This window comes from Poecile atricapillus, chromosome Z (genome assembly GCF_030490865.1).
Source record: "Poecile atricapillus isolate bPoeAtr1 chromosome Z, bPoeAtr1.hap1, whole genome shotgun sequence".
Lineage (NCBI taxonomy): Eukaryota > Metazoa > Chordata > Aves > Passeriformes > Paridae > Poecile > Poecile atricapillus.
Genome location: NC_081289.1, coordinates 33,017,458 through 33,148,346, shown reverse-complemented (window position 1 = coordinate 33,148,346; position 130,889 = coordinate 33,017,458). Strand labels below are relative to the sequence as shown.

At 36.8% G+C, this 130,889-nt stretch overlaps 3 protein-coding genes across 3 annotated transcripts; all 3 read right to left on the bottom strand.

Annotated features, from left to right (window-relative positions):
• Positions 1-7,373: 7,373 nt before the first annotated feature.
• Positions 7,374-12,781, bottom strand: LOC131573358 (keratocan). The gene is made up of 2 exons (XM_058827251.1): positions 11,896-12,781; positions 7,374-7,546 (listed from the first exon to the last, which is right to left on the bottom strand). The coding sequence occupies exons 1-2, from the start codon at positions 12,779-12,781 to the stop codon at positions 7,374-7,376; spliced, it is 1,059 nt and encodes a 352-aa protein (XP_058683234.1).
• Positions 12,782-23,283: 10,502 nt separating this feature from the next.
• On the bottom strand, positions 23,284-34,329 carry LOC131573359 (lumican). The gene is made up of 3 exons (XM_058827252.1): positions 34,056-34,329; positions 30,167-31,070; positions 23,284-24,367 (listed from the first exon to the last, which is right to left on the bottom strand). The coding sequence occupies exons 2-3, from the start codon at positions 31,041-31,043 to the stop codon at positions 24,213-24,215; spliced, it is 1,032 nt and encodes a 343-aa protein (XP_058683235.1). The 5' UTR covers positions 31,044-31,070; positions 34,056-34,329; the 3' UTR covers positions 23,284-24,212.
• A 16,220-nt stretch (positions 34,330-50,549) lies between these two features.
• On the bottom strand, positions 50,550-88,365 carry LOC131573351 (decorin). The gene is made up of 8 exons (XM_058827236.1): positions 88,173-88,365; positions 84,009-84,244; positions 69,051-69,163; positions 58,968-59,181; positions 58,666-58,779; positions 57,402-57,495; positions 52,768-52,906; positions 50,550-51,683 (listed from the first exon to the last, which is right to left on the bottom strand). The coding sequence occupies exons 2-8, from the start codon at positions 84,214-84,216 to the stop codon at positions 51,489-51,491; spliced, it is 1,077 nt and encodes a 358-aa protein (XP_058683219.1). The 5' UTR covers positions 84,217-84,244; positions 88,173-88,365; the 3' UTR covers positions 50,550-51,488.
• Positions 88,366-130,889: the final 42,524 nt, after the last annotated feature.

Here is a 130,889-nt window from a genome sequence, read left to right as displayed (position 1 = left end):
GTACACACAGAGAGCAGGATGACTTAGAAATATGTTATGTTTGCACTTCAATGGGAAGGAAATATTCCATACAAAATGTGTCTTATAGCAGATCAATATGAAAAGGTTTCTCTAAAACTTTTCAAATTGTCTACTAATGAAAAGATATGCTTGTTCTAAGTTTATTTTCTTTAAAATAAGGCATGTGAATTCCTCTGAAAATAGTTTCTGAAATAATGAAAACTTAATGCAAACTGTAGGAGTACTTGGTATATTCTCCATGTAGACAACAACATCTTTCAAAGGAGAGGTGTTCTTTTTAGTTTCTTGGGTTTTTTTAAACAAGTTATATGTTTACATGAGCTTTCAGCAGCATAACTTTCAGCAACAACTGCGGGGCTGTGCCCAAACTGGTATGTGTTAAAGAGTTTCTGGAGATCTAGAAATGCTGCCTGATGACTATTTAGACCCGATCACAATGACCAGTACAGACAAGAATAATGTTTCAAACCAACCCTGTTGACAGCCTACTGTTTACCTGTGAGAAGGTAGACAAGAGACACATCCTTACCCACTGTCAGAAAATTCTGTGAGTGTTAATTCAGCCAGTGCAATCAAAAGAGGCAGTTAGAGAGAATAAGGGTTTCCATTTCTGCACTCACAGCTTTCTACTGTTTCTTCTCTCTGAAGTGCCTCTGGGTTTATGCCTTAGCAGCAAACTGCCCAAGCTTCATTATAGCTTTCCAAGGACCTGTACAAGTATTTGCACATACTTTTAAGTTTGAGCATTTTCCCTAGTTGCATCTTCATCACTGTCTTACTCTGGATGATTTTCTGCTTTGTATGTTTGTGATGAAATACACTGTGTTGTTGAACCCATTTTTTCATTATTCCTACCACATAATTCAGTGCCTTCATAAGCTGAGCTGCTGGTTATTTGCTTCAGCTCCTCAGAACAAGACACCAGCCTGTGATGGCCTCCCCAAGCCATGACCCATGTCAGAAGCAGCCCACCAGCAATCGGACTTGTCCATTCCATGCCTTACAGAATTAACATTGGGAAAAATCCCAGTATGGAGCTGGTATTAAACCAGCAGGAATTAAAACCACCTGAGTGTCAGGAGGTAAGCAGAGGATGTCTAAATATGGGGAAAGCAGGCACCACAGAAAGCCTTGAATCCCTGGGAGCAACTTTTACTCTGAATAAAAAAAAAAAGGGGGCCTGTAGTATACAGATTTCAAAGGTAGGAAAATACAGACAGAAGTCTTATTAATGCTTTGAGGAAAATCAGAAGCATGAATAATACTGCAGCTGAAATAATTCTCAATTACTCCTCAATACCTAATAAATCTGCGACATTGATCCCAGACAGAATGCAGATGTAATAAACAACAATGGATAAGAAAAGGAAAGCATGGAAATTTTGGTTTGAGAAAAGAAAATTCACTTTTCCAGTTGTTTGTTTATTTGATGGTTAGTCCAATGTAAAAATATTTATATTTTTTTGAGGAGGAATTAATTATTTTAGTCTTCTTCTCCTTCATATAAAAATGAAAACTAAACCTCACACCATGTTCATATATGCTATTTTAAATTTAAGGTTAAAGAACTTGCATGAAACTAAAATAAACATATAAATAACTGGCTTCTTAAAAGATCCAGACCACTGGAACTTCCAGAGAAAATCTTTATGCACAGCTTTCTCTTCCCAATTTGGTCTTCAGTTCAGAGGCCGGGAATTTGGGAACCTTGTTCCTGGAAAGGTGGTCAGACATTTTAAGTGTAATTCACTTGTATTCCGCCACTAAGCAGAATTGAGAAGGCTTGCCATCAGTCTTCTTCACTGGAAGCAGTTTCAGTCATTAAAAGAAACAAATTTTAGGATTCACAAAAATAGTGTGAACCTCTAGTCTGGTGCTGAAAACAGCATCCTCAGAGGAAAAAAAGAAACAAAACTACACTCCAAGTCAATCTGCTTCTGATTCAGACCGGGTCTTGAGCCTAGATCCTATAATACCATGAAGCCTATCCTCACTTCCAGGAGAGAGAAACGGTGATTATTTCAAATCCTGTAACAAAGTGGAGCATCAAAAGGAGATAACTGTCCTCAAAATAGGCTTCCTAGCAGTGGGAGGATGATTTCAGACAAATTCAAGGATTTCATTAACTGGTGAAGGGCATATCGTGCTACATGGAAATATTAGAAACAAGAATATTAAGTAAGAAGCATGGACACTATTTTTTTTTTTCTTTCCTTTCCTCTGGCTGAAACTATTTGTATTTCTTATATTTTCTGAATCCACTAACATTTAATAAAAATGGTGATAGACCATTTTAATGAATAAAAAATTATTAAAAAAACATGGATTCACTGAGAGCTGCTGAGCCCATATGTCACTTTCATTCCCCCAGCCCCTAATGAAGAATAGCTTTTCTTTGCAGAAGATGTGATTCTAATTTCTTCACAGATTTTCCTGCAAAAAAGACTGGGAGTGGGGAGAGAAAGCCTCGGAAAAGAGATTTCCAGATGTACTCTGCCTATAAGACAGCACCAGCCTGGGTCTGCATGCAGAGACAAGAGGAGGTGTGAGAGCTGTGAGCAGTGGGGCTGTTCTGCTGCTGTACCTGTGTGCAGTCAGGGCAACCCTTTACCTGGGGAATTCCAGCTGGAGCTGAACTACCAGGAAAGGGCAGGACATCAGGACAGACATTAACACTTCATTATATAAAAATGCATAAGCAAAAAAACACTGAAGAAATAAAACTGAATCAAGCTGATAGGCAGATAGTTTGGTCAAATGCATGTAGAATTGTAGAGTGATTTAGATTGAAACAGATCCTTAGGGTCATCTAGTTCCAAGAGCTCCGTCGTGGGCACAAAACCTTCCACTACACCAGGATGCTCAGAGCCTGGACTTGAACACTTCCAAGCATAGGACACCTATAACGTCTCTGAAGCCTTCTCTTCTCCAGGCTGAGCGGCCACAACCCTCTCTGTCTTCACTGGAGAGGTGTTCCAGCCTTCTGATCAACTTAGGGACCCTCCTACAGACTCTTTTCACTGCTACAGAAATCAGGACAAAACCAGTAAGAAGAATATACAGGCTGCTGGCAACAGTGCAATGAGTAAAAGAAAAACTGTTTTGGAAAAGATTTTGAATTCATTAAAGTGTAGATTTGCTGGAACTAGACTAGAACTGCTAGAGCAAACACAGGGCTTAGAAATCATATCACTTCTAGTAATGGGTGAGATAGTAAGTTAACTAGGGCAGAACATGGTGTGAATTATGGATATTACTTCATACACTTGACCTGAAGTGGTTATTACTATTCCTGAATATCACTACACAGAGATAGAGCCTATAGAGCCCCTCATCATGTTTATGGGTAACCAATTCTGGGTTAAAAAAAAAAAAAGCAGTTTTGGAGGAGACTTTTGCTCAAGAGAAAGATGTTAACTTGCTGACTTTAACAATGCCAAGGATTCTCAGCCACGCTTAGCAGAAGAGGGATATTAACAATAAACACAGAAATGTAGATGTTACAATAATTTGATTCCACGTAGGTAATGAAAATAGCTGCAATGTGATATCAGCAAATAGTTTTTCTAGGCTGGAAAAGTAAACAGCAACTACTTGTAGCAAACATTGGAAACCATTTGGGTGCAGCAGGGGTGACTGAATATCCCTCCAATGACACAGGATATGTGCTGGAGTTTGTAATTGCAAACATGCAAAGTTTTCTAGTTGTCTTCTGAATTTTTACCTCAGTGTTTGTGTTTTTTCCTTCAGGTGTCATACAGGGTGCTGTGGCCAGTGGCATCTATTGTTCATCTATCACAGCGTGATTGTTATGGTGGTGTTTTTCCCTCAAAATGTTGAAGAATTGTCATAGCACACTTGACTCTTGAGAAACAGAAAATGCCAGAGAACAGTATGGAGCAAGAAGAACCACACATGTGGCTAAATTTTAACTATGCTGGCAGCATCTGAAAAGGACTTTTCTTCCTGCAGAGCCAGCTGTGTTATAAAACCCCACAGCCTTTTGATAGATCCAGCATTCCAGCCTCCAATCATGCTGGCAGACATGTCAGAAATGTCTGGGTATTTTTCAGTTGTTAAGTCTCTCACTTAGCTTTATTAATTTTCTTTACAGGACAGATGTCTGTACCATGGGCTGAGGCGATAGCACATCTGTGTTAATGCTAATTTCAAAATTACCCAATATGTAATATGGATTTCTGCATAAAGCACTAGATATTTGTGGATTAGTGATCAACCATGGCTCTGTATATGCTTATGGTGACCTGTTCTCAGCTTCTCATACATGCAAATGTCTTTGTTTCTGTGCGCAGTATTCCATTCAAAACTGTTTGCAGAGTGTTCTGCCATGTAAGGGAAGCGAATGACTGTTCTATGATGCCAACTGCTCTTTCAGACAGGACAGCTGAGAGGTGTGTTCCTCCTTTCAGAAGAAAGGAGCACATTTTTTTCTGATCCAGGGAGTATCAGTGGGAAGTCTTGGATTAAGAAGAATTAACATCAGACTTTCAAGCACAGCGATGTTTTTTCTGTTTTAGCAGCTCTCAACATTGGGAAAAAAGACAATATGTTTTACATATTCCTTTGTAGTCTTCTGGCACAATGAATGAACTGACTGTGTAGTGGCTAAAAGCCTACATTGTTTAGTACCACACAATAATGAAATTTAGACCTGCTATTTAGTCTGAAGGGAAGTTTCACTGACTTTCCCAAGATGTTTAAGAATATTAAAATGATTTCAAATGGCCATGTACATACAGTAAAGAAGCTTAACCCCTAATCAGTATTGATTTATTTTATGAAGGTCACTGCAACAACATAGCTGGTTTTTATTCTACTTCATAGAGCTGTCTCTGTGAGAGAGCATCAAGATGGAACAAATTTGCCTAAGTGAGAATACTTAAGATTTTCTCTTTAATAAACGGTTCCCAGATGTGGAGTCAGTGCATTGCATCAAAGGTGTAAAATACAGAGCACTTGGCAGCAGCAGCTCTTTAGTCCAATAGAAGTTTGTCCTAGGATATATCATGAAATTTTCACTTCACTCAGATTAACTGGGATTTGACAGAAACAAATCTTGAGCATTAATCTGCATGTCTTCTAGAATTGTTGCACTGGATAGTACTCACTACTTGTTTAAGGACCAATTTATAAGGATTTCCACATTACACTGAGTTGGAAAAATAGTGGTACAGCTGGTACAAATAACTGTTAAAAATTATTTTACCACACCTTGTGCTCCTGATTCCATCACATAATCCAGGAAACGGAGTACCTTGATGCTCTAGTATCCTTTTATGTTTTTACGTACCACCCTTTGTCATATATAAACTTAACATCTCTTTGGGGAAGGTTTAGTCTTTTCTTCAATGTGTTTATGGTATCTAAAAGGGTAGTAATTTTTTACTGGATCTTCAAGATGCTTTGCTGTCCAATTAGAACTGTAAATAATATTAATAAATTCATATATGCCTGTGAATATTCACTTTGAGTACATGTATTTTTTCTTCGTTTAAAGTAAGAATTAATTTACAACTACAAGAACATAATTATTGTTATAATTTAATTAGTATTATTGTCACATAATTCTTTTTCCAAAAATAAATTACTATGCTATTATTGAGTAAAGAACATAGCTAAACATGCATACATATTGTAAAGACTTTTTAAATCTGTACTTTTTCATATAGTGTGAACACAGAGGTACAGAAAATACTTTTGTTAGAAGGGCAGGAGTTTCTCAGCAATCACATAAAAACAACAACAAAAATGTTTTAGTGATCAGATTTCTGAATGGGTTATTCCTATGCTGGGCTTCTATACTAGGTTGTTTCCACAAATTCTCTGGAGCAGAATAAGTCCTGATTTTCAGATAAAAAGGATTGATTGCCAGAAATTATAGGTCTCAACACTTTTAAAAATCTACTTTTAATAAAAGACCTAATCTGAAAAGCAAAAGTTATACCATGTGCATAGTCTTTAAATGCTTGCTACTGAGACCAGTCTTAAAATGTTAGCAATAGATGCAAGATATCAATGAGCAACCAATTGCTTCTATCTAGAAATGCAAGAAGACTAAAATAATGACTGATGGATAGTCTGTTGTGCTGGCTAGCAGAAATAAGAATGTCATGCTTTCTCAGTGAATAGTTGACACTAATCTTCAAGTCATTTATAGAAATGCCAATATTATAAAATAGAAAAAAATCAACCAGATTTGATAAAATCAACCATTTTCATTAAAAAGTTGCCTTCTGATATCTCCCTTGTTAGTGAATTGTTAATGTATTATGTTCTAATAATCTGGACTTCTCTAAAATCCAGTAGTATTGTGTGCATGTATGTGAGTTAGCTGAATACTGCTCTGAGTTGATTGTACTTGCTTAAATGATACAGTTCCTATACAAGTGCTTTCCTAGTTCAGTAAATAATTGGGAGTGGATATATCTCCTAATTTCTTATTTTTCTCTTCATCACCGTTCTATTAACTAGCCATTCAAATTTTTATGAAGTGCCTAGTCCATGAAATATGTAATCATTACTATTCTTGGTTGTATCTCACTGCAAACTAAAATTAACCAAATATTCAATGACAATCCCAAAGCTACAAAAAGAAATGGTGTCAAAACTAAAAATGGAATAAAACAGCAGAAAACTGGGACTTTCAGAGAACAAAGTTACAGCTCATGTTCTCTTATCCCTGGATTTGAGTTGGATCAGTTTATTCCAGTTCTGAAAATCACTGAACGAATCCCGACAAGGCTATATATTCAGTATACTGCTTTGGATGCTAAGCATCATGTACTTTTCACCTTAAAAGTATTAATCTTCAAAGAATGACAGCAATTTATGGGTTATTTGCATGTTAAGTGGTTGTTCACCACTAGTCACTATCTGAAATGTCAGTAGCAGTTCTGACAACTAGTAATCATGCAGCTCACGATTTCATTAGCATATGCTAATTTGGCCAAGTTCACCCAAATTCATTATGTTACGACATAACAAAATAAGGACATAAAACTTGTCTATAGGAATGATAGCATTGTCACACTTGACAGGAAAGATGGAGTAGGCAAGAATTTTCTTTGGAATATTTGAGGTCGTACACCGATGATTTTCAGTACTTTCACATCATGAATTTATAGGATAAGGTGTTAAGCACATGTTTCAAGTCCATACAGAATCCCTTCTGAAAGAACAACCTTTTCAGTTGTAGAAAAGATACAAGCAAAGAAAAAAAATTAAAGTCAAATTAAGCTGTTACTTCTTGACTTATGAGTTAGAACAAGTTTCATTCCAGCAAAACTTGTATCTTAGTATTCTCACAGTACAAGAGTGACACTGCAATATCTTTATATGACAACAGCTTGAAGTAGTCGGAAACAAATCATGATGTCCAATGGGATTGGAGGTTGAATTTCATTTCCATCCAGACGAAGGTATCGGAGGCGAGGGATGTTGCCATAATAACCATAATCTTCTTCTAGGGCAATGGAAACTGGGCATATCTGAGTACCATTGACACCTGAAAATGTAGATTAACATGTTAGGTTATTTCCATGGGAAAAGTTCATGGAGATAAAATTCACTCAGGACACAAATAAAGTAACCTTCCACTCAGGTTAGCATGGGAGACTGTTGCTTTTGTTGCTGTTTAAATACTTTGTTGATTGAAAGCAAGCAATATATAATATAAATTCATATAATATGATCTGGATCAGTGAATCACATATTTACTGTGCTGCAATTATGGAAAAAAATCATTATATGAATAACTTATCCTTGGACAAAGAGGATACTAAGTTAGACAATTACATGGTAAGCATTGAGAAATAGCTCTTCACACTCTGAGCAAGGCGAGAATACTTCTGAGGGGTTTTCAACATCTTATTTCAGTGACAGCACACTAATTTCGGGCTGATAATATTCCCTATGAAGATCTTGAACTCAAAACAATGACAGTGTTGAATCAGAGGAACTTTTTGTATAGTGGTTTTAAGTTTTAACATCTGTATTTTTCTGTTCTCTCACATTATTAAGTGAAGTTGGTTTTAATTGCAAGAATATAACTTGTGCAGTGGGATATTTTTCTTTCTAATCTGAAAGCTAACAAATCCTCAAAATTCTATGTACATCACACATAATTTTTTTCTGTACAGATCAAATTTGGAACTAGGAATACAATCATTACCCGTATTTGTAAGTGTTGAATACCTTGGGCTTTTGGTCCCCTCTAGGTACCTCTGCGCTGTCACTTGGCTAAAATGGTTTTTACAGTTTGTCTTCAGCTGTTAAATAGTCAGGCAACTGCTGCCTTATTTCAGCCTCAAAACAGCCTCTAGAAAACACTGAAGTGGGGTTTGTTTACCAAAGCTGTCAATTCCTTTGACCAAATTATGATATTTTTTGATTCATCTGACTGCTTGAGGATCTTGGCCCCAGACTAACTGAAAAAAAGGGAATGGAAAACATGTATGCAACAGATTTTTTTTTTTGAGCAAGCTTTTTTTATTAAAAAGAGATAGGAAAAAAATTTTCCCTTTATATTTAGTAATGATACCATGCACAAATCTGAGTACAATCCCCAAAATCAGAGAAAAGTTATGAAGTAAAAATAACCACACAACTTACTTTTTTTTTTCCCCATAACATTTTTTTTCTTTTTCCTCCACTCTATTTTGAAAAACTGCCCAGATGTTTGCAACATCTTGGAAGTGGACTTTATCTTTGTCATGGAAACTAGATAAATACATCCAGTTGGCCAAGGACTGAAGCTTTTTTTTTTAATATATATCTGTGATGTTAAAATATGTTTATCTTGTGAAATTTGATTAATGTTGGCAGAGCTTTTGGTATTCTTGGAAGGTACAAGCTACAACAACTTTTTTTTTATGTGTGAATTTAGAGCACAGAAAGTTTAAGAATTTTCATTACAAAAGCAGCTATTAAATGTTTTAGGTGAATCAACACTATCTAGTAGACAATATCTGCTTTGTTTGGTCAGCACTACTCTTCATAGAGACAAGATGGCTTCAAGTGTATCCTAAATCTCTGTCTTCTCTGACCTAGAAACTTTCTCACTGCAGTCATTTTTACTGGGTCAATTACTGCAGCCTTGAAGTGAGGCAGCAGTTATCTAACCACCTAGGCCATCTAGGAAGAAGTTATTTCCTAATGATGTGTGGTATTGGTTTGGGTTCTACTGTTCTCTTCCTATAAACAGTAAATCCAACCCAAACTATCAGGGGAGTAACAGCATCTCTCTTTTTTTCTCTCTTTCAATTCTCTTCATGGATTTATCACTGAAAAACAAAATTCAGGTAAGTAGGAGGAACAGGTCTTACCTTTCAGAGATACAATTCACCTTGCCTAAACTGATCCACACAGAAGTTAAGTGTCAACCTAAGTAACCCATTTAGACTCTCTTTATAAACTCTAGAGAGATATGAGTACTTCCAAAAGGGGACTGACAGGTCCTCAGGATGGGATGAATTTCCCTATGCGGTTGTGTATCCCTTTCCATTGAGCAGGAGGTCTGTACAGATACCACAAATCAGATAAAAAAATATAGGACAGTTTATTCAAAGAAGATGAATTCCACCACTTGCCAACAGAATTTTTATGTCCTTTAATATTTAAACATGAAACTCACAGTATCTACCTCAGCCTACTGGTATTCTTCCAGGGGAACTTGCTCTTTGCTCCCTTTCATTTGTCCTTTGGTAGCACTGTAATTGTCCCACCTGCTTACCCTTGCCCTCATTCTTACATCATCATTTCATACCTTCTCTTTGTTTACTTTAACATTCTCTTCTCCACTATTTAACAACCCCCCAGAGCCCCACAAGCATATCTCCATGGTAAATATCTAGGCATGTGTGTTTTAAAGTGCCATGGAACAAACGTATTTTGATTTTAAGTTGATTTTACTTCCAAAATTAGAATAGTTTTTTCCTCTGTGTATTGATATCCTTAGTGAAGGGATTGTAGGTGAAATTCTCATTCCACTGAGACAAATGATGAGGCTATCATTGGCTTTCCTGGGCTTCAGAAGAAGGCCTTATGTCTTCATAAATGGTCTCTGGAGAAATAAGGTCGTGCATTTATATGAAGAATTGATATTACAAAATAACGTACAAGAAAACATAGACAAGTGGTATTTACATAGAAATGCTGATGTCTGAACTCTTGCAATAACAACAGTGTAACTATGATTCACCAATAGGAAATTAAGCAGTGATTTGCAGTTGTGAAGGAATACCTGAGAATTAAAATTGTAAAAAGGACTTGTACTGCACACATAAAAGTAAACCTTCAGCAGGACTCTTTTGTGAAGGAACCAGATCAGGACTTTATAGATATTTTTCTTTCAAACCTTTCACATTGATTATCTTAAAATAATGACTGATCTGTGTTTAAGAAGACAAAAACAATCTTCAGAATTAATGTCAGCTCTTATTACTTTGGCCTAATGGAATTACATTCCTTGTTTGCAATCCTAAAGGCCCTTTAAGACATTATCTATTAGAGCAATGTTTTATGAAGACTATGCCATTATCCCTTACTTCTTGAACAATTATGCTCTGTGGTAAAATACAATTTTCATTTAAAGTATCAGGTTGCAACTATTTTATATTCAGTTACTAAGAATTCCTTTTTTTTTCTTTTATCTAAAGTCAGTTTTGTGCTTAAGTTGACAATGATTTTTAAAAAGTGGTAAAGACATTAAGGAATAGAAGACTTGTGGAAAACTATCATGACTCAGTTTCACAGATCATGCGTTGCTGGAACACGAGACTTGATTTTGCACATACTATAAAAGTTAATTTTCATGGTCTTAAGCTTTGTCAAACTTATTCAGAGAAGGAAGAAGACTGAACAGCTCTTTAAATACTACCTAGACATAAAACTGTTCTTAAACTGGAAGGGCTACATTCCACTGATTTCAATTTTGTGTCCACTTGAAGTGACAGAATAAAGTCTGCACCTCAGACCTTGCACTTAAGCAATTAAAATAAATCCCTTAATAACCAGGAGGCAATTAAATATGTTCAGGAACAACATCTGTCATAAGCTTTAACTCTAATTAACAGTTAGAATTCTTGCAGGCCACTTAAATATGTGACAGTTATGCAAATTTTTTTTTATTTACATGATTTCACACTTTCATTTTTCCAAATACTGTGAATAAATGTAAACTATAAATAAGTAATTTCCTTTCATAGGGCTCTTTTTTGTGCAAAAGCCAAACCATTTTTTTAGTATATTTTTGAACTACAGTGGCACAAAAAAGTGGCAAGGGACCATGTATTCAATTAAATCACTGGATGGGAAGATAAATATAGTAACTTGGCTTCCTTCTATGCAGTGGTGAATAAAAGGTCATCATATTTATTTTGGCTTTTGTCATGAAAAGAAGAACTTACTGAGTAGATATTTTCATTATACAGAGTTTGTTATATCTCTAACCACCACACCCCCTCTGTACCTGGATGAATTTGGAAACAGTCCTGGAAGCCAACCAGCTTCTATTGTTTTGGGTACAAAACCTCAGCTTACTTTTACAAAATGGAAAACTTTTGAGGATATAAATCTTAGTAGAACAAATATGCTGTAAAATCAGTAAAACACAAAAACATTTTGCTCAGAGGGGTGGTAGATACTCCATCCCTGGCAAATTTCAAGGTCAGGCTGGATAGGGCTCTGCATTTTTGCAGGAAGGTTGGAATAAATGACCTCTAGCGGTCCATTCCTTTCCAAATTCAATGATTCTATGATTTTAATCACTTTATCTCAAAGAGAATTTTTATGGTTAAGTAGACATTTAAATTAGATATGGTTTTGAAGGGTGCCACACTGGCAATACACACTTACTTTTGATTTTGTTGTGATCAAGATGAAGGTGCTCAAGGTGAGCATTGATTGGTGGAACTTTAGTGAGCTGATTATGAGACAGCTGTAGGTCTAGAATAGATGAAACGTTAAACCCATTTGGAGGGATACCATCATCAGATAATTTATTGTAGTTCAGCCTAAGGAAAGTCACTTTGGGTATTGCACTGAAGTAGTTTTCTGGTATAACTTCGATGGAGTTGTTGTCCAAAAAGAGCTGGAGTGTATTAGCTGGAATGCTTAAAGGCATTTTCTTGAGTGAATTTTTTGCTATGTTGAGTTGCATAAGGTTGTTGAGTCCTTGGAAGGTGTCACTTTGAAGAGCGCTGTCCAACAAACTGTTCTGGTGCAGGTCTAACATAGTAAGGTTTTCCAAGTGGCTAAAGACTCCTTCTGGGATTCTGGAGATTTTGTTTCTAGCTAGTCTTAGTTGTTCCAGACCCACTGGTAATGGGGCAGGCACCTCTTCCAATTCGTTCTCTTCAAGGAATAAATAAAGCAGTCTTTTCAGCTTGCTCAGCACACCACTCTCAATTCCACTGTTGGTGATCTTATTTTTGTTCAGATTTATCCATCTCAGATGAGTGGCATTCACAAAAGGCTTCTCTGAAATTGTTTCAATTTGATTGTTTTGAAGATAGAGGTACCAAATTCTTGCTGGAATTGGAGGTATTTCTTTAAGTCCTTTGTTATCACAGTATAATGCATTGGGGAAACTAGGAGGACAAAAGCACTCCTGTGGACACTCAGAAGTATAGTGAGACCAATGGTCAGGATCCAGATCATCATAAACTTGTCTCACAGTTCGAGTCCACACGGAATTGACCAAGAATAAGAGCAAAAGGCTTGTATAGACTTTTAGAATCATGGTGTTTGCCTTGGAAGGGGAAAAAAAACAATTAGCTGTTTCTCAATAATGCTCCCTAGCAGCATACTAGCTTAACAAAACAGTTTTGCCTATAAAATAATATTTCCTTTATAAACAGCCAAATTCTGTCCTCTAGGGTATTATCCATGGCCTGTTAATGAAAAACTGAGAAGCAATATAAGAGGTACAAACAATTCTCTGCTATATGTTGATAAACATTCCCCTGGTTCTTAGATGCCACATTGGCTACCAGTTTAACTGATGTTCATGCAAGTATCATTTCAAAGAATATGAAAATATGCATCATTTTTAGACAATAAATCAACATATTTTTTAAATTTGTGTAAGTTTTCCTGTACAGACCTATAATCTACATTATATAATGGCTGGTCTTCAGAAAAGATAGTATTACCACAATAATATGAATATTATTGTACAAAGTGTTCCTCCTTTTAGAATTAATCATACCCTCTTTTCTATTTTTACTCTCTCTTAAATTATAATGGCATCTGGATCAGATTTTCCAGGGTCTTTTGTCTTCATTGAAACGTGGAAGATCAAATAGTGTTTTAACAGCTGTTTGTTGGGCATGTTCTTAAAAGCTTGGAGGGAATATGTTTGACTAATCCATTCCCCGCCTCACTCACTCATATCCAAAGTTACAACTTTCCTTCCGTAATGCAAACAGACAAAACAAATGCCTGCATTAAATGACACAAAAAATAAGTCCTAACCAAAATATGTCCACAAACAGTAAATCCTAACCAAACTATTCATATACATTTATGCACATTTTAACTATTTTTCTTATTTAATTATTTGGTTTTTTTAGCCTCTTCCACGATTAAATTATGAACAAAAACATTACTGATAATTTACTCAGAAAGTAAATAATTGTGTAGCACAAAACCAGTGTCTTACAAACTGTTATCTTTCTTACTGCCTCATGAAGATTAACAAGCATTTTGCAATGGAAAGGTAAAAGACTGATAGCTGAAATTTTTGGTCAAAATGAGGAGGTTTGTCTTGGCAAAAATAGCATTTAAATAAATAATAAATTTTCTCACAGGATTAATGCATCAGTAAGGTTAAGAGCTCAGTTCATTTGCTGCATATGATATGTAGTAATTTATTAGTTTTTAACATTGTCATTAGCAGTAACAAGTGCTATAGCTATTCTGTAGCTTTTCCAGCCCCAGAAACTGCTATCTGGAAACATTCCAAAGAAAGGGACAAATAAAGTACTTCTAAAGAATAGCATTTCTATTTCACACAGTGAATTTGCAACCTTCTTACTCTGTAAATATTCATAATCCTAATAACACTTAAAAAATAGATATAAAGAAATTTACCTTGTTAGTCAAGCTCCTGGAGCTATCTGAAGCCAGTTAGAAATCACTGTAAATTCACCGCTTTTGGCTGCTAACCACTGTGTTTGTTTCCTGTCCTCCTAAGAATTAGCAGCATATAAAACTGGAAGTACATGCTAGTATTCCCAGATGTATTTCCATGCACACCTTATTAGCTATTGCTTCTAGTTTGACATTGTTTCAGAGTTTGGGCTTACCTCAGCTTTCTTGGATCTTCTTCTCTTTCTATTGGTCCCTGTTGTTAGACTGTAATAGCTTGAGTCAGGCTACAAGCCGTGTTCTAGGAATACAGCCTCATATATACGCATCAGTGCTTACAGCTTTTAACCCCTGAAACAGCCAAGGCACCTCAGCACCTAGGCAGGGAAAGAGGGAAATCCTGGCCTTAAAATCAAGCAGCCACAGAGCTGAAGGCATTTGATTTTTTAGGTTCTATCAGATGAGGGGAGCTGGTCTAGATGAAACAGGTAACCCAAAGTGTATATTTATTCAACATTTTTGTTAGAAGATACTTTGCATGCAAAGCTGACTTACATCATAACTCATTCTCATAATACCTGAATTGGCCACAAAGAATTAAAACCAGTGCCATCTGTTTCTACGGAAATATTTTATTTGATTTTTATTAAATGCAGATGCTGTCATGCCATTTAAAGACAAAATTCTTGATTAAGAGAAGAAGAGAACAAAAGCATTTGCTAAGAATTTTTTAATAATGTATTTTCAGTTCTTTAAAGATTAAATCTTACCTCTTCCCTTTTGTTCAGAGAGATATTTACATATATTTCTATAAAGTCATAATATTCCCCAGTGCCTCCTTCAATATTCTTTTATCATTGATCTAAAGCAAAGTCTTTGCAGCCAACTTGCTCTCCAAAGATAGACACATATTTCTCACATTAAGTATCTTGGAAGATTTTTGTTCTCCTTTTTAGTCCAAACTTAAATTAACAACTTCATATCAGAAAAGCTATTCATGTTCAAAGCCAGAACAATAACATAAATATTTTAAGGGAAAAGCTAATGAAAAATATTGAAAACATAAAATAAATCCTGGTACTTTTATTGAGTTATATTAGTTTTAAAACTTAGTTGCCTAATTGTTTTAATTCAGTTTCACCTGTTTGATTTTAATCATAAAACATATAAAGACCCTTTTCATAATTTTTAATCCCTTGCTTCTTAAACTCTGAATGTCTCAAAAGATGTTTAGAAGCAGAAAAGACAAAAGTAGTCAAAAAAGGAAGGCAAACCTTAACTACATGGGTAGTAAGGCTGATGTTAAACACATCATAAATTTTTATCATCAGAATATGTTTGTACTGCCATGTTTCTTGTTTATGAAAAAATGCATCCTTACCATAAGTAATTTTTGCATTGTTTATGTACTTAAAAATATAGAAAGTGCTTCTAGTTTCTTCTAGTTGCACTCTACTAGAACTCCAGGCCCTTCAACACCTCTTAGAGATTAGCAGGGTTTTCTTACAAAGGAGATGTAAAACTGATTCCTTCATGCATACTAAGTAGAATATTTTAATAATTTAAATTAGATTAAACTAATTTAAACTAATTTAGATTAAACTAATTTAAATATAAAATTTATAGTTTTAAGCAGATGTACTAATTATAGGAAGGAAGGCATAAACCCCACTTATTTTCATTATGAGTGTCACTTTAAACACCTAGAACTTAAAATGTTTGAGCCTTGTACCTCCTGCAGCAGATCTGGTACCCCACATTAGTGACAATGCTTGTCAGCTGGAGTCCACCCAAGGGAGCTGGGGAGAGGCAGAGGTACCACTGTGTGAAATTCAAAATAGCTCTATGTCCAGTTGTGAGACTTCACATTATGAAAAGTGCATCTATTGTTCTTGTAAACAACAAGCAGTGTTGTTAAAACATAAAACTGGTTTGCTTTTGTGCTAAATCTTCACAAAGTAGAGAGAATATGGAGGCCCTGAGGTCTCTTTGCCCCTAAAGAATGATCTGAGTATCCATCCTGGATGTTGCACTGAAGGGTCTAAAATTGCAAGTCCTGATGACAGATATCTGCTGTTACACACTTAAATGTCAGATGTTTACATTTAGCAACAACAGAAAAGATTGGTTTATCTTACATTCCACGGTGGTCTGAATTTACCTGCTATTTTTACCTGCTAATCATGTCCAGATATTCATTATGTTATCACAGAAGTCCCTGGAAAAGGGACTTGATGTTTACCTTGTGGCAGGCACGATTTGTGTGAAATACTGTTCAGCAAGGGGTCACAATCTGCCCTTTGTGGATTTAGAAGCCAGGTATTTGATCCTTATTAGACACACATTTCCATGCCATTCGAAGGGGGAGTCCTTCATTAGGAGAAGAAAATAGCAAAGTACATTTTCTAAGACTTTCTCAATAATGTGAATTTCCATTTTTTCTGATGTAAACAAGGCAGAAAAACAATGGCAAGTAATGTCCTCAAAATCAGGAAGCAAGACTGTGATGACTGCAATATGTACAAATTTTTTAAATATCTCTGCAGAGAGGAGTGATTTCCTGGGTGTCTAAGCAGACTTTGCAGAAAGCCTGCCTGCCATGAAACCTTCAAGATTTTGCACATATCATGCATTTGTTCTGTTCAATCCTCCATCCTCTGGTGTAAATATTTCTTATTTAAAGGTTGCACATTATGGTGATAAAGTTTTACAGACTAATAAAAGACCATGGCCAAGATTTTCGAAAATGACTAATGGTTTGGGAAACCCTTTGTTTTGCATATCCAACCTGAGACTCTTTCCAGAACCTTATTTTCAGTAAGAGACAGCTAACAATTTTGTGTTAATGAGGTAATTTTTAACTTGAGAAGCTGAGTGATCAAAGGCAAATGTTAGTGAAACACAAAGTGCTTCTGAGACCATGAGCAATCTCCCAAAAAGTAACAGTATGAAAGATATTTGCACAACAATAAAAGGAAGTGGAAAAAAAAATTGCAGTAAAAATACTGTGGATACCCACCCTGAATTTTGGAGATAATTTCTAAGAGATACTGCTGGGATTGTTCTAGTTTGAGAAAGGTGTCTGCAGCAATTACAGGATTTTTACTCCATGTGTCTCCTTTCAATCCACACTGTTAATCAAGAGAATTTGTATTAAAAAAATATAAAAAAGTGAGGAGCATCGACAACTGCAGGGGGTAGTAACACCTCCTTGAGAGGACTAATGTACATGCTTGAAACTAAAACAGCTCACAACATACAGACTAGAAAATCCATTGGGAGGAGAAATGGACAACTGGGAGCGCTGTTTGGAGCTGTTGCTCTGTTTTAGCGCCAGAGTTGCTGACAGTGAAAAAATGCATCGCTTTCTTTCAGTAATGGCTGCCATATGTCTCAGATTGAATTCGAAGCAAGGTCTGTTAAGCATCAAGCATGTGTCCAGTTCATCACCAGAAAACCCAGGAGTGCACTGCAAAGCAGAGCTTACTCATTAGCCCTGTAGATTGCTCCATTTAGCAAAGGCTGCAATCCAGGGTGCCTAAATTTGGGAACTACTTCACTGAAAACTGAGTGCCTTGCTCCATAGGACAATCTGTTCATCTGAAACAGGCTCTTGAATTATCTTCATGGTTACTAGAGAAAAGGTAGCGCTTCAGAAGCTGAAGACAGTAAGTCCAGTTTGTGTATTCTTAATCCTATACTCCAATGGCAGCTCCAAACATCTTCTAAGGGTGCTTTTATTCAGGATTCAGTCTGCCCCTTTCACTTCTGATGACAGGCATGTAGTGGTCTCTCTCTTTCTGCATTGCTGCTCTGAGTTGAACCCTGCGTCAAAAAGACAAAACTTCTATTTCCAAGCGGTTCTCTGACCATCAGACAGTGATATATCTCAATTAATAATATCTGCTGCTCCTTTCAAAAAACAGCCACAAAAGGTCAGCAAGATCAAAGAGTCTAAAAGAAAGCAGATGACTGAGCCCTTCAGGCTAGCCCAAGGGACACTGAAGACAGATCAAAGGACCAGCCCAGATGTTCCAGACTCTGCTCCTATGGATGTATTTTGCTCTACATCATTCCTAGTGAACAAAAGAAATTAAAACAAAACAGACTTAGGAGCAGGAATGCTGCACCTCTTCTACAAGTCTAGAATTACCTGCTTAGATCTCCTAGTGGAAGAAATTGCATTTCTTATTTAAATATGCATTTTCTGTGCATATGCAGACAGCTGACATATAGGGAGTTTACATGGGGAGCTTTCAGTTTAGATCAGAATATATTGCTCAAAGATACCTTGGGGAACAGTTTGACTAGCTTAATTTGCTAAATGGAGATGTTACCTGACATCTTGTTTATATAGGATTTAGGAAGATAAGATCTCATTCTAAAAGTCCAGAAACAAAACTCTAGCAGATTACTTTCTGCACAACTTCACTCCCTTATCAAAACTACAGTGGGAACTGAGTAGCTTAGCTGAAAGAGATCATTGCAGAACAACACATTTCAGAAAAGAACAACTCTGGAAAAGGGCTCAGCTTTAATGGGAAATATATTGGTCTCCTGAATATGCTTCATTAAATAATTTTTTGGCATTCTGTTCCCTTTCTCTCTGTTTTGAACTCTTTACCACAGTGACACCAAAAAGGTTCCATGACACAATGCCAAGATCTGGTATTTGTCTTGGCTTGCTAGGTTTGCTTTACCTACTATGTAAATATTGCTGTCAATCTCTTACTTTGTTTTCATGCTTTCAACTATTTCAACACTTAAACAAATCTATCCTACCCTGGGACTCAATTTTTAAAATGCTAAATGTCTCTTAAATTGAAATATCTAACATGCATTTATCAATTACGCTCATATACTGAGTTGCTGGGACCACGTGTAGCTATTTAGATGATTTATATTTTCCAGACAACTAATGGTAAATGGAAACATGTATTAGTGATCTGATGCCCATTTTGTAAACCTGCAGTCTACAGTTTGAGTTATAGACCATCAAAGATTACATATTCAGAGATAACCTAAGGATAATGAAAACAAACCAGTTTTACTATCCTTTAATTATATCCTTATCCTTAATTTAACTTCTGTTTTCTTATTTTCTTCTTTTGTTAAAGAAGTCCCAAAATATTTTAATTCATCTTCATTTTAGACACCCACAATAAGACAATGCATTTCAAGAAGTTTAAACTTATACAAAGTTCTTTCCTCTAAAACGAATGACAAGGGTTACATAAAAGAGAACTTCCACAACTTAATGAAAGAAATATTTTATTCCCCTTACAGTAATGATCTGCTACAGTGATTTTGTCACATGAGAAATTCAAGGTTCAGAGGCTTTTCAAATATTTAGAAATAAAAGCCAAATGGAATAAGCTATATGAAAACTCAGCTCTTATTTTCCTTTAATTGTAGTAATTTTGCTCTAATTTTTAATGCAGATACTCTTGGGAAATACTGAAATTAAATATTAGACTGTGTGATTTTTATTTTCTTAAGTTGCCCTATCAGTCACCGCTTTCAAGAGCTGGCGTTTCCCAGAGCACTTGAGTTTTCTTCCAGAGTCCCAAGTTCAAATCACACTCACCATGACTGCTCCAGTTACTGATTATCCTTTCAGATGGAACATGCTGAAACTAGGTCTTTTATAGTGTAGATGAAATTCTTCAACACCCAGCACTTAGATTCAAACTGACACTACCTTTTTCTTTGAAGACAGCTCTGGAACCCAGCTCCAGGGAGAATACACCACCCATCCCTGTCCAAGCACCATGCAGTGCTCCAGAGCCCTAAATAATGACCTAAAGAACCCTAAACAATCAACGGGGTGTTTTCCAACACTACCTGCCCTTTTCTTAGATGGTTCCATGCTCGTCATGATGGCAGCTGGGAATCCCAGCAGTAAATGCCTGGTTCCCTTCTGCATTTTCTGTAAAATACACACCTCAACTCAAGGCTGTGATTTTCATTAGAGGCAACACACCTTTCCTTCTAAATCGAGGGTGGGAATAATAATATTGCAGGGGATGGTTCTTCTTATCCAAACTTAAGAATCTCAGTAAAAAAAAAACAACTCCTTTTTTAACACAAGTAATCACAAATTCTTCTTCAAATCAATGCAGCATTACACATAATTTTGAGAACTTACTGGTCTTACTTTTTAAATTTTTTTTGACAGCAGAAAGGCTGTAATGATGAAATCTAAAAGTGAAGTTTGAGAAACAGTTGTTAATGTAGTTTGGAAACCAGTGTGCATAGTAAGATGGATGGAAAAATCACATGGTGTGATACTGGAAAGATGATGGAAATAGGAATTTTGAAAGACTTGTTTATCTTAAAGACAGCTTATTATTAAATTGTTTTCTAAGGTATGAAACTTATAAAGACTTCCAGTACTTCTGTCTGAAATATTATGCATGTTTCAATGAAAGCATTATCTTAAACAGAAATATATTTTTACAAGTCTTATTTAATAGGTTCCGAAGTGTCTTTGTAGTTATTTGAATGTGTGCTCTAGTCAGGTTGACCAAATACTATGACAGACTTGTATGCATTGCCCCACACTGGGATTCACAGAATAAAGACAAAACTGCATTTTTTTTGCACAGTGCTGCATCTTTCCTTTTCCTTAGAAGTCAGGTGCATTTGACCAAATCCCGTTGTTTCTACACTGTACTATGGACCGTAAATAATATTTCTCCTCTCATGTATTTACCTCATGTCTTCACTTCCTTCTTAATTAGACATTATTTTCTGTTTTTCTTTAAGTATTTCAAAATAAAAAGGTATGCTATACCACAGAGGTACCACGTACCAGGGATTATACTTTAAAAAAAAATTATGCTAGTAATCAAAACTTGTTAAAAATATTGTGTCGTTTGATCTGTAGATTAAGAATTCCAATTATGAAAATGAAGATAATTCACCTGATAAAGCAGGTAGAAGCAGTTACACCCACGAAGCATCAGGTTTATAGCACTAAAGAGTGGCAATATGTACATTTTAGCCCACAATCACAATCTTTTCTCAGAAAAGGGGTATAGTGTGATAAAAATTGCTCCAGCCTCTAAAGCTGTTTTCTTTCCATAATGAAGTGGTAATTTGCTCTGGTACTTGAACCTGACCTTTCAACATTCAAGGTGAGTGTCCTAAAGTGCAATTAGCACTCCTTTTCTTTCTCTGTACTAACGGATGTTGAGCTTTTCAGACTAAATAGAAAAGAGGGCTATTTCTGTGTGAGTCTTAAGGCCTACCAATCGAGTTATTTTTTTTATGGATGGAAAACCTTGTAACCAATACCCAGATGTGAAAAAAATCATAACCAAAATGTCCTTTGTGAGCACATTGTCTATTAGGGTGTTGACACATTTGCTAGTGCTGTCCCACATGGGAGAGTTAGCAGGGATGGATCTCTGATTTCCCTGTCATTACTCAGCAAACCACAAGTGTTAAAATAGGAGCAGATTTGCACAAGCCAGCAAAGTTATCAAAATAAAGATTCTACTGTTCCTGCCTATGGAATCTATACCCAAATGTCAGCTCAGTTAAGGTTTTGTGAGTATCATAGGAATTGGAATTATGGACTGGAACCTGAAAGAAGAAATTTTCCACATGAATTTCATGCTAAACTCTTCAGCTGTAGAATTGGCTATTAAAATTGATATTGTTCCCCTTTGGTTACTAGTATTAGAATCACAGGTTCACAGAAATTATAAATAAGTTTGAAGAAACCTGAAGGTTTTTTAGTTCAACCTCTTTCTAAAGCTAAAGCTAGCTCCAAAAACAAATCTGTCCCTCAGGGAACTGCCCATACAGGTTACAAAAATATCTGAGGATGGAGAGTCCAGAGCCTCCTTGGGCATCTGTGACAGTGCTTTATGAACTCACTGTGAAGAATTTTTTTTATATATCCAGCTGAAATTTTTCTATCTAGAACTTTTTCTTTGCCTCCATTCCCTTTCACCATGCACCTTGAAACTGGACATTTTTTCTGTGTCACTCTTTTAGGCAGCGGCAGACTGCAATAAAACATGGACTGAGACATGTGGTATATTCAGAGAGGCTAAGAGAAGTACCTTGGCATTACCTGGAAAGAAAAAGTGTGAGGGAAGCACTCTTAACAACTTCTAATCCATTATGAGTTGTACTGTTCTCATTCTCACTGTCCACACCCTTTCATTTTGCAAAAAAGTAACTGGTTTGCTGAAACAAGTTGAATAATACTTTTCTGTTGTGTTGTTAGACTGCAGCAATCAGGTGACAAATCTCATTATCAGTTTGTGCTCTAGAAGTCTTAGTGTTTAGTATATTTTTCTATGGAGGGAACAGCTGGGTTAAAAGCTCTCTGGAAATGGTTAAATACCATTTCCCATAGATTTTTCTTTACTTTGTGGAGTTTTGCATGCACTTCCTTCTTTTTTTTCTATGTTACAATGCCTAGGTGCTATTCCTTAGTGATTCCCACTCTGATGTGTTCAGAAAACCCCAGATTTAGACTTCATTCTGCAATGAAAATTCTAGGCAACTTGTAACAAATTTTACTGTCAATCCTTCCTGTATGTGAGTAAAAAAGTAGTAACATTTATGAATTCCAAAATTTAAAAAAAATAAAGAGGGAAATATTTCTATTCTTTTATGAATCTCTTCTTTTGTTTTGGTCCCAGGTTTCTCTGTGAATTGTGTTTTGATTTTGAACATCTGGAATTGGCAGCGTGTTGACTGAATGGTTTGGTATGAATCGGTTTGGGGTTTATTTCAGAGGTGATAGTTTCTGCTTTTGCTATAAAAGCCAGCAAAGTTTCTGTTTGAGTGTTTAATAGTCTAGTAGTTGAAAAGAAAATAGTACCTGTGGGATGATCTGTACTTGCAAGCAAGCCACTTACAGCTCTCAATTACTAGCACATTTATTTTAGTGTGCTCCAAGATGCTGACAATATTTGGGTTATTTATTTATGGGTAGAATATACTACCACGTCTTTACCACATGTAGCTGCACTGTACTCACCACCTGTGGTTTCTGAGAGGTTTCACTGTTCTTTTGACAATACTGAAACATCAGTTTGCAGGTTTTCGTAGTTTTCATAGTGCTATGATTCCCATACTGCAAGCTTCTTAAGACACTGATTTATTGGTCAACACAAGGGTAGTGGTAGATGTGAAATTATGTGTACAAACATATTCAAACATTGAAGTAGAGAAAACAGTTTATTTAACCTGACAATAAATTTTAATAATAATAATAGAATAGCTTAGCTTTTCTTGTCTTAATCTGGTTTTTTTTTTTTTTATTTTATAAAAGAAAGAAACACAGCTGTCAATGATATGGACATAAGAACATTATTTGGTATGTTTTATTTTCTACAGTCTAGTTAAAAATAGCATGCAAGTAATTGAATAAAAATATTTGTATATATGATTGATTTTGAAATAACAATTATACCAGCAATGAATAAAAATCTTACCATGAAAGTTAAATGAAAGTATGACAAAAAAGAAGAGTAAACAATTATTTAACCTGAATATTTTTTTCCTTGTTCTCTTTCACGTATTCCATTAATTTAACAATTTCATAGGCTCTGGATACATATTTTCACAAATTTTAAATTGTTCATATATTGTTAAATCATTTTTTCCTTTTCAGTGGGTAACAAAACATAAAAAGCATGATAATTAAGAAAGTTGGACAAGAATCTTGTATTGACACCAGCCAGCCCATACTGCTCACTGTAACTGACAGTGAATCCCACCTGACTTCCCTGTGAGTCTGGAACATACTGGCATGTATTTCATGCATGGATATAGATTTTTATGAAGATGAATCTTTTACCTCAACTCATCTGGCTAGATAAAGGCATATTTTGCACCAGATTTGGTAATTCTCATGCTTTCTAAATAAAACCATTTGTAAAAATATGCACACATTCCCTTAAGCTTGCCGAGCCCACGCTAAATATTAACAAACAGAATGGATAATATGCAGATTGACACTTGCTTTTAGGCATATCCTAATTTTAAAGCACTATCATGGTGAGTTATTCCTGCAGTCCCTGCCCCTGGAAGGGACCTGGATGATCACAGGTGTGTCACTCCAGGGAGATCTCAGCAGCCACCCGAAGGCAGTTGTACATCTCCTGGGGCAGGTCAGCCCGGGTGAGATTGTTTCCATCCAGGCGCAAATGTGTGATCTTGGAATAGGTTGTTGGTCCAACTACTTTACAGAAGCTGCTCAATGGGAACTCTGAAGTGAACAGAAACAAGAGGAAAACATGAATAATTAGGACAAATAGGACAAATCTATTATTTTTCTGTTGTTTTTTTTTAATTTCAGTTGGAAATTATGACCTTAACATATTATGTTATTTTCAATATTTTGCATTTTGCACTGATGTAAACCCCTAAAAAATTTATTGGAACCTGAGGGACTTGTGTTGGGAGAGGTTCTTTCTGTTAGTTGTAAGAGTTTCAGAATTTCAAGACTGAGTTTTTCAAATGCCATTTTCTTCAGTACAAATTTGACTTTTAGACTTCAGATTTTACATAGAAGTCTAATCTGGCATTTAGATAAAAGGAAAAAAAGAAAATCTATCTTTTTTTAAAAAAAAGAGATGCAGAGGGAGGAATCAGTCAGTTTGTTCATTACCATGGACGGGTAAAACTCTTATATAAGATATTGAAGGAAGAAAGTTTCTGGAGAAATTGAAACCATGGTACAGCTTTACCCTAAAGAACAGGAAGTCCAATGGCTATTTGTGTATTTTATATATATTTTATATGTGCCATTTTGATTTACCTGTTTCAGAATGAAATTTGGGTCTAGGGTTGGGGATTTTTACGTTTAAATTGTGCAATTGAACTTTTCCACATCAAGATTAGAAGGTGAGTATGAATGCAAAAAATACTTATAAAATATTTATATTTATTGTAATTTATTATCATGTTATAAATGGTCTCTATTCAGTTGAAGTATTATTTGGTTCTTGTAGCACCGGATAGATCTTGAACAGAAATCTGTCTTTCATCCTATGATCAGTATTAACTGTAAACTAGAAACTGTATGAATCACCGAAGTTGGCTGCTCAGTATGCAGAACACACACATACCCATATATTATAGACCTCTTTCATGCAGAGAAGATCTATCCTCAAGATGGAATTTGTGTGAATAAATCTGATGTGCCCTGCAAACCACACTGTGTAATTTTGCAAAGAGGGTCTTCATTCCCACCTGTGTTTCCTTTGAGTCAGATAGAGGATTAATCTATTGAAAAGTTCCATAACTACTAACAAAGCAGTCTGAGAGATTTGTTCTTCAGAACACTGGCATTGGATGAATTCACACAGGAAATAATGAAAAAAGTTAAAGGGACTCCTTCAATGAACCCATGCATCTCATAATTTCTGATACATCAAATTAGCATCATCAAAATTAAATGTCATTTGATTTACCTTCCATAGCTCACCTTAGGTATTTTTTCTACTCAGTCTAAGAAAGTATGATCAAATTGTAGTACTAAAGGAAATGAAAGAAGTACCCTTCATACCTTCTCATAAGCTTTAGGATTAATATTCTTCTAATTGGATTCTACCAGGACTTGCATTACAATAATTTTCTACCACTAATGAAACATGGTTTTTGTAAACTAAATTAGACTAAAGTGTAAATGTGCAAGCAGCTCTTTAGAGCATAAGAACTTAGGTAATATTTTGGACAGAGATATGATATTAAGAGTGAGTAAAGATTCATATATATTCCACAAAATAAGGGTGGTTTTTTTTTAATAGGAATTAAGGAAATATAATTAAAAGGTATATCTTGATTACCAATTTGATTAAAGCAAATCAAAGCAATTTCCCAGATTTTGTGTAGTGTGCAGCCCTCTTTTGGAAGGGTGAGAGACGAATGGCATCCTTTGGGCAGTCCATGTCATAATACAGTAAAATTTTATTATTTCTGATATTCTTCTGGTTCAGAATGTACCAGCAGAAGCCAACTAATGAGTTTGTTCATTAAGATCATGTGATCTGAGAGATGTTTATAGGATTATGTCTGTGTGGAATTTTGCTGAATGAAAACATAAATTCCTGAGATTTTAACTCATTGTCTTGGGCTATAGGCTATACCATTGACTATTTAGTTCCAGTTTTCTTCAGATAACTTGGGTTTAATTTGTAAAATTTTTTGAAAAAATGAATTCTAATATCAGTTTTTTCCATCTTCTTGTCATTCAGGAATGATGTGGTAAGTATATTTTTGCTGATGACAAACATTCTAAAACTTTATAAATTTAAATTTTAGGTTGTTTTCTTTAAATATTATTAGTTCTGAGCATAAATGCTAACATTTGGTTGCAAAAGAAGATATGCTTAAAAAAGCTGGATCGACTACTCAATTAACTACTCAAAGGACGTAAACCTCATACATGTAATCCACCAAATTTAACTGTGATAACAAAATTCTGATCTGTGCTGACTTTATGAGACTAAAACCACTTTGGAAGTGGATGAGGATCTTGTCCTCACAGAAGTCAAATTAACTTAGTCATGGACTTCAGTGGGATATTGTTCCAATATTTGGTCCACATCATTTGAATATGGGTCAATTTTTTATACTCTTCATATAATTATCAGTTGTTTAAAACAAATTTAAAATGTTTCATTTTAGTTGCAGTCTCTACTAGCAGAAAATTAGACCAGTGGTTCTTGAGAGTGCACTTGATGAGCTTTTACCTGTATTATCTGTGTGGGGAACTGCAATCCTTTAGAATAAAATAATAGAATGTGGCATAAAATATCTCAGTATTTTACTTCCTCTTTTGTTACACTTATTAATGTTGCAGGTGAAAAAATATCTTCCTGAATTTATAAAATTCAAGTTCAAAGACAATGTACCTGGAATTTTTCCCACATATTTTCCCAACACAGCATTCCTGCATAAACCAGACGCTGAGAGAATAAGGATTGGATGAAAATTGGACTTCTATCTGACAGTACAGTGGGCAATCCTAACAGCATCTGAAGTCCTATAGTTGTTATTGTTGGTGTGTTGGCCACTAGCCACATGTGAAACATTTCTAAACAGGCCATGTTAAAAAACTCCTTTGGAAACTGATGGAGTGAGCCAGATAAAAGACCATAAAGCACCTTCATAATTCTATACATAGTCTCTTAACTGTCCTCTGCAACGCTTTCCTATCTCCCTTTTCATACTCCATTTACGTGGACTAACCCCATTACTTCCTGGGGTTTCATGCAGAAACAACAATTGTCTCCTTAATCCCTTAAAAGTACAGATGAAATAAGGAGATGGCCTTCTTTGGACCCTCTTCTTGTTTCACTGAACCTCTTTGATTCTTGCTTGCTTTTTTTTTTTCCCATCCTGCAGAGTTTTTTTCTTCTCAGAAGAGTCTGTAACACGAGTCTGTATGTGTGTGTGTATAAAAATAATGGCATCTTAAAGACATTTCAACTTAGAAACTACAGTTTAGGTTTGAGGTATGGAGAAAGCAAAGGCTTTTATAAATCTTCCATGGTCCTATTCTAGCTTGGAGATCCAACCAGCATCCAGTAGAGTAGATAAAACTGTAGATTTGACACTCACAATCAATATAATGCATGTGTTTCAATTTATTAGTTAGAAATCAGAGGAGTTACTTTGAATTTGTTTTCTAAACACTTTGCTATCTGCTTCACCCACTGCTTGCAACACAGAGAGAAACAGAATATACTAAGGCAAAACCAATTCTGCTCTACACATTTTGATGTGTTTATTCATCAGCTCTTTTTCAAAAAACTCAGAGTCACTCAAATAAGAGTATTTCTCAAACAGATTTTTTTTATGAATGACAATGTATAATGACTTTAGCAAGTCCACGGTGAAACTCATGGACAGTAATTTAAAGAAATATTCTTTCCAGTAATATCAACAAAGTTGGAACCAGTTGCTTTCTTAGACAAATATAAATGTTAATTACAAGCTTGGAGGTACCTGAGAAAAAGTGAGACATAGAAAGTTAAGAACTCTGGAGTAATATCTTTATGCTAGGTCTCAGTATAATGAAAACTTCAAACTAAATAAGCATAAATTGGAAGATTATACCTTTTGTGTATTTGAGGACAAATTGTTATTGCTCCTTAGACAGAAGCCTCTCACTGCATATGTATACCATAGGCCATCATATGGAACAGAAGCTGGTCTAGCTTACAGTCATCCTTTCACAAATCACTGGGAAATTATAATAATTTATTAAACAAAGGAACTGGTTGTTGGTTTGAAGCTTAAATAGTCACAGGTCAATCAACCCAATTTTCCAAAAGACTCACGGCTGTAGGTCAGGTGTCATGAATGGTGAAATCCCAGAGCTTTGATTTACCTATATTAATGATTATTTCTAATTAATTTTTATCCCACATTGTCAATCAACATCTTAGGGAACTATATATTATGCCTGTGAAATTAGATAACTGAAAAAGTTGATTCTTGAAGTCTGCTAGATTTTATGGTAGAGAGAAAAAGAACAGTAAGTCATAATTCTGTTGTATCAGTCCATAGGGTAGCAATGATAGTGTAGTAGTAGCTGGTGAACATCCCCTCCCCACATCACTCCCCTGAAAATGCAACTTTCCACAAAAACTAAAATTGTTGTCATAGTCCTTGATTCTGATGTCCTCGGAAAAGTGAATAGCAGCCAATCTTGGTACTCAGGTATCTTGCAGAGGGCTCAGATCCTTCTAAGAAGGGAAAAGTGCTTCATATATCTCATGAGAAATTAAAAATCATAATAGCTAGCTATTTTAGGAGTGGCAGAGTATCTGGTAGAGTTCCATAGGTATCTGTATGTAGTGCCTTAGGTGGGAATTATTAACTTGTTGTTTTCACTCATCTCAAAACAAGAAACTGAGATGCCCTAGGAAAAAAAAAGCCACTGAGAAAAATGAAACATAGTAAATACAAAATATTTCAAAATATTTTGCCCTCAGTCTGGTAAGATCTGCACTAAGAATATTTGGTTTTAAAGGCTACATTTCCATGGAGTTAGCTATGTATGGAGTAGCTAACACTAATACTATTAATTCTTGATGGATACAAGTAGGCAAACAGAAGGGAGGAATTTTTATGGTTTACTTTATGTCAACCAGCAAGATTATATAAATCCTCCTGAGGAACCACAGTTATATTTGGCATATCTCCCTCTCCATCAGGGACTACCACTGAGAGAGGTGCAGCTGGAGAATTTCTGATGCAGTGGTGAGGCCTCTCCAGCTCTGCAACACCTCCTTGTCAAGCCAGGAATGCGATAGTCTTGTAAAAGCCCTGTCTCAGCAGAAACCTTCATGGTCTCATGCAAGGTGTGGCATTTCTTCAGAAAGAAGTGAAGATTTTGCAAATCATAAGTGAATGGAAACAAACTTGCCACCTGATCATATGATGTGCAAAACGGGAGGGAAAACAAGGAACAGGGACAGCTCTTTGGATTTCAGATAGGTTTGGAGAAATACTATGTGAGGCAAGGGTGGAAGGAAACAAATGCAGTTACTTCGATGTACCTTTTTCACTGCATCTTGTGTCTGCTACCTGATGAATTTGTTGTCCTCTCCCTTTCTCCTACCTCCAGCATTTTGACTACCAGCTCCTGAAAGCTTACCGTAGTCAGGTCCTCACCTGACATCTCTCTCTTTTTCTCAGCATAAGAATTCTGAACATCTTTTGCACTGATCAAACTTTTCAGTTTTTTCTGAATTTTATAAGACAACTCCATTGGCTTCTATGTAGTTACTCCAAGTTGCACAAGATGGGAATTTGATGAAAAAATCCACATTACTATGAAAACATAAATATCTCATTTTAAATTAAGGTGGCTACTAGGTAAATATCTGTCTTTTAAAATAAATGTGGACAACTGTCAGGTAAGTGTCAGTGTGGTAACAGTCTAACCAGTACTATTTTTTCAGACTGGTTCATCTATTATTTCGGATACTTGCATTAATCATCAGTATCTAGTCTGTGATAAACATTAATGAATATGTATAATTTAACTCACTGTTAATTTTGTTGACTTGGAGGTAGAAGTTTTCCAGGTTCTCACTGACAGTTGGAATGCTCTTCAGCTGATTGAAGGAGAGATCCAGCTCAACTAGAGATGTGATGTTGAAGACATTACCTGGTATTCCAGAATCTGTTAATTTATTGTGGGATAAACGTAAATATTGTAGGGCTTTAAAACCTTGGAAGTACTCATCGGGAACATTGGAAATTTGGTTATTATCAAAGTACAGCATGAGCAAGGAGTGAGGCAGTCCTGTCGGTAGCTTTGTAAGTTCATTGAAGCTTAAGTCAAGATACAAAAGTGAATTCAGGCCTTTAAAAGCCCCAGAAATTGAATCTGCTTTCAGCTTGTTGTTCTGGAGGTGAATGACAGTCAGATTCATCAGCCCCTCAAATGCACCAGGACTGACTTTTGTGATCTTGTTGTGACTTAATTGCAGGTCATCTAGTGTTTTGGGAAGTGGTCCAACAGCTTCAGTCAAATTGTTGTAGTTAATGTGAAGTTTCTTCAGGTTCTTTAGTTTAGAGAAGACTCTTCCCTTAATTTTTGAATTTTCCAAATGGTTGTGATCTAGGATCAGCCACTGTAGGTCTGTTACATTGTCAAATGCATTCTCTTCAATTCCCTCAATCATATTGTTTCGAAGATAGAGGTATTTTATTCCACTTGGTACAATTGGAATGGTTTTCAGCTTAAGATTGTCACAGTACATGGCAGTAGGGTAGCTTAAAGGACAATTACATTCTGGGGCACAGACTGCTGCAGATGGCCCAAAAGGGTCATAACCATAATCATCTCCAGGACCGTATTCATATTGGCAAAAAATGCCAGTAATCAACAGCAGAAAGACAGGTAGGGAGTTAAAAGTCATCTTTCTGACGTTTCTTGTTCCTGTATGCTGAAAGGGAATAAACAAGATATGACTTTAATTCTTTATCTCTTTCAGGAATATTTAAATTTTTACCACATAAAAATTATAATTAAAAACTAATTATAGTTCCTATTTAAGGTTTTTAATTAAGAAAAAAATATTGGGCTTTTAGTATTACATTGTAACTGCTATATTACTTCCCCTGTCTTGTGTAATCTTCCTTTGTGATGCAAAATTGCTGGTCATTTTGCTGTTGTAAGTAAAACTTTCTTTATATCATTCTGCATTCATTGATTAAGTCCAAGAAAGATGATGAGGTACACGGGTTTTAAACTTGCCACAGAAGATTTCAGTTTTGCTGAAGGCCATGTTCAGAGGCAGTTCCACCATTTAAACTCTATCAAGCGTTTCTAATGTGCTGAATTGTCTCATATCTAAACATGTGGCTATTTAACTTAAGTTTGGAAAAGACAGGGAAGTTAAAAGTGAGGGTAATGCTCTCATGCTTTGTGTGGAGCTTGAAAGACCTTTTTCTCATGGATTATGTTCTGTAAAGCATGGTCCACTAAGTTTCATGGTCACCTAAAGAATGAACTAATGGAAATATAAAGCATGTTATTTTTAGCATGCCAAACAACCAGTATTGCATATGTGTGCAGTGGACCTGAAATGACTGAATTTCAGGTAGTGAAAATGTTCTTGCAAATTCTCTGTACAACAGAGGCATTTGTTACATTTTATGCCCATTCTAAATCAATTGACCAATAAAACATCGGGTTCACTAGTCAAGTCTTTCAGTTCACATACAGCAAAAGGACATTTGGTGTCCTTGGGGATGTTTGTGATTCAGTATAAGTGGGGTCATGTTTTAAGGCCTTAGCTTTCTCATCAGTACTCTGCAAGATGCCAATTAATCTATGAAGACTAGTATCTTGATTATGCCTCCCACTGGCTAGATAGATGTTCTGCTGGAAAAGTAGCTCTAGAATCAATAAATTCAGTGAGCTTACTTTGATTTTCACCAGTGAAAAACAAGGCAGGCTGCAAGTACTCAACTACTGTTCAGACAGTGAGAGGATTAAGAAAATCCTTAAAACCCCTTTTTTTCTTAAGGAATTTCAGAAAGTATGTGAAGCCTGTAAACAGACCACAACACTGATCTCAGATCTGGGCAATCTTCCAGCAGAGTAAGTTAGTCTTTCTATTGGAATTGTTACACAGTAGACTTAAAGTGCAGGGCCATAGCTACAACATTTTCCCTAATTCTAAAAGTCTGCTTCTATTGATTTCTTAAAAGCCACGTCATATTCTAGTGAGATAACAATCTCATTTAGGCAGGGCCTATTGATCTCATGCAGTACAGCATAAAGAATTTTTAAAAAATGTTCTTATGTTACTTCCACTCTATAACCCATAAATTCCCACTGCTAGATATTAAGCTGCTGTCCCCTGAGAAAGGAATCTGATTTCATATCATCTCCATGGCCCCATCACATTTACCTAATTACAAACCCTAGGATAATCATCGAGATATTAGTTGTCAGTGTAATTTTCTTTGCCTGTCTTTCATTACTGCATGAGAACATGCAACATGAACACGAGCTCGACCTTTAGTCCCCTGCTGGAATGAATAAGTACAGCTCATCTGAAAGCAAGGACTGCAGTAACACACTCTCAAAATCTGGTCCTATTTAGGTACTAAACATTAAAGAAAGGAAATCAAACACTTCTGTATTCAAAGTATGAAATGAGTATAATGAAATCCTTGGACAACACTCTCTGACCTTATGGTGACATTTTTTACACACCTCCTTAATTTTATAGTTTCAAAATAACATAGACATTTAAATTCAAATTCTATTTTTCTTCTAGTTTCAAATGATATTTGTAATGTTAAGTTTCGTGATTGATATCATAGTCATACAGTCCTTTAAATAGCATACAAATCTTTACTGCTCTGCAGAACTCTGGAAATAACTAAAATGTTAGATAGCAAGTATTTTGAATTAATTTATATAAATTTTTTTAGAATTTGTGTGACAATTCTGTAGTTCAAGGCCATATGGGCATGTGTGTGACATAAAATAGTGAAGTAAATAGCAAATTTATTTAACTTGTTTTATTCATGCATTTCTCATTCAGGTAGCTGAATGTTTTGCTGTCAGAAGTGTAAAAGCTTAATAGGTCACGCTTGCTTGTTGCACTGAACTGCATGAATCAAAAAGATAAAATCAGAATACATTCTTAGATGTTTATCTTACAACATAAACATGCTTTAACTGAATATCTTTGCCTGTTCTAAGCACTTGTGTTGCAAAATACCTGTGAAAATATTTGTGAAGTTGCTCAGGAAACTTGCCAAAACATGGTAAATCCATGGTTTTGGGAAATGCATGCTACTTTAGTCTAGAAATACTATTCAAACCATGACCTTGTCTGTATTTCCTTAATCATTAAGTTATTGCGAAACAAAACAAATGTAAAATTAAGACTCAATCAACATTAATTCTGTAGCTTAAATTCTGACACAGTTTGCAAAAGATTATATTTTTGAAAAGCTTACTAGTCTATTTAAAATGGGCTTTAAAATTAAATGCAAATTTAAAAATACCTACTGTTTCCCTCTCATTGTTTATGTGATTAATTGCTTAGATATCAGGATATGTTGTCTTTTTGTAGAATGAAGTAAAATGGTTAGCAAATGGGTTTTACGGAGCTCTCACTAATATTATGAATGAAAAAGTAAACAGTGAGTACTCTTACAAACTTCTTTGTACTGTATGTCAAATCTTATTCCGATGCAGAACAAATCAGACTGTAAAAAATTGCAACACTGATGTACAAAATATGTGAAGTTGTTTTAAGGAAACTGAGAAAGTGAATCGACTAAGCAACTGTTGATTTGTGCTCAATTTACAAATTGGCAAACTTATCCTGTCATGTTTTCACATTCCCATTGAAGCTACGTTTAAACAGCTGAACACTACAGTTAAAGCATGCAGCAGCACTTACCTTACTGCCTTCAAGCTGCTTTCCTTAATTCCCAGAGCAGATGCAATAAGAGACTGTATCGACCAATATATGCTCTAAACAGTGTCAGGAGGTAAAAGTCTGCCAGATCCTCTGTGTAACAAGAGGGAAAAAAAAAAGCCCTAGTCACGCTGTTCTCTGAAGCTGCTATGTCATCATGGTGATCTTGTGGTGTGGCATGTACAAAAATACAGCTCTCTAATGAAGTGCAGGTGGATACCATATTTTGTACAAGGACAACCCATCTGTTCCTCCTGTGGGATCAGAGAATGATATTTCACAAACCTGAGAAAGTTAAAAAGCCATAGGTTTATACAAGAATTTTTTTTTTGTAGTTTTGAGAGAAAACATGTTAGATTGTAAAACAAATTGCAAACAGGCTTTTGTTTTCCAACTCATTTTATATTGCTAGACATGAGCTAACACATAGCACTCAGACCTCAATGCTGCTGTTCTTCTTCAGCCAAGTGACTCATTCATTTTTCTGCCTTTTTCTTTAACTATCTTATGACCACAGTAAACTATCCTTAATGAAAACTTTAGTCTAAGGATCAGATTCAAAAATTATCTTCGAGTCATACCCTTTTCCACATTACATACTTATATAGTATAAGTATAAAGATTATATACTTGAGTTCAAAGATTCTTCTGCAAATCATTGGAATTGATTTGGTCTGGAAATTTTCTTTGGTGGTTGAATGTATGTTTGTTTAATAAAAACACATCCCAGGAATGGGTTTTGAGCAGTTACTGTAAACTCACTTCATACATTTGTTCATTTTGCACTTACAGCTTTCTCCTGCTTTTCAGAATCTGGAACTACTCAGCTTTATGTTGTCTGTTTCTTATTCCATGGATGTAGTTCAAGAATGCATCTTAAGGCTTGGATGAGATGTTACTTTCACCAGGCAATGTCAAAAAATAATATATTAAGAAAGTAACAGTTTAAAGTGGATCTTAATGCTTCCATAAGAACTTTCCCTTATCTCTAAATGGAGGATTTCTTCCTTTTTATGAGAACCATTTTTTTTTTTTTTAATAGATTTGGGTAGGGACAAATGTCAAATGTGCATATAGAAAGCATACACAAGCCATTTTAAAGTGTCTTGTGTGTTTAATTGCATTTGACTGTAATTGCTGGGGGTAGAAATTCAGGGATTTTGTCCATATTCTACTTACTATCTTTATGAAAAGTTGTGGTGCAGAATGTGTCTGGGCCAGAGAACCCTATCAGTTACCTGAAGAGGAGCCTGGATGTGAGCTTCTCCCAAAATTTGCTGCTGATTCACCTCAGTCTCCACAGCAGTGAAGGTTACTGTGAGCAGGGAAAAGCCAGTGTCCTTCACCAAGAGCAAGAAAGACAACAAACACTTACAGACCTCTGTGCTTCTGCAGTGCCCCAATTAGCAAACAAATTTGCTCAACACAGAGTGCCATGTACCAGTGCAGCCCCCAGGGAGCAAATGTTATGCTTTTGGTGTTCTGACATCATGCCTGTCTCCCTGGTGTGGGAGAACCATTTCCACACTGGGAAACACATTGGTGACAGATCATTACTACTTGAATGGTGCCAAGAATTGAATGTGAAGCAGTGGGATTACAATAGTGAACTAATCCAAGTAGAAAACTGCATGGTATCAGGACTAGAAATGTAGAAATGGACAAAGCTGCTGTTGTTCTGCATGTGGACAAATGGAGACCAGATGGAGTTTCTCATGCACAGAATGATATTTATCTGAAAAATACTTCATTAGCTTTAGTTGACCAAGGAAACCTCAACTGTGACTTGACTGCAAATGTAGCAACAAGCAGCAGCACTCAGCAAGAGATCAGTTGGAATAAAAAAATATTTTTCATACAGGAAGAGAAACCTTTAAGACAATATCTGGATTTGCTCTGTGGAAGAACATATATCAAGGTGAGAAATTGAGCATAATATTTGTAAAGAGAGTTTTAAAAATCACAGGAAAGGCATTAATTGTGCTTTTTCTGACTATAGATTTGTTTTGAAGGACAAGCCCAATATTATGATAAATTAATATATATTTTGAACTTTCAGTAACAGGTAGTAGTTTTGCATTTGCAGTACAAATAGAATTGAACATTGACTGCAAGTACAGGATAACCCAGGCTTAGTATGCTTTTGGCACATTTGCATTATGTGTTATGAACCAGTTTTTCTGTATATCAAGTGTACATCCTTTTTCTCCTTCTGACAACAGAAACACAAAACATGCATATCTTTATAGCTTACAAATCTTATTAAGCAAACTGATGATATTTCAAAATTAACATATGGTAAAATCTTGGGTCACATAAAGTTCAGCTGAGACTTGTTCATAGATTTAGTTCCTGTCTTGCTGACTGTTTTACATTAGCTATGGAAATTACACAGTCAAGATGAAAAATCACATGTCTTCCAAATTTAAGATATAAACCAATAGATTTTTCTCCCTTTTTAATAATATTTTTACCATGTCTCCAATCTGTTATTTAATAATGTCCCTTTGTTGTCATTTTTATGCTTTTCCTTATCTTGCTATTCTGACTCGTGAAGCTCTCACCTTGTAAGCCTCTGTTTGGGAGAACAGGTAGGTACTACAACCCAGAAAATGAAGGTACTGCTTCTTCTGCAACACAGAATGGGACTGTGGTTGGGTGATTCCTTTTACCTGGCCCTATTTTGTGTTCTGTGCAGAGGTTCTTTTGGTAGCTCTCAGAAGTCATTAAACAGCATGTGAACAAAGTCTAGCTAATTTTCAAGGAATACACAAAATAGTATGTAAATTCCCCTATGTCATCTAAATTGTAAACTGTTCATGAACATGCTTCACACTGATGATGTCAGGACATAGTAATATAACACAATTACAGCTATTGTTCTCCAGTTTCTCTTCAAAATTTGTTTTCTTTTGTACCTTATTTATTCATATTTCTTTGGTGGGAAAAATTTTTAAAACCTATTATAATCTAATTTTCTTTGTCTTGTGATATATAAATAGAAATATTTCTTTTATTTGATCCAAAGCTCCTTTGTTTGTTTGTTTGTTTTTTTAAATTCATATTTTCATGGCTGGAGATGACCAAGTCTAATAGGTTGTAATGAAAGAATCTGAAAACAGAACTCACTGCAAGTGAATTATCAATTTGCACTTGCTGAGATCTAGCCATCAAATATTGTTGAGTTACCGTGTCACCATTTTGTTTCTACTCTCATCAGTGATATCCTTTCTGCTTATTGTCTCTTGCAAAACTGCTTTCCTTATAACTTCCATGCACTTCTGCATAAGAGGAAGTGCCTCCCAATCTATTTCCATTTAATAGACTCAGGTTACCGAAACTTAATGTTATCTTAATTAATTGCTGCTTTGTTTTCATCTTAAACCTGCACACACATCTGGTGCACAGAACCAGGAGATTTTGGTTCCCAGTATCAGGAGTATTTTTGCCATGGGAATATATAGCTCCAGAAAAATTCCTCGTGGAACTTTTCACACTGTCACCTAAAATGAGCAGTGAGGTTTTTCCTCTGATCACTCAGAACTTAAACTAAGCATTACTCTCAAGATGAAATGAAGGTTAGCTCATTTTATTTGGCTACCTGCAGCAGGGGTTAAGAAACCTCCATTAAGGGAGAAGGTTGTACCATGGACACCATGCAGCAAGCCACTTAATTATAAAGAGATAACATGTGTTTGTAAGTGACGTTTTCTATGTCTCTCAATAGTGCATATACAGCCTGTTAGCCTATACATAGTAAATAAACAAAAATATGACATTGGCACAAATTTTCAGGAACAATTAGTTAAATATTTCTGTAAAGTTCTGCAGCATTTTGAAAATATTACTGAAGGCTGACTCATATTTAATGAGTTCCACTACAAACAATTCAGTTCCAGATTCTGGAGGATGTAGGTGCTTATTTTTTCATCTGAAAACTTCCATTCCTCCTAATTGAAATTTTATTTTTTCAGCCTCTACACTGGACTTACATATTAAATGGAAAGTGTTAGAGCACATACTATAAGCATTACAAAATTTGTGGTGATCCAAATCCTTCTTTTCCTTTTTCCTAAAAAGGAAATACCAGCTTTGGAAACTTACAAAAATGGTAATAGAGTTACAACTTATTAGCAGACCGCAACAGATATTTTGGTTGAGCATGATTTTTTGTTTTTGTCCTTCTGAAACACTGCTCACTGCTTTGCTTCAAACTTGACAGCGCCTATATTCTACTACTGTTATCCATCTCTCTGTTGTTTTTCAGGCTGCTTTTGGTATGATTCAAATTTTCAACAGCAAAATTTCTTTGAGGTGATCCAAAGTCTGATCAAAGCTTTTTTTATGATGAGGACTAAATGTGAAGGCAAGAGTCTGTTTTTAAACCAGACCCCTTAATATACTCTGTATGTTTTGTCATAGCATTTAAAATCTGCTGATCCATGGAGAAAAGAAAATTAGATGGCCTTGGAACATAAGACAATTCAAATGATTCCTAATGTAAAGAGTCCAAGAGTATCCAAAGGAGCTGTTGAATTTGCAGGTAAGTTGTGGTTACAAGTAAAAATTATAGCAGCATCTCTGTATTTCTGTATTTTGCAAACAGTACAGATAATTTATGGAAAAGGATGAGTTGGACTTAGCCAACATGGTTACTTCACCACCTGTTGTTTGTATATGTTAATGCTGTACCGACATAGACCTGCTTTGAAAATCGTTGGGTGCTAAACACCTTCCCAAAATCTAAGCATTAACAATGTCTGCTCACATTCAGATCACTACAGCTTAAGGTCAGAAGGGATGTTAAATCACCTGGATTTTGCTGTACAACCAGAATATAGCATTTGGCCTTCTGCTAGTGTATATGACCATGGACTTAAACAGATCCACTAAGTCATAAATCATCTTTGCCAAGAAGGTGGGACTGTTTGGGAGCCACCCAATATGCAGCTTTTAAGAATACTTCCCAGTGTTATTTCTAAAATGCTGCACCTTGGATAAATCTACTGCAACTACAGAAGATGCTTCTACCAAGTTTAAAACCTCATGAACAAGTAAAGCTTGGTAGATAATATCTATCATATCATTGGCTACCTATTAGTATCTATTCTGACATTAGTTGTCACTTAGTTCGTTAACACCTGAATGCTGCATGAGATTTTTACAGTATTTTTTCTCTAGGACTGGTGGCAGGTTAATAGACTTGAGGTAGAGATGGCATCTATCCTCTTAAAATCAGTGTTCTGGTATTCCCAGGCTCATGAAAATGGACTGTAAATGAACCAAACAGCTCTTACATGTCTTCCTGAGATCTTTAAGTACAAACTATCATGACAACCAAATCTGAAAGTATTTCTCACTCAAAAACATTTTGGTTGGTTTTCTTTTCCCTTTAGAAAGAACATGATATAACAAAAATATATCAGTCTGAAAAAGCAGAAAAATTTCCAAATGCAGAAAACAACGATTATTTTTGTTCATATTCCATTGCTAACCATTGTCTTGTGTGTCTTTAGTTGTACTTCTATAACATTACTAGAATTTCTTTTCCTCATCAAAATCTCCATCTTCTTCCAACTATCTTCTGCCATGCTGTCTGTGGATCTGTCACTGACATGTACAGTGCAACTGTTTTATTTTTTTCCTTATTACCAATATGTACAGGGATTCTATTATTTAATCACAACCTTTCTTCTTTTCTACATGTCACATAATTTTTTTTTCCTTTCTACTTATATTTTACTTTTCAAAAGCAAAAAGGCAAGTTATGGTTAAAACTGGCCTTTTTTGGGTGTTATATCAAGAAGCAAGGTGTATTTGAGGACACAGTCTTAAATTATATTAAAATATAAGTATTTTTATTTTTCTTACAATTTTTCCTTCCAGACGAATTTGTTCATCCCTTTCCTGTTTGGAGACAGTGAATTCCTCTGAAGGACTGGCTGGAAATATGCTTTTGGCCATATTAAATGGTCAGCTCTGGCAACCACAGATTCCAATCCAGTGATTTAATTGTCTTTATTTTTTATAGGGAGATCCAGAGTGGATTAACCTCATGCTGTATGAAATACCTTTTGTTTTAGGAATTATGCAGTGTTGAGAAACTCTACTAATGCTTTACTACAGGCCACATGGCACTGCTGAAATCATCTCACAAAATCAAATTTCCCATTAGAAAAGCTATTTTTTAAAAGCTACTTGACCTTATATCTCACTAAGATTGCCTCCACTTCTCGGCAGGATGCAGACTATCTATTATTATAAACGGTGTGTGATGTATCTGACATTTTGGTCCTGAGAGACAGCAAACACAGGTGTCTACACGTGTGATAGGAGTCCAGGCACTCCTCAAGATGAGTGGGGATGTAAAAAACAGTTGTGGAGCCTGGGGAATGGTTCAGCCCCCCAACACAGACACAATGACAGTGTTCACTTACCTAAAGGCAGTACCATCCAGTAATATTTGTGAGGCTCTCAGGTGTCCAACTCACTTTTATAGACTATGGGAGAGAACTTTACCTCTTGTGCCCTCCTCAAATGGTAGCTGATGGCAAGGCAAAGAACTTCACAGTGCTTAATAGCAAGACATCAGCATTTAGGCAATTGCCTGTGCTCAAGGGGTTTCAGTCAGGTGGTGAAAAGACATCTTACTGCCTCTGACATGCCCTGGGCTGTGGAGCACAGCCAAGGGGGTCTGGCTACCAGGACTGAAGATTCTGAGATCTGTCTTGTCCTGAAGTAGCAGCAGGATGCCAGGCACTTATAAGCAATCCAGAATGATATTAGACACTCTTGAAACTTAAATTGTGCCCTTGGGGCTCCAGTCCAGGAAATAATCAGTCTCCTGAGAAATAGTCACACTTTGTGTAAACTGCCTGAATAGTATTCTCCAACAATTTTCTCCAGAGTCTTCTATTAGCTGTTTATTCAGCAGAATAACTGCAATGAAATGTCACAGAAATAGAGCCAAGCAAAATGGGATGTACAAGTCTGGAAGCAGTCATGATCTATTAACCCACAGGTATTTTCTATTTTCTTACCACCTCTAAAGATCACAGTAGTAAAAAAGCCAAAATAAGCAATTCTCTGAAAGGCCAAATAAAAACTTAGAAGACAATTTTCTGGTTCCATTAGACCATCACCTGAGGCCTCACTGAACAGTTTTCTTTTTTTTCAGTCAAGCAAAGCTTTTCATATATAACTGTATAAGTTATATACGTTCGAAAGGAGAGAAACTATTTAAGACATTTTGTGTCACAGGTGTACATAAACTTATTTTGAATGGACACAAATGTGCTTAAGGTCTCAGCTGATCTCCGTCCAACTCAAGAATGGCCCAGCTGCACTAACTTTTCCCTTATCCTGCAATGTGTTAAGGAGAATACAGCATTTCCCTATTAAACCTGTCCACCTCCCATAGATTTCAGACCTCTGTCTACTTAGCCTAACTCTTTTTTCCACTCCATATTTTTTCAGACTTCAGCAAGCACCTAGAGATTTTATTTTGATAATTCATTTTCTGTGTATCTTTATAAATGTGTGTCTGTTTATTAAATGGTAAACTGAATTGGACCAAAAACTAGAATCAGCATCTGGCCCTTTAGCTTCTCAGTAGGCCTTTTAATGTTTTCATAATAATTTATATATATATATAATGCTACAAAACAGAACGGCATCTTGGAAGACGCCACATCTTTTTGGTTTGCAATGGCTTTTGGGCTGTTGGTATGGAAAGTAAAGTACTACAATCAAATACTGTAACTTTCCCCAAGTCTCAGTCAGATCAGAATGTCATGTTATCAGCTGTTCAAAGATGTAAAAAACCCAGAGATATACTTTACCATGAAGGATTGCAGGAAGCATTACAAGACTGAGGAGAAAAAGTAAGGGAAGCATTCAGACAGCAGTGAATGTGAGAATATGAGAATATGAGAATATGAGAATGGGTTTTTGCATGAATCTAGCTCAAACTAAACATTGCCTAGCCAGGGTTTGGGACTTACCACTCTCAATAGGCAGCTTAAATGAAGCCACTGTGTTTCAGGAGGCAAGAAAGCCTTACAACAAAGACAGGACTAAGTCATGTGCCAGACTTCAAAAATGACATGATTTCACTTAATAACTCAAATGTAGTTTTAGACTCTGGAATATAACCTAAGACATCAATAAGAAAGTAGACATTGAGGTCCTGAGGTTTTCTGACATGCCCTGATCCACAATTTGAATTTTATTGAGCTATAATTTCATGTTTTCCACCATTTTCTCAAAATTTATATGCATTTCAAAGGAGAAACAAATATGCTTGAGAAACAAGATTTGATTCCAAGACTTAACAGAGTAATAATATTTAAGTGTAAAAGCTGGTTTCACATGGAGCTGCTGACACAAACTTAGCTACAGCAGTACCAGTGAGCAACACTATAATTTTGACCATTTTCTTACCCCATAGACACAGATAATATGTCTTCTAGATAGACACAGATAATATGACTAATCAGTTGTGGTATAGCAAACCCATTGTTCCCATTCAATTTCATGAAAATAGAATGAGACTTAGGGTCACATATTTATAATAACATTATTCATAAAGGGGGGGGGGGGTTTACACTGTGTTTTAGCAGTTCACTTTTTGCCATTATTATGGACCTTTTGACACAACCATAACTGAATAATTCTGAGAGCCATCAGATATGTGCTGTATCAGAATGCTTACTTTTCCAGGGAGCCTACATGAAGGCCATTCTTTCAAGCAAGTAGGGAACAGATGTATAGGTGATAGCCCACAACATTTTGATTCAAAGCTTGGAGAAGGGAAGAAGGGAAGAAGGGAAGAAGGTGTTTACCAATTAGCAGGAAATCCTTCTTCTGAAAGCCACTGCTAATGATTTGTCACATACTCACATCAAAACATTTTTAGAGAAGTGCCTTCCAAGGCCTTGGAAAACAGGGTTTGGGCTGCTAATTAACTCAGGAGATGCTGAAGATTTTAGTCCAGCCTCATCCACATTGTCCAGCCACACTGCTTCCACCCATTGTCCAGCAGCCATATTCCAGCTGAATCCCAGTCCTGGCTCTGTTCTGGTATGCTGGGCCTGGTTTTGTACCTGGAATTACATTATTGACTTGCAATCTGAGCTTGACCTTAAGCCTGCCCTCTCAGTGGACATCTCTTGCTGTGTGTTTTCAGTCACCCAAGGAGCTTTGCTGTGTTTCATTTGGTGCTGGGACACCATTGTCTCAATCCTGAGGCTGCTGCCCTGCCTTGTGTAAGTGCTGGCTCCCAGCTTGCCTTCTCCTGCACAGCTGCTCTCTCCTGCTGAAACCCAGCTGTTAGCTCAGGGAAATGACAAGGAATTGAGCTTAAATGTAGCTCCTGGACAATGTGTGGTACAAGTCTAGGTGGACAGAAGTTCTGGAAGAGATGGTCATGGCAGCAAGAGCCTACTGGTGTAGTCGGGGGCCTAATATCGCACTTGGAATCACAGAATGGTTTGGTTTAGAGGGATCTTTAGACATCATGCTATCCAATCTCCCTGCAATAGGCAACAGCTTGCACAAAACCCAGTCCTACCTGGCCTTGAATGCTGCCAATGACGAGATATCCACAGCTTCTATGAGCAACCTGTTCCAGTGTCTCGTCACAGTTAATTTAAAGAATATCTTCCTCATATCCAACCTAATTCTACCATCTTTTAGCTTAAAACCATTGCACCTTATCCTGTCACTACAGGCCCTGGTAAAAAGTCCCTGTTTTTCTTATAAGCCTTCCTCGAAGGCTGCAATAATGTTTCTTCTTATCCTTTTTACCCTGGAACAAATTCTCCAAATTCTCAAATTTTGCAGGAAAGGTTCTCAAGCACTCTGATCCTTCTTGTGGCTCTCCTGTAGTCCCACTCTGTCAGCTCTTTCCTGTGCTGAGGACCCCATCACTGCGTGCATAACTGCAGTGAGAGTTCAGGAAGGTGGAGAAGAGGAGCAGAATCAGCTCCCTGGATGTGATGTCCACGCTGCTTCTGATGCAGCACAGGATATGTTCTATTTTCCAGGCCAAGTGCACACTGCTGGTTCATATCCAATTATTCGTCCACCAGTATCCCAAAATCCTTTTTTGCAGGACTGATCTCAGACTATTCATCACCCAGTCTGTACCAATGATGGGATTGCTTTGATCCTCATGAAGTTCACCTATGTTCATGTACTACATGCTCTCATGCCAACCCAGAAGCTGCCCATGAGGTAACCAAGGGGCTAGAAAGCTCTTTTATCTCAGATTCCCCTCCTGAAAGGTGAGGGAGGGTGGAGTTGGGCTGGAGGTATCCTCAGCTTCCCCCTCTGTAGGGAAGAGCTTTGGTAAATGAGACCTGTCTTCTTCAATTCCTATTAATGCTATTTCTTTCTCTGCTCTGCAGAATAAACTAAAATCCTTGTGCTGTTGCATTTTTTTTCATAGTGTGAGACCATTCCCACTGTCTAAGATGTAGGAAACACGACAATCCTGTGTGTCAGAATTCTAACAAAGCAGTTCAAAGGGAATATTACCACTTCATTGTAATTCAGTCCTGCGACAGCAGTAAAGAGCTAATATATTTAAGTTTTTGCATAACAATCCAATTATCTGTATCTGTTAAAGAGAAATTTACACAATCTTCTCTATCTCTCTATAATCTATACATGCAGAGGCTCCCCTGTACATAAAAGATTGGCATGTCTTTAAAGAATTTGATGCTGGAAATGAGCAGTAAAGGATAGAAAACTAAAATATAGCCAAAAGGTTAATCTTTTTTCATTGTTTTCTTGATGGCATGATGGAATATTAAGTCAGTCTAGGTTTAGGATGTCTCAATTACTCTCTGTTACCTAACATTTCAAAGTCAGTGCTTTGTTTCAAGAATTCATTGCAATGCATCCATGTTTTCCTTCCATGTTAGAATGACTTGTATGGACAAACCTCTGAAGGTTTATTCTCAGAAGAGAAAAAGCTTTTTGAAACATTTCAATTGTCTAGAGTTTCTAGCATAGCCAAGCAGTATTTAGAATTATTCTGTCTTTCATATTGAGATTATTTCATGCATCTTGAAATTTCATTTTTTTTCTACACTCTGGAATTTGGTTTATTCTTTACAAGCTTTTGATTCCTGCAAAAATTCAATACCTTGAAATTAAAAGATTAAAGGATTCAGCATCAGAATGCTACATGATTAACTTTAATTGATTCTGAGTTTTTCCTGTTGAAAGGGCTTTCTAGCATGCACTTAGTAGCAGACACATGGTCCCTATTTTCCATGACTTTAGGGATTTGAACACTTTCAAAAATCACTCTGTAGAGCAGGACTAGCCTAATTTATCTCAATTAAAGTCTTCATCTGGAAACAATAATGTAACTTTTATAAACTTCTGGTTTCAAAAATAGCAACAAAATTCTTAAGGCTTTTTTATTCAAATATAATATATGCTTTAACATACTAGTTGAAAAGGAATAAAAGGTGTAAGTATGATGTATCACAAAATATATATTTCAATGCTGTTGAGACAATAACACAAAGAGTTGGGAAAATTTTGCTTGATTTCATGTTAAATATGAATATAGAAGGTTATGTAAATTGTAATCATTTATACAGAATCATGATTGGGAGGGACCTCGAGAGATCACCCAGTCCAACTCCCCTGCCAAGGCAACTTAGAGCAGGTTGCACAGAAACTTGTCGAGGTGGATTTTGATTGTGTCCAGAGAGGGAGACCCCACAACTTCATTGGGAAGCCAGTTCCAGTGTTTTGCCACCCTCAGTTTAAAGAGGTTTTTCCCCATGTTGAGATGAAACTTCTGGTGGTTTAATTTATGGCCACTGCTTCTCTCCTTGTCACTGAGCACCACTGAAAATAGTCTGGCACCAGCCTCTTGACACCCACCTTTGAGACATTTACAGGTGTTGATGAGATTCCTTCTCAGCCTTCTCTTCTTCAGACTAAACAGGTCCAGTTCCCTCACAAAAGAGATATTCCAGTCCCTTAATCACCTTTGTGGCCCACCACTGGAGCCTTTCCTTTTCTTTCTTGTCCTGAGGAGCCCAGAACTGGACACAGCACCAGGACTGGCCACACCAGGGCTGAATAGAGGGGCAGGATCACCTCCCTCAGCCTGCTGGCCACGCTCCTCCCAATGCACCCCAGGAGATCATTGACCCTCCTGGCTGCAAAAGTGCTGCTGGCTCATGGGCAGCTTGTCACCCAGCAGGACTGCCAGTCCCGTTCTTGCAGAGCTGTTCTCCAGCAGGTCAGGCCCCAGTCTGTGCTGGCACTTTGAGCTGTTCCTCCCCACGTGCAGGACCCTGAACGTGCCCTTGTTGAACCTCATTAGGTTTGTCTCTGCCCAGTTCTCCAGCCTATCAAGGTCCCACTGAATGGCAGCACAGCCTTCATCTGACCAGCCAACAGCCCTCCTCCCCAGTTCTGCATCATCAGTGACATTTCCTAGGGTACATTCTCTCTTTTCATCCAGGGAATATCCAGAATAAAGCAGTACATATTCTATTGTCCAATCTGCCAAAAGCTAGGAACACAATCTATTAATTAATATTTGTGCATCTAAACAAAACACCATGCCATTTATGACTAGAAATCATAATTTTCAAGTATTCACCTTCTCTCCTTCTGGGTTTGAGCCAAAGGAAATACCTGGGACATTTCCTGGCATGAAAATTTCTTGGATAGAGGTGTTTTGGACAGTTCAGGTTTTTTGTTTAAAAACAGTCTTTTGTATTTAAAGGGTGGCCAGCATCTTCTTTTTTTTTTTTTTTTTTTTTTTTTTTAATTTACTTTCAAAATTTATGCCCATCTGTATTTTTTCAGCTCCTCCAAGTGAAAATATTGGAGCTATTCATGTGGGTAAGTGTTTGCAGATGTAAGACCTACAATTATTGCAGCTTTTCAAAAGCTTCTTCACTGTGTTTCATGTTACAGAAATACATGTGGATGTAGAAAGACAGCCATCACTGCTTCTCATCACACTGTTCTAATTTTGTTATTAGTTTTCTGCTGTAGTCTAAGAAAGTTGTGTGAAATATATAAGTAAATACTTAATTAGAAAAATAAAATTTGCCATAGTTTTTCCATGCTTTCTCCTGCAGATTTAAGTCCAATTCAAGCAGGCAGTAACAGAGCATTAGCATTCTTCTGGTCTGCTGACTTAAAACACCCACACAGAGGTAATCTCCAAAGCTTTCAAGCAGCATAATGTACACAGTGAGAAAGAAAACTGCCTGACGAAGCAGTTATGGAGAAACCACTTCTTTATATCTCAGAAAGGAAAGTGTGGTGTCTAACAGGCAGGGTGAACAGCTTTCTGTAGTGCCTGTATGCAGACTGATCCTCTTATGCACTTATGGCACACTAACAGCACTGAACTTCCAGAGCAGGAAGCAGGGCAGCAGGCCAAAGGCTGGTTTGTGTCACTTAAAATGCAGCCATTGATGAGTCTAGCTCTTTGAGTGTTTGTGTTGAGTGTAATCCAAACAGCTAAACAGTTTTTGTGCCTTTTCAGGACGTCCACAGAAACTTTGTTCTTTTGCAGATGGAGCTGCTGGAGGATTGTTAATATGTTTGATGCTAAAAATCATTAACTATTTTTAATTTCAAGATTTCATTTTGAAGATGAGGCAGTCAATATTGAACATCTATCTCACAGACCATATTTCCCCTTCAGTGCTCTGCAACTTTTCACTAACATGACTCTATTTTCTTTTTTATTGAATGAACTACTTTCAGCTAAATTAAGGCAAGTCTTCTGAAAGAAAGACCAAAAACCACAGTTGTAGGCAAGGCTCTGAAACAAAACTGACTTCAGAGCAATATGTGCATACAGAAAGAGCAAAAACCCATCCTTGTTCAAAGCAAACGTATTTGACTGTGAGTGTACAAAAAGCCTATTGATTTCACAGCTCTGCACCTCTGACTTAGTACAAACAGAAAACCAAAACAGCAGAGTATGTGAATTTGAGTGCCCTCTTCTCATAAAGCCTCATAAACCTTTTAACTTCTGGTTTTCTCTAATTAACAGTAACTTTGTTACTGTCCCTCAGTGACACTAGATGGCACTTCAGAGTAGTGGTGGGATCAGAAAGTCAGTAATTTTCTTCAGTTATTTTGCATTGAAAATTGTAATGAAATATATTAAGTTAATGTGCTTGCTTTGCACAAACATAATTTTTTATCTTTCTCATATTTTTTACATATGAGTGTGAGGTAGAAAATGTTATGTTTTCAAAAATAGCTAACATAAGCAGAAATAGATTGTAGTAGAGTGGTTCACTAGCATCTCAAAAAAACCCAAAAAAACAAACAAGAAAAAAACAAACAAACAAACAAAAACCACACACAAAAACCAGTCCCCCCCCCCCCCAAAAAAAAAAGCCCAAAAAACCCAAACCAACTCCTCCCCACCACCAAAAAAAACCAAAAAATAACCCAAAAAACCCCAAAGCAAATCATGGCCAAAGAGCTGTTGCCTGGTCTTGTGTTGAGAGAATTTTAGAAACAGTTTGTGGAGGTAACTGAAAATAATGTATGGTCTTGGAAATGAGAGCAACACACTGGTGCCAAGGATTTAAGAGCTGGTCCTTTCCTGGAAATGAAATTAGATTTAGTGTCATTTATACACAAGCAATTGAGTATATGATAACTGCCCATAACCTGGTGCCCTGTAGGAGAAACCAGACTAAAATATGGCCCCACCCTTGCTGTCAGTAAGGAATAATATACTTTAGGCTACACCAGGAATCAAGGGTATTATTCTTTTTGTGTTTGAGTGCAACAGTTGTGACCATTTGCTGTCTTCATACTTTATGAAGAAATTGAGGATGAACTGCAGGGCCCAAAGACTTTCTACTTTAATTCTCTTATTTCTTACCACCCGATTGTTTACAGATTGCTTGTGTTTGGTTTTTATTTTTTTCCTTTTTTTTCTTTATTTGTTCTGTTTTTAAGTGGAAGAACCATCTGTTCTTTATTTATATGAAAAGCAGTTTTAAAAGTATTGGGCTTCCCGCTGCTTTGAAGTCTCTGCAGATGCTGTGTGTGGATAGAAAATCTCGTCCACCAAACACTGTTGGTGTGGCTGCACAATTTATGGAAAACCAACAGCATTTTTACCTTTCAGATTTGTCATGATCTTCCTTAGGTCTCTTGTTATAGGATTTGCTTACTCTGTTTCATTGAGAAAGACTGGAAATCAGCAAAATCCTGCTATCTTTGGAGCCCTTGGTTGTTAGAAATGAATGTGTTTTATGAGGACTAATTTTTGCTTTAGCAGCAAGCAACAAGCTTGATAGGGGACATATCACAGGTATTTCAGAGGAGGACCAGGCTCAGATATTTTCTTCTGGACTTAAAGTTTGCTCTGATTTGAAAGAAAAGCCTTAGTAGATGTTAAAACTACGGATGGAGAAATGGAAAGTTTGTGCATATGTTTATATGATGCTTTATGTAATTGTTATTTTTGGTCTGAATCTCTTTCTGTAACCATGTACATACAAATTCTGTTTTCAGGCTAAGACAGTACCTTTGCTCTTGCTTGAAATGCTAGTGCTTAGTTTTTGCATGAGGTCTCTCTCTGCAGAATAGCTGATATCCAACCAAGAACCAAAAGGAAAAAAAAAACATAATTGATGATTTTCTGGGGTGTTTTCACTCCTGTGACAGAAAGATATCATGCACTGTTTGTTTCATTTAAAAATAACTCTCTGAAAATGTGAAACACAGAAGAAAAACAGATAGAAAGCAGAGAAATCATTGGCTGCTATATGAAGAAGATAGCTCAGAATTCTGCAAACATGCTTTTTCTGTATTGGTTATAGTGAGTCATAATTGTTTCCTATTATTTACTACTGAATAAATGGAAGCTATAAAAAGACTATATTTGTTTGCTCCTAAAAAAATACCTATGAGAGTTAGGCATGAAAAAGTTCCTTGAGGCAAAAGAATTTCACACAACTTATTCTTACTCTAGCTATCACCATGCCAAAGATATTCAATTTCCAAGACTTAATTAAAGTTCTGACACACTGATGTTATTCTATCAAAACAAAAGAAAGACAAACACTTTGGAGTTTGCCTGTATTACATTATTCTTTAATATAAATGACATATAAGTTTTACAAATTAGAGAGACTGACCTTGGAGTATTAAGAGTCTGCAGAAGATTCTTTTCAGGTGATGTTTTTATTGAGTATACGTTTAGCTTTGAAGATTGACAGTAGAAATGTGCAGCCTGCCTTTGATGTGCTTCCTACCCACTGGTATGGGCTGAAGAATCCCAATTTACAAAGGGGTCCACATCACTCTAAATAGATACATCTACAAATGATGTCCCAGCAATGTCCACAATTGCAGTTGTTTCACTTCATATATTTCTAGACTTAAGGTTTTGCTTCTACAGTCAAAATCCCACCAATTTGTCAGTCGGAGGAGCCTGCATATCTCTACTTCACAATTAATTCCTTTTTTTTTTTAAATCAAAACCAGTAAAGGATGCTGACAAATGTACAATGCGGAACAAGTGAAAACTGCTATAGTTTTGTGTTTAGATAAATACACGGATTGATAATAATTACTAAACCCTTATACCATACTCTGCAAGGCAGTCAAGTCATAAAAACTGCTCTTGTGACTAAGGTGAGAAGGATTTGCACTAGAGAAATTTAGTCAATGAGCTCCAGATATAGGTTACAAGTTTTTTACTGCAGACTACTCAATATTTTGTTCATTAGGATGATGTTAGGCTAGTTCTGAATAGCATTGCTCTAGAAGAATGGCAAACTTTAAAGAACTATGTGTACAATACGAATTTATTTTTTTTTCCAAAAATAATGACATTAGCAACAACTTTATTTGCCTCTGCTAAATAGATACATTCAGAATTATCTTAGAGTTATAGTGGATATTTTTAAACCTCCAGGGCTTGAAATAAATTTAAAGGAGGTAACTCTTACCTTCTCAAGTCTCAAGATGATTTGAGAGTCTTTTTTCCCTCTGTTATTTTTCTCTGTGTGTGGCTATAAAAATAACCTCAATCACTATTTTTTTTTTTTTTATATATCATAACTTGACAAATATTTACTCCGAATTTCATATACAGTGGAATCTGAAAACCTGCAGCATTCAGCAAACTGAAAAATGCCACAGAAAGCATGCTGGAGAAGAAGGCTGAAATAAGTCAGTTTAAAGCACAGTTGGCAATTCTTATTGATGGTATGCTCGCCCTTGTACATCTGTAATGTCTCGTTTATTCTACATCAATGGATCATCTCCACTTTAAAGTGAAGTTTCTGGCATTTGGCGTTAATTGTTAGCAACGTTTTTTTGAACAGGCCTATAAGGACAGATAGTTTAGCTGGAGCACAACCGAACCCCGTCTTTAGACATCTATTTGTAATTCCCGATCTGTACTGCGGAGCGTTCGTGGATACACCGGAAAGCCGAGGGCTGGATTTCCCAGTACTGCACGGGGTTGCTGAAGAGGCTCACGCCGGAATAGCTGGCCTTCTTGGTGTTGTAGCCAAGAGGACAGAAGTCGTTGATCCCAATGGAAGCGATTTTGTTGTTATGAAGATAAACCACCTGAAGAGCATACGAGTACTGAAGTGAGAAATTGAGCTATCGTGGCAAATAAGATAAATTATTTCCTATTAAATGCTTCATATGTGTTTTGGCAACATTATACAAATATGTCTTCTTTCCAAACAAGTCCTTGACTCTGTTTGCCTTTTGAAACACCTAGCATACACCCAATTGACATAATTTCTACAGAAAGGGCAGAAACTGTGCAAGACAGTCTAAAAATATCACTTTCAGCTGATAGTACTGTAACCAAAAGAGGAGCCAAAGATGTGAAATTATTAATACAGCACAGTGGCTCAGGAGCATGCGCTGTACACATAGAATGTATTTGATGCTAATTGGTTTCTCTCCAGCTCTAATATTTTCATTCTCATGAGTGCAACTATACAGGACTCAGAGCCAAAGTAAACACTAATGATGATTTAAAGTAGCTGATGAATATTATTTTGCTCCAGATTTACCATTTCTTGAAAATTTTTCCAAGCTAGATGCAGGGGGTAATTTACATTTGGGAGTCTTCATTCTTTGGGAGCTTTCTTTCCTGTAAAATCTTAGTCTGGGTGCAGACTGATTTAAATTGCTCCCAAGAGGAAATATTTATAGATATCCAGCCAAAGGACTTCAAAAATACTAGTGATGTGAAATGCCTATTTTGTCTATTTGCCCTCCTGATGGCGCTGTTTTGTGAGATAACAAAGAAAAGTTTTTTGGGAAAGGTTGCAAAATGTCACTTAGTAGAAGTGAAAAAAAAAAAAAATCAACAGAAGAAATGTTCTTAGAAATTATTTTTTATGCAACGAGGAAACTAAAATGCATAAATAATCCCATATTTGTTGTGGCCCCTCAGACACACAGAGACAACAAACATACCCCTCCAGGTCTATACACCTTCATAACCATTTCCAAAAAAAATTCAAAATAAGAGTCTTCCTGTTGCATTCATTTCCTTCATAATTCAAGCATTTATGAAACTTGCATCAAGTTAAAAATATTGTACACATTTCTGCTCAAGACTGAATAAACACACAAATATCATTAAGGATCTTTCAACTATTGCTCTCTGAGACAATATGATAAACTTTACCTGTATATATTTGTGATCACCCAGTCCACTGGGTACTCTGACGAGCTCATTGTTGTTCAAGTGGAGCTCCCTCAGATGAGGTACATTGTTAAGAGAGCCATTCTCAACTGAAGAAATACTGTTGAAACTGAGACCCAGTCTGAAAAAGTTAAAAAAAAAAAAAAAAAAGGAAACAAACAAACAAAAAGTGTTAAACTTGCCCACATATTGATCTTTCTTGGGTTGATTGTTTCTCTACATTGATGTTGCAGAACAGACCAGGCTAATTTTCAGGACTATGTGTGAGCTAGGTTAAATTAAAAAAAAAAAAGTTTGACGTGATGTGAACAATCATAATTATCATTATATATTCAACTTCTGCTTATGATACTGCATACTTTGATGAGTTATATTACTAATCCTGGTGTAGATACATACTGTGCACCTCCATAGGCACCAGTTTTTCTTTAAAAGATGAAACACTGAATAAGTGATATTATTAGGAGCACTGTCTGAAACTCCTTGTCAAACTACATAACCCAAGTTCCCACAACTGTTAAGCTTAAAACTTCACTGCATAAAACTCCATCACATCCTTGTGAGATACTTAAGTAGATAGAGCCATGGAAGCAGGGGCTCAGTCATACTTCTTCATCCCTCTTGCAGGACACAGAAGAGGGACTTATACATTTCTCCTAAGTTCCAATCCAGAGTTTTCATCATAAAATCATCCTTTCTGCTTTACACATCCATGTACTAGGTTTGTAGCACAATTTAAGTTCAGTTTGGATTTTTGGAGTTTTGGATTTTTGGAGTTTTGGATTTTTGGATTTTTGGAATTTTGGATTTTTGGTTTGCAATCACTAAACTACAGAAATTTTTCAAAAGACTCCCATAATTTACAATACTTTGTGTTGCAGCAAAGAAATACTGTAATTTTAGAAAATTATTTCTATAAAGGCTAAACTTAACTCATCTATTTTGCTCTGTTTTTCTTTAATTATTTTTTTTTTTATTAATATTGAGGAGGAAAATGCTCTGAGATTTATTAACAGCTTAATCAATAAGAAAATTTAATATAGGTAATAAGAAACCTCATGTTAAAATAATTTTCTATGGAGGAGTACTTTTAAAGAAAGCTTTCTTCACAGTTATCTAATAACCTGTAATTCTTTGTGGCTTGTAGGAGTTTCAGAAGTCAGGATTTGAATCTAGAATAAAATCACAGAACTGCAAATTCTTGTTTGATCTTTATGGCTGAGAGGTTTCCTAGTATCAATTAGTACTACATATAATGTAAATAGTCTTATCATACTAATTTAAATATAGCAATATTTTCAAGCTATTAAATGACAAAGGAGATTTTAATGAGAGCTCCCACTTACATGAACATAAATTTACTTCAATCAGAAATCAATTCACAGTATCCCATCTCCTAGCTAGAATTTGATAATGAAGCATTTTCATTAAAAATTATTAGAATTAACTTTCTTTTGAATAGAATATTCTAAGATTTAGGAGAGCTTGGTGAATCGGATCCTACAGAGCAATTCAGTCTGAAGTTCTACAGAATGCTAACAAAAGACTTCAGTGATGGGTACTCATAGTGAATGTCTTTGAAAGGACTGGGAAAGAAACCTCCAAATTTTGTCAGAGGGTTATTAATTTTTGTTTGACAAGTATCTAAATATGTGCTCACTACAAATGCAGGTCTACAAGCAGATGTGTCAAACCTAGGAGACCAGTATGAAAAAAAGTTGTTCTGACTCATATCAGTCTGTTGAAGAAAAACATTCCCTTTACACAGGCTTTTAGGAATAGAATGAAATTATAGGAGTCTGTAGTGAAATGGACCTAAATCCCAGGAGTGAAATTATGTGTAATTACATCTCCTCTAAATGTCTTGCAAAAAAGTCTCAGTCACTTGGGGCTATGCTTAAAGATGAAGTAAGTCAATATTATTTTGTAAAACAGAGGGTGATTAAGAGTGTTTGGAAAGAATAAGATCTTCATCAGTCTTCCCATAGGAAAAAAAGGGAAGAATTTGAAAAGTCACTCTTGCTTCATACATTGATATATTTCTTCCTTTTTTATTAATGGATAAGTAACATTTTCCCAGTGTTTCAGTAGATCTCTTCCCAGTGTTCTAAGTCATTGAAGAGCATCATCAAAAACATATTCTCAAAATTGAAGAAATCCTCAAATACTTTTTCACCTTTTCTCTCCAACATCCCTGCGGAATCATTTCCACTATATTTTTGAAAGAAACTTCATGATGCTCAACACCGTTATTATCACTATGGGCTTAGAATCACAGAATCACTAAGGTTGGAAAGAACCTCTAAGACCACAAGTCCAAATGTTAATGCAGCCTCGCCATGTTCACCCCTAAACCTTGTCCCCAGGTGCCACAACCACATGCCTTTTGAACATTTCCAGGGGTGGTGATTCCACTACTTCCCTGGGCAGCCTGTTGAAGTGCCTGATTACCCTTTAAGTGAAGAAATTTTTCCTAATATCTAATCTAAAAGTCCCTTTGTTTGGTTCAAATTCCCACTGTATGGAGCTAGACCATTCCGGTAAGCTTTATTAGAGTATAGACATCAATAACATTGGATGTGTAATGTGAATGTCCTCTTGGAGCTCATTCCTGCATGGAATCAGCAAAGTCATCATTGGGTTTACTTTCATAAGATTATTGGTTTTTCACCAAATCACTCTATGAAGGCTTTGGAAAGACTTAAGAGTAATTTTGCAAAAGAAACAAACAAAAAGGACAAATATTGTACATCTACAAGAATGCAAGGAAACTCAAAAGCCAATAAGCAATAGACCTCCACCAAGGTCCTACATGAAGCACTTCACAGTTTAAAATTCCTGAACACAGTCAGAAAAATTACCTGTTTCTAAAAGCTTACCTGTGCTTTAGGAAACTATTAGGCTGTCAAGCTTGAGTTGGCATGAACAAGGTTCTCTGACCCTGTGCTAATATCTGAAAACTTAGACATGCAAATAAGAGCTGGGTTTTTTACACAGGGCTGGAGCTGTTCCATAGCTCCCTCCTTTCCTCATCTGTTTTGTATTGTGTAATGTTCTCCTTGTTCACCAATCTGTGCTCTTCCTTACCTTTCACCTTTGCAAAAGAGCATCTCTGACCATGCCTAGGTTACCTGCTTAAAGCACAGGGTCAAGAGTGGTTTAAAACTTGGAGCCTGCTCTGAGCAGCTCACCATTTCCACATCATGGTCAACAGAATACCTTGTTGCTCCACACAGTACAGCCACAATAGAAGCAGCCCAAGCTTAGATATTTTTAGGAGTCCATTGGTGCTTGCTGTTTAAAACTTTATGTCTAAAGCCAGACTTCCAACAATGTTGTCCATGTGACTCTGCCTGTGGTGTTGTCCAAGTGTGAATGAGAAAAACAGAAAAACTGTGTCATCTGCAGGACAGCTCACATGCCCCACATTACCTCCAGTAGTGTAAATTACTCTCTACCTGAATAGCTATCATCTTGTTCTGGATTTGGAAGTTTTCTTCATAATTTCTCTGAAAAATGTTATATTCTATACCAAGTCTCTGTAACAAACAATATCTACTTCATAGTCCTCTAATCCATACTTATAATAAAGTATTGTCCTTTTCTAAAATCTAGGAGAGGCTGGTTTTTTTGGAGTCTGTGATAAAATATTAACATAAAACATAAAGTGAAATGTCTTAGTTTATAAGCTCTGGAAAGCTGTTCTAAGCTTTATATCTTGCACTGATTTTTGTTTTCTGACATCCTTATGACAAGCAGATTAAGATGAAAATCTATTAATTAGATCCAATAATCTGGTTAAAAGCCTGATTATCAGTCTTTTTTGAAACTATTTTCATAGTAAAATTTTAAAGTATTAAATTATGAAAATTACTTGTAGCAAAAGCCCATTTACTCTGCTGCTTGTTTTTTGATGTGAATGGATTCACAAATCATTCTGTATCAGGGCTTTTTCGGAATTGTTCTTTTATTTTCCTACAGTTAGAGAAACTTACTAAACAACATAGACACAGATTAACAGAGTAAAGTCACTCTGACAGTAACAATTTGTCAATTAAATTTTATGGTTTTTTTCTTTCTTCTTAGTCATGTTCCAGGATTCATTGCAAACTTGCCTTTCCTGAGAAACAAAGGAACCATTGTTGAAAGACGTTTTGATTCCCATGTACTTTTTTCTCAGTTTCCAGGCAAACTGCATGAGCATTGCCATGTTCCAAGAAAACTGCATGAACCAAAGATGGACATGCAATGAAAGAAACAAAAGTCTAATTGTTATTTTTTGTTTGTTTGTTTGTCTGTTTGGGTTTTTGTGCTTTTTTGTTTTGTTTTCCTTTCAGGAGGTTTTTGTTTGTTTGCTTTTTGTAAATCAAATAAACAGTTGTCCTGAGCATATAGCACTCATAATTGAAAACAGATAAAAAGTTTTGTCAGGAAAATAAAAGAAGTGTTTGTTCTTTTCAATCAGTACACAAATCCTTAGAAGCCTTTCCTGCTATGCTATGATTATTTCAATGATTCTAATACTCATGAAGCCCAGACTGATGTTTTATAATTGTGTGTGTGATGATTGTAATTTCAACTTATATTTCATGTGAAAAGAATAAATTAATTCTTACTTTGCCAAGTTGGTGAGTCCAGAGAGACTTTCAGCATCAATTTTGCTGATTTTGTTGCCATCAAGGTGAAGTTCAGTAAGGGATGGAGGAAGGCCTGAAAGAGAGAACACCATCAAGTTACTTTTTATTAAACTAGGTTCTTATATTTTTAAAAAATACTTGTACTACACCAAGGCTCTTTTACAGCTGACAAAAGATTTTTTCTAAACATGCCAATGAACAATTCACTAAATGAAATAAAGAGCTTTCACAATCAGGGAAACTAAAAACAACTAGTAACAATTTATTTAGTATGAAATAAGACCAAGCTCCTAGAGTCATTATAAAACAGTTAACTCCTGAAAAATACCTAAATTTAATTCTTCTTATTTATTACTACTAGCCTTCATGATTATGTAATTGGACATATAAAGAGCTCTCATTTTGACCAGACTATCCACATACATAAATGTGCAAATATGTGGCATCTAGATATCTGACAAGAAACAGCAGTAGAAAATGCAACTGTAAGTATGAAGAAAAATAATTTTATTGTTATTTTAGTTAGAGTGCATACTAGTTTACAAATTCTGTTTATCAGGAAAAAAAAGAGAAAACATATTTTACCTATCTGAGGTCCCTCAAAAGAACATTCAAAACAGGAAGTATGGGAAGAAAAAAAATAACAACCAGTATTAACTTTCAAAAATTTTCAGCCATTTCAAAACAATCTGTTGGCTGAAGTATGAATAAATTGAATATAATTCCCTGTGTATTGGAACCATTCTTGTTTGTTTGTTTTGTTTTTAATAAATTACAATGAAATTGTTCTTATTTTGTAGGAATTTTCTATTAAGTACTTTGAAAAATAGCAAAGATTTCTGTTTTGTTAGAGGTGAAGTATTTTTGGCTTCAAACCCATAGATTTTTGAAGGGTTGATTTTATGTTTGTACAACTTCAGTTAATTCTGCATGAGTTTACAATTGTGTAATGTTAATCAGGCTCAATAACCAGGCTTGGAGGCTGAGAACATTCTTCCATGTTATATTTCATCTATGAGACAAGGGAAGCAAAATAACATAAAATAACATTTTACAGTGCACCTCTCATGGAGCTTCTTGTAACCAAAAGCCAAAATTTTCCAAACTAACAAAAATCACCTGGTCTAAAAGTAGATACTTTTAGGACAGACTCAAAAATCTTCCATAATATTTTTTTCCAACTGAGTGGAAGTTACCTCATTGTACCCATGCAAATCTCTGAAATACTAATTGAATTTCTTACCCTTTGGGATGCTTGTGATGTTGGTGTCTGCGATGCGGATGTAGGAGAGCCTCTTCATCCCCTGAAAAGCTCCGTTTTCAATGCCTGAGCTCTTGATTGGGTTGGTGCCTAGTTCTGCCAACAAAACATGGTTGTGAGCTGTGCTGCAGTGGAGGCACCTGTAATCATCAGGTCAAAGCTAATTTGGAGGTACAATTTCTTGGGGCAGTTGTTGGCTTTCTACATATAATCACTGATCAAACTAAAAACAACAGCTTGGAAAAACACTCAGTTCTGTTTGTTACAATTTCTCGTGCTCATACCTAAGACAATCACTTGATTCAGTCCGTTAAAGACAGCTTTCCTCAACTTGGAGATCTCATTCTCATGAGCCCGTATCTCCTGGAGAGACTTTGGCATGTTTTCTGGGAGTTCCTTCAGGTTGTTCTTGGACAGGTAAAGCCTTTCCAGTTTCTTCAGAGGAGCAAAAGCTAATGGGCTTATTTTGCTGATTTTGTTGTTGACAAGGATCAATGCCTGTGGAGTAAAAATCAAGATCTCATATGATCAGGAGGGAAATTACTTTGTGGTGAAACATTTTAAAATTATTATTACTATTATTTTCTAGTGCCTTTTGAGGATTTGACAAATTTGGTGAGCTGAAGAAAATGCAATACAGTACTAAAATCAAATTATAAACTTCTGAGACAGTGAAAGATAAGTCCTATAGAACAAATACAAGTGTTACTTCATTGCTGAGACTGGAATGCAGCTTCTGTTAGCATCCATAATTTATGTGCAAGAATAAGTACAATCATTGCATTTGAAAGCTGTGAAGAACAAGACAGTCACAAAAAAAAATAAATTGTTTGTGATTTTTTTTCCTGATTTTGTTTATCCTAAGGATATTTTTATCCATCATCACACAAACCATTTAACCAGTTTTTCCTGAACAGGAAATTCTATTACTTAATAGAGTGAAGGCACAGCCCAGTTTAATAAAAATATACATAACTTCACCTTGTTCCACTTAGTCTTATAAAACTGCACTTACTAAATTTCTGACTAATAACAACCTTTTTTTTTTTTTTTTTTTAGAGATATAAGGTATCTTTTTGGTAAGCAAAACTTTGTATGGAAGTGGAACAATCTGAAGTGTCACGCTCCAAGTCCTGCAGTTTGGAATCATGGACCATACTCTGTCCTCCCTGATGGTGCCTAATCCAGTTCTCACAACTGTGATATCTAGGCTCAGGGTAACTCTGAGAATATTATCTCTCTATACAGCCAGGGGAGAAAGGCCTCCATGAAAGCATTGTCTTCTGTAATAGATCTCTGCATATTTCTGAAATCTGACATTACTTCTAAATCTCAACGATTAACTAACCATGACACAAAAAGGGAGAAGGTCTCATTACTGTCAGGACATAACACAGTAACAGAGAGTATTTCAGATATAATAGATACTTGAGTGACTCTTATCATTCCATCTGTTTGCTATCTACTTATCAGATTTACTGCATGTTTGTGCAGTAGATTAGGTATAAAGGGCCATATAAATATTGACATAATATCTACTTATATTTATTACTAGGGCATCTTTTTTCACAACCTCCATTATGCTAGTTTCAGAAACAGAAAAGTTGTTGTAAATACTATAGCGAATATTCAGGGCATTTTCACACACTTTCATTATTTTCAGAATTACATTTTAGTCTGTTTCTTGTAGGAAAATGGAGTGTCCAACTTATTCCATAACCAGTTAAGTATTAAAATAATGACAAGACTGTCAGCCTCTGTGACAGCACCTCTCCATCATGGAAACATGAAAGAGAAGTGGGCAGATTAAAATGGTGATGTGTTTTTCCCCTGATGGGCTCCTCTTGCAGATCTCCCTGAGCAAAGGCAGCAGTGTGTACTGTACATGGCTTCATTGAGTGCATGTAAAGCTGAACATATCTGGTTTTCATTTATATGCTAGCTAGAAACAACTCATTTGCAAGAGGAGGTAGAAGAGGTCACCCACAGTTCAGCAGAGTATTTCCTTAACAATAAGCCTATCCCAAAATAAATATGTTGGTCAGTGGAAGCTGTGGCCCCAACTCATTTATTTGAGCCTGTATTACAAAATCTGACATGAAAACACATGGATACACATTGGAAGTGGTTTTCTGATTCATGATTGCCAAAATTGTGATACAGATGTAGATTATGCCCATAGCAAAATTCAGGTACCTGTAAAGTATTAGGACATGGCAAACAATCCACTTATTTAAAAGTGGTACAGTTGGAATTGTGCCATTTAGTATCTTACATTGTTTTCATTTCAATAATCGAATGTGCTACTTCCTATGACATTGCTCCTTAATTTTATTAATTTCACCATGTATTTCTTTTCCATAGATCTCTAAGATGTTTTCCACAGATCTCACTCAATCAGTTTGGGCTCATGTTATGAGTACTTGAAATTTTTATCCTACGTTTTGCTTTGTACTGGCTAACCATTTGTTTCAGCTAAAAGTCTGCCTTTTTTAAAATTTCTTTTAATTTTGTTACCTTTTAAATAAAAAAAAAAAGGGCAACATTAACTACAGCTGACAATTTGGTGTGAAATATTTCTTGATGGAAATAGGTAGGCATATATTCAGCTAGGCCCTGTAAATATTCTCTGAGTAGCTGACTGTTACATCTCTTCAGAGTGGAACTGATACCCCTGACCAAACCCAGAATTATCTAGGTACCTTGGACTAATCTGTTATGTTTTTCCAGTGCTTTCTCCTGAATATGTTAATGTTATCTTGGGGAAACACAGAGAATTGTTGTTGTATTCAAACACTCAAGGAGTCTCTCACTTAGAAATGATGGTGTTCTATCAGAGTTATGTATAAAAACACTAATTCCACAGTGGGAATGTGTGTTTGCTGGTATAAGGTGGGAAAGTACCCCAAGTCAGAGTTTACATCTTCTTCTGTACCAGAATATTATTTCCCACTTGGACCCCTCTCTGCAAGTCTATCCTCCCAGCATTTTAAGCCTGCATGTTTTTCCCAGTGTTGTGGAGCTGTAAAGAAAGAAAAATAAACCCACACACTACAGTGTGTGAGAGACATTTTACTGTCTCCCAGAGCAACAACAAATGATGAGGATAACACACCAGAGTAGCACCTGGCAAGCCACAGCCCTGGATTCCTTTCCCACTTCACAATACCTCTATTATACGCCATACTTAAAGAACTAAGTTATTAGCCTTGCAGCAATGCTGTTTACTTTCCTCAGAATGTGTCCCACATGGTTTGCATGTAACAAAAGCTAAATCAAACCAAAACAAAATAAAATTAAAAACTCAGGGGATTTAGAGGTCAATGAAAACAGGAACTAGGGGACAAAAACCTAGGGAAAACATCTGCAGGCAGTGTTGCAGAGGAATGGATCTTAGGCAAAAACAGGTCACGTGGACCAGCTATCCTGAATAAAGCCCAGATGGCATGATGGGACATTACAATCAGTGTGTTAAAGGACATATGAAATTTTTGTACAGGGCAAGAAGTACTTGGAGAAAAAAGTAAGGGTCATCCTGAAAGTGATCAGAGTGCTGGAGCCCTTGGTCACAAACATCACTTGCCATGCTGCTGTAATGAAATAATTTGACAGCAATGACAGCCTAGAACAAAGGTCACAGGAACTGATGCTTTTATTTGAAAATCTACCTTCTTCTACACTCTTCACTTTTGGAGGAAAAAGGATATTTAATTTAGAATAAATATTCTCCCTAAGATATACCTTCCTCCTCCCCCCAAAAAAATTTAAGCACATCATGAATTTACAATACAAAAGACTGAGCATATAAATGTACAGCTTTCAACGTGACCTGATATGGGTGCAAAAATATATGGCCTTAAGTAAAAAAAAAGGCAAGAAGAAAGAAAAAATAATGAGACAAAAATACATCAAGTATTAATGTATCAGTTTGTTAGGCTTTGAAGTGTCATAGCAATTTCCCATGGATGAGAGAAAATACAACTTCCATCCTCATTTTCCTGAGATAAAGCTTTTTTCCTTTGTCATGGTATAGCATGTAAAATGCACTGTAAACGTTGACTCAGTTATAATATTGCACCACCTTATCATGACTAGCAGTTTAAGTGTTCAGAGAGGGAAAAAAAGCTTTGCTCCAAAGATGACTTTCTTTTTTAGTGAGACATCTCTGGTATTTCTGTAGTCAGGAGAAAAAATAAAAACCACTGTATGACAGGAATAGATGCTGGCTATGTTGAAGTCAGTGGGAGTCTGGCCATTTAGCTCCCTCTGACCTGGTTTCCACCTAAAATATTTATTCCCAAAACAAAAAGGAGGATTCACAATTCAGGAAAATTTTGGAACCCTTGTTGGCAGGCTTTTGTCAAAATACACCCTTTCAAACTGCAGAGGCAGCTTGTGGCAGTCAGGTTGGAATTAACATAGAGTTGTTCTTCTTGCTGTTACTAAAACTTTCAATTTTTGCCCTGTCTAGGGGTGGGGAGCAGGGAATTAAATTTTCTGGTGTAATTTCAATATATGAGAATCTCAGGAGACTGTTCTGAGGGGTTTCAATGCCCATTCATCTTAATTTAGTATAGTTTGAAGTGAGAGCCTTGCCAAAACCAGAATTAAAATGGAAAATTACCAGCAAACTTTCATCAGCCATATTACATAGTGATACACCTGTTTTGCCAGCTGGGGATGGTGCTCTTATCTAACATCAATTCTTTACTGATGCATGCATCCTTCAGGGTTTAAACTGAAAAGTCAATCCCTGACCCTGTGGAATTTCTTTAATTTCCTGGGTTATGTATTACATTATTACCTGTTTTTTATTACAGTTCTGCTAGGAACAGTTGTATCTTAAGAACTTTAACCTCAGGAGCCAGGCATCCCCATAAAAATAATAACAAAATTCATTCCTTTTGTTTACCTTATGTTTTCAGTTAAGTCATACTTATAACCTGGACACAGAGTCAAGGTTTTCTTCCAAATTATTAAAGATGTATTTACATTTATGGAAAAACAAGAAAGCCAAACATCCCAGAAACAAAACAAAACAAACAAACACAACCTCTGAAAAATCAGAACTTGACATTCTTCTCTAATCACCCAAACCTAGGATCAAGAGGACATAGCTAAGAAAAGCAAGGAAAAAGGGATAACATGGAAGCCATAGAGAAGAGGTGAATGAATTGTGAAGGAAGATGTCAAAGAAGGAACAGCCTTTCAGTACAAACAAAAGAAGCCTGTGGAAAGCACTTTGATCACATACACAGGACCTTTTTGAATAATCTCACAAAGCAAAGGAGCCTGCTGCAGACCTAGTTTGCCTGGCCTTTGAGGTCTCACTGTATCACTCAAGCAACAGGACTTGAACAGATCATGAGGTGGTTCTGCATTTTCCTTTTTCTTTCAGCTCTGTCCTTGTCTACTGTGACAAGAAATTTTGTTAATTCATTAAATTTATTACAGTGGATCTGATTATTTTTATTGTTATATTCTATAAAAATTTCCTTTTTTCTTTTTTTGTTAGCCTAATATGGTGACTATCTCCAGAATTTTAAGGACCTCAAAATGTTTTGTTCTGGTTTTTTTCCTCACATGAAAAAATCTTTACCCATTGTACAAGAAAAATGTTTTCTGTGCACGTGGTCTGTTTTATGCTCATTTCTGTGGAAAATCTCATTGTTTCTTAAGCACAATGCAAAGGTGAATATGAGGAGATGAAAATTCTCTAAGTGAGTGTTGTATTTCAGAAAAATTAACTTTTTGTTCCTCCCCCTGAATATTTGTTAGAAACATAAAGCTGCACCTCAGTCCTGCCACTGATGATACTAGGAAATGTGTTCAGAGGTAGAACCTGGACAGAGTTATCTGTCTTTGTTTTTTCACAATATGATGGTGATTACTGATTCTTCATTCTGTGATTTACCGAGAGTGTCTACTTAGCTTCTTTTCATGCCTGGGAAAAGGAAACTGAAGCTGTAATGAATCATCAGAAGACTGGATTATTAAATTAATTTTTTGGATCTCTCTGGGGGTTTTCTGTGTCTCTGAAAGGTTTTCTTAGATTTTTCTTCAGGATTTTTTTTTTTTTTTGTTTGGTTTGGGTGTTTGGGGTTTTTTTGTTTGCTTGTTTTGTTTTTTAAAGAAGAATGGCATGAAATTTTCTGTTGTCATATGTTGTTTTTCCACTTGCTATTACTACAGAGTTTCAGTTTCTCTGCCTGCACATTTAGGGTTGATAATCCTCTAGTGTGGCAACAGTCATAACTTTAAGTTCCAAGCTTAAATCTTTTATCTCTTAGGTCCTTCGCTTCAGTTCAAACAAATTTGGGTTTAGCACTTTTGCATGTACAGCCATGGATTTGAACAGTTCTGCTAGCTTAAATTAAGTAAAGTTCCATTTGATTTCAGGCCAATAGTGCACTCATCTTCTTTCACTGTACTAGGAGTGTGCCAATTGAAAAATTCTTGTTGGAGAAGCATGCGGTCACTATTCTGTTGTTTGTGCTGCTCTTATAGTGATCTAACACAGAGCAGTTTCTTTCATCTCTTTTTCTAGGTGCCAGACATTCTGCTGGTTTGCTTTGGCTTTTCCACACAGCCTGCAACTCCATGTGCTGTTTGTGTAGGCTCCTCCTTTAATCTGCATGAGGGTTTACTCATGTAGTATTTTGGATTCTTTATTGTGTCCATGGGGTCAAAGTACTGAACTCCATCCAGAAATGTCAGTCTGCCTGGAAAATTCTGACAGTTTCATAGAAACTTTTTTCCTGGCTTTTCCAATACCTTTCCTGTCTGACTTTTTTGCCACAGGTCTAAGTCATAAGCAAGTTTTTTTACATAAAATCAGACAGTTTTCTGAAACTGTGAAACTCAGTCCTCAGCTCTTAAAAAATAGTCTTCAATTTTTCCTCTAATCTCTCAAGCCCTGTGCTAAAAAAAACAAAACCAAAAACATACAAACAAACAATTAAAATTTTCAAATAGAGTGAAGTCTCACTGTGTTTTTATAGCACAACATTAATAGTTTAGACACTTTTTCCTAGATAATTTAAAACAATAAAAATGTCAAGTGCATTATAAGTGTTGACTCTGATTTCTTGGCAGAAAACTTGCAGGTAAATATTCCTTTAGTTGCATCCTCTTCAAAGTGCTTGCCTTATTTCTACAACTGCAAATTTTAGCTTGTCTTGGGAAATCTACTTAGGAAAATTCTTAATACAAAGAATATTTTGTTAGGTTCTAATTTCTCTTTCATCTCCAGTTCTGGGTACTCCAGTGATGTGTAGTATAAGCAGTTACATTTGTACTGAAAGAGAAGCCATGAGCAAGTTACAGGTAACTCCTTTTTTTTTCTCAATGCTTATTCTGGGTTGTAGTCCCAGCTGAACCTTAGGTTCAACCCAACTTATTCATTAAAATCTCTTCTAAAACTAATATACTTGTGGTTGATGACAGTTATAAGTATTAAGAAGGTATTTTAATGGATTATTCAAAAGCAATACAAACTGTATAAACTGCTAATTTTTTCAAGACCTGTTAAAATTGGAGTTTAAAGAACTGTTTCTTTATGTGATCACTTCATGCAAAAGGCTAACTGCAATTTCTCTTTTTAGATTTTGAAACAATAATACTGTTAATTTTTGTAAATATTTTTTAACAGAGTACAAGAAAGTTTAGTAATGTCTAAGAAATTTGTCATTATCACACTGTAAAGTGCGACATTGACCCAAGCCCTGTTTCTCAGGAAATAAGATTAAAAAGCACATGCACTTCATATATGTATCTCACATCCTCATATATCTTCAAAATAAATGTCATAATAGAGCTCTGTCAACAACAATGCTTTTGAGTTTTTGAGTTTCACCTTCTAAAAATGATACTCCCTCTGAAAAATATTAAATTGAAAGTTGGGGAATGGGAATCATTCCCAGATATTACACAGGAATGCTCCTGCTGAGAGCAAAGATGGTGCCTAGTTACATAAACATACTGCATGACTAAATTATTATTTTGGGGAGAAGATTACAGAATTGTAGAATAGTTTGGGTTGGAAGGAGACCTTGAGAAAATCATTATTTGCTCTTGAGTAAACCCAGGAAAATTGCAGTTTTGAAGGTTATTCATTAAAATTCATGTTAATGTATGATTTCCAGTGGTCCCTAAGCATGCACTGGGTACTTTAATGAGTAAGCCAAACAAATAATTTCTTCCCTGAGGAGTTACTTATTTAATTCACTATTAAATTGTATCTATTGTAAAAAAAGAAAAAGAAAAAACAAAAACCAGAACAAAACAAAATAAAGAAAACCCCTCAGAGTTAATTTCAATGAGATAAAATAGTTCACAGCAGCAAAACTCAGAGCAGGATGTGTAATTGAGACCTGGACTAAGTGCCAAGTGGGTAGAAGTCACTGGGAGCAGTGATCTGCATCTGCAATACCATGCTCTGACTCATTTAAGGCAGTGTCATGAAGAATGATTGCCAAAAGATTCATTTCACTGATAAGAATTTTATCTCTTTTAGCACCTCATAGATAATCTTCATTGAAAAGATAGGACTTCTTTCCAAGGTGGAAGAAACCCAAAACAAATGGGCAGGAATTACAGTGTCAAATCTATCCTGTAGCCAAAGAAGGGAATTGAAAAAAAAATCTGGGGTACAATTATTTCATTATTAAACCTAGACTACTGAAATGTGATGTGTAAGAACGTGTTTTGTTCACTTTAGAGGTTATCTATGGAACTAGGTCAAGTACAGACACTTGTGCTAAAATTAGATGACATGAACCTCATCATGATCCACTCATGCAGATCCCTTTGAATGGACAGTCTGACATTCATATTCTTTTAAAATTACCTTATTGAGGTTGCATTGAAACAAATATTTGAGAGGGACTTTGGAAGAAATTAAAAGAGGTAAAATTTTATAGGATTTGCTTTCCAAGTATGAATGGTTGACTGCAGATTCACGTTTGAAACAGTGATTTTTTGGGTGATGATATTGGAACCGATAATGGATTAAAGTGGGACTTGGCTTCTTGTTTGTAAAATAAATAGAGAATAGAATAGAATAGAATAGAATAGAATAGAATAGAATAGAATAGAATAGAATAGAATAGAATAGAATAGAATAGAATAGAATAGAATAGAATAGAATAGAATAGAATAGAATAGAATAGAATAGAATAGAATAGAATAGAATAGAATAGAATAGAATAGAATAGAATAGAATAGAATAGAATAGAATAGAATAGAATAGAATAGAATAGAATAGAATAGAATAGAATAGAATAGAATAGAATAGAATAGAATAGAATAGAATAGAATAGAATAGAATAGAATAGAATAGAATAGAATAGAATAGAATAGAATAGAATAGAATAGAATAGAATAGAATAGAATAGAATAGAATAGAATAGAATAGAATAGAATAGAATAGGCTGCAAAGAGACAGGCAAGAAAAGCCAAATAACACATCGTTTATAATAATAAAGGAGCTAAAGGAGGAATACATAGAATAAAATGAGTTGTTGAAAGGCTAGAAAAATAATATTTTCAGGCATATGCCTGAATTAGAATTTTACTTTCAAAGAGAGAGCATAGCCTTTTTCTGCTCCGTAAAGAAAAATATTTAAACAAAATTTAGGCAAAAGTATGAGGTGTGCATTTTAAAATGTTGATAAAAACTATAGGCAGGGAGGAGGGCTTCAGACAGAGCAAAAAAATTAGAAACAGAGGAAGGTAGCTGTCTGATGGAAACTTGGAAAAGAAGAGGTGAGTCAGAAAAAAAATAGTCACAGAAACCAGGAAGGAAAATATTTCAGCAAAGAGGAAAGCAGACAGAACTGTTAGAAGAGACTGGCAGGTAAAGAAGGATGAGGATGGAGCTTTGCTAGGAGAAAGTTATTGCAAAACCACGATTCCACTGTAGTGCAGGAGGCAGAATAGTCATTTGGAAAGATTCTTGAATAAAAATTAATACAGAATATCTGTTGAGAAACATGGCACATAAAAGCTCTGTGAGCTCAGAGGTAGGAGGGGAAGGAATACAGTAAGAAGTGAGTGAGGTGGCAGGAGATGGAAATAACCAAGTAACTGTGCCAAAGAGACTGAGAACGTAAATAAATATGTGAGAGAAGTTGTGATTGAGATCAGGGGACAGGAGACAGGCATGAACAGCTGAAAAGAGGTGAGAAACTTCTGTAGCTTGACAAGAAAACTTGCAGGAGAGAAATGGGAAGAGAAAGAAATAGGCTGGGCTGATGGAGGAAGATCACAAATTATTTAATCAATTTTCCTTAAAAATGCATTACCAGGCCAAAACGACATTTTCTCCCCATTTTTGTTGGCAAATACCTGTTCATTTATACACTTACATGAAGATTCTTCAGGTTCTTGAAGTCTCCTTCTTTAATTTCAGTGATTTTGTTGTTCTGTAAGTCCAACAGGGTTGTGTCCGGGGGAAGGTCTTTTGGCACCTTTTCCAGACCTAGTGACAGTGAAAAAACCAATTAACTTTGAAAGAAATTTTAAATAAGAGACTGTGCCGTTCTTAGTAGCATCTTTCTTTCAGTAAACACCATTTCCAGAACTAATTTCCTGAAGCAGATTACGAAGACTTATTTGAAAGTGTTTCTGTCTCCAGTCAAAGAGAGTTTTATTTTGCTAAGCTGAACTAACATTTATTTATTCACATTTCCATTATGCCTTTTCTGAGAAAATATCTGAGGTATAGCTTGAAGCAAAGGATTTAGTTTGGGAAAATAATTTCTAACATGTTTTATTCCACTGAATTGTATGAATAAAAAATCCTTTTGGAAAGAGATATGATATTTATGATTTTCACTGTGTGTTAGCTTTTGTGTACAGAGAACCTTTCCTACTTTTTAAAGACTTTTTGAAAGAAGTATGATAGTTAATTATAATAATTTCTAGAAAAAATGCAGTTTGTTTGACAGTAACTGAGTAAATTGCAGTAAAGTCCACCTTAAAAAAAACCCAAACTACCAATCCACCTCCCCCCTTTTCTTTGAACTGAAACTATGTCCAAGTTTTCTGGAGAACAAATCTCTTGGTTTCACTACAACTGCCAAAAGAACATCAGACAGTTTAAATTAAAGACTCTCTTTGGGACTATTTTCTGAATAGCTGATATGTAAGTCTGATGAAGTAATGGAAATGAAATTATTTAGTGTTAAATAACACTCGCTTTACCCAGCTTTCCTTTCATACTGTGACTTGGAGTAAAACAAATTTTTTTTGTCATTCTGATTTACCACAAAATTAAAATGTTCTTTCCTAACTAGCCTTTTTTTAAATTTTTTTTAATGCTAAATGAATAGTAGGTAGGAAAATATTTCTAGACACTAATAAAGTCTCTGTATGGGCATGTATCAGAAGTGGATGTCTCTGGGTAAAATTATCTTTTTACCAGTAAAAGTTTTAACTTGTATTCCTGAAGTTATATTTGAACTCTTCTGGGAAAGATCTCTCTGCAAGTATTTCCAGTGTCCCCTTAGAATGATGGTGGACTGCATGATATTCTTCTCAGGGGACAGATTTATACCTATAAAATATCTCTCCTTAGACCTATATATAAATCCCATGCATTGTAAACACAGTGAGATATGCTTCCCAGAGATAAGATGCTTTTCCCACCACTGCTGTGGAGATTCCGTCCTTGGAGATACTCCAAATTTGTCTGGATACAACCCCAAGCAATCCCCTAAGCAGGGTAGTGGCCGAGATGGTCTCAAGGGTTGATGTCCAAATTCAACATTTCTGTGATTCTGTGATACTTAGCAATAACCAAAAATGTGTTTTCACACAGAGAATGTAGGTTTCTCTGTCAAAATCCTATGTGTAGCAAGAATCTTTCTCTTTCAATCCTTTCTTAGAATATATGTGTGTATATGTAAAATAAAAGTGTGGTTAGATAAAAAATATTAAAATATTTTCATCAGATTTTTATTAAAACTGAGTGCACTAAAAATTCACTTGTCTGAGTTTGAATTACACCAGAATTCAAAAGTTTTAAAAAGGGAGAATCGTGTGGCCTGGGATGAATTAATAAAAGCTTCATAAACTGACAGCAGCCAAAACTCACATCTCATCCTGTTTACCTTACTGATATTCAGTGCACAAATATCTAATGGGTATTAAGATTATTGATATTACTAAATATGAAAGTTATTTAACTTTTCCTCATTTAGGCATGGACTATGTTTTTACTTCAACAGTTGCAAAACCCTCATTACTTCCAAAAGTGTAGTACTAAAATTCCAAATGTATAAGAATGTGATACTGTATAATTTGTATGTTGGTTGTCTTTGGCCAGTTTCTTCCTTCAGTGAACAAGACTGATGTCAGCAACTAAAAATTCTTTCCCAAAAAACCCTATTTTTTCATGACCATAATTTTGTTATAACTTCCTACAGGCTAGCAACTCCTCCAGCGTTCTTCACATGTGAATCAAAAACCCCAAGGGTTTAATTACTTATATTCAAAGTAACATCAGTATGTTCTGGTTGTTAGCACATTTTTGAGTAGGCTGGTACCTCTAATAAGTGTTATGGCAGAAAATAGGGTGCAAGAGCTATGCAGCCATGCTTTATGTGATGCCCTTGGAACACACCTCGTAAGAGCACTTGGGGAACTCTTGGCTTGCCACTGAAGGGATAATTTGCCAGAGACTAAACTTCAAACACAACTTCCAGCTGTACTTTTCAGTTTCTAAAAGCTTACGTGTTATCCATGAATATGGTAGAACTGATAATTTCTCAGAACAATAAAGTTAGGCTTTCGATGTTTCATATTATAAAAATAAGACTAATTTAATAATCAGAAATCCACTTCTGAAAATTATTTATAGCATTATCTTCCTCTATTGTACTGGAAACTAGAGGGATGTACCACACAATAATTAGCTCTGCATGCAGGGTATAATTGCCATCACTTGAAGAGTTGAACATTTTTGTTACCTATCCCATGCATATTGTAATGCATTTCCTGAAGCTGTTTTTAAAAACATTTTCAAAACAAGTTATAGACATTATATTTATTTTTTTTTCCTTGACTTGTGTGGGTTTTGAAGAGCAAAGAGTAGATGAGTACAGGGTGCACCTTGCATTATCAGTGAAAGCAATTTAATATATCCAATTGAATATTTCCAGGTGAAACCTACATCATCTAAAGCTCTCCAGTAGAGGAAAATTCTAATCCCCCTGGAAGCTGGAATGGCTCCTGGGATAGAATTATCATGCCCCAGAAGGATTTTTTTTGGTTCTTCTGTATGGGGGACAGAAGTTTAGAGGGGAATTGTGGGCTGTCCTTACTACTAATTTCTGAGAAACTCGAGTGCTGTCCTTCCATGTCCTTCTGAAGCTGTGTTGTATGATGTGATCACACACCCACCTACAAATGACTACTGGTGAAATTTATGTAATGCCAACCAAAAGGGAAACTGGTGTCAATAAATATCAACTGAGTCTCCTCTCAATCATTTAAAGAACACCACATATACACAGATATTCCAGCTCTTGGCTGTGATGTTTTTATACATTTTATACATTTATACATTTTTATACATTAAAATTTTCTTCTTGAGAAAGCTCTATGGAAATCTCTCATAGCAGTCTGAGTTTTTATGTGAATAATCAGTTCTACACAGTTTGGTATTCAGCTCCCCGGAAGTATTTCAGGCTTCTAGTTCCTAAGATTAACTTATAACTGATTAAAAATTTAGATTATTCTGCCTTTCCCACTGCATGTTAAATTGAAAATACATTTTTTTTTAACTTTGAATAAAATGAAGTCAATTATTATTAAAGTTGGTAAATATTTTTAAAAAATAATCAATTTATTCACAAATAAGAAGAAATGGTGCAGCTCCACCCTTACAAAATTCTTGTTTACACTGAGATTGAGCTTAAATATTCTGGAAATAAAAGAGATTCAATTAACCAGGTCATGTTTCTTAGTCAAATCACCCTTTTGATTTGGACTAAAATATTTCTTCGGGAGAAATCATTACTTCCTCATAGAAGCTTAATGGCCATCAATTCCTGTAGCCCAGCTCAGATCTCAAATATCCCTGATGATTTTTTTATAAATGTTATTCCCACCAGTATACACTTATGTGTGTAAAATGGTATGCACATTAAAACACGTGAACAGGATTAGCCATAGAACTACAAAATGGCAAAAAAAAATGTGTAAATTCAAATATATCCTTCTTTTAGATAAGATGAGGTTTTTTTATTTGTGACAGAAGTTTTCCTAACTTTTTGTACACTTCCTTGCTATGCAACAGATTTTTGAGATAACATACACCATCAAAATGTATTCAATAAAAGCCAGAATAACTGGATTGTTAACCAGTTTCTCTCTCACACAAGAAAGGCTTGTCCACAACCACCTTTGGAGGGGTGATGTTACATGGACCAGGAACTCCTGCTTAGTGGGAGGCTGGATAGGGTAACTTTGCAGAAATGAAGTTTATCTCTGTGGGCTCTTATCCTTGTGGGGTGTTGCATTTTACTATAATTTCTGGAACAAATGCCAGTGTCTGTCTGTTTAGCTGTGATCGCCTCACTCCCAGAGAGGACAGAAGGCTGGTGGGTCTGCAGATTTTATGAGAACAGAAATTAGGCAGAGAAGGGCCAAGACTGGTATAATTCATCCCTCCTCTGGTCCCTGAGAGAGTCAATCAGTGGCTAGCCATCTCCTGTGTAGCACTGCACCAGCCCAGCTAGCACATGCTGCTCTTTAGCCAGCCAAACAGGTGTGGGAGATGTAGCAAGAATTTGGGAATAGTGTGAGGATGTTATGGGTTTTGGTGTACACAGCAGACTTTATTATTTCTGCAGCTGAGGGAATAACCTACTCAGCTACAGGAGCTGTGGTCAAGTGGCCATGGGATGTCGTTTAGTCCACAAAGGGAGAATTTTGAACCTTCCTGGCTATGCAGAGATTTCAGTCCACTGCTCCAGCTTCTCTGCAGAGAGAGCCACAAGTTAGGCTGCGTCTTGGCATGGAGCCACGTTTCTGCTGGAGCCATACGACTATGCAGAAAAGGAATGCAAGATTTATGGGGCCAGCAAGGGAGACTAAGCAAGTAGAAGTCTGAGTCTGCAGCCCAGAGATGAGGATGCTTTCCTGAGAATCGCATCTTTCCCACACTGAGACCACAAAGTCTAAATAACAAATATGTGAACAGTGACAGTGATAAACAGATTTTACAATTTTGTGGTTTGATTTTTTGGGGTGTTTTTAGTGTATTATGGGAGGTTTTTTTCCCTCCATTTTACAAGCAGCAGGGATGGGGCTTATTCCTCTGAATAAACCTTTGCTTTCCCAGCTGGAGAGCCTGGGCCAAAAGGCAGAGAGACATCTGAACGCTGTAGCTCAGATACATGTGTTATTACATTGCAACACTTACGATTATTATCACAGGGGCCATAAAATGGGGCTCGCTTGAAGACTCTTTCAGTTTCCGCAAGCAGCTGCTGCCAGCTGAGGAATTTGGACGGAGCTCCACGTAATTCCCAGCCGCGATCACCGGTGGCTGCGCTCCCAGTGGAGGCAGCCTCTCCAGCAGCTGCCTGGGCTGGCTCTGCGCGCTGCTGAGCTCTCCTTGCTCCAAGCCCAGCTCTGCTGCATCCCAGTGACGGGCAGCAATCCTCCCAGGGTGGATGACCTTAGCAATGCCCTGAGTGGACTCTGGGGCAAATGAGGCGAAAGGCAAGTTTACAGGGTCAGGACACTTAGTCATGGAAAAGTAACTGGATCCAGGGACTGCTTTCTGGAAGGATGGCAAGGAACTGCTTTGAATGCTTTGACTTAGAAAAGTTTACTGATACTTTCCCAGGCTATGTGCTATACTATTTACTGGAAATTTGTTCTCTATTGTGTGGGATTTGAAAATAGGAGTAATTTCATTATTTTCATCCACGAAATAACAATTGTCTTCTACAGACAAATATCCATGGCCTCATTCTCTCTCCCACTTTCAAACTAAAAGTTTCTTCTCTACCTTCTCCTCTCTTGCTATGAAATCAGCAGTAATATTTTTTCTAACAGATATAAAAAACCATTATGGAATGCATAAGATTCTTAAAATATATGTTCTTGAAGGTGATTCACAGCCATTTTTCAGACCTTTTTCCTGTTCTGTAGTCTGAAAGTCTCGTAAGGTCCATTTTGGGCTTATTTTTATCACAGATTATTGTTTTTGTATATGTCTGACCCTTCCCATAGGAAAGAACAAAAAAACAAACTCTATTCCCTGCTGAGGTGGCCCCTCACAAGGGTAGACCTACTGACTATACTGGGGTTTTTTCCCCATTTATAACATTGCTTCCCAGAACAGAGTGAGGAACGCAGAAAAATAGAAATGAATTCACACACATTGTGATCAAATGCATAGTTCTCCATTGTGATAGTGCTAATAATTACAAAAGCCCTAGTAAAGGTATAAAAGTGAATGCATGGCTTTATCTGCTCTTTTCCACCTCCACCCACTCTGAGTAGTGAGCACATATTTCAAAGCATAACGGATATTGCAAGCCACAGCTGTTATGAATTATTTTTCAGTGCTAGTCACATTTTTGGTAAAGATAGAGTTAGTCTCCTGGCTCCAAAAGTTAATACCTAAGAGTAATGATATATTTTTGAAGCTAAAATTCAAGCAACTTCTTCTTCTGACTTTTAATGACAATGATCTCAAATGAATGAGCCTTCTGAAGAACACTAGCCTTTTAGATAGGAAGAAAAATATTCTGACATAATCTTTCGGCTTCAGAGACTAAGACACTAAGTGAAATAAAAATCAAGTGTTATGAGTTTTCTAGTTAACTCTTAGAATCATCAGCTTTACATTTCCCACTGCCATGGTTGCAGACATAAAACATCCCATCAGAGAGCAGCAAGTGACCCGTGTGATTGATGCAATCTGCCAGCACCATGTGCATAATGGCTTTACTCAAAGTGGATGCAATGCAGATGTACTATCTGGGAGTACTCACACAGTTAGGTGAAACATTTATTCCTTCACTTGTCATAAGAGAGCATTTCAGTAACTCAGAAAAGTGAGCATTATCTAACAAATTATGTTTTGAATGACCCTTTGGAGCAATGTAATTTGATGTTTACCTCTGCTGCAGCTCAAGTTAGCAACAGGCAACAGATGACAATTTGAGGATAGCTCTCTCAATTTTTACTTTGGGATTTACCAGAACTGGCTCTAACATAATGACATAAAGAATCATTTGGGGGAGGTCTTCTCTGGTTTCAAGTAAACTTACCCCTTCCTGTTCTGACCACAAGGTCATTACACAGCCCTAGTTTATAACCTGAGGACAGAGATATGTTCCTGGCTATTTCAGGTACTTCTAAACATAACACAACCATTTTTCATAAACGTTTTAGAATTGTTGTCAACCTACTCTCACAAAAATATAAAATGGAAGAAGCTGCTGTGGTCATGTCTGGACACAGTGAATAACAAATAAATTTTAGAAGAAAATTTTCTGACTTAATTGGAAAGTCTACAGACCTGCTAGTTCCTTCTTTCTGCTACAGGATGTTAGATATACCCTTGTAATTCTTAGACATATTTTCTTTGTAATTTTTATTTTGTCAGACATTTAGTGATAGAGCTCCCCCAGGTTTTCTGTAACTCTAACAGTCATCTCCAGCCCAGAAGATGTAAACTCTTTGCCACAGAGTAAAATAATAAAGAAGAGAAAGTAAATCTTTTTCCCCTAATCCTGAAAACTTTAAGATTTTATATAAATTCTTTGCCTTTGCTCCTATTACTCTTAGGTAGAGATACTCAGCAATGAGTTTGATTATTGCACCACTACAGACATTTTTCTTCCATGTTGCCCTAAAATGTGAATTCATTGAGAAACTTTAGTTTCTGCGGTCCACTCTGGAGCAGTAGAAGGGAAAACATGTACTCTAGCACAAAAAAACTGAAATAATCCTAGGCTTTCACATTTTAGGTGGTAGAGGAGGTGCAAGCAAAAACTTGTTCTGGGACATTACTGCACATGCCAATGCTGTATTACAGGACCAAACTGCATGTGTTTTAAAAGCTGTGACATTTCTATAAATAATTTCTCCATTTGTTTTTTTTTGCCATTAAGTCCTTAAAGTTGCCATCAGGTGGGCAGAAGTGGTTTCTTGCTTTTGCTGCTGTTTTTAAAATATAATCATTACATTCCATTTCTTAAAAAATTAAAACTGTAAGCACCATCTCCTTAACAGATTTTTGTAGAAACTAAAAACGCTTCAAGTAGGTCCCGGGTAAAAAACACAAAGATGGTATGGGATGCTCTCCTGCATGCCTCCTCATGTAAGTATACATGCAGAGAGTACATAAATTCTTGAAATATAAATTTTCCTCTTTTTGATTTTCTATTGACTGCTTACTGCAGTAGTGTTTCCTGTATAGCAAGTGCAACCTTACTAAAATCAGTCATTTGTAGAGAGCTGTTTGAATCTTGTAATTGGCTCCATAAGTTGAAAACTACAACACAAATTCCATTTTATTTTTATATATATATTTTTTTTTATTCCCTCTCCCCCCCAAAAAAAGCCTATGCAGGCATGGTTCTTGGTCTTGAGGTCCCTGTGTGTCTGTGTTTATTTTTTCCACCTCTATCTTTGCAGAGAAGCCCATCAGCAAGTTCTATTCTTTTGTTCGACTTGGAGGAGACTGAGAGGAGACCTGATGGCAATTGACAACTTCCTTGAGAGGGGAAGAGGAGGGGCAGGCACTGATCTCTGCTCTCTGGTGACCAGTGGCAGGACCCGAGGGAACGGCCTGAACTTGTGTCAGGGGAGGATGAGGCTGGATTTTACAAAAAAGTTCTTCACACAGAAGGTGTTTGGACACTGGCAGTAGCTCCCCAGGGAAGTGGTCACAGCACCAAGCCTGAGAGGGTTCAAGAATAACTTGGCAACACTCTCATGGCACATGCTGTGAATCTTGGAGCTGCTCTGTGCAGGACCAGGAGCTGGACTTTGAAGATCCTGATGAGTCCCTTCCAACTCAGAATATTCTGTGATTCTGTGATTATCTATCTAGTTTTCTTTCATAGTGTAAAGGACCACAGTGTTTTATGTAAGCATTTTAAATACAATACAGACAAAGAGACGTGTAATTCCAGCATTTGTCAATATTTTTTTTGTCAGGGCAGACATGGAAAATAGGATAAATAAATTTTAAAAATGGCAATATATTTTGAAGAACACAGTTTTTGATTTGAACTTGTATATTCAGAAAAAAATACTTTATTTTTCTGTAACCTGATTATCTTCTTTTGGACCACTTCATTTTAATCAAAGATTCAGGGCAGGTGTAAAACAAAATATAGACCACTGAGTGCAAATTTGATAAGGCTGGGACCCTCCAATCTGGGTTTGAAACTGGTGTTTTGAAAATCTACTTAGAACTAGATTTATAAAATACCTTGAGAACTGGATTGTGTGAACAGAGTTTTTCTGGAGAGCTGGGTGCTAGTACCAGAAGTGTCTTGCTGTTATCATTGGTGACTTCAGACAGGACCCAAATTCCTAGATCTCCTCCGTGTTGCTATGGGCTCTCAGCGAGCCCTGGGAAGGAGCTTTTGGACTCTATCTCTTTCTTGGCTGGGAACCCTCCACATTAGATATCAGAGGCTTTTTGTTGTGAAAACACAAGGTATTTTTAAAATAGTTATGTCTTACCAAGTAACACTCCCTACAAAGGTGCTAAGAACATAATATACCTGCTAGTCCGTAACACTAGGTCATATAGGGAGTGACTATTTAGCTGGTTTTAAACATTGTAATAACCTATAATCACTTATAATTTACTCACATGTTACTAGCTATCTATTAGCTATTTATCAGTGCATTGGGAAATTTTAGAAATGAACCATTGTGACAGAGCAAGCCAGAAAAGAGTCACTTCTTGTATCACTTAGACCTGGCAGTCGGCATTTCCATCCCTGCCACTAGGCTTTCATAAATGGCATTTCCAAGTCCAAAGCAAGCAAACAAATCTTAAAAACTAAGACAAAAAAGAAAACATATAAAGCTGGTCACTGTTGGAGTAAGCAGTAAATAAGGGAGGGATGGACTTAGAGTGGATTAATTTTCATCTAGGTTCATGTTTATCAGCTGAAACTGGAACATCAGTAATTCAGGTGGCGATGCAAAAAGCCTGTCTTTTTACTGCCTTATACTGGCAAAAGATAATGACTTTTTGTTAATATAAAGTAGTCTACATCCAGGCCAATATTTTTTTCTCAAGAATTTTTCAAGAGTGTTTTCTTATTATTTGGCTCTTGATTTAATAGTTTTTCAGAATGTACTGAGCACAGGGCTTTAATTCATGATTTTTAGCTTCCAGGGCATCCCCAAAATTGTATTAAAGTAGAATATACCCATGCCAAATTTATCACACAGGAAAGATGGCAACATGGATTTATTTTTCCTTGCCTTAATCTAAACACACAACTTCATGAATCTGAAAGTAAGTTGTATAGCCACCAGTGGTCCAAGTTTGGTTCTCCAGGAGTGATGTATCCTTTCCATCACTGACATCCACCTTAGACAGGATGAACCCTGCATGGGAAGCCTAACTCCCCCCATGTCTGTGAAAGGAAAGCTGACCACTCTTAGACTCTTAACATCCTGTGACAACTCGTATAGGTGCTCCAGTCTGACCTCCAACAGGTTGAGAGTATTCCAATTCACCCAGCCAGCACGTGGAATGCCCAATCCCTTGTGCTTGCTGACAGCCCAAGTTATGTTGGGCTGAAGAATATCAGTTTTAAGGCCAGGGTCTTGTGATGTAGATGCTGTTCTCAGTATAAGTGACAGAATACTTTCCCAGATTTCATGGATTCTTTTTTAATAATAATAATTTTGGTAAATGATCCAGTTCTATGAAGCCAGCAGATTTCATGAGAGTATCAGCTTCTATTAAGCAAAAAAGGAGTAAGATTTTAATCATTATTGTAAGAAGAGAAAAAAAAAAAAAAAAGTAAAAAAAAAAAAAGCATAAAAAATGAAATAACTTGTCCTAAAGGCTCACCAGTAATAATGTAAATTCACAAAAAACCACATTATTTAAAAATTGTATTTGTTAATGTCTGGCCATTTAAGGATACATGCCTTCTTTTATTGTGTGTTTACTAACCGATAAGATTTTGAGATGAACATTTAGTTTTAAAGATTATGTTTCAAACCAAGGTATATTCCAAATGAGATAATTTCCTTCATAGTGAAAAATGAGGTTCTCATATGGAGTCAAAATCAGAAAATGGGTAATTGGATATTTCTGGAAGATTTCATACAGTGAGATAAATTCTCTTTTTCCAGCAAATAAATTGCCATGTTACAATGGTTCAAGTGTTGAAGAGCCATCCATTGATATATTGAGACACTCTATTTGTTCAGATAAACTGCCTCATGTTACCAGATCCCAGTGATAATACTTCACTTATCTGTGAGCTTTCCATCCCTGATCTCAAAGCTCTTTTCAAACACACCCTGCAACACCCATGCTATGCTTTAATGTACTCTTCTTTATATAAGCTGGAGAAACCCTGCATTTCTGAGCTGTGAGCAAAATTTGAATTTTAACTGTAATATCCCTGAAATTTGTTTGCTGACATCTCTCTCTCTCACACCTTTTGGAAAGCACAAAACCTTCATGGATATTCCCCGAGAGAGAGATGGAGAGACCCTCACTATGCCCTGTAAGGTCTCCAAGGAGGACAATCTCACTGCATCCTGTATAGAGACGCTGCTCATTTAGAGGGGGCTGCCAGACTCATCTGAAGGTGAAATAAATCTCTGACCACCACGTCTGAGTGTGCTTATGAAGTATTCTGCATCTGCTGCAGGGATGAGTAATCACACATACATCCTCCTGCCTACCAGGGCGCTCTGGGATGAACTTTGCTTGAGACTCCCTTTGGGAGGATGAGGCTTTAAATGGAACTGTTAATCCTTGCTAGAGTTTTTGAGAGGCGTGTTTGCCTGGCCAGTTGACTGCACATCTTCCCTGTACACATTACTTTAAAACAGGGAAAGTGGTCTCTGAGCAGTTACATCAGTTACTTGCCACCTGTACTCTGCTCTAATAAGGAAGAAGTTTGTGATTTTTATGGAAAGCCAGGAAATAGCATAGCAGTGCCTCATACTGAAGCATGATCAAAAAGTGAACCTATGGCTCCCTTTTAACAATGGGAGGCAGATTCATAAAAGGCAGCACTTTTATAAAGATAGCCCAGTGGCCTTCCTTGATGACATCCTTGAGCCTTCTCACAAAGGTAATGCATCTCATGATATGTAAGCACATGGAGTTCTGCTTTTGATCCATCAGTAACCAAAACTTAGAGAGAATTCATTTTCAGGATGTGAGAAGGCAGCATTCTCTTTCTTGCCAACTCAGCTCTTGGCTGGGAGGCAAAATAAATTAATTTGTAGGTGTGTGCTTAGGAAGATGTGACTGAAGTTTAAGACTATAGGAATGCAAAAATTCAGCTAACAAGAGTGTAATTGGACCACTGGGCATTTTTTTTCACTGTTTTTATTGAACTTGGATTTTATTTTTTTTGTTATTCCCATCCAGTGCTCATGAGAAAAGGGGAAAACCTGATCTCTGGACTCTGGATCCAATAGTTTGCTGTGGTTTATTCACATAACCCTGTGTCAGATGGTTGTTTTTTGTCAGATGGTTGTTTTTTTCTTTATGAAGTAAGAATCTACACATAGCAAATGCCCACTTAAGCACAAAAGAAACAGGCTGAAGAAGAGGACACCTCTCTATATGTTGCCCATGTTAGGGTCCTCCAGCTGCCTTGCTCTGGCATGTCCCCTGCATGCATGGGCTCATGGCTGTAAATACTCCTTCCATGCCAGAGAGTGAGTAGGGGAAACGATCCTGTTTCAGGTTTCAACTTTCCTTTGTGAGAATTTATTTAGGAAGCTCTTAATAAGTCCTTGTGAGGACCCTTGTTATTGCCTGAAATTTTTCTTTAACTAGTACCCATTGGACTAGATGACTAAATATGGTAATTTTGGAGGACAGATGTAGCTAATTTGGTTGGGTTGGAAATGCCCAGAGCTGAAGAGAGAGGCAGGCCAGGAGCACAGGTTAATAGGGAGGCAGAACTGTCACTGCTAGTTTCATGCCTTCCATGTGCAAATTGCCCTCCTGATCCCTGAAACACGAGCACCCTTCATCCCACATCTCAGGAGCATGTGAGGTCACCTCCACAGTTTGCAAAGGGCCAGCAGCTGCCTTTTCTCAAGTCAGTAGGTAAATATGACTTTGTCTGGGTCTGTCACACAGGAGTGAATTCAGAAGAGTAGAGGGCAGGTTTTCCTGTGAGCAGGTGGCACACAGCTCTCCTGTCCCAGCTTGCAGGGCAGCCAGCAGACCGTTGTCTTCATGAGCCTCACAGCTGGGCCATGTCCCATCAGGGGCTGTCACATGCGACAAAGATGGGTGAAACTTAATGCCAGGGTTGGCACTGGTTAATAATTACTTCCTTGAGCTCTGCCAGGGAAATATTATATATTTATTTTTCACAGCTGCATATTCTTAGCCCAGGGAGATCTCTTCTCCTTTGTACCCAAGGGCTGGATGTTATCAGTCCAGCTGATCCAAAACCATGACCCTTTCATTCCATGATATGCAGCATGTGGGTTTAAAGAAAGCTCAAAATATATCTCTTCCTTTTCACTCACCCCACTTGAAATTATCTGGGAAACACTGACCTGGGGCCTTAATTTCTGAGTCTCCTTGTCAGTATGGGACTCTACTGACCCAGAAGTATTTTACACAATGGACCGTAAACCTCATGTGTGTGAAGTTCACGGCCACAGGAGCAAGTACAGGAGCAAAGGGTCCCTGTGTGAATGTCTCTACATTTTTACCAAGTGAAAGCTCATTATATTCTGCAGAATTGAAGCAGACTGACTGAGAATAAGTTCTCAAAATAGCTTAAATTCCATCAGCATTACTAAGTTTAACAACAATAAAACCTAAGACTTTCATGGCATGTGGGGAACCTCCTCCCCACTCCATGTTTGCTCTCTCTGGCAGCTAAATGGTAAAGAAAAGGAAAATATTCTTCAAGAGGGACAGTACTGTAGAAGCTTTATGAATGCATGGCTAGGTTAGCCCACACTGCTTTGTGCAACTTGGCTTGCATTGTTCACTGGGTCTTTGCCAAACATATCTGTTGCGTAATTATGTGGCTCACTTTAATAAATTCACAGAAGTTTCTAGGGGTGTAGCTGAAGTTGATTATTATTATACAACCCCCGCCACAATGAGACATAAATCCTAATTGGTGGACTTATAGTAGTTATCAAAGCCAATGTTATGACATAGGAAAATGGAAACACCCAGCTATACATCTAAATAGCTGGTAGAAGGCTTAAAGGAAAAGCTCTATAAAATCATGAGAAGTTATTTGTCTGCTTCATTGTGAGCAAAAGCAACTCTAACTGATTTTCTGCACTGTACAGCAACTAAGATTGAATAATACTGGTTTACACTAAGAGCCATCTTACTGAAGTCAACCTCATTAATTGAGACTTCTGCATGGAAAAGTAAAAATACAGTGATGGCAGACATGGCTTCACATCCTGCTACTCTGACTGGGCACACAAGTCCTTCCCTTACATAAGGGAGTAAGGAAAGCTTGTGAGAAATGTTCTCATGGTTTCAGCTTACATAGTGTCTAAGAAATATATTTAATGAGGAATTCCATAACGTGTTCATTATTTTGGTGCGTTGCCAAGCTCTTTACTCCAAAGAGCTGGTTCCAGGATATATGATTCAGTTGGTGATTTCATGCTCATGTATTCATATGGAAATGGGATGACTTCAATGCTGAGGTACTAGACAGTATGATTAAAAGTGTTGGACCTTGGACTACACAATTTAGAACCTTTAAAAATGTTTCCATCCCCACATCTGACTTCACTGCCTTTATTTAATATTCATCTGAAGGAATAACTTTGAAAAGTTATTTTCTCTGCAAGAGAAATCTGTGGCATTTCAACAAACAAATGAAATGTGCACATTCAAAATATAAATTAAAAAAAAATAATAATCAAACAGTCTCCACAGTGACAAAAAAATGGCCATCTGGACAGGGCTTTGTGGCCCACTTGGTAAATTCTAGTTAACTGCAACTGTAGCGTATTTCCTTGGAACAAGCCAGTTACGGAGGGATGGAGCATGGCAGCCTCACGGTCTCGGCTGCTGGCCCGCGGCTAGAAGGCAAGTACAGAGCTCTGAAGTGTTCCTGGCTTACCTAGGTCAGAGCACTGCACCACGCGAAGATGGCACTGGCAGCGGAAGGGGCACACCGGTCCAAACCCGGATATGACGGGATCATCCGTGGGCGCCATGTCGGCCGAGCCCTCATCCTCCAGCATAAAGTCAAAGAGGCCCTGCTGGTGGAAGGGCTTGGCCAAGCACGCTGGCAGCAGCAGGACAAAGAGCAGAGCCAGCCTCTTCATGGCTTAGTTCATCGACTCCCAGCAGAACCTAGGATTCAAAGCAGCGCATTAACAACAAAAGCAGCAGCTTCCCATAGCTGCACAGCTCTTCCTGAAGGAGGTCCAGCTCATCCACCAATTACATAACTGCTCCTTTCAATAAAAGAAAACTGAGTTGTAAAAATAGGACAGTTATGTGATAGGAGTCTGGTAACTGCCTTTTCCTTTTTTTTTTCTTATTTTTTGCAGAGCCATTTTTAAGGCAACTGTAAACACATCTGCTTGCATATCTGAGTAATATTTATTGGGAACAGGCAGCGCTGTCAACTTTGTGATGCAAAAAAGTCAAAGCAATAAGCCACATTTTCCATGTGCCTGTTTTCTGCCAACATAACAGTCTATTTGATTTCATCAGCATTTATTTCGTAGCAATGGGTTTGACCCCTAGGGATAAACCTGAGGTTCCCAAACTCACTGTAATTCAGTATTTCATGTCTTGAGAAATATTTTGAAGTGTCAATTTTCTGTATGTTTTAAATTATAGCCTAGTAAAACTGACTGAGAAAGAGTAGGATTTAGTGACAGGGTGGAGAGTGAGGAGAAGATCTTTACTTACTTAAATGTACTATATTTCTTTCCTAGTTCAAACAGCATAATAAAATGGAATGCAGTGTTGTGTTATATTTAATATTCTTGGCTTTCTTTCCAAATTTTGATGCTTGTAGTGCACACTTTCTAACAGGACTTCAGGGCTTCGTTCTGCAGACTTTCATTGTCAGGAGCAACTTTACACAAGTTGTATGAAGTGTGTATTGCCATAGATACGAAAAAGAAAAGTTGCTTAAATACATGTTCTCAGGACTTAGGCCTAGATGCATATCAACACACTCTAGGTTGTGCTACCTGTCTTGTTGGGCACTAAGGAGAAATTACACAACCGTTTGCAGGTTGGTATCAAGGCTGTAAAGACCAGCTAATTTTCTGAATATTATTTTATTTTACTATGTGCTTTATATAATGAAGTTCATACTTTACTAATTTAAAATCTGCCTTCAAATTGCCAAGTGACACAAAGGCAAATTTGTCATTTATACAGGAGCTGTTTTATTAAAACAGTGGCATAGTCCTAAGTACAGATGCTGCTCTTTGTAATGAAAGCAAAAATGTCCACTTGCTTCTTCAGGTTGATATCTTAGAAACACCTTGTCTGGGTGCTAGCTGGGATTATTTCTTTTTCTAGAAGAAGTTATCTAACAGTTAGGGGTGTGGTAGAGCATTTTTCAGCTCCATATTCATTGTTGGACAGAAAAACTGGGAGAGGCAGAAGAGGAGGGCTGTCTCCCTCTCTACTTTGACATATGGTACCGACCAAGTAGATGACAAGAATGAACAGATGATATCAGGTGAGAGTAGTTTACTAAAGCCTGCCTTTCTAACATAATACAACCAGGTATTCTAAAAGGAATGGCTAGTGTAAAGAAAAAAGCTAAATATATAAAAAAGCCATGACTGGATTTAGATACCATTTATATTGTGCCTGAGTTTATTTTCCTTTATGAATTTATGAATTCCTTTATGAATTTCTACCTACAGGTGCCAATGCAGCTCTCCAGAAACCTTTAGGTCTGTTTCTTGAGAAGATTATGAGGTTACCTAATAAAATATGCTGGTGACTTAAAATCATAGCATACATTCCTGTGATCTACCTGACATGAAGACATGTATCTAACATCTTCAGATATCCCAAAGACTTCAAAATTAAATAAATCACATGGAGTAAAATACTGTTTATGTTGTCTCTTTAAGAGACATATTTGTTTTCTTAGTGGGACATGACAGTACTTCTGTTCCTGGAACAGACACCTTACTGCACGTGCTGAGTGGGATCACAGACCCCAACATCAGCTAGAGAGTTTTTAGTATGTCCTGTCAGCCAGTGCTGTGTAAACTCATGACATGTAGCAGGGAAAGGCTGTGTCCCTGTGGATCATCTTCCTGTGCCTCCCCCTGCCCTGGCTCCCCAGTTGTGTCCCTTTCCCAGCAACACCCCCACCAGTGCAGGCAGAGTGCACAGGGACATGTCAGGATGTCACAGCAAAGTGCTGTTACTGCATGGTAGTGAGCTGTGACCAGAGCTTAATCTAAAACATGATTTTTGAAATAGTAATCATCATGTGTGAATTATTGCAAAATAAAAATTAAATTTATTAATAATGAGAAGAAAAATTTGCTAAATCATCACCGTTCATCATAATAAGCTGCCTTGTGAAAATGATCAATTAAACCTTACCCCAGTACAAATTATTTTTCAGAATGTATATTAATAACAATAAGCATTGGGAATGCTGCATGCTAATCCTTGAATGGCAGTGGCAGCCAGGACTTTTTAAAGACCTTCCTCAGCCTCTTTTTATGCATTAATATAATTTTAAAACAGTTTAAAATATTTAAAACTACTTTGTTCCCTCTTAAGGTCACTGCTGAAGTACCACCCATCCCAAGAATGCACAAGAATCCAGGATCTTATCCTGGAGTTTAATTATAACCACTCTGAAAGACAAAAAGAATAAAAAAATGCAAAGGCACTTTGGAAGTGTCTTCACACTTTGTTTCTTATTCACATTAATCTTGATGACTTCATTTATCTCAGGCCTTTCCTTTGGTCCCTGTTTTGTAAGAACCATAATAAAATCAGAAAGAGGTGGCTATAAAGGAAAACTGTAGGACAACAAAAGATATTTAAGTATATAATCTGAGGAATCAACAGAGAAAACAGCAGACACAAGCTATGTGTTAATCAGAATATAGGAAGAGATATCTTCAGTCATATATGCATTCATTCTGCAGACACATGTATCTGTTCCTATTGTTTGCATGTGTAATTGAACACAAACAAAAGAAAAGATATACACAAAACTGTACTACCAAGAAATGTTTATATTTCACTTACAAAAAAAAAAGTAGAGGATAAAAAAGTTCTGGATTCTGTGACACAATATTTATGTCTGCAGGACATAACTGTTTAAAATTCCTTTAATTATGTGTTTACAATGAAGAAGACTTTTCCACAAGCAGAGGAAACTATACCATAGGCTTGGCCACATTTCATTTTAAAATACCACTGAAAATATGCTTCATCAGTTCACGTCACCACTGTATTGGTGGTCTTCTTGTCAGTTTACCTTAATAGTAAGGTTAAATTATTAGTTCACCTAGTGTCAGAAACCTCTCAAAATTCCACAAAGACAAGCTAAACAATATTTTCCAGTTTCAAAAAAATCCCCTCCATTTTATGTTTTGCCCATTTTGTGCAATAAAGTCTAGATATGCAAACACAGAAGTTGGAAGTTTTAAAGATAATAAAACTCTGTTAACAGGAGTTTCAACTGTAGGAATTTTCTTTTCTACAATTTCATTCATAAGGACCTTCTTTAAACATGATTCCCTTGCTTTTACCCTGCAACATAGCACTTTCTAACATTACAAAGGCATACACAGAACCCGTATAGCTTACTACTGTGTGTTTTTTTCTCTGAAATTGAAATTATATTCATCAGTGTCTGAAATATATATGAAGAAACACATGAGAAAGAAATCACAGAGTGCAGTTTAAAGCAGAAATGCAAGCATACGTGCAGTTTTTACACTCCCTTTATCACCGATTCTAAACACTGGATTGCAGAGAATATACTGCTGCAAAAGTTTACAGCAAAGAAAAAGAAAGGACTATAGCAGTGCTTATACAAATCAAAACAAGAGACAGAACAGTCAAATAAACAGTAGGAAATCTGCACAGTCTTAGAGAATGTATTCTCATGTTTCCAAGAAACAAAAGTGCTGCATAGAAAACTTAACATTACTAAACATTTAGCACGATTTTTAACTTGCTTCTCTTGAAATTCAAACAGTTCTTGCCATAGACTTGCCCGAAGTTCTATTAGTGCAGCATAGTTCAGAAGAATTACTAAAAACCGTACCTTTTAATCCAGGGATTTGCAACAGGAGCTCTCAAAGCTGAGATGTAATTAAACTAAATATTCAACCCAGGCAGAAGGCTTTGCAGGTGTGGAAAGGAGGAGGGGGTAAATTCAGCTCAGTGACTGTCACTTGGTGGAAAACCCTCCTGCTTCTATTCCATAGCACAGTTAAAAAATGTTTCTCTCAATGAACACAATCCAGGCTGACACCCACATTAGATCATATGGTAATGATATGTCTCCTGTATTGTAGCCAGAAACTTTATCAGCTCTTTTGCTTTCTTTTCCTCCTTTTTCTTTTTCATTTGCTTTATTTCTCTTTCATCTGTTTACAATCCCAAACTACTTGTACATTATAAGACAGACTCTTAGCTGTAGTTCATCCTACTTATTTTATTTATGTCTCTACGGCATATATTTAGGAAAGTTTTCTTGGTTTTAACTCTGAGGGGTTTTATGAGTCATTAATGAAAAAAATGTTTAGCTGTTCCTGTTCTTTATAGTATTTTGAAATCAAGGAAATGATATAAAAGGGTTAGCTTTAAGTAAAACTATTTAAACAGATATCAACCTGCCTTTCTTATGCTATAATCATTGTCAAACCAAATAGTATATAGCTCAATCTGTGATTATCCTGTTTAATAATAGAGTTTGTATGTATTTTTTTGAAACTACAGCATAGTTTTGATATATATAAAAATATGAAAATCATGTTTTCATTAGTAAAATGACTCTAACATTTGTGGTTAGAGCTGCTTTATATAAACTTAACTTTGCTTTTTTTTTTTTTTTTTTTTTTTTTTTTTTTCTCTTCACTGCCTTCTCACCAGGACAGCAAAACAGAGGGGAAATTAGCTTTAACTGTTTGGGTTTTGGGCTGGTGATTTTTTCTGTTTTTAATTTTTCTAGTGGGTTGGTTTTTTGGTTAGTTGGGGTTTTTTTAAGAGACAGAAGATTTTTTTAAAAACATGGAAGGAAAAATGCTTCTGACTTATTGTTCAGATTTATATTTTATTTTAGCAATTTCTGGTTTTATGCAATTGTCAGTGAAAGCTAAAATGCAGTTTCTTTATTGCTGAGCAATTTTGAAAGTCAAGTGAACTCAAATGAGAGCAAATACAATAATTATTATTTATTTAGTAATCCAAACACACTGTGAACATGTGTACCTTCACTGTGCTGTTAGCTGTCCTATCTAAATACTGAAGGCTTCTGTCTCTGTGTTTTGACTTGTATCCTTTTTATTTCTGCCCCTAGGCAAAGACCAGGTGCATATCTGAAATTAAAGCCTGTAAAATGATTTTTAAAAGAAGTCAGAATTTTTAGAAACACAATAGACTCTTGAAATGTTAGCTGTCCTCTTCATTTAGAAAGAAGCCCTTATAAGAAATCTTACAGTTGTTCTCCTTTGGTGGAAGAAAACATGGTAGAATAATTATCTGCTAATTTTGGTGTCTGTAGAACAAAGGTGTAATCAGACCTCTTACATTACAGATTCCTTCTATAGCTCACTCTAAAAGTTAAGGATCAATTATCCACCCCTAGTCTTTGAGCTAACTCCTTTTCCCTGCCTCTCCACTGGATTCAAGACTGCTAATGGTTTTTGTTGTGACATTTTCCTAGTTTCCTATGATTAGTGGTGTTCCAAGCTTTCATGCTTACAACAAAGCCTTATCTTTGTCCAGAAGTGTCGCCATGAGGCTTGTTGAAATCTTGGCTGCATCTTAGTAATGTCAGTTATTTGAACCTTGGTCACCAGCTGCATCTGGTGTTTAAAAACATTTCAAAGCAAGATTTTGATGAGGAACAGGTCAGGGTAAACTTGTTGTCAGTTTGCTTCACAAAACCCATTCATATCCTTTCCCAGCAAAGCCTTAATACATTTGTTCTGATATCTGTTATGGGGTTGAAAGGTGTTGTAATTTAATGCCTCAGTAATTTCTTTGGAGGCAGAGGGGGGATGAACAGCCATTTCTCTGTCTTGTCTTGGGCATTAGGGAGACTCAAACCCAAACTGAAGATAAAGCTGGGAACAGGTGGAGCACAGTGTACCTGTTGGATGAACTGGGGACTCCATTTTCTTTCATGAAGTCCAGACCAAGAAGCTGAGAGGGGAAGAGGTTACTAGATTTAGGGAGGATGAAAACAGTTATGCTACTTGTTGATACCCAGAAGTAGAAGAGGTATGTGTTAGGTGTCCAGCCCTTTCTGAAATGGAAAGCAGAGTTATGTGGAACAGCAAGTGAATGGGAGAGGACTTATGATATTGAATATTGATATAATGCCCTATTAATTGTTTTGCATCAAGGAATGACAGAATCATTTAGGTTGGAGAAGACCTCCAAGGTCATTGAGACCAGCCTTTGAGTGATCACCACCTTGTCAATTAGAACATGGCCTTAAGTGCCACACCCAGACTTTTCTTGAGCACCTCTAGGGATAGTGATTCCACCACCTCTCTGGACAGCCTGTTCCAATGCTTAATCAGCCTTTCCATCAAGAAATTCTTCCTGATGACCAACCTGAATATCCCCTGGTGAAGCTTGAGGCTATTTGCTTTTACCCCATCGCTGGTTGCCTGGGAGAAGAGACAGAACCACCCCCTGCCCCGGCCACAGCCTTCTTCCAGGCAGCTGTAGAGAGTGATAAGGTCACCTCTGAGCCTCCTTTTTTCCAGGCTAAACAACCCCAGCTCCCTCAGCTGCCCCTCACCAGCTTCGTTGTTCTTCTCTGGACACACAATATTTGCATGCTTTCATGGGAATGCAGATCCTTTCTGATACAAGTATTCCTTTAATTCCACTCTTTGCCCCCTGCTGTGTTGCTCAGAAGACAAACAACCCTAAAAAAAAACTAACAACCAAAAAGCAATATTAAGTCATTACATAATTTTATGGCCCTTGACCATACACATGGCCTAGCATCAATCAGCTATCCTTCTCAGTCTGACCTACTTTGACTACTGCTTAGTCAATACAAAAAAATCATGATTAGAACAGTCTTGGTTTCTATGTGATTTTATTACTCCAATTTAACAAACTTTTAGGGCAACCAAATACTGGTTCCCAGAAAGTTACAGGCAACTGCATGTTAATGTTATTTTTATAACAATATTTTTATTAAATTTTGATGGATAGCATCTGCTTCATTTGCTCTTGGCTTATTTTGTGGACCTTTCAAAGGGCAGCGGTGGGAAAGAAGGCAGGAAGCCTGTGCTCTACCTGGGTCCAGAGGAAGGCTCTGCAGGAAAGAGATGAACACTGCCCTGTAAGGAGAAAGCATTTCCTGGGGAAATTGCTCCTGGAGCATGGGGCTGAGCTGGGAGAGAGGCATGTCCAGCAGGCACCTAGTGTTGCCAGAACAGGCTGAAGACTCCTCAGAGGAACTGACATAATCTGTGCCTGGGTGTGGAAAGAAAGACTTTTTTCAGGGAGTCTGGGAAAAAATGGGTAACCTTTATTGCAATCCAGAAAGCTACTGGAATGAAACCAAAGCAGCAGGATCTGTTCTGCAGTAACATGGTGTCCTGTGTCCCAGAGATACAGATTCTTACTAATTCTAGGTTTTCACTAGAGAAGAAGGCATTTTCTTGGGCTGCCTGCTAATAAATCCCAGCTTTGATGATCAAAGACTGGTTAGCATTGTTGTGGTTGTTGTGGTAAAGAACAGCAGGCAAGTCTGCCTCACAGTCCTCGTAAAACAGCTAGTTAAGAGCCAGTCCCCATCAGGTAAGTGCCAATCCCTACCAGGAAGGGATGAAAACAGATCTCCTGCTTGGCTGCCTCATGGGAACCCTCTCTACCTCCTTGGTATCTCACACCTGGACTTTCATGAACAGCTTCCTAGCGTTTCATCTTACACATTCACTAGGTACTACAGCCTGTCTCTTCTTTCTACATGAGGCATAATAATTTCTTCCAATTAAGTGTAGTAAACTATTCTTCACAGTTAGCAGTAGAGTGCTAAAAATGCAAGTAAATATGCACCCCCGCTTAGTAAACATTGATCCAGGTAAATATTGACCCAGGCACAGCCTAAAAAGGTAGTTAAAGAGAAGAAACGTAATTTCTGTATTTTCTGAGTATGAAAGTTTCCTTCAGTCCTCTGTGACCTCAGAAATTATCAGCCTGAACTCCTTCACATTCCTACAGATCAAAAGGGCTAATGTATCAGATTCTGGATGTGTGCTACCAGTTGCATTTTATTTATGCTTCCATGAAAAGCAATACTTGTACAACTGTTTTATTAAAACACAGTCAAACTTCAAAAGATAGAGGTCTCTCTTTGGAGGAATAGTCTCTTTTGACACTATCCGTCTTGCCATCTCTCCCATTCCCACTCTGCAAGTGCATGTACTGTTACCTCTAATGGTCATCTCTCTCCTCCCTTCTGAAGGGAGTCTGTAGAATCTACAGGTCACTTTAGGAAACTAATTCAAATTTTCCTCAGCTTAACTATCTGACATGTGATGTGATCTGACATCCTTCACTTTGGTCTCTTTTCTTTGGAAAGGCCTATCTGTTCCTTACTCAACAATGGCTTTCATTTCCACTGGGTTTTCTATTTTTTCCTGAATCAAATAATGATGTCCAGGTCTGTCTATCAGCTGTAGAAGTTAGCCACATATTGATGTAGCCTTACTGCTCACTATGATTCCAAATCCTCTGAACTTGACTTCTGCCATTGAGGAGGAAACATTTCCTGCCTAATCCCCATGTTTTTCTAGTGTAGATGCACATATTGAGATTGATCTTACCTCTCTCCTTCAAAAATGCAGGAAATAGGTAAAACTAGTTCCTGCACATACCACAAGCAAAGAATGATGGGAAAGTAACAGCGATTGTAGACCAAAGATCCCAGAACTTCACTTGGACTCCAAGTCTTCACCTTTAATTAAAGAAATTGAGAAAAACATAAGCAAAAACATTTGTTCTTACACACACTGGTAGGCAGAATATTTGTACTCAGGTGTTCCATTTGCTGTGCTTCAGTGACAGTCAAGGTTAAATGTTTCTCCTGCCTGGTTTCTAGGTGAGCATCAGCAGTCTCCTGTCCTCCAGAAAATCTCTTATATGAATGAAATAAAGAGTGTGCTGACATCGGCAATGGTTCCAGGAATCCACAAGCCCCATTGAAAGACACTTTCCCAGAAAAGAGTGTCACTTTGGGAGTGTGGGCTTTGAAAGAGGAAGGGATGACTGAAGAGGAGAGAGGATTAGTTTAAGAGGAGATTAATTTTCTTTCCAGCGAGCAGCTTTTTCATCAGATTTTGGCCTTTCTCTATATCTTGCAGCATCTTGAGTTGCAGTCCAACTATTTACAAGGTTCAGATGAAAAATCCTGAAAATTCCAAACCTTAATTCTCATTTTGAAGGCCCTTAGATCATGCTCTGGACAAGCTTCGTCATCCCAGCTGAATTACACAATGCCTTAGAAAAGGATGACAGTAATTCATGCAAATGTTGTAACTGTATTCCTTGCATGTACTCTTTTAGTCATGGGTTATGAAGCAGCATTGGAAATGAGGCACATCCTGTGCAGCTCTGAACAGCCTATTCCCAGATTATGAAAAACATGTGAATGCAAGGGTCAGCCTGGATTTCCAATTTAGTCATCACAGAGAGTAAATTTGTTCAGGGGGAGCTAGTGACTGTTTTACTCGGGAAAGTCTGGAAAAAGGAATGGCATAGAAAAAAATGACACTTGTATAAGGTTGTGTGTCTTTTCCTTTGTATTAAAATCCTCATTTTTTGGCAATCTGTTGAGGAAAAAAAAAATCGAACTTCAGCTAAACATACAAAATGGTGACTTTGAAGATACACTTAATGTCATCATAAAACTTACCAGTTTTGTATGGACTGTGTTTTGTCATTATAGAAAAAAGAAGGGGGAAATAGAAGTTTATAAAAGAGTACAGTAGAAGCTATAAAATTGATTTTCACAATATAATGACTAAAAAATAAAAGTCTTGGATATTTTAGGAAGAGTCTTTAAAATATCCATTGTATTTCCTTCAGTAATTGAAGAGTCATCCACTTTAACTTGCAGAAACCATGTATGAGTTTTCTTTGACTACTGTTTAAAGTATACATATATATTTTATTTTACTCTTGTAAATAAGCTCTTCTAAGGATTGTGCTGACTAAGAAATTGTGCTGATGTTCCTCAACAGAAATTTTCCATAGTCAACCTGGCTAAAACATAGTGAAGTTTTCTAAATGAAACAGTTTACATGGAAAAATTTAAATGTGATGGCAATGCCTTCAGCTACTGACTTACAGCAGAATGTTAATTGGTAATCAGAAAAAAAAAAAAAAGAAGGCTATTCTTTTTCTAGACTTTTCTCTACATTATTCATTATTTTATTTCCTTCTTTACCATGTATTTCTCAGTTACCTTTGGGAATATTGTGTTCCAAAAAGACCAGATACATTTTAATTTAGCAGGTAACACACATCACTTGTGTTCCAACTGAATAAAAGTTAAACTACTCTTATTATGAATATTCCTGTTTTGCATCACTATTCTTGTTTTGTCTCATTTTTATTTATTTGGTTTGTTGTTTTTTGGTTTTGGTTTTTTTTTTTTAAGACCTGCATATGTAATAGATGAATTTATGAACATGCTGCGACACAACTCCAGAAGACACAAATGATACCATCTTATTGAAATTGCAACATCCTGTGTTTTATGCCATTTCAGAACTTAGCCACTGGTTTTCTTGACTCATCTTTATCAATCAAAATACATGAGGAACCCAAACCCTTAGAGGTCTAACTAAAGACTTTTAAAAGTGACTAACAGCTTTTCAAAATGCCTCAGATAGATTTGATTTTCAAAAAGACTTTCAAAGTGCAGTTTTTGAAAATCAGGTGTTGCAAAATGCACTGGAGGATGGACACAGGAAACAGCTAGGTAGCCACACTAACTAACAGCTTTTGAAAAGATCAGTGTATTGTACCACTTAGAAACTACCTACTAAATTTAAGGAACAATGTATTGTGCTTTAATTGTAAAAATTGCACAGGATGTTTCAAAATGAATGTATCAGCTTTGTATTTCAAGATGGAAAGCTTGTTTCTGAAGAAGCCACATGTGTGTGCTTGCGAGGAAAAATCTGTTCAGAGACTGCTCTTCACTTAAATCAAACCCACTCCAAACTGGATCTTGAGACTTGGACAGGTTAGAAGCTATTTCTCATAATGTTGTTCCCTCCTGCACACGGCGTTGCCTTCAAATCATTTGAATCAGCTCACATGAAAAATAGCCTATCTTTCAGTAACAAGTAGAAAATTCATCTCTCTGAGGAGAGCACACTGTATCTAACCCACTCACAGCCTGCAGTGCCATTCATTCTGCTATCAATTTAAAATGAGAAAGAGTTGACAAAAGAAACAATGGAATTAAGTCAGAGAAAACAAACAATTATTATACAAATTATTAGAAGTGAGAAAAACAGGTTTTAAAAATACCTCCAAGAAAATGCTATTAACTTGCAAACTCTCTAGAGCCTTTTAGGCCTCACAAAATCCTTATTTTTGTGGCTTTATTTTGTTTGCTTGGGTTTTATACCCCACAAATCCCACTATGGCTAGAGGTTAAGTCTTGTTTTAGCCTGAAGGACAGCTGATATTTGATGTGAAATACCTAACTAATAATCACCATCTATTTGTCATGGGCATATCCAGGATGCAAGTATATATAGTTTAGAATTAATCCATTTTGCAACCCTCTCTTCCTTCCTGTGTCCCAAAAATGTTGTATTTGCCCAGCTTCACCATAATAAATATCTGTATTATGGACTACAGCCGCTGGCAGGGACAAGCTAGGATTGACTCAGGTTTAGGATTACTTCAATACGTCTTTATTTTGTTTTATGGCTTTGAAGTGCTAAACCTGAATGGCTGTGACCACTTTGTTATAACTGTTCCCAGGGCACACAGGAGATGGCATTGCCAGGCTGGGAGGCTCAAAAACCTCATTTGTCTGTTGAGCCCAGGCCTCCACCTACAGTGACAACAAAATGTGGCTCTGTGTGTAGGTTTCAATTTCACCCCTTCTCACCACGGCGCACAGCCTCATTTCTGAATATGTTCTGACTCCCATCCACAAATGTTGCTTGTCTGCCATTTTATGTGAATTTAGCACAGAGTTATAGAACTGGCACCATATACTGAAATTCTCCCTTTTTTCCTGAAAGTCTCCCCATGGCCTCTCCATTTTTGTGTTCATTGAAACAGTTTGGTGCTATTTTCCAAATCAAGCAGCTTCTTTGTATGGTTTCTTTTTCAAATAGTGAACTCATAATTTATTACAGTATGTTTCAGATTAACGGAGAACAATATTAGTGGTGCCAAAAAAGTATGAAATGTAATTGTCAAATACACTGGAGACAGAAAAATGGGTTTTGTTGTTCTTAAAAGTATTTGAATATTGAAAAAAAGGTTCAGCCTGTTTTAGATTACAATTTTTTATGGCTTTTTTTAAAAGGTATATCTCAGTGTATTTTATTTCTAAAAACCAAAGCCATAATATGACCTTCCCTTTGTAATAAAAGATCAGTGGCTATAGACGATGAAAATTCACATTGTTGTATTTCAGATCAGAACCTTTTAAAAATAATACTAGATATCTTTGATCAGTGAAAAGGAGAGTCAAATTACAGCTTTATGATGACAGTTTGTACAATATTTACCAGTGTGAGAATTCTTGGGCATATTCTGAAAAATTTGAGTTTTACCTTTCACATACTCTAATTTTTAACCAAGACATTAGGGTATATATTCATCTTGTCTTGGTAAGACATGATGTGCATTTAATGATTTGCCAATTTGTACCCCAAATGAGAGGGAATTATGTTTTGGTGGCAAGGATAGATAAGCCTTGTGCTGGGTGCTAAATGGGACTATAAGAAATACTGTGCTGACCCTATGATTCCTGTGACTATGGACTCTTGATTTAGGGCAGCTGGCAATTTTATAGTAAATTAACACAAAATGTGACTTATTAAATATGGCATTTCTAGACATTCAGAATACTGTACCCTCTTTTTTTCCCCTAGTTTCTTTTTGTTTGCATGAAGCTAGTGAACAGAAGTGACTGATGTGACATGTGCAATGGCTTTACCAATCTCTAGCCTACATTGTGCCCTTTTCCAGGACTTCCCAGGCTTAGCTTAAGTACAAAAGCTTAATTTTGGTTTAGATCTACTGCTTACTGAACTTCGGATTTTTGTGTTAGCTTTTCAGAAGTCCAAGACCCCTAAACTCTTGATTATGTAAGATACAGAAAACTGTGCATCCGCTTCTTCTTTCCATCTATTTGCTCTCCATAGAGGCAGTAATTGGGCAAAAAGATATTTTCTATCACTGTGAATAATGGTTTTATATAAATATATATTTTTGCTTTAGAAACTGTATAATTAAACTATTTTATCAGAATATCATTTTTTTTTGTCTTTAAAATCATCCATCTCTTTGAAGACACAAAATCATCAGAGAGGAAATCTGATTTTCCAAATTCTGTGTTGAAAAAAAAAGATAATATTTAATAGAATCAAAATTGAGGTTGTATAGTATTTTTAAAACAACCAACACAATCAAATGGAAAAACAGTGAAAAATTATATTCTTAGTACAGGCCACTGTTCTACATCCTGCTGCATGTAAAAATTCTGTAGAAACAATTTAATTCAATACTTGGTTCTCCTGGATTCTGAGTAATTCCTGTACAAGCACATTTATTTTATTCTGGTTTAACTCAGTTACTCAGCTCTACTGATGGTGAGCAAAGCTTTCCCAATATCAAACATGAGTATCGGCTGAAAATTAAGCCAATTACACTTTGTTCTACTTTCTGTAAGACGCATCATCGTCATCTTCTTCGTAGCAACATTTTGTGTACTTGAAGTGTCATCACTTCCTCCATGCTGTCCAAAGTCTTAATCCTCTATTTTGTTTGATACCCTTTACATCCAAACCTTCTGATTTTTCATTTATTCTTTTCTTTATGAATTTTAAGGTCTCTTCCAATCCAAACCATTTACGATTCTCACACAGATTCTCTTTATTAAATCCTAAAACTGGGTATTGGACGACTGCTCCAAAGTCACCACAGACACTTTTCTTCAATAAGCACTAGCAGAACCCAGCAAATCAGATCTGATCAGACTTGAGCCAAACTCCACTGTGTGTGCTTGGAGGCAGAGGAAGTGATCAGAGGCAAAAATGTACCTATGGTGGGGAGGTTATTTCTGAACACTTCTGCATTTAACAGGAAATGAATGACGCTGGACATCTACTTCAAATGTCTGGAGTAATAGATCATTCTGAGACTTCACAACAAGTAAGTCATGCAGAAAGATTACTGCTCTCCTTGAGGGATTGCAGGCTTGGATTTCTTCACTTTGTCTGGTGTAAATTTTGCAGAATAAAATTTAATATAAGGCTATGTCCAACCTACTATAAGTGGGTCTACAACAGTCATTTAAATTGAACTGATTCAGCTCTTTTTAGCCTTGAAGAGATTATTTGTAAATGTTTCATGGAAGCACATATTATTTCAGAGAAATCTTGTGGTTTGTGTAATTTAGCCAAAAAAGATACTCCTATCTGTTAAGGTGTTTGAAGTTAGAAATCATGGAACAAATTTGCAATGCCACCAAGCCTGGGTTTTCCTTTTCATTGGAACAATGAAAATGTGGATGCAGATTTTATAGCAATCCATTTCACATGAACCAGTTACTGAGAGAACATATTAATGCTGAGACACACAATTATGTGATTTGTAGGCATGAAAGAATAGCCAGGCCACTTTAAAATTGCAGCTCAACAGAACTGTAGAATCATATAAAGACAGCACAGTTTTTTTCTGGCATTGAAGAGACTGTTTGCAATCCAGATATTTACTTGTGAAAGCCCTTCTTGGAGGGTGGATATGGAAAAGGCAAAGTAGTTGTATTCATTATATTTTGTAGTAAATGTCACTAAATGTAAGGCAGTCCAGCAAGCAAAAATATGTATGCCTTGAGAAGTTTATGCTTTAGCACATACTGCTATAAATGATGATTGGATAAATAATGAGTGGTACCTGGGAATAAGCATCTCTTTTGAAAAAATACATCACACAGAAAATTGAATGGGAATAAATTAAAATATTAAATAAATTAAAGGAGGAAATCAGAAGATAAGACAGAAAAGGGGGAGGGAGAGTACTAGATAGATAAAGATTAAAATCCTAGCTACACCTATTGCTCACCACAGCGAATCGCTTAAAGTTTTCCTCTCCTGAAACATATATTTTTCTGATACCTTCTCCTATTATTGACCAATGAGACTTTAATAATATATACACTTGAACATTCCCACAGGGTAATACTTTCTGCTTTCTCTCACACTAACAAATTTCTCTGGTCACTCCTAGGAAAAGTAACCCATATCGTTACAACACAAATTCTGTTGTTCCAAGTTTCTTAATTAAAAAGTGGACTTTCTAAAAATCTCTAAATGACAGGTAACTGATGGTGTGGAATGAACACTGGAATGATATCATTAAGCACTAAACTCCTTTCAAGCCTGCATGTGGCACAGAGGCCACTAAAAGCAAAGGGTCTGCCCCCTGACTGCTGCTGGACAGGGCTTTGGCTGGACACCTCAGCTGGTTGCCCTGTCATAATTTTGGGGTTTCTCAGAGTATGATAGGAACAGAAGAGTAAGAGGCTGTCAGAGGCATGTTGGAAAGCTTTTGTAGCTTATGTGGGGTGGGCCCCAAGGGAAGCAGAAGTCTCACTGACATTCATAAATTAGTAAGCAAATCTGTTTACTAGATAGGCATTGCATGATTTTATTTTTTTTTTTTTTAATATGGCTTTTTCCTCAAATATTTATTTCCCATATTTAACAACTTTTATTTGGTTTATTTAACAAATAATCCTGCTCTTTGGAGTAAGTTATTCACTAAGTGATTTTTTTTCTCCAAACTCATCCAGCTTTGCACATAATTTAAAAGAAAACATTTTTTTTCCACAAGCCACAGGAAGTTCCAAATGATTATTTAAAAGAGGGCAATGAACGCTTCCCAGTATGATGTAAAAGTAAAATAAATACCACTCTCAGTCACATATTGTTCAGACAGACACAAAACAGATTATATGAGAGGCCAGGAGAAAACTCCCTGTATTAATAGGCTGAGAAAATAAAGTAGTTTGAATTGTATTATTTTAGTCCATTTGCTCATATTATAATAGTGCATTTGCTCAAGGCTGTTTTCATTATTCTCTAGATACACCTCTTTTGCCTTATTGTAGAACACTAAAACACTTTTTTTCTCTCAAATAATTTGGAAGGAAAATTTTTGTGTGAGTGTGACATTCTGAGTAAGAACTACAGTAATATAGAGAACTTTTTGCCACTGTTTTTTATTAACCATAAGTTACAGTAGGAAAGAATTAAAAACACGTTTCCCAAAATAAGTATCAATGATCATTTTCCTCCAAACCCAAACTCTTTAACCAAATCCTTCTTGCATTTTAAAGATCCTCCTCACAAACTTTTGTGTGCTTAAATTTAAAGGATGTAGCAAACACCTCCATCTTATTGCACACAAGAGATTTTCATCCTTTATTTCAGTTGATGTTGGATAGGATCATAAATAAATAGGTTGCTTTTGAACATCAGCTCAATTGTGCTTGTTCAGTGGGACATGTGGGAAAATTCAGTTCTTCTAAAATGAGACCACAGATCTGGATGTAAACATATATTTTGGGAATTGTATCAGAAAATTTAAGCCACTATGAAATAATGTATGAATAAAATACTACAGGAAGAGTGAGCAGATATTTCATGTACTGAAAAAGTGTTGGCTTGCATATACTTTAATAAAGATTTGTCTTTTTATTTCTGCAGAACATGTCCTTCTAAGGACCATAAATTTCACTAATATGGATTTATCCCAGATTGCATTTTTCTCCACTAATTATTATGAAACCATTTCACATCTCCCAGCTCCAGTATCTAATACATTATCCTTCCTTAGCCTGACATCCTTCAGGTAGGGAATATATTTGAAATAGCATGTAATATACTGCTGTGTGTTCATGATGGTGAGTTTTATGTTATTACCATGGGCAGAGTACCAGGCACTTATGGTGAAAACACATTTAATAAATTTGCCAGACGGAATACACAGGCTTTTTGGCAGCATTACTCTTTTGCTTATTGCTTTTCATGGTACTGGGAGCACTTTTAAATATCAAGTAAGAAAAGTTTTTATACCAGGAAAGATATTTCTGCCACCTAAAAATTGAAACAATAGATAATTTAAGGCTGTAAACTTTGTTGGGTTTTGACCCAAGAAGTGTTTCTTATCAGATATTTATCTGGTAACATGAAAAAAAAGGCTTATTTGTCATTTCAGTTCTCTAGGAGCTATGGTACAAATCTAAACATTAAAACTGTATATATTTAAGTGATATTTGAAAGGCTGGTTTTTATGTTCCATCCTTGCAAGCTTTTAGGAATATGTTCTTTGTTTGCATTTAGCAGCACTCATGGAAATACAGGGATATGGACAAAGGCAGCAACTAGAAAACAGCAAAAATTATTGAAGTCGAGTAATATTCTTGGCATATGACTTGCCTTTCAGAGATGGATCATTACTGCCTTTGAATTGTTCACTCTCAGTGATTTTAAAGTATAGTGATGGTTGTTGCAATTCTGCAGGAGGTAGCATTCAGATGTTGATTTGAACCAACTTCCATGTGTATGCAAAAACAAGTACAGAAAGAAAGAAAATAATTTACGAGATGTTTGACTAGTTAAAGATATTTTGCCCTTATACACAACTAAATGTAGTGCTAAATCATAACTCAGTATTGGTTAAATACCTTTTAATTCCCATAGGTATGTGCAATTTCCAGTTCATATTTTTTCATACAGAGATTTCTATAGACAGGTGCTGAATCTTAGGAGTAGCTTCACATTTTCTAAATAGGCTTGCAGCTGTTTGAGATTTTGGATATGATTCATGGAGACAGGCAACCCCTAGGATCCCACAGACAAATTATTGCTTGCATTATTCTGGGTTAAAATTATACCTTATAAGATGGTCATAAATATTAGTCAATCCACTCACTGTAAATAATAGGTAACATACAGGTTTTGACATGCACATTCATATTTCTTGATCCACCTTGCAGATATGCCCAAGTGTGGACACAAAATGAAATTGAAATTATTATCAGGGAATAATTTTTTGCCTCTAAACACCAAAACATAACCCACATATTAGATATATTGTCTGAAATCTTAGCCCAGTACTGGTTTGCTCATTACTGAACAAACCTGCTGAACCATATCTGTTCAAATCTGAAGATTAGAGCATTTTTCTGGGGCTTGCTGATTATTTCCCAGCAGCTGAGTTCACCATTGAATGGATGGTTTCTCTTTATTTTACTTAAAAGCCGTTGAATCATTCTTCAGATTTCTGTGACAACATCAGTGTAGGTTTAAAAAAATAGAAGGCTGCAAACTATTCATGATTTCATGAAATATATAGTTTGCCTGCTGATAAATGTTGCAGGCAGCAAGATGCACCTTTTTTTAACACCTTTAGTACTGCAAATATACTACTTTTATAAACACTCTTTGGAAGTGGTTTGCTGCTAATTCTACAGGATCTTCATGAACATCATTTGTAAATGGACAAAAAAGGAAAGTGTTTGAGTTACTAAAAAGTGGGCTTGCTAACTAAAATGATGTTAGCATTCTATATGCTTCCATAAAATTAATTAATGAACAGACAGCTGACAAGCTAAGAGTAAAGATAAAAAATTGGGAATGATTAACAGAATGCAAATTAAAGGCAGTTTTATGCATCTTGGCTACAGAGAGTCATAAAATACTACTTGTTCTATGACAGTTGCTTAGCTATTTAGTATAATAAACCAGTTTACTTTTAACAGAATATGAATAGAAATATAACTGCAATCAGGAAAATGTAAAACTAGAAAAAAAAAAAAATTAAATTGAAGCTAGAAGGATGGATATGTCCTATTTTCCTTTCTTCCAGTGGGGGACTGCTTATTCATATGTGCATATCAACAGGGAAGCTTGGCGTCTTCATGGATGTAGGGGTCTGCCCCATGCTCTCATTTTTAGGTCAATTGTCAAAGAAAGTGAGTTTTTCATCATTAATGACAGACACTTTTGCTACTGATTAGTGATTCAGAGTTCTGTCACTAATCACAGAATTTTATGATTACACCTTTTCCAATGTGTACACAGATGGCTTTCCATTGTTTTGTGTTGCTATGGGACAATTTAAATTGTCAACTACAATTCACAAAAGGAAAAGAAAAGCTAGATATGAAAAAATTCAAATCAAAATAGGAAGACTGAAAGTTACTTCAATTTCATATAATCACAGTATTTTTTGTTGGAAGTGATCGTTAACAGGATCTCATTTCAAGTGTCCTGCCATGGGCAGGGACACTTCCATTAGACTGGATTGCTCAAAATCCCATCAAAACCTTGAAGACTTCCAGTAACGGGGCTGCCACAGCTCCTCTGGTTAACCTGTTCCATTGTTTCATCACCCTCAGAGAAAAGAATTTCTCCCTAATAACTTACCTAAACCTGCTCTCTTTCAGTTTGAAGCTATTGCTCTTTGTCCTGTCACTACTTGCATTTATAAATGGTCCCTCTCCACCTTTCTTGTGGGCTCCCTTCAAGTACTGGAAGGCCACAAATAGTTCCCCCTAAGCCTTCTTTTCAGGCTGAAAAACCCCAATTCTCTCAGCTGTTCCTGGCAGGAGAGGTGCTCCATCCCTCTGATCATCTTGGTGTCCCTCCTCTGGACTCTCTCCAGCAGCTCCATGTCCTCCCTGTTCTGGGACCCCAGAGCTGATGCAGCCCTGCAGGTGGGGTCTCAGCAGAGCAGAGCAGAGGGGCAGAATCCCCTCCCTGGCCCTGCTGCCCACGCTGCTTTGGATGCAGCCCAGGACACGTTTGGTGTTCTGGGCTGGGAGTGCCCATGGCTGGCTCGTGTCCAGCCTCTCACCACCTGCACCCCAAGTCCTTCTCCCAGGGCTGCTCTCCATCTGTTCATCCCCCAGCCTGGATTGGTACCAGGGACTGCCCTGACCCAGGTGCAGCACCTTGCACTGGGTCTTGTGTAACCTCATGAGATTCCCACAGACCCATTTCTCCAGCTTGTCCAGGTCCCTCTGGATGGCATCCCATCCTTCAGGTGTGTCAACCACACCACTCAGCTTGGTGTCATCAGCAAATCTGCTGAGGCTGCACTCGATCCCTTTGTCTACATCATCAGTGAAGATATTAAATAACACTGGTCCCAGTATGGACCCTGAGGGAAACAACTTGTCACTGATACCCATCTCTCTGAGCCACTGCTACCCTCTGGATGCAACCATCCACCTACTTTCTTATCCATCTAAGAGGCCACATAGATATGGCCATCAAATCCATTGCTCTCCAATTTAGAGGGAGGGATGTTGGGGGGGAATGATGTCAAAGGCTTTACAGAAATCCAGATAAATGACAACCTCATCCTCTCACTTGTCCACTGATGGAGTCACTCAACCAGACTATCACTGGGTTGGTCAGGCAGGACTTGCCCTTGGTGAAGCTGTGCTGGCTTCTTGAATCACTTTGTGGAAGCTGAGTAGACTACAAATGAATATTGCCTCTTTAAGACCAACATTTTTCCTTATTTCAGGTAAGGTGAAGCATTTTTAGCAGTTAATGTAGTGCAACAGTCCTTGGTGTTGTGCTGAGTTCAGAATGAGTGTAGTGACCAGAGGTTCAAGTTCTTCCTTATCCAGAAAGGAGCTGAGATAATAGTACTGTCCAAACACAAGAGGATAAGTTTGAGCCTCAAAAGGAAACTGAAGCTGCATTCCTGTTGGGAAAAAAACAACCAAACAAACTTATTAAAAATACTTCGGTCACAGCAAAAGCACTTCTTTCAGAGTAAAGCCAAGGACATTTTTGAACCTATAGGTGGAAGAGAAAGCCAGCAGCAGTGAAAGCCACTCTGCAAGCCCTCTAATGCATCATTTTGAAGAGCCAGCTTTGGTTTCCTTCCCCAGTATTTCAGATTTCACGTCTAATTTCACAATTCTTTCTTTTTCATTTCAGAAAGACAACATATTCTGTTTAAAAACTATCTGAAATGAGGACAAAATGGCAGCATTCATTATGAATGTTTTGCCTGTTTTTTTGTTTAAAATACTTTCTGATGAAATATAAAGACATTTTGTGCCTCAATAACATGAGCACTATATTCATTGTTTTGAATGACTTAGATGTCAGAGGATTGTCTGAGCGTCTGTAATTTGAAGAGCATATGTGAAAACATTCTCTAAGGAATAATATCATATCTTTAGGCAAAAAAGTAATTTAAAATGAAACTTTCAGTTCATTCTTGCATATTAGTAGTAGTCAGATCTCAAGACAGTCAGTAGATATGAAGGCAGAAAGTCCTATAAAAACAACAGAATAGGCGTAAGTTCTTTGTAAACCCCACATTATCCAAAGCCAAAGTATACTGCTCTCACTATTTATGCAGCATTTCTTAAAAAAGCAAAATAGTACGGTAGTTTAGATGCCACACTATCATCAAACAGCTGGGCTTGCAGGGTTTTTTATACTGGAGATAAAGAAGGATGTATCTGCTGCTGGTTTTTAGGAACTCCCTCTTTTCTGCTGTTTGCCTTAGTATAGTTACTAAACTGCAAGTTCTCCAAAGGCATGAGGTTTTTGATAGAAAGCCATTGAAAAATAAAGACATGGTTAATATATCAAGTGAAAATACAAAAAACAAAACAAAACAAAAAAAGAAACCAACAACAAAAAACAAAAAACAAACTTGGTGAAAAGGCGAGAACTGATAAATTAAGAATTCCTATTCAACTGGTCCCAAGCTAGCAAAATTTACTCTTCTCAAGCCTGAATTTGAAATTACTATACTATAAACTTTGTTTTAAGAAGGGACAATTGTGGTAGAAAGGATCAAATCATAGACACAGAAACAGATTGTTGACCCTCCAACTAATCCAGGAACCTGTCACTGAGGAGGAGGAGAAAGAGTAGAAGGAGAAAGATGAAGTAGCTGCCATGTGGCAGAATGTAACCCTCCAGGAGTGTGAAGAAATTATGAGAGGTGTTAGTGGAGAAGCAGTCCTCTAAAGGCACCAGAAGCCCTCTGCTGCATTATGCTAAGCCTCACAGACCCATACTCAAAAATTGTATCAAATGTAGATAGTTGTTAGATGGTAACAGACAAGAATTTCCAAGGTGCTAAGCTCTTACTGCTACCAGTTGACTTCTCAAAAGTTGTGGATGCCACATGGTTACCTGAGAAGTTGTACCACACTAAGAAAAAAGCAACTACATTAAAAAAAAAAACCAAAACAACATAACATTTCCCTCTAAAAATGCTATTTCACACATACCAGTATGGAAATGGTTACAAGACTTGTGCTTGAAGAACATTTGCCACGTAAAGAATGTTGCATTTCAGTGCCAGAGATCTTTACCCTGTCTTTAAAATCCCATGAAAATGTTTTGAAACAATGGTGCAGAGGAGTGTACAGGAACTAGGACAAACAGAGGTAAAAAAATGAGAAAAATATTCCTAAAAAGATGCAAGCACACTTTTTTTTTTTTTTTAATTCTTAATTTTTTAATTAAATTAAAACTTTTTATATTATCAAATACTATTTTCCTGTCTTGTCAGCTAGAAGTGCCATTTAGTTTAGGTATTAGGTATTAGTTTGCTCAACAGTATTCAGTTTTCTTGTATTTATTACCCTGTTGAATTAATTTCTTAACATGTTCTATCAAAAAAATTCTCTAAAATCACCAGTTTTAGCTTCAAATATTACTTTAAAATGCAAATGTTTCAAAAAAATTCCCAGTCTACTTGGGAAGTTTACAAGTCTACTGTCTTTTGATCAGAAGGGAATTTTGAAATATATTTCCAAAATGAACTTTTATATAAAAATTAAGTAAAGAAAATATGAGGACACACGTTGTTGTTGCTGTAACTAATAAAGTACTAGAATTTCTCTCTCTTCTTTTTTTTTTTAAGTTTTTTAACCTTTTTTTTTCTTTTTCCTTTTTTTTGGGTCTTCAAAGCATTTTGCTACCCATAAGGATAGTAACCATACATATCTGAATAGATTTGGGCAAAGCTGCATGCTGTAAACTGCATAATTTCTACAATGCTCTTCCATCCTAAACTAATTATTCCAATTTGTATTATTTCTAAGTACATTTTTGGCATGGTTTCATTTTTTCCACTTGTGTAGCTGTGTGACTACAGAGACACAAGTAACAGGCACGCTGCTTGTACCATTGAATCACATTTAAAAAATTACATTTTAAAACATACTGCAAGCTATCTTTGAAAGCAGTAGAGGAAAAAAAATGCAATTTCAATTCCTATTTCTAATCTCAATACCAATGTATTAAATCAATGTGATAGTATCACTGATTCTTGGGGTGTTCCTGCGTAGGGCCAGGAGCTGGACTTGATGATCCTGATGGTGGTCCCTCACAACTCACATTCTGTGGCTGCATGATCCTCTCAAACACACCAGGCACCACAGATGTCTGCTGTTACAGCAGTGGAGCACTGCACTGCTTTTCCCATGTAACTTGGCAACAGAGGCCCTGTGTGACAGACCTGTCAGCCAATGAGCCCTATAAATCCCAATAGCATTGCCTGGTTCTTTTGGTGAACATAACCCTCCCATGAAAACTGAGACGATCACTAGCGTGTTTTATAGAAGTGAGCACCAAACTCAGGTTTCCATGGTTAAAAAATATTTACAGATCATTTGCCTATATTCAAATATATATATAAGCCTCTTCCCAAACAGTAAAAGATTCTGAACTGATTTATAACTTTTTATACTAACTCCCAAAAGCTGAAAAAACACATCTATTAAGAGAAGGGAAATGGTGGAAAGTGAACTCCCAGATTAAGAAATATACTTGAAAAATAATATTTTCTATTATTTCATCACATCTAACTGCACTAGACATTCAATAAGACAACCAAGGTGATTCTGGAACTGAAGGAAAAAAAAAAAAAAAAGAGATATTGATTTTTTGTTTATTGATTCCTATGTGCTAACAATGGAGAATGACTACACATTAACATCAACCTAGGAGGCAGCCCTGGAAGAGCCACAGCTGCAGCTTGCTGCTAAAAGCATCTACTCTAAACAGACAAGATAGACTCCTGAATGGTTGGAAAACACAAACATTACCCCTGGAGTGGCAGCAGATCTCAGACAGATGATAATGTCAGAGACAGTGGCAATACTTGGGAGGAAAACACCAAGTAAAAGCAAAGAGGAAAGGGGACATTGAAAAGAACAGGGGATAATGAAACAGTGTTAGAGGAGAGGCAGCTGTGGCTCAGATGGAGGTGAGTTAATGGTAGTTACAAGTCCAAATCTCCCCTAGGCTGAAATGTCTCCAATCCTCACAGGACCCTCCTTGGGCTACATCTGGAGCTGCCCCTGTAGCTGAAGTTTCTGGCTAGATCTTTTCTCTGAATTTCCCCCTGGAGGATGGGTAGGAAAGGAAGAAGAAGACCTGAACTTTACATTTCCCAAAACTCTCTTTTGCATGGTTCCAGGGTCAGAATGATACTTGGGAGTTCAAGAGTTAACAGCTGGGCCCTGTCATATCCCTTCTCCTCCAGGACAGCTGCCCATGCCATCTGGTAGAAACGTGGTTTATACCTCACACAAAGTCTCTCTCTCACCACACAGTTACTACAAGGCCTGTTTATTCCACTGTTGTAGCATATTCCCTCCTTTGCATTTTTCTGTTCCCACCCATCATTTATTCATAACAGATGATATTGTTGCAGGACAAATGTATGGTGAAGGTGTTTTCAGCCTTTGTAAAAGCTCTAAAACATGTGCAAAAAGTTCATTATTAGCCTAGGTTTGTAAAAAGCTCTCCCTCCCTCTTTTATTGTTTCCTTTCAGTATCCTTCCATATAGCAAAGTCTACATACACATAACCCAAATATTTAGAACCCCAAGCTCTTAAATGCAATCCATGCCTGTTCATTTTCTTTATAGAGAGTAAGGCTGTGATTAGACATGAAATAACTGTAGATAATAAATCTGCTCCCAAGGACTGAGTAATCTTATTACAAGTGGGAAATGATGGTTTACTCATCAACATGTGGAGTGCCTTAAAAGTTCTGTAATAGCCAAACTAATGCAGAGAGGCAGGGAAAGTCTGCCTGAAGAAAAGAACCTCTGGTGATGTTTTACATATGTAGAGACTTATGTTGAAAAGAAGAATTATGTATCTTATGTCCGCCCTTGAAAATAAGCTAATTATAAAAATATTTGGGATGTGAGGCCTGTGTCAGTGCTTCCCATTAATATAGCAGGTTTGTTAGATGTTCTTAATAGAGGCAAGAAGATACATTGTATGTTGTGGAAAGGAGATATAAATTCACTCGGAAGTGCATTTTCTTTCTGTTTGGAAAACCTCATGGTGAGGTGTCAGTCTGGTGTTACATGAAATGCAAAATTTGCTTCCAAAAGGGTGCTGTTTTGAGCTAGCTGTGGGTGTGCTAGTATAATTCTTTGGAAGAAAAAGAAATGTGTGCAATTTTCCAGAGAGGGAATCAATTTTTCTCCCAATCTCTTTTCTTTGTGTGATTCAATGCAGGGAGCTGTTTCCACTGGAATGGAAGGTGTAATATCAGTTGAACAGAATTTGTAATTGTTGACACTCAGAATGGTTTTAAGAACTCTGATTGCTAAACTAGAATGCTTTATTGTCACATTTTTTCTCTTTTAATCTGTGAAATGTGTGTGCATTTTTTAAAATTTCAATTAGGACAGCTTTAAGCTATATTTTCTGCTTTTTTGCTGTTTTTTTAAAAATGACTGGCTGTGGAGGAGTGTTTGCTTTCAGGGGTCAGAGGTGGTATTCATTCATCAACAGTTCAGGAACTGAAATGAAGTTTTTTATTGGAAAATAAAACACCATGAACATCTCTCTCAAAGCTAAATTAAATGTTTGCTCTATACCTGTCAGCCTACATCTTTCATTCAGTAGTCACAAAGATGTTCTGAGAGCTGCTAGTATCTGAGCTAGTTTATAAGCCTCGAATATTTGAATTGTTCTTCATTCTGGCCAAATGGAAGAAACCATCGAGCTCCTTCCCAGAAAAAAAGATGACTGGAACCCTCAAAGCCAGAGCTCCAGATGTTTGCAATGCCTTGGCAGAGGTTGAGCAACATTGGGGAAATCGTCTCCACAAACTGATGAGAGTACAGAACTGAGTGGTTTTTGGGTTGAAACTGGCTACTTTGTCAGAATGAGAAAAAAATTAAAAATATAGGCTCTACCATTTGCAAAAATCAGTCTAATTTTTTGAACTTTCAAGGTAAATATGAAAACTTTGTTCCTCTGTAATAAACATCAAAATTCTGAATTACCTTTAGTACAGAAAAATATCACACTCATGTTTGATAAAAATACATATTAAAAGATAAAAATAGTGTAGCAGTGGTAAGGAAAGTACCAAAGAAAAATAATGACAAAAAAAATGAGTTAATGCTTTCAGCAAATTCAGATCAAATTAAGAATTGACCAAGGCAGTATTTTAATAGCTTACCATCAAGCAAAGATTCAGGGACACTTAAAACCAGCGATATAGACAAGACAATGTCACCAGCATGACAGTTCTGGAGCTTGTCATTAAGTTCCAGAGGAAGCATAAAAAAGCAGCTTGAGGGACAGAAGGTAAGCTTCTAAGTTTCATTTCATGATGTAGACTAGCTGGTTGAGCTAATACTGCCCTGCAGCTGCTTACAGCACCCTGATGAATGCAAAAAATAGTCCAGAAATTTGGAAGGTGTTTTATTTATTAGTTTTTAAGAGCATGCTGAACTAGTACTGAGTACAGAAGGATATGCTGGCAATTGCAAGTATGAACTGTCTTGTTTATGAAATAGAAAAATATGCTATAAATAAATGAGAAGCCCTGGTGCTTACCGCTTAAATGCTTGAGCTGGTCTTGGCAATAAATAAATAAAATAAATAAAGAAATATTGCTACTCTTTTCCAAGCTGGTGGGTAGAGCGCTCTCACAATGTTTCCAGTACTTTATGCCTATGGGTTGGTCAGAGACCACAAGTAAAACTTTTCCATGAGCATTTTGGAATTTCCACTTCTGCACAAAATTGGGAAATGCAGTCATCATTAGCACAGGAGGTAAAAAAAGGAGTTTCAAGAAACTTCTACCAAACTCCTGCACCACAAAATTGCTTGAGACTTTGAGTTAATTTATTTTCACACAGCGTGTGTCTCCTACGGCACTCCTTAACTCATTATTGTGACTACGAGAGCACAGAACCATCCATAATGGGACAAACCTGAGGACTTCAATCCCAACAGGACCCAGAGCATTCATGAAAATAAAGGGTCTGGGGCTGTTCCACTGAGGTCCCACAGGACCTCAGAAAGTGATGGTGGAATGATCAAAGTGGAGTCTGTGTGGGGAGCAGAGGGCAGCATGTGAGAAAGACGGGGCAGCTACAGATATGGAGGAGGAGCAGGGAAGGTCTTTGTTTTGTCTGGCATCAGAGCTGCTGTTGGGAGCATTGGTCTGATTTCTCAGACAGACCGGGGAGAGGAGAGAGCTCATTCTCCTTCCTCTTGCTTCTCCCCATGTAGTTGGCTACACCTAGCTCCCGTGGTGCATGGACAGTACAGAGGAAGCAACAGCCTGTGTGAGCACCACAGGACTGCCAGGCAACTGCTTCCTGCTCTTGGCACACCTTCAGCAAGCTACAGCCACACCATGTGCCATGGGCAGCACAGCCGCTGCGCTGCTGGCACTCCCTCTGATGCCCACCCTGGCTCCTCTGAACACCATGGCCTCCACGGCTTCCTCCCTTTCTCTTCTAAGTGTCAGGTAGTGTGACATCTTCCAGAACTGGCAGGTTTCAGGGGCTGTCCCTGTGCCTGAGACAACATCACAGAAGCAGGTGGGTGGAAGGTGCCTCAAGAGGGCAGGTGTTGAGTTCATCTTTGTGTTTGGGGGTAGCTTCAAGCATACCTACATCTTATAGATATCTGTGCATTTGAATGAACGTATCTTAGGTGTTTAAAGGGATTCTGCAATTTCTCTAAGTAACCATACATGTTCCCAGTTAATGACTGATCTAAATCTGTTTTGATGCAAAATAGGCCAGTTTCTGCACATCCTGTTCCCTGGGATCCAGGAAGGTAATCAGTCACTGTTTTCCATGTAGCTGTCTTGGCATAGCTGTTATCATTTGCTTTTTCAGCTTCTTATTTCCAGACTAAATAAATCCAGTTCTCTCAGCTTTTTCACATAACTCTTATTTTCTGACTGTCTGTTTAATAGAAGACCACAGACCAGCTTACAGGCTTAACTTTGAAATCCAGGACTAAGCTTCTATTATCTACATACTAGAAATAACAAGGTAATATAAAACATTGCAAGACAAGTAACAGAAATTTCAGAAGGGAGTTTCATTTCTTGATAGCATCTAAAAAGCAATTATGTGGAAAGAGATTTAGTGCTCTGAATAGTTTCAAATGGGTAAGTGGTGAATACACCAGGGAACTTTGGAACCACCATGTTTACTATTGTGAAAATTAATCTCTCCTCCCAGTTTCTTTTCTCTCTCTAGAGCTCTCTAGACAATTTCAGTTGCATGAAGTAAGGGAAACTTGCGTCTGAAAGCAGAAAACTGAAAAGATGAATGATCTCATAGGTTCCTACTCAGTCTGTCCCAATGTTTCACATATTACAGCAAGCTTCTTGCTCAGCATTTATAAGAGATACTTCACACTTTGTGGCACAATTGCATTTGTTGCTTCACTGAGGGTGGTGTTTGTCATTCATGCTGCAACTACTGTCAGCAATTAGTTGTACAGACATTGTAGAGCATTTACTGTTTTATAGTTCCAATCAGGACATGTAATTTTACCCATTTGAGATCACTTGTCACCCATTATTTTGATCTTGATCTTGCCTAGAAACCACAAGCAGCAAATGGAGAGTGTGCCCATTTTGGCATGAGTAGCTTCTCCCAGGTTGTAAGAATCTTCCAGGGGTCTGGGTGCTAATCTAATGTTTCTCTTTCTAAGGCAGCATGGTCGCATTTGGGAGACCTAATTCCTTCTACTCCTTCCAGTATACCTTTTGGTGTGACAAGGGGTTAAGGTAATAGGGAAATGCCTACATTTTTTACTTTCTAACAAGGTTTCTGAGATAAATCACAAAGATGTAGATAGTACTATAGTATAAAATAAACAGTAGCAAATGAAAAGGCTCAGAAGATAAGAATAATTTGGGGCTGCCACATTTCTCTTCAGCCCTGATGTATGGGTGTCTGTGCTAAGACAGAGACCTGTTAGATGGAGTGCTAACTCAAGATGTGTTTGATCTACTTACTATGCACATTTTACAATATTAGTTTTTGCAGAGTAAATCTGGTGATTTCAGGACGGTGATAATGAGCACAGTTGCTCACCTAGGAAGCAGATACAAAGAGGGTCCAGAGCTTTCCAGATCCATGTATGTGTATTGCACCCTGTAGTTGCATAGAACCATATCCGAGACATTTGGATATATGGCAGCCTGGGTGGAGTTTGTGACTGAGAGCAACCACATCTCATCTGCCAGCACTATCAAACAGCTGTTGAACTGATAGAAAATCTGTACAACCCATACAAACACTTCCAGAAAAATTCATTTTTGAAAAATTGATATTGTAGGGAATTACAAATATACGGTCTCTCGCCTTCATCTTTCCCTCCTTCCCTCCCTCCCTCCCAACAAGGCATCTGCAATTTGGTTTTTTTGTTTTTTTCAATTGTTTCCTCCTCTCCCCCTCTCTTTCTTTTGCTCCATCTCTCCTTGAACAACTAACTCTGCCAAAGCAAGCTAGCACATAACAGGGAGATTGCTCTTTTCAGCATCCTCTGTTGAAGAAGATGCTAGAAATAACACAAGTTTTGAAGTTTTCCTGGATTGTGGAACTGTCATTAAAGCAGGTCACGTCTACGACATCACTGCAGCTTTTTCAGTCAGTTTTCTTTTTGGCTTGGTTTATCTGATCCATGCACCTCCAAGGACTTTCTTTGCTCACACTACGTCGTCTAGGCCACCAGCATTCTTCCAGTTGTCCATGCCTTACCTTTAAATGACCTCCTTTTCTAATGATTAAATCCATATGATCTTGCTCTCTTTTTTTCTTACCTAGCCCAATTTCTGACAAAATTGGAGACAGGAGGAGGGCACTGTTGACCCTTGACCAGTTTCTGTAACCCAGAACACATCTAGGAAGGAAGAGCAGAGTGATCTCTGGTCCCAGCCACATCTGACATTCCCCTACCTCCCCTCGCCTGCTTCTTTCCTCCTTCTGCTGCCCTGAATTCCCAGCCCCCTCCTTTACCCTTTATCTGCTCCCTGACTTTTAATTCCTTTTATTATTCTCTGTCTCTATGCAGCTCCTCCTTCTTTCCCAAAGCTGCTGCTGGATATCCAACACTTCCCATCCAGCATGCACACCTTGCACTTTCTTTTCACAACCAGCTTCTAGTTAGCTGGAAGCCTCTGAATACGCACATAAACCTCTTCAGCAGGGCTGCATTTTAGTGAAACGCCTGCAGAGGTTTCTCAAATTTCACTCAAGAGCAAGGTTCAGATTTACATTGCTTGGGTGTGACATGGAATCAGCAACCAAAGTATGTTCCCTTGAGCAATTAAGTTCATATAACCCCTGGCTCGTGGGCAGATACTTGCTGGGATAGTCTGCCTGCCAGTGCTCGCTTTGATTCATCTGGTGCCTTACAGCTAGGCATAACTCTCTGCAAAAAAAGTCTCTTTCCCTTTTTTCTTTTTTTCTTGCTTTTTATTTTCTTTTTTATTTTTTTTAATTTAAAAAAAAAAGTCTTTCCTGTCATGTTTTTCATGGAAGCAGCAGCTTTGCTTTGAACATATAGGAGATCCTGGGATAGGAGTGAAGCCAGGCTTTGCTCCACAGGCAGTTACATAGTGATTCACATAAAGACACAGCAACAGGTTTCATGGTGCTTTATTCAGAAAGTTGTATCTTAAGAAACTTTTGCTTATTGAACCAGGTCTGAACCACAAAGCCAATCTTGCATCATGAGAAATTCTAGACAAGACCAGAAAGGGCTTATGGTCTTACATTAAAAAAACCCCAACTTGCAGATGTAAGGAGTTCTCCACCTTAGTTACAAAAAAACTGGCAATGTACTATAATAAAGCACTTGAGGGCTCTGGCAGTCACAAAGCAGAAACATAAATGCAGTCCTGCTCTCTAACATAAGCACTATAAAAACAGTTCTACTGTAATGGGTAAAAGAGCTGTTAGATGAGAGCATCTTTGATTAAGAAATCTTAGACCACATCAGACTACCCTATTGTCTCATAACAACTACTTTCAGAAAACTCACAACATGGACTGCTTATGCCAAGTAGGACACTTTAGGATGATCCACCATTATCACTGCCTTCCCTTTGTCATCCAGGACTAGGAAGATGGCTTCAAGAGAGTCCTCTCTCCTTCTTAATGACTCACAGATGACTTTGCTGGCATTTCCTGCAGTTCCTCCCAGAAGACGTTTACAAAGTGTTTAGGGTTCAATTATTACTGAATCAGTGCATCTTCATTCAACAGGAAAAGAGAAATGCACTTCCATTATCATCTTGTGCTGAGGTTAATTAAAAACAGCTCTTCAGCTGGTTGCAGCCTGTTTGCCAGTTGTATTCTGTCACGTTTTGCAGTGGTATCTGAAAGCAGTGGTTCTGCTCACGTGTTTGTACACATATATATGTGTTCTGGGGCCTCACTCCCTCATGCCCTATAATTCACCCAGCCATTCATATCAAGGACAACATGTCCAGCCATCTCTCCACAGCAGATTTCTAGAAGAGCAGGAAAACCTTGCTGCAAAAGAGCAGGTCCTGATAGTCTCATTTCACAGATGTTGCACCTCAGCTACTTTCTGAAAACCACATGCAGTATTGTCCTCAAATGGGACTGACTGGTTTAGAATATTCTTGAATACTTCCAGAAATAAAATCAAAAAACCCAAATTTTTCACCACATATCTTCTTCAGAGCTACACTCTGAGTTTTTTTTCAGAAATGTCAAGCTTCCACAGTGTTGTGGTAGCTTTTATTGGAGGTCCTGCATAAGAACCCAAACCCCTGCTTGTACAGTTCCCCCACTGCCTTCTATCTGGTTTCCTTGATTGTTCTTGGATATTTGAAAATGTCTGCTGGAACTCTAATTACAACTGCAGTAAACATTAAACTGCTTCTGCAGTTAAATTGCTCACATAGCACTGATTTTGGTTTGGTTTTGTTTTTTATATGAAAACAACAAACATTCCACAGCCAATTATACATACCTTAAATAAGGTTCAGAGCAGAGAAAGACCCTGATCATTGATGCTATTTAACTCCCTTTAAGCAGACAAATCACAGAACTACAGATGCAGATAAAGAAAGGCTACCAGTAATCCACAAAATTGCTGAAAATAAATGCTTGGTCAGCTTGGTCTAGTATCTGTCCATAGTTCATGTCACAAAGGCTGTTGCTTGTTGTTTCTCCAGAGTGCTGGTTTTACACAGGAGACAGTGGTGAAGGTTACTTAAAATGCAGACCCTTCCCTTCAAAGACAATCCCACTGATTTTTGTCCTGAGAGGTGTTGATTAGCCCCTGTTTGACAGTGGGGAAAATCTTCCAGCATCCAAGCTCATATGATGAAAGGCATGAAGAGCATTAAGGGAGTGGTTTCAAGAATGAAACTGCAAAAGATCAAAAGGGCACCGTTTGGATTTGTCTTTAGTTAGGGCTTGACTTGGATTCTGCTAACAAAGAACCTCTTTGATCTAGAATCTTTTATTACTGCAGAGAATAAATGCAAGGAAGAAAATATTAATTTTAAATATTTTTCTCTGTTCTTCTCCCCTGTCCCAAGAAAGTGAACAATCCAGATCATGATATAGTTCTGGTAGTGAAGATATGGACTGTATTTCCAAGTTCCTTTTTTAATCTATATTTCTAGCAACTGGCCACAAAAGTTATAAAAAGTAAAAAAAAACAAAAACAAAACCCTGGGTTTAGGCTCATGCTAAAATGAAAGACTGATTCTCTAGAAATCCCTGAGGCAGAGCAAACTGTGCCAAGTGTAATTTTGCATCCTTGCTGATTGTTCTCTTTCTCCAGTGCAGTCATTCATTTGCTCTATCTCATGTTCCAAATTTTAAGAACAGTATAAATAACATTTATCAGAACACTTCTGGCCTGTGACTGTCAATGACGATTTGGGTTTCTCTGGAAGTTTCCCTATTTTTTTTCTTTTTTTTCGAAAGACATTGCCTATTTCTATTTTCAAAAAGGAACTGAAGTGTTATTCCTCTAATTGCAGAAATGATTACTGTGTCATCCATACTTCATTTTTCTGCTTATGCCAAACTACCTGGAACATATCTTTTTTTTTAAGTCAAGGGTGGCTTTACCTGGCCAGTAAATTTAAATAGCAAACCCCCTGGTTTTCCAGGAATTTGATCAACACAAACTTGCATTTGAATCTTTGAATGGGATAGGGCTGGAGCAGATCCTCTACTCCACCCACTTTATAAGTATGATTTATTAGTAATTTTTTTCCAGTAAATCTTCCACTGCAGATTAGAAGGTATCCTGTTTTAGTTTTAGAAATTCCAAGAAATTTAGTTCATACCCTTTAGCCTCAGTGAGAAGAAGACAGCTTGCTCAAAAAACAGAGTACCAGATGCATGATGCTTCCACCAGGGCCACAAAGTCATTATACTTTAAATTACATAAAGGGGGAAAAAAAGCCAGCTTTTAAAATAAAGTCATAAAGGCTTTCTTCTCATACTTGGAATGAGATGGATAAAAAATCCAGAGAGGATCTTGATTTCTTTTTTTTATATTTGGAAGCCTTAGTTCTAAAAAACCTCCTACAATCTTCTGTCCAAATTTTACTTCTTATTTACTATTCTGCTGTCATTTCCATGATAGCTGTCACCGTTCAATAAAGTATGATCTTTCCAGGATTAAAACTATTGGCCTGAGGAGTCTCATGAAGTGGGTCTTTTGAGTGATGAACCTTGGTGTCACGTAATCTCATATTCAGATACAAAGTAGCAAATAAGCAAAGGAAGAAATTTTTATGTTTTTAAGGTGCAACAGAGGAGTAAATAACATGTAGTTTCACTATGTCTACTTTAGTGTTTGGATCAGCTGCTGCCACAGCAGGAGCACAATGCTCAGGCCAGCTCTGTCCCAGAGCAGGTAACAAGATGAAAGGGTACGTGGGAGAGCAACCATACAGGAACTTCCATTTTTAAAACCATAACTGAGAAGGAGGAGTCTTGACAGATACTTGGTTCTAATTGACTCCATTTTGGTCCAGACACTGGCCAACTGTAGTACTCAATTTTCTTCTTATTCTGGTTCTGACAGCCACAGACTCCCTCTGTAAATGCCAAACAGGAACTGTGATGTAACTAATAAAGTCTGAGTCTTCATTCTTTCCATGCTGTTTATATAGAGGACTTTTGAAAAAATTCAATTTAAAATAAAGCTCCATGGATTGATCTTGGCAGTTAATCACAGGATGTGAGCAAGAAGGAAGCTTCTACTTCACATTTCTTTAGTTGCTGACTCTTATTTCCTAACAACTGTTCTTCTACCACTGCCAGTGTTATGAAGCAGATCTCTCTGAAGAAAATGTCTCTGACAAATCTGGAGGGAAATGGGCTTCTTTTCCTCACCATGATATTGAGAGATTCACTGTACATAAGAGAAAATCTGAAGTCTCTCCAAACTTATAAGGAGCTCTGCAAAACAATTTACAATGATATTAACCCATGAAATTCTTTCTGGCAGCAGTTTCTATGAATGTCTCTGAACAAAGAGAAAGGAAACATAAAGAATTTGGGGCAAGTTTTACTCAGTCATATTGGAGTTTAGACTTGCAGATTTTTGTGCTTTTCCAAATAGAGTTTGATGGCATCACTAATGTGTAGCATAACAGGAGACAGAGACCAGCTGTGCTTTGAGAGTTAATCTCATAAACTGCTTCCAGAGAAGGTCACATTCAGAACCCTGAGGGCTTCCAATCTGTTCAGACTTGAAAGGTATGTCAAGGAGGAATTGACTTTAAACCATCCAATTTTAGCATGCAGTTGGGCCCCAGCACTGTGAATCCCCCAAGCACACAGCAAAACATCAGAGGTCTCGAATTTCACCTCTCCAGGAGAATATATGTAATAACCAGAGACACACAACACTTAGTGATTTATTTGACATGGTACCTCCTATGACCTTCAAGATATAAAGGTGCATTTCCTCTCACAGCAGCCGCATTGCTTGCAGTGCAATGCTGAGTACAGCATGCAGGGCTCTGATTTGTTAACTCCCATATTCTGTGATTGTTTTAAGGCAAATGTCCCTAAAACTGCTGGCCAAAAGTTCACAAAGCTCCCACATACTTATTAAAATAAAAAGGGAAGGGAAGGGAAGGGAAGGGAAGGGAAGGGAAGGGAAGGGAAGGGAAGGGAAGGGAAGGGAAGGGAAGGGAAGGGAAGGGAAGGGAAGGGAAGGGAAGGGAAGGGAAGGGAAGGGAAGGGAAGGGAAGGGAAGGGAAGGGAAGGGAAGGGAAGGGAAGGGAAGGGAAGGGAAGGGAAGGGAAGGGAAGGGAAGGGAAGGGAAGGGAAGGGAAGGGAAGGGAAGGGAAGGGAAGGGAAGGGAAGGGAAGGGAAGGGAAGGGAAGGGAAGGGAAGGGAAGGGAAGGGAAGGGAAGGGAAGGGAAGGGAAGGGAAGGGAAGGGAAGGGAAGGGAAGGGAAGGGAAGGGATATTGAAAGTTTAATATAAAATTATTACTGTATTGTAAAAGACCAGCTGTCAATCCAAGATCTAGGATCATTTTACTCAATAAAGACATATATAGAAATTCAAGGAGGTTTCATCTAGTCCCTCTTTTTACTTGTTTTTAAATTGTTTAGAATTTTAGTAATGGTCACTTAATAACCAAGGTAAAATATCCAGAAACTTCAATAAAGTTCATTCTTTCTGAGGTTGTGAAGTGCTGCTTATCAACAGCAAATTCATCCCATTTAAAGCAGAGGGAAACTATTAGCAAAAATCTACTTCTTTACAAATCAAAATGAGACATCATTTCACAAGGACAGAAAAATCTGACTTCCAACACAGAGTGTGGAATATGACTGGGGAGTTATCCCAGCAAAAATCCACTGTTCTGAATGAGATTTCATTCATTCTTGTATTCATTCCTTTTAAACTCAGCAAACAGATATTTTCTGACCAGAAAAAATGCCTTGTTTGTCAAGGAGGTGGTCTGACAGCTATATTAGAGCAAGGAAAGTTAATTCTACTTCTCAAATTAGCTGGGTGTGCTATTAGGATAAATCATTAGATATATTAGCTCACACTCTAATGGGTGCCTTCATGCTCTCCTTGCAAAATTCCATTTGGGATCCCTAAAAGTAGGATTTGAAATGATCATTGCAGTTTTCAAGAACTGCCAACTTTCATGATATTGATCTAAACTTGTAACACTTGATGGTCTTTGGGAAGCTTCAGTTCTGCAAGTTTCATATGCAAGTTTCCTTGAGGCATGATATAAGAATTGTATCTTATTCCTTCAGATAAATTTTGGACATGTCAAAAAAAAAAAAATCAACAAAAATTATCACTGAGGGTAACTATGAAAACAAAAACCAACCCCAGAAGGTAGCATGGATTTCACACCTACATTTATAATTTTTTTTCTTCTTGCTGAAGTCTGTTAGATTTTCTGACCACAAATATTGGCAATTCCAGGGGGCAGGGGTAGGGAGAGGTATTTAGCAGACTTTTAACAAAGGCCTCTGGGTACATTTTATTAGTAATAGAGACTACAGAGCATTTCACAATATTTATGAAATCTAGACAAGGAAGTTTGAAAGTTTGAGGCAGATGTCATCCAGTCTTCTGTGCTATTTTTCTTATTCAGTGAGAACTTTCTTCACCCTGTGACTTCTTTTGACATAGCTCCTTGTGTATTTACTCCTATCTGTGTCGAATCCAAGTGAATGGGATGCCAAGGTTAAGAAGGAGCAGCTATATATTTGTACTTGTCTCTATCTCACCAGACTCAGAGATGTCTTGAGATTTTATTAACAACTATCCCAACCAAGGTCCTAATAGCTTGAGACACTCGGGTGTTTCTGCTTAAGGTTACATGAAACTACTTCTTCAATATAATTCTGTATCTATTTTTGTCATGGAAATTCCAAAAGCATTTCTGTCATTGCACTACACTGACTCTGCCCATACAGTGCTGGTTTGAGTTTCCTGTGAGAAGACCAAATTCATAAATCTCAAGCCCAGCAAATTGTTTTTTTCATCCTGTGATTGTCTTTCTTGCCCATGTGTGTCTACCATTTTCTTTTCCTGGACACTTGACTGACATTGTGATAAACAGAACAGCATTTAAGTTGTGAAGGAATTAAATAATGAATACTTTCTCATTGTCATGGTGTCAGAAACATCACAATAATTCTTAGAAAGTTGCATTGGGCAGATTAAGGAGAGTTTGGTGTAACCATTGTAATTTTCTATTGCTTTACACAGTGCCATGAAACACATATTACAAAGTATTTTAAAATACTTTGGGGTTGGGACAAGTACATGTGATTCTAACCACAATCTACAGAGCTGCTCTAGAAACTAGAGCTCTTTGTGCAGTTAGAGAGTTCATAGTTTTATGATACACTACTTAGATTCTTGGGATCAAAAGGTAGAGAAAAGTACAAGGATAAAATAGGAAGATTACTAACTAAATAAACAGGTAAAACAAGGACAAACAACACTTCTTTTTCACTGCATTAAGCAGTTCAGTGTTTGTCCAGATGCTTTGAATTGATGTTCTGTATTGACTCCTGTCAAACTGTTATCAAAGCACTTTCCTGCTGTGACTATTTTCTTTTCCTTTTCCCCAAGCTAAAATAGGGAAATGTGGTATCTGTACTCTGTTGATCTACACCATGATTGGTGAGATCAGCTGCCAGGCACTAAAAGCAGCAGCAATGAGGCAGCTGGGAGAAAGGTTCTATCTCTTTTAGCTTTGAAAATATGTATTCAGACCTAATGGTTTTTGGCACCAGAAGTTCTTGTATGAGCCTCCTAGAAAGCTCCCAAAGGCCAGGATGGTCAAACTCCATGAAGAAATGGAAGAAAGTTACAGAAGAGGGGAGTAGTATTGCCATTGAATGAATCTTGGACCATGCTGTTCACCTTCAACAGGTTTTCATAGTGGAAGGACAGAAAAAAAATAAAATAAATTTGTTCTATTACTTATTAAAATTTACATATATTAAAAAAATATAGCTTTTTTCCCCCAGGTTTTTAAAATTGCTTTGTTAAAGCATATTTCCTATCTGTTTTCCCTCACCTTGTGCCAGAAGTCCCTGGAAACTGTTTTACATAGTCCACAGGTAGACACCAGGAAAAAAAAGTAGCTGCGGGCATGGGGTCTCCTTTTATCAGTTTTGAGGCTTTCCCCACTGTCAGGAACATGACTGTCTTATTTCATTAATGAAAAGTTCAAATATCACACTAGGGACAGAATTCTGACAGTGAAAATAATTGGAAGAAGAAAATTATGGCCCTGTAGAAAAGGAAAAGGAAAAAAAAAAAAGAAAAAAAATGAAAGGAGAAAAACACCAACCAAGATTCTTCCACCATGCTTAGAGTATCTGATGGAAAAACCAGCAAAGGCTGTCTCAACAAGGCTAAGGGGTCCAGGTGTACTGAGCTGGACTGGTGGCTGTTGAACAGGGAAGTTTATTATATGGCACTTAGCAGGAAAAGCACCAAGTAAAGGAATAACATGAAACAGAGAAGGAGGAGACAGGAAATATGCTTCTGCAGTCTCACAAAAATCAATAGTCCAGCATTCAATAGAGAACCCTCTGCAAAGTGCTATTATGAGCAGTCACAGCTTTGGGGAGACACCCTACACATCACCCACATCTGACCCCACAGCCTGCTCGTGGTGCAGCTGGGATACCCCACAAACTGGCCTGCGAGAAGCACCGGGCTGCTCTGTGCCTGGGCTGGGAGGAGACGTGGCTCCATGGCTCCGGACACTGCAGCCAGAGCTGCTCCCTGAAATCCCCTCTGCTGAACAACAGAACTGAGAAACTCAGCAACCCCACCACTTCTGAACTCATCAGCACAGTTTATATAACGATGAGCCATCGGCTCTTTCACTTCAAATACTGCCTCAATTTACGTGGCACAGCAGCAATCTGGCTTTGATGGAGAGAAATGTGAAGGAATGTGTTCCCCGGGGAGTAATGCAATACACAGACAATGTAAGAAGGAGGCTGTGCTGCTAAATGATACACATTTCTATCCAGAACATTTTCATTAGTCTTGGAACAAAATTAAAGTTTCCACTCTCATTTGCTGAAGGTTAATCCAGATTTCCATGAGATATGTCCAGATACAGATGTAATCTTTTTAATTAAATGCTTTGCCCATTCATTTCTTCAGCTTTTCTTTTTTTCTCTTGCATTGAAGATGCTACAGACATGTGGAGAAGAATGAAAAAAAAAAAAAACCAAAACATGTGCAATCAGAAAAACTTCAGACTAGGAGATAAAATTCATTTCAATCACAAAGTAAATACAGGACAATTTAATGTTTATACATTAAAAGGGAAATAAAAATTGTAATTAAAAATTACATGACTGTATTAAAACATTATTTTAAATTCCTATTTTTCAACCTTTTTTCAATCATCTAATTTTTTCTCTTAAATACTATCCTTTAGGTCTTAAAATGTAAATAAATGGTTTGCTACAATCCCATTTCCTAGTGTAGCAGCCAACATTATGCAGCTTGCATTGTTATTGTCTGTAACTCAGGAAATCCACTGTTGAGTACTTTTAAAATTTCTAATTGGATATCACTCTTTTTTTCCTGAATTTGCTAATTTTTTTCCCCATCATTCTTCTTTTGCATCTCATTGATCTCATGCTAATTCTCTTAAAACTGTATGTCTCAGGCAACATCTCAACTGAATTATCACTGGTAAAAACAGGTGTTTAAAAGCCACCTATCACCTGCATAATTTTGTCCCCCTCCTCAAATGCCTATTAAGATTCCTGGGGCTCCAATATAGCTGACCATCCTTTCTCAGACTTCCTGATTCAGAGACTGAAATATTTAGGTCTTCAATAACTTTCTTAAACCCTCTTTATTTTCATCAGACATCCTATGTCTCATGACATACATTCCACTTCGCTGACTTCATCTAATGGCATTTCCAATTTTTGGAATATTATTCTTTGCCTCACAACCTTTTCAATGTTTTCATTAGCCATTCTGGATTTGGTGTTCTTCTTTTGTGATATAATACTTAATATGCCAGCAGCATTTATCTCTCTCCAATCAAACAGAGCTCAGGAATAAACTAGCCAGGTCACTCCAGAATTTAGCACCTCTGCTGGTAAGTGTAGATCAGGATAAGAGAAAGAGAGAAAATGTTTCAAGGGAAGATTGACTAACTCTAAAAAAGAATAGATTCTTGACCTTTGACAAATCACCAGTTTGCATGCTATTTGCTCAAAATCCAACAAATAATCTGAAAAAAATACAACTAGTGACTTTTGAATTTATTGTCTCAAACCCAGAAAATATGTAGAAAATGAAACTCATCAGTATTATAGTTCCTTCAGCAATGTGGGATTGGTGCTTATGCTTTGTAACCCACAAGCTCATGTTATATCTGTTGTTGCGTGAGACGTCGGCTGACCTAAGCATGGGGGTGATCAGACAACCAGACCACTGAGTGTCTGTGACTGACTTTTTGCCCCCTGAAATCAATGGTACCTTTGCCATTAACTGCAGGAGACAGAGAATCAGATCCTGATTCTGACAGAGGAAGTGATGACTTACTTGGAATTGAATGCCAGGTACAATGAGAATAACTCTTCTGTCTACAGTTGTTTCTTGTCATCTACAAACTGGGTGTGGAGGTTAAGCAGGGAAGATCACGTGGGCTCTATTCCTTACCAAACTCTCATGTCCTGTTCCACAGCAAACAGAAGGGCTTCTTGATACTGCTAAAAGGACACTTTGCTATTTCCAGCTTGTTTATTTCCCACATATTCTCCGTTTTCTCCCCACTCCTGTATTGATAGCATCCAAAGGAAGGAATATAAGACAGCTAATGAACTAGTGGTAATCTTCCACATCACAAATATCCCAAAATCCCAACTGGTCTCCATTTCTTCTCCACACACATCTCATTCTGTAGTTTCTGCATCCATGAGCTAAATCTATGAGCTTTGTGTCATTATGAATCAGAACACAAACTGGATCTAACACCTTAAACACGATGTTTGATTATCACACTGTAGAGGAATAGTCTTAAATTCTCTGCCTTTATACATGCCCTTTTTTCTTCAGTGTTTCACTTTAAAAATGGCTGATCTAAAGATTTTATCCAGAATTTTCTCATTATATGTACATAATGTCTAGGTGGATTTATTCTTTAAAATAAAAAATAGAGAAAATCTTAGAGAAGGATCGTTTATTCCTTTTACCCACTGGGAACACAAAATGGCCTCAGCATTCTTGCATTGCAGACAAAAATGTGGACAAAATGTGCTTATTGTGAAACTTTCCATCAATTTTAAATAAATGTCAGGTTGTATTATTATCAACAATTTATGTTCTTATTACTTCACAACTTCTTGTGTTAACTTGACAGACTACATTAAAAAAGCCAACTTATTTGTCAGCATCAACAGTTTGCCTTATCTGTTCTTTTTCCCATCTGGATTTCTTCTCTTTTTGGACACTGATCAACTTCTGACTCAGAAGTTTCCCCAGATTTTCAGATAATGGACCTTGGGGTTTGATCAGGACTGAAAGCAGAAGCAGGTGGGAAGAATCTGCAATTTTGTTTACAAGGACGTATTTCCAGAAACCTCACTTGAACTTGGTGGAAACATTGCTTTCATTTTCCTTCCATAAATGACAGATCAAATGAGGTTGCCATAAAATACTCTGCTTCAAACATTTGACTGCATGCTCTAGTAGCCAGTTAGAGGCCTGTTAAGGTTATGACAGTAAAGTGAGTTTGTGCGACAGTTTTTGCCTTTGAAGCTACATCACAAAGCCAAGGAGCTGGAACCAAAAGGTCATCCTCAAAGAGGATTACCATGTAAAGGGCTGGAGATGGTCTCCCTGCTTGCCAGAAGTCTCATAATCAAAAAAAAAATAAAAATAGCAAGAATAACTGATATGAAAATAACAGTAATTTAGATATAAGTGCACCACTCAAAATTCAGCATAAGCAGAGATTTTCCATAGCCTTTGGTCTAAGAGCAGGAAAGAAGACAATGTAAGAGTTTGTATCACTTTAAAAAGAAAGTTATAATAGTCCTAGATAGGTGTTTTTTTCTTTACTGCTTCCACCAGAAACACATATTAGAGAATAATTTTCATTGACTTCAATATGGTAAGCAAGCTTTAAAAGTTTAAAGTAATGGATGATTAGAACTAACTGGAAAGGTGACTGTGGCTGAGTGAGAAGAAAAATGTGCATTGTACTTAGAAAGTACAGAGGGACTTCCAAAAGAGTTTAGGGTAAACTTTGGGTAGTCAAAAGACTGTAGATGTTTGCATCAAGACTGGGTTTTTGAAGTTATCCAGCTGTTCTTTGTGCATATACTTAAAACACAAAAATATACAAGATTTAGGAAAATGTAAAAAAAAATGTTCAGTCACTGCAATATCAGCATAAATGATTATTTACAATAGTCTGAAGTATTTTCTTGTATTGGTATATTTTTATATGTTATGTCTCCCCACCAAAATATTTCTCTCAAGACTATTTACAGAATATCAGATAAAAACATCATAAAAATAACTAAAATATGTTCCAAACAGTAGTAGAGATGCCAAAGCAGAACAGAGTTCTTCCAACACACTTATATTTTGATTACTTAAATATCATTGGCTAGTCAGTAGTGTTGAGACATTCCTGTGTGGGTCAGTGGGATTATTGTTGAACTAAGCATCATAAAGAACCCAAAAAAGTGTTTTGAACAACAAAAACTAACTGAAAACATCAGCAGACACAAATTAGAGAAAACAAAACTGAAAAAATCCCCACCTTTAGAATGTTGCATATATCTTTTATTCCTAGCCAGAATAAAAGCCTGTACCCTTGCAGACGAAAATATTTGTCTTTATAGGTGTTTTCCATTTGCCCAAAGAACTGCCAGAGGAATGGGTAATGAAAGCTAATGAGGGTTAATTTATCACTTCATTAGACCAACTGGCATCAAAGAATCCTTTTGTGGTTCTCTGAGACGTGAAAAAGAGGTAATTGTGAAAACTAACTCCTAACTTTCCACTATTTTTACAGTTGCTTTTTCTTGTTTTCATTTCTCAAATCTGTGCAACTATGTAGGCAATGAAAATAAAATAACTTTGGTACTTTTGCAATCAGAAAAAAAAAAATCTGTATTTTCCTGTTTTCAAAGTACTTGAAAAGGTAGAGAAAAATACTTAATATTTTTGTTGCTGCTGTTGTTGTCACTACTATGGTTTGCCAGACAGTGAGGTAGGCCTGCATCATTTTCATGAAATGAGACTTCAGGGCTAGCAGAAGGACTTTTAAAATCAGAATACAGATGTTTTTCCAACACAAAAATGAACTTTTCCTTTAAAAAATCAGAAGAGAGAACACAGAAACAGAAGAACATAAATCCTTTCTCTTTATCCATCCACTCTTTCATGGCAAGCCTTTTGCTCCAGACCTCAGTATCAGCAACTAAGGAACCACCAGTGCTACAATAAATTTTACAGTCTTTTTGAGTCCTTAGTAAAGTCTAATGAAAAGCCTAAGGATGTCCTGATCCTTGTGTGCCTGCTTCCATAGATGTTGTAGTTTAATAATTTTTGTCTGACATTTTTTTTGTCCTTATATACAGTTTTTTACTAATTTCTGTGTGATCCTTCTGTTTTTTCATAGACTTTTAATTCAATTCCTAAAATACACAAGAAAGAAACACTGAAATAGTTGCACAGCAGCCTACAGTTCCTTTTTAGGGCACACTTTGCACACTAATAATCTAGTCCCCTGTGCAAAGAAACTCTGTATTAAGATGGTTATCTAGCCATAGCCTATCTGGTAGGAGAAAATAGATGGAAGGGCAGAGATGCTGAAAAATTAAATTAATGCTTCTCAGTCCATAAGTGCTTATTATGCTGAAGCAAAATAATTCTACAGAGGTATTCTTTACATCTCTTGTAAAGAATGCTGAAAGCTGGAACATCATTCTTTCTGCAGAAGAAATGAAATTACCATGGTCATTATTTTCTTTTTTCTTTTTTTATTTTTTGTATTTTTTTTTTACCTGCACTGGTAAAAAGAAGAGTACTGAGCACCAAATAGGAGCTGGGATAGGCTGTGCAGAAGTGTCTCTTCACCTCAGCAGGAAAAATGAACCAACTCTTCAAGGAACATTGTCTGAAAGACTTCTCCACCTTTCACTTGTTGCTTAATAGCATCCTCCCCTAAGGAATGACAATGAATGGAAGAAATTTATGAATTTATAAGTTTATCTTGGAATAGGGCAAAATAAGATTACTTCTTTTGGAAATATAAACTGCAAGCAATGTCTCTATATATGCTGTGCTATCTAATGCATATTCTGTTTGGGTGAAAGACTTGCCCAGAATTCTATCTGAAGACCATGAAAGTCTTGAACTGCTCTTTTTTTTGGAAATTTACATTTAAAATGTACCTTTTATAATGAAGCAAAATTATTTGAGTGAACCTTGAACAATGGAAGCACTACTGTTACCTCCTTTATTCACAAGAAAAATATCAAGGAGCATATAAATCTTTACACAAACACTTCGCAATTTTATATTGTCTGTCCTTGAACCTACTCAATAGTCAGGTACTTTCTCTCCACATTATCCTTTGGAGATTAATAATTTATACCCACAGACTCAAAGTACAATTTATCTTAATGTTTCTCACTGTTTGCCTTTTTTAACCTTGCATCAGCCTTCCCACCAGTAACATATGCACCATCTCTGACTATTTGGAAACCAATAGAGTATTTTTAATAAGTACAGATAAAAACCTCACAGGAGACCAATGGCTCTCACCACTCCTGCTCGCCTCATGGATACACTCACTCCCTGTGCACGTTATGGCTTGGTTTATTAGGCTGTAGATATGGGATTGAAGCAGTTTTCTCTCTTTTTGGCATGAATTCACTTTATATCAGCAACAAGACATTAATTGCTTTAGACAACTAGAGACCAAGTCTGGATGGTGGGGTTGGGTGTAATTGGGTGTATAAAGCCACAGTTCAAGGCCTTACTCTGTCTGATTGGACAAGCCTGTTTTACCACATACCTGCCAGATACTATAATGACCTCCACTCCACAACCACAAACAATTCTAGGATAAATCTTTCTCCCTTTTTCTCCGTTTCACATTACTCTTATTAGAAATACCGCCCAACTAAAAAGCATGACAATATATTATTTTTTTTTCAAATGCAAATCCACATCCAAGAAGATTTTACCAACGAAACGATAATAGGATTAGTATTGCTTCTAATAATAATAATAAAAATAATAACAATAGCAATAGCAATAACAAAAACAAGTTTAAAAAATCCAAAATAAAAAAAGCAAGCACTGTCAGGATAGAAGCTTTTCAATTGCCATTAATGGTAAGAAAGTGAAGGCTTATTTTTAACTGAAGTTTTTACTGAGGCAAGAAATTCTTTTTATTTTCTACCAAGATGGGAGTGTCTGGAATGTTGCTTTTTATTTTTAAAATAAGTCATCATTTTCACCATCAGCACTCAGATAGGAGCCACACTAATTGTAATGCTAGTGGTTGAAAAGTCTGAGCATTTTTGTGGCATGTTGAATAAATATCAGTAATTCAATTTTGGTGTTCTCAAATTTGTGGAATGCGATATTTGGAAGAGTATAAGAATGGAAAATCATTCCACTTCAAAAAACAAATGCTTTCAATCTTATACCACTGGATGGAAGAAGAGCTTTTTGGTGTGCTTTGTTTTTTTACATAGGAGGACAAGAACAATGAAAGTATTTGCAATATTTAACAGTAGATAAAAGTGTACTCACCTATCAAAATATTTTTTATCTTTTACATATGCTAATCATATCTAGCTCATCAACATTCCCTGCTGCTGTCTGTGGTGGTTTTTAGCACTAGCCAAACTGCCACACTGTCCAAGAGCGGCATTCAGTCCTGATACTGTAAAATGTTTTCTGAGAGTGACTCAAGTTAAACAAGCCTACAAAGTTCCTAATTTGATTTTAATTTTTGTCAGGCAAGGGACAAGGTTGTTTCCAGCCTGACAGTCTTACATATCTGTCTCTGCTCAGTGTCTCCAGTTCATACTGCAAAAATCCAGCGTCAGGAACTAACTCAATACTACAGTATTTATTTTCTGTGTGAACTCTCCTTGGACAAACAAAAGATCTTTTCAAAAATAAAATAAAATACAATTTAAAAAAAAATAAA

Bases quoted from the DNA above. Each gene is read 5' to 3' on its own strand.
- LOC131573358 (XM_058827251.1), bottom strand. From the start codon at position 12,781: ATGATTCTAAAAGTCTATACAAGCCTTTTGCTCTTATTCTTGGTCAAT. The intron at 7,547-11,895 runs GTAAGTGTGTAT...CTACATTTTCAG, and splicing joins TGATCACAACAAAATCAAAA to GTGTCAATGGTACTCAGATA.
- LOC131573359 (XM_058827252.1), bottom strand. From the start codon at position 31,043: ATGACTTTTAACTCCCTACCTGTCTTTCTGCTGTTGATTACTGGCATT. The intron at 24,368-30,166 runs GTGAGTTAAATT...TGTTCACTTCAG, and splicing joins CCAAGTCAACAAAATTAACA to AGTTCCCATTGAGCAGCTTC.
- LOC131573351 (XM_058827236.1), bottom strand. From the start codon at position 84,216: ATGAAGAGGCTGGCTCTGCTCTTTGTCCTGCTGCTGCCAGCGTGCTTG. The intron at 69,164-84,008 runs GTAAGCCAGGAA...CACTGTCACTAG, and splicing joins GGTGCAGTGCTCTGACCTAG to GTCTGGAAAAGGTGCCAAAA. The intron at 59,182-69,050 runs GTAAGTGTATAA...TTTACTCCACAG, and splicing joins AGAACCTGAAGAATCTTCAT to GCATTGATCCTTGTCAACAA.